General features: G+C 40.2%; 1 protein-coding gene and 1 long non-coding RNA gene across 3 annotated transcripts; one reads left to right on the forward strand and one right to left on the reverse strand.

The window, feature by feature from the left end:
- Positions 1-11,003: 11,003 nt before the first annotated feature.
- On the reverse strand, positions 11,004-105,455 carry LIN28B (lin-28 homolog B). Of its 2 annotated transcripts, XM_053938871.1 has the most exons (5): positions 105,214-105,455; positions 95,230-95,278; positions 88,269-88,456; positions 48,680-48,864; positions 11,004-11,373 (listed from the first exon to the last, which is right to left on the reverse strand). In XM_053938871.1, the coding sequence occupies exons 2-5, from the start codon at positions 95,261-95,263 to the stop codon at positions 11,004-11,006; spliced, it is 777 nt and encodes a 258-aa protein (XP_053794846.1). In that variant the 5' UTR covers positions 95,264-95,278; positions 105,214-105,455. The 2 variants fall into 2 exon arrangements, with proteins under 2 accessions (XP_053794846.1, XP_053794845.1); XM_053938870.1 differs by lacking the exons at positions 95,230-95,278; positions 105,214-105,455 and adding an exon at positions 88,747-88,825.
- Positions 87,363-87,974, forward strand: LOC128785962 (uncharacterized). The gene is made up of 3 exons (XR_008430123.1): positions 87,363-87,442; positions 87,662-87,733; positions 87,895-87,974. It is a non-coding gene; the product is annotated as an uncharacterized LOC128785962 (long non-coding RNA).
- Positions 105,456-138,921: the final 33,466 nt, after the last annotated feature.

Genomic DNA, 138,921 nt, shown 5'->3' on the forward strand with positions numbered 1-138,921 from the left:
CTTTTATCGCAAACAGAGGAGCTAATTTAGGGAACCTTTCCAACAAAAGCTCACAGTGACCCAAATCCTTCCCCCTTTGACTCAGTGGGGACAAAGCCAGGCTCAGAAGCAATAGGTTAGATGGACACTTAAGAGGCACCGGGTGATGAGCGCGGCTGGACCTGGGCAGTGCCGGCACGGGCCTGGGAAGCTCAACTGGGGGCTCCGGGTGACCCCAGGAGCCCCTGTGGCTCTTGGGACCTGCCAGAGTCTCTCTGCAGCGAGAGAAAACCAATTGAAAGAGACTCTTGACCTTCTTTATTCTTCTACCGGCCCTTTCTTCTTGTATCCTGTCGCTTCACTTAGGCTTTGTGCTGGTAGTGTTCCAGGAAATGGATGATTTTGTTTTGATTTTGAGCGAGTATAACATGTCCCTGTGTGACTCATGAGGGTGACAAGGTTTTTCTGGTAACAGCTTGTAGCTCTTAGCTGCAAGCTAATAAATACCTTGTGCTACTTAGGGGCTCAAGATCTGAGCTGATTGGTGTATTTTCTTCCATTACCTTCCCTGCTCCTGTGGTGTCTATGTCTTGCTGTAGTGCTTCAAATCCATGTAAAAAGAGGCAGGTGGGCTGTTTTCACTGAAAAAAATTAACCTGAAAATCAGTCCTAATTCCTGCTGTGGAAAACACTGTCAGTGCTGTTGATTTGAAAAATTTCTTGTTTGTAGAGAAAAATACCTGTTTTAAGCCTCAGAAATAGATCAGCATATTGTCATTCTCAGTCCCAAAAACCTACAAGTTTCCAGAGTGCTCAGAGAATATTCATCTTGCAGAAAAATTGTGAAGAACTCTAGGCCTACCTTTGCAACTTTGTCAAGCTGAAGAGCAGGAAATCATGAGCAGACAAGAAAAGGGAGGTTTTACACCACTACCTGTAGAGATGATGCTGTCTGGTCAAACAGCTGGAATTTCAGCCCCTCCCTTGCAGTTTCTGGGAAGCTATGTGAGATTTCTAGAAACAAGCTTTTACCTTCCTCTTTGTGCTTCATCCAGCAGGACTGTGGTGACTCTTAAGCAGAGCTCAGTACCCAGAGGATGTTCTGCAGAGGTGGCTGTTTCTCACTAGTACTCTCAAGGTGAAATACTCTCAGCCTGTCTTGAATTTGGGCAGTGTGGTGTGTTGACCTAGCTAGATACCAGATGCCCACCAAAGCTTCCCTATTACTCCCTCTTCAGCTGGACAGGGAAGGGAAAATGTAATGAAAGATTGACAGGTTGAGATAAGGACAAGGAGAGATCAATCTCCAGCCGCTGTCATGGGCAAAACAGACTCGACTTGGGGAAATGAGCATAATTTATTACCAATCAAATCAGAGTAGGGTAATGAGAAATAAAATCTAAAAACAACTTCCCGCCTTTTCCCTCCCACCCCTTCTTTCTGGGCTTAGTTTTATTCCCAAAATCTCTCTCTTTCCTGCCAGCAGTGCGGGGAAATGGACATTGTAGATTGTGGTAGGCTCATCACAGGTTGTCTCTGGTCCTCCTTTCTCCTCAGGGAGAGGACTCCTCATACTCTTCCCCTGCTCCAGAGTGGTGTCCCTGTCATGGAAGACAGTCCTTCATAAACTTCTCCAGTGAAATGAGCCCTTCCCATAGGCTGTAGCTGTTCATGAACTGCTCCAGTGCGAGTCCCTTCCATGGGGTGCAGACCTTCAGGAACAGGGTGGTCCAGTGTGGGTCCTTCATGGGGCCACAGGTGCTGGCAGAAGCCTGCTCCAGTGTGGGCTTCTCATGGGGTCACAGCGTCCTCTGGGCATCCACCTGCTGCCCCATGGACTTCCATGGACTGGAGAGGCACAGCTGCTTCACCATGGTCTTCACCAAGGGCTGCAGGAGAATCTCTCCACCAGACCTGGAGAACCTCCCCCTCCTTCTACACAGACCCTGGTGTCTGCAGAACCCTTTCTCTCACACCTTCTCACTCCTTTCTCCAACTGTAGGTGTGAAGAGTATTTTTCCCATTTTTAAATCTGTTACCCCAGAGGTACCACCAGCACTGCTGGGACCAGCCTTGGAGGTCTGCCTTGGAGCCAGCTGGCATTGGCTCTGTCAGACATGGGGGCAGCTTAAAGCAGCTCCTCACAGAAGACACCCCTGTAAACCTTGCCCAAACCCCAAACCTTGCCAGCAAACCCAATATGGGCAGAGAAACAAGGCTGTAGCTTTTAGTATTCAGGTAAATTCAGGGCCATCACTTCTTCATGAGTCATCAGGAGAAACAACCCCAATCCCTGATCTGAAAATGGAGCATTACTGAAACAGATGGAAGGGCACCTGAGTCTATTGCTTCTCTTTGAAGCCCCCTGATAGGCTGTCCCCAAACTCCAGGAGCTGCCACTAATCCTATTTTTTCCAGATTCTTTGGTCAGAGTGGCTAGCAAACCTTGCCCTCTTTTTTCCTTTTCTTTTCTTTTTTTTTTAATCACCTGGTGCTGAAACCATATGTCTGTTCCTGCAGTTCTTTTGCTTTAATTCCCCTTGGCTTTTGCTGACAGACGAACAGATCTTAGGGCTCAGGGACTGCTGGCGTGGTGCTTGTGCCTGTCCCCTTCACTCTCCCACACCGCAGCAGCCGAGCAGAGGGTCTCTGTGGGGGCAGCCTCTGCTCCTCTCTGCGCAGCTTTGTGCAAGACAGCTGCTTTTCAGAAACTCTCAGGCTTGAAACTCCAGAGAAGTTACGGTTCAGCAGGCTTGACTGTGACTTTTTGTCACAGCTGTCAGTGTAGGTCAAGGAGAGATGAAAGAAACGGGGGCTGAATGGAAAGGAACTTGCTGTGCTTCAAGCCCCCACCTTTGCTGTGCTGCCTTGGGGGAGAAACGGCATTGCTGCTTTCTTTCATAGGCAACTCCCAAAATACTTCCAAATTTAACTTATTATACATTATTCTAGTAACTTTCAACCAGTATTTCCCAAAATGTCTGATTAGTCTGATTGCCTCAAATATTTTGGATGCTCCAACTGAAGTGGGTTTGGTTGGTCATTTTTTTTTTTTTATTATTATTTTGTTTGAATTGGTTTTGATGGGCCAGTTTTAGCTAATTGCTTTAAAGAACTCAGCACATGATAATCCACCACATTTCTAAAAGGGAAAGAAGACAAAAGAACCAGTTTTCTAGGACACTGAAGACCAACACTGGCAGCTCAATAAGGCTGATTTTAAAGCCAGAGTTGATATGCTATCCCAGCGTAGAAGCTGAAGGATTCTGAATGAGGCAAGTAGCAGGTTTCTCAAAATCATGATAAAGGAGGAAGCAATTCTACATTAAAAAAAAAATATATATATATACACTGGGTCTTGTCTATTATTTTAAAAACTAAAGAAAGAGGGCTGAATTTCCTTATCAGTGCACATAGGACTTTTCACTACAGTGGACAAAGAGCTGGAAATTGAAGCCTGTGGAACTGGAAATGAGGCATTACTTGTTAGCAGCAGGTGATTAAAACAAGCTGTCATGGAGCAGAGCATCTCTTTTTTTTTTTTCCTCAAAAGCACTCAGGCCTGATCTGAAGCCCTATCAGAAAACACACTTAAAGCACCCAAGCAAACATGGCTCCAGTTAAAGCCGAGTGCTAAAATTCAGTGCCCTAGTAACTGCCCTGAATTTAATTACCTGGGCGGTCCAGCAGGTCAAACTAGATAAACAACTGGTACTTCCTGGCCTGGAATCCTGGATTATTTGGAAGTAAATGGGTTGTAAGCATCTAAACCTGGATGGATACCTAAGCTCAGGGCTTGTCATTCTTTCTGCCTAGTTTGCTTTCTCCTGGCTGGCCCAACATTAGAAACACCACCAGTGTTGGTTTATGAACTGTTTAGCCAAAATAAACTGCTCCAGCCCTGAATATCTAGAATATCTAAGCTAAGAGCTGTGCAGCAAGTTATGCCCAGAGCCAAATATTGAACAGCCAGCAAACAAAAATCGACCAGCTGCATGTTAACTGAGCATCAGCAGCCTGAAAAGGTGCCCGGGGCTCGATGGCAGCTACTCTGCAATCATGCAGGCCAATGACTGCAAAAAATAATAACTGGTGCAGAGTAATATGCTCTTGAGGGGACTGCTCATCCTAGAGGTCAACAGCATTGCAGGCAGCAGACAACACTAGAAACAGCAGAGCACTTTGCCGAAATGGTGTTTACATTAATTAATTGGGACATCACCTGAATTATACTAGTATCAGGAGAATTCACGTCACATATTCGTCCACAGAATTAATTCCCTCCTGTCCACCAAAGAGTGTCTTCCTGTGCAAGGGCTAATTATGTAAACAACTTGAAGATACATGAAATTACTTGCATCTGGGATATTTTTGTTATTGGGGAAAAGTCAACTAGTGTTGAGGGAAGGAGATAGGTATGCTGAGTCTATCATAAATTAGGAGCAGTTTTGAAATGAATGGCTTGTGTAAATGTAATGGCTTGTGGGAGCTCTTGCTCCCAACAGATTGCAGGAAAAATGCAATTCTTTCAAAAATGGCTACATTTGTTTTGGCACTTAGGGTTACAGAAAGGCTGGAGATAGCTCAGAAGCATGCATCCCAGGACCCACAGAACAGGGAAGAAAATAAACATGCCACTTTAATTGTTATTTCAGAAGGCTTCTGTGATTGTGATGTTACTCTATTGACTAACTTAGAAGTTTCAACCCAAAGATTTCTTCCTGTTGGCACAGAGCAAGGTTGTTGTTAATGCTGTGTGGTAGTGATCACTTCTCTGCAAGGTTAGGCTTGCAGCAGTGGATTTAGGTACTGCTGATGATCTGCCTTTGCCTAATGCACAAGACAAGGCTTCCTGTCTATAAGATGAAGACAGTATTTCTAAACTGTCCTGGCAGTTGCTAAAAGGTGCAGCTGCTAAAAGGATAAAATTACTGACTTTTAGTGGCTCTGGGAAGGAGGGCTGCTTGTCTGGGAGATGAGGTGGGAAGAATTAGGTTCTGCTGTTCTTCCAGGTGCTTTGGTCTCAGTCTACATTAGACACTGCTGGAGAGGAGATTTCTTCATTTCACTTGTTCCAAGGGTTTCCCACATCTGTACATGGCCAGAGCTGCTCAGTGCTCCCCAAGGTGGCTTCCTCCTGCCTGTGTCACCTTGCAGGGTGTTCCAGGAGTTAGGTGGTGGCATACCCAAGGTGTCCCCTCCCATACCCTGAAACACTGGGGTAAAGCTGGCCAGGAGCTCATGTAAGCACCTGGTGCGAACTGTGCCCTTCACAGAGCACTTGTCAGATGTTTCACAGAAAGCCTCACTCCTCATGACTGACACCAGAAGTGGGACATGTGCGGGATCTTAGCCAGGGCGATTGAGAGTCACCTCTTCCACATTTCAGGAGAGTGATGAAACCATTTGGCTACAGGTTGGGAGTGAGGTGGGGACAGGACTGGGTGTGTGACTGGGACACATCTTCATAGCTCACTCTTTTTTGAGAACGTGTATTAGAGGGGTAAGGTGAGGGGAAGTAAATAGAAGGTTTCTGTGACTATAAGAGTAGTAGATAGTCACCCCTTCATGCAGATGTTTGTACAATTAGAAAAAAAATCTGCCTTGTATTAGCAGAGGTTGTTAAATTTTGCTATTAATCACTGCATGCAGAGCCCTGTGTTAAAACAAAGCTGGCATATACACATCCTCAAATATTTTAATACAGAATGATGAGCTAATGCTATCCAAGTCACTAATAACACTATATGTAATTTAGAGAAGGAATTTCCAGGTAATGAAAAATGACAGCACTTTCCTTTCTAAAATGAAACCTCTCTTCAATTCAGTTTAAATTACCATGAAATAGATATATACAAGCTTACAGATTATGGAAGTAGTAATAAAGATGGGATGAGGCTTAAATACCAAAAGCTTTTCAGGCGAGAGAATAACCTAAATGTCTAAATGTCTGATAGCTTTAATGTCCAGTGTATTCTCACAGAGTGTAAGTACCAAAAGCTATAATCCTCCAGTTTAATTTCAATAGCTGAATAGGTTTTGGGGTACAATTTCTGCAGCACTGCAACTATGATTCAGGTATGAATGAATCATTTATTTCTCCCTCCCCCCAACAATGACTTATACAACTAAAACTATTTTTCTGAAGGTAATATCCCAAAACTAAGTGAGCATAGGTGCAAAAGAAAACTCCCCAGTGACATGCAGTGTGTTTTTTACCATGCAAATAAAGCAAATCTCAAAGGCTCACTGTAAATGCCAATGTTATATGTTTTATTTTTAATCAAGTAATTCTTTTAAACCTCACAATATCCATGACTGACAGGAAAAAAAAAAGACATTAGGCATGAAATGAGGATATAAAATACAGGATATGTAGAAAGGCAATCAGTGCTTTAGTCCCTCAAGACAGTAAACAGGTGAAATGACCTTCAAAACTTCAACTCAAGGCTTTTTTTCTCACAACATAAAATTCAAGTGATTTTTCTTTTATTTCACCTTGTAAACAACATACAAGTCAAAATGGACAATGAGGTAATCTATACTACAGAAGATAATTTAAAAACACTAGATAAGACACAGTATTAAAGACATATAGAAATCAGTGTTCACTTTGGTCTCTAGTATGGTTATTGTTATTATTACAAGCAACACATACTAGTTAAAGCCAGCCTGGTGATATTTGTCAGACAGTTGTTGCTTAACTTAGTAATCCAAGAGGTAGTCAAAACCATTGTCCTTTGTCAAGATATTCATACATTTGGTTCAATGACAATGGGAGCAAATACCTTGCTACTTTTCAATATTCTCAGAAAAATACTGCCACAGCTGCTGATACACAGCTCTGGTTTATACGAAAAAAAAGAAAGAAAAAAAAAGAAAAAAAGAAGTGTGTGTTCATAGATCAACCTCTTGTTATCAGTCAACAATTATAACGGGGATAATACAACCACTGGATCTTAAAGAGGCTGTTGATAAAACTAAGCAAAATAAGATTGATGCATTTAACAAGGCTCTGCTTGTTTCTAAAACAATACTCAAATCTCATTAAGACTTCTAGGAAATTAAAATCAGTGCATCTGCACCTGTACACATCTTCCCAATTACTTTTATATCTAGCACAGGGGAATACATATATATTTTTTATGATAAACATTTCTTACAGATAAATTAATTAAATTAAATTTAAGACTCCATGCAATTTCCCATGTTCTTTTATAATTCTTACAAAGAATGGTACAAGATCTATAAGCACTTTTTTTTAATGGGGTTCTATTAAAAAAAACTAAGTTAGCAGGAACTAAACAGGAACTCCAGGATAACACTGGTGCAGAATAAAATGGCTGAAAAAGGTGGCCTGCAATGGGAAGAGGTAGGATCCAAATGAGGTATTTGGCACTCCCTGAAAGCTGGCTAAAGGCAAAATATTGCAAATGGTATTACAATGCCAGATCTACCATTAACTGTAGCAAAAAATTATTTGGCTCTTCCTCCAAATACAAGTCTTCCTCATGGCCTATCTTTTGTAGCATGTAATTAAATATTGCGACTTCTCCTTGGGAAGAGTAAAAAATATCTCACAATGTCCCTTACAATTAAATCACATTGAGCATTTTGGAGTGGGGGAAGGGGAGGGAGGGAGCTTCTTGCTTCATGCTTAACCTTATCTCCACTATTGTTAGGAGAAAAATACATCTGAGCAGATATTTGAACTATTTCTACTCAAATGAGTTTTATTGTGGAGCACTCTGGCAAGGACAGGCTGGTGAATAGGGGAAAATCTAGCCTGAGCGAATGCTGCCGAATATTAATTTTGTCCTTAGGCATGAAGGAAGAATCCCAAACTCAGTCTGTGCCTCCTCCTTTAAAAGGTTCTTTGCTTATTTGGAGTAGCCAATTGAAGGAGTATAACTAGATTTTTTCCAACTGCAGCCCAGTGCTAAGTAGTTACCTGCTGCAGCTTATGCTGCTATATGTTTAACTTAGGCATGTACATTTTTATCTCTTCTGGAGCTGTATTTATTCCCGTGAACAGTGCCCATAATCCTCTGGACAGAAAAATAAAAACTTTCAAAGAAATGTTTGGAAAGGTCTCATAATTTCAAATGGATGCTTCATTCTAAACAAGTATTTACCATAATGTCTGCAATGGTGAACTAACAGTCACATATTTAGTACAGATAAAAAGTATGTACCATAGATCAACAGCCACCTTTAAGGCCACAGCAGCACAAAGGTGTGTTCATGCAGTAGATATGAGGTAGCCTTTTGCTGTAAACAGAATAATAATTTTATTGTCACCTATGTAAACATAGTGGGCTCGATGCTTTTGTGTTTTTATTCTTCCCCCTCCACCTCCATCCCCCATCCCTCCCCTCCTAGAAAAGCCAAGCACCAGTAGCTCCGACTGGAAGTCAGTGGGAGCTGTGGTTGCCCAGCATCTCTGAAAACTCAGACCCTGTGAATGTAAAGACACAAATGCTCACATAAGCAACCAGTACATAATACCACTTCATAATTTCACAGGAACTTACAATACAAAACGCTGAGATCTGATTATCAGAAACGTATGTCTACGTCAACTCAGAGGTAGTTACTAATATCAGTACATAATACTTATACAGAGATAAAAAGGTCTAAGACTATTTGGTTTGTTCTGAGTAAGCAGGTCTGTAGACTGTTCTGTAAAGAAAAAACATTACATGGTATATTCCCTGAGCAAAGTTCTTTGTCCTGAGTATGTTATGTAACAGTGATAACATTCTAATATATAAAAATAAAACCTTAAGCTTTCAACAATAAGATAGGGTTTGGTATGTGCTCTTAGCAGTTCAGTCTGACTTTGGTGCACACAGTGATTTCGAACAGCACCAATAAAAATCCACATGTTGAAAACATTTCCTTATCTCAGCTCTGAACTTCTTACATATAAACAGGGAATGACCAGTTTTCAAATCCACAGTTGCCTATTTCTATAAGGAACTTTGGTTTAAATTTTCAAAGTGACCTAAGTTTTGCATCTTTGCTGTTTAACCTGGTTTTTACACCGACTAGAAGGTTAAGCAATGCCACTTTGATTTGTCTACATAATTTAAATAAGTTTACTATCCTTACGTAAGGCAAGGACGTTCTCTATAGATATATCACATTCAATATCGTCAAAGGTAAGCTTTGCATTATCATTACTGAGAACTTCAGTACAAACCTTGAGATTCTTGCAAACACTGGCAAGGAATTCACACAAAATAATTCTCTCGAAATTGTGCCCTTCACTGAGGAGTTTGATGTCTACCTGTTCACTGAAGCAGCAGCAGCACCAGTAAAAGTCTCATCTGGCAGGACAAGTGGGAAGGGGAAAGGCCACGCACTGAGCCAGCTGCATACCTGTTGTAACCATCGGCTGCAGAGGAGTTACCACGGTAAGACTTTGGCTCGCTGTAGCCTTTCATGCAGGCTGTTTCTTTAGTTTGATTATCCGAGCTTAAACCTACCCGACACTTTCAAGTTTTAACAGCCTGTGTTTATTGCCAATGTTAAGGATTATACAGGTTTCTCTAATTAACTTACATCCACAATGGGATTTGTCAGAGTACGTTATCTTACGTATGACTTGGTAATTCAAAAGTTACAAATGGAAAGCGACTTGAAGTTTTGATAGGCTCCAACTCTATTAACCCCGAGCAAGGCCTGCAGCCCAGGGAGTCTCACTCTGAGGCCACCAATCTTCCTCCTCTTTCACACAGAAGTGTGTGGTCCTAGGCCACTCTGGACCAAGGCTGGTCAGTTGCAACCCCCAGTTCACAAGAAGTAGATGATGCCCAGGGCTTCTGGCAAATCTGCAGGTCCCTTTCCTCAGGCTGGTCTGCACCCATGCTGTATGATCATCTAGGGAGGCTAGCTGAGCAACCCCAGTGCCCATCAACCTTTTGTCTTAGGAAACTATTCAGCCCAGGATCTCATTAGCTTTGCATTTTGTTTTCTTTAAAACTCAAACGGACAACAACAATAAAAATCCCTAGGGAGTTCTCTCCATGGTATTTCAACAGGAAATAAGGGGGAAGACCCTTCAAATTGAGGGACACTACTTAGGACCAAAAGAAATTGCTGCTGCTGTGGCTACTACTGCCACCAAGGTACCCTAAATGTTCACAGTATACAAATGGCTAACCAGGATGGCATCCTGGCACCACTCAAAAGGGTCTGTTTGGTAACAACTTACACATTCTCCCCTACACAACAGACATCTAAATTACAGTTACAATCATATTAATTTAACAAACGTTTTGAGAAACCATCACAGAAACTACACATTCATTGTCTTTTCTGGAGCTTTAAACTCCTCACCAACAAAGGGTGGTGGCAATGAGAGTCGTCTTGAGTCATGAAACTGCCCTGCACTGGCATGGGGAGGGGAGGGGTTTTGATACTTTGTGGAGATGAAAAAGGAAGTAATTTGAATTGATGGTACGGGGGATGTCTTAGTAGCTTTAGTACCATATGGCAGCTTTAAAATATGAAAGTATCCTTTGGTTCACAAGAGACGTAACAGTCTTGATCTCAGTTCTTTGTGTGGTTTATCAGGTTTGGTTCGTTTCTGAGTGAAATTTCAGAAAATTGGGTTTTCTTGTTTGCTTTCTGAACACGTTTGGAATCAGGTTCTAGGAATGAGTTCAGGAACATTGGGTACTGTGACTTTTGCTTCACAGTAATGTCTGGTGGGATCTGGAGAATGGTCTGATGGAAAAATATATATTTATAGATATGTACACATACACACACACGCATGCACACTCACACATACACACAGAAAGGAAAACATAATGCACCCTGCTCAAATGTATTTTGTTTGGAGTGATTTGTCTATCAAAGAAAAAAAAAAAAAAACACAAACAACAAAACATTCACAGTTCCTCAACAGTAGTTAAAATTCCAGGTCAGCTACTGATAATGAATTATTTCCCCTGTACTTGCATGAGGTAGACATCCCAAGAGGGTAAAGAAAATGGAACATTATGAAAAATGCATTAAGTTTTTTTCCTTTTTTGAACAGAAGGCCCCTTTCTGTTTGGTTCTTCAGGTGACGCAGACAACTTACTCGACGACGCTTCCTGTGGTGACCTGCCCGAGCGCTCCGAGATCTCCGACCTGCCTTCCTGAGAGTACGATGGAGACGAGAAGCCGTGCGTTCCTCCCCCTTCTCTCAGGAAGGCAGAAGTGGAAGGCTGTGGTTCAGCTTCATGTCTTCCCTGAGAACTAGCGGGCTGCTGTGAGACAGTTTTATGGGGGCAGTTAGCCACCATGTGCATGATGCTCTGACAGTAATGGCACTTCTTTGGCTGCGGAGGTAGACTACATTCTTTAGCGTGGTGGTCGAGGCCACCACAGTTGTAGCATCTAAAACCAAACAGAGACAGAGATGGAGTTATGCAATGCAGCGTCCAGCGGGAAGGTTTCCTGCGGGCCCGGGCCCGGCCCCACTAGAGGGCACCAGATCTCCAGCCATCGCCGCCCCGGTGTCCCTGCTCGCCCCGGGACCCAGCGCGGCCGCGCTGAGCGGGGATGCTGCGGCTCGGCCGCTCCCGGAACCAGGTCCCGAGGGACGCGGTGCTTGCAGCCAGGGAAAGGCAAGCCCGAGGTGCCCGCCACGAGCCACGACTGGCTCTGTCCCAGGGCCCGGCTCTGTCCCAGGGCCCGGCTCTGCCCCAGGGCCGGCTCCTCTGGCTCAGCCTGGCAAAGGTTTCGGGCCAGCGGGGACACGAGGTCTGTACTGGCACTCAGGGGTTCGATTCCAAATAAACTCAGTAAAGCCCCGGCAAGAGTCATGAATCTGTGTTTGTGTGTTTCCTCTCAAAACTCCCAGCCCACGTGCACGCGGTTGTGGCCGCGGTGCCGCTTCCCATGGGATGCGCTGCTGGGGAACCGAGGGATGCAGAGAGGCCCCTCCAGCTGCACGGACACGGCTTCACCCACACTCCTCAGAAATGCCTGAAGCCCACAAAACCTCTTCTATTTAACCCTGTTAGCCAGGAGAGTCCTGAAGAACTCTCCAGCAATTCCTTACTGAATCTTTTGTAACACACACCAGGAACACCAGTTATTGGATTACATTATTCTAACATACAATACAAAGAAATAATTACACGCCTTTGGCATGGTGACCTTATGTGCACCACTGAGTTTTCAACTTTGACTGCTTTTGTATGGTTTCTGTTTCTTTGTTTTATAAAACTTGCACTGAATGCATAGACATTTCATTTATAAAATCAAACATTACTGGAAAGAACTAAACCTGTATTTTTTTTTCTTTTTGCTTTCCCTTAACAAACTAATTACAAACAATTATTTCACAAATACTTAGGTCTGTGGAGTCAATTTAAGGATTAAAAAAAAGACTGTAACTGTAACTATGAACAAAGTACTGCAACGTGCTCCAGATCAAGTCCACATAATGATATGTTACATTTTCAGATTCCTGAAAAGTAACAAAGCACCGTTTGACTATTTCACCTAGCATTTAGTAGTGTCCCTACTAGTTTATACAATATCAAGAAGTTTAATCCAAGCAAAGCTTACGTACAGCCAAAGTCTCATCTACTGAATTTGCTTTACCTTGCAAAGAAATGCTATTGACAAAACCGTATCTTCATTTCCACAGACAAATGAAAAAACAGCACAAGTCACTCATGGCATGCTGCATGTTGTCATGTCCTACAAGACTGGCCAATAATTTAAAGAAGTTAAATAATGAACAGAACTTCATTATCCTTTCAGAAATCATTGTGATTTATTGTTGTATCTTTCCTAAAAACGAGGAAGAAGAAACCAAGCCCAGTACAATGAACTCTGCACTGTTACAACAACTGCAATAACATATTTTAGGTGAACTGGTTCCATTTTGATGTCACCACTGCCCTGAAGTTTGATGTGATTTTTCAGTGGAATTTGAAGACTATGCTTACACTACTCTGTCTGCATATACTACAGCCTAACCCATGAAGACAAACACAGTCTAACAAAGCTTCCCTTGAATCACAAAGAAAATAACATGTACCAGCCCCATTATCACTTAGTATTGATTTCCCTAGCACAGGAAGGGAAATTACATACTAAGTACACTGTAAAATCCAAACATCCTGATCTAAGACCAAAACATCAAGCTTTTTTTTCTCCTATGGTTAAAAAAATAATTTTCAAGTTATTAAACACTATCCCTCTGACTACTTTTTGCCAAATCATTGCAGTATTTTCAAATTAGTGACCCCCACTTGACAGTATGTTCAGCATTCAGCTGTGTTTCCACCACAAGCTTTCTAAACACTTTCCGGAAAAAATAGTAAGGAGATAAGCCTTGCAATTAGAGAAAAGAAGCAACAGCAGCAAGTAAAAATCTTTAAGTGTTTTACTTTCTCCCCTTCCAATAAATACATCTAAGGATTCACAGATGTGGTACTGGTTGTAGTTTAGGTTATATTAGAGAATGATGTTTATTATTACCTTTTTCATCGGCTTCTAGCAGTACTTGTTCCTGGGATAAACACATTATAACATAGTATAGCATAGGAGTGTGCAGTCATTCTGGAAATTGTGGTTTTTATCTTAATTCAGAACATGGAATTTTATGGCTGTGAATGCATCAGCACATTTCTTTTGTCCCTTAATATCACATCTGTTTAGAAAAGTTAAAAAAAAAAGAAAAAAGTTTGAAAATAGGGTAAAGGGCCTCAGTAGCAGGATAGGCAGTAGCCATGGACAAATCAATTTAATCAGTCACTATGGTATGCTCTGTGTTATCCAATTCAGTGGACCATTTCACCTCACCAATTGGCAAAGAACCTGCTGTCAGGGCCCCTGCTTCCACTCAAGCAGCCCCTCTCACCCTTTACATATATAATCAATCAATATATTCTATTTGCAAAATATTGTAATTCCTTGCATTTGTTTAAATTTTCACTGAAATGTCACTGTAAAAGAAAAACTATCAGAAGCAGTTGTGATTAAACTCTGATTTGGTTTTTTGGGGATGCTTTTTGTTACCAATCAATTCAAGCATCTGGGTAAAGTGTCACATTAGAGTATATATGTGCTTGTGTAGCTGGGGTGTGCCTGGACTTATAGAGGAGGGTGGTATTTATTCAGTTCTTTTAACTATTAATTCATTCCTTGTCAATCACTCTTACCAGGAGAACAGATCACACCTTCCTCTGAAACGCCTTCCCTTTCCAAGGGATTTATCCCAAAGTGGAAGTGGTCAGCCACCTCAGAGCTCACAAATGACAGCATGGCATCATCCCCAGGCATTAAGGTATGGCATTAACCCTTTCCTGCCAGATGCTTCAGCCCTTTGCTCCTCTCTGCTGCGTGTACTTATGCTACAACATCACGAAAGCTGAGAGCACAACATGCACATGGGAGCTCACACATTCACCTCTGCACCTACACACAATACAATACACAATACAACACATACAGAACAATACACAAGCTGACTCCTGCCATGAAAACTGACCAATTCTCATTTGACTCTGCTCTCAGAAACTCTAGGTTAGTGCAACCATAGCAAGTGTCTCTTCTGAAGCACCATGGAAAGAATGTATGTTAGCTTAAATACAAGTTTATATGTAAATTCTACTGTGAGATGAATAAAACACAAAAAGCCCTTAAATGTGCAATTATAATAGAATCAGCATTTACAAAGAACAAAAGTAAGAAGGATTTGTTAAAATAGGATTGTCTTTCTCACAGTAGGCTTCCATGATTTGCTAGCTAGCTTCAGGCTCAGAAATATAAAGAGATGGCAATTATCCTAACGGGAAATCCTTTCTTCTCTATAGCACTGACAGGAAGGTGAATCAGGGTGATTTTTTAATATAAAAAAGATGAACATCTTAATAGAGGAACACCTTGAGAAACTTGTCTAGCATTATATTTCAATACTCTCAAAAAAACCTGTAACAATAATACCTACTAATGAAGAAAGAAGAGAGCATATAGCAAGGTTAAGAAAACCTCCTAAATTCTCCTTCACTATGGATTTGTGATTGCATGCAACTATACATATTAAAGGAAACATGAAGAAGCGTACAGATTCCAACATAAAATATACTGTATTAATTGCAAAAAGCTGATGACTGAAATTGATTAGAAGTACTCAATTTCACAACCAAATATTACCATTTAGTCTTTAGCCTTTTTCCTTTGTTCCACCAATCAGATACTCCTACTCAAGAAGCACACCCTAGCCCTAAACTTTTAAAATAACAATACCCTTGCCTTGCAAATATGTTTTCCACAGTAACTACTCAGATGGGTTAAGCAGCACTAGTTAGAGTAAACACAACTGCTTGCTTCTTGGAGGTGTTTTATAATATAATTTAGATGATAATCCAATACATATGACAAGTAGAGAAAAATGTGCGTAACCCCAGACTGTTATCTGTTGAGAGAAAAAACTGTAAAATTACCCTAGTGACTGACTTGGGGGAGGGGGAGCAGGGAATAAGAGGTTAACATCTAACAGGGATAGGAAAGGGAGGGAAGGGGGTACAGAGGAAGACTAAAATAAGGGGGAAGTCAGAGGAAGACTAAAATAATTCAGCAGGATATACCCCACACCAATTCTTCTTTTGTTATTCCTTTCTGAATGCTATTAGACTACACAAAAATGATTCTTGGCTAACAATACTCCATCTTGCAACATTAATGCCTTGAAAAATGGCATGGAATTCTGGCAGTGTGTGCATGTGAGATGCTGTTACAATACACTGAATGCAACTGTGCAGTTAAAGCACAAAAGAAATGTTTAAAATTGCACCTAAATGTGCTGTCCTTTTCAGCCATTACTTTCACAACATACCTAAAGAAAGGCAGATAGAACAGGCAGCAGATCACTTCATTTATTCTATTTTGTAAATGGCTGTAAAGGGAAGTTAAACTATCCATGATCTAACAGAAAAATGGGTCTTAGAATAACTAAGATTTCCACTGTTTAAGGCTTCAGTGACTTGTCTTGAAAATAATGCCATGAAATATTGCAAAGGGATGCTTCTCACTACCTGGATGTGACACTTTAAAAAGCTCAGGGTGCTTGCTCAGGCACCATCTGGAACAAATGAGAAAGACCTCCAACACCTGCGGAGGTGTTGGAGGATCCTCAGAAAGGATCTTCTGGACTATTGAGGATCTGCTAATTTCAATTTGTCTTTGTTGCAGCTTGAAAAGCCAGGTTGGATGGGCCTCTGAGCAGCCTGGTCTAGAGGAAATGTCCCTGCCCATGGCAGGGGAGGTTGGAACTAGATGGTCTTTAAGGCTCCTTTCAATCCAAAGCATTTTGGTGAGCTAAGGAGACACACATAAAATGAGTGGAATGTATACTCTGCTTGTGCCCTCTGACAGGGAAATGGACGGGATGTTTCTGCTCACACATGCATTGCTGGGGTTTACACCATTCTGGTTATCAACCTTTAATTCTTAAGCTGTAGCTGAATGCAGGAGAGCATACAGCTAACTTTGAAAACTCTCTAAACAGGCATTAGAATTAAAAGTAGTGAATACTGAAATTCTACTGAAATAATAATTAAGGTCAAGTGAAATTATCTTGTTAAATAAACCAGAGAAAGGAATATTTACCATCTTCATCAGAGCATTTATAGCTTGTCCATCAAGCAGGCTCACAATGAAAACCTCACTAGCACCCACATTTACCAATCTATGGGGAAAAAAATCAGTTTAATTTTAAAACTGTAAGTATTTTTAATCAAGAATGCTGTAAAACAGCATATTTTCAATGCAGAAAATGGCACACTGGTGCCACATTTAGGTTTGTGCTGGTCCTGTGAGTATTTGCTACCCTGAACTTCTCGTTCATGCAAAACACTGTGCAGAGGCAACATGCTGGGAAAGTTAATTGCAGGCTGGCATTCTTCAGTGAAATTCAGTTAGGAAATTTCCTGTGCTTTACTAGCTTTTTGAGATATTTAACAGAAATATAATTAAAAAAAAAAAGATAACCTCTTAAAGAAAAAAAAGGATGAAATACAATAAAAATGCTCATCCATCTATTTGTCCTGTGAATCCTACAACTCATAATAACATACCAGAGATCCAAGACTTTCAATTTTGTGAGAAAAACAAGGTCCGTCCATTTTTTAAAGCCTTGCCTTCTTTCATTTTTCATATAGCCCCATCACTGACACAAACCCACACTGTCTGCGAAGCTTCCAATAACACAGGGTAGAATATTGATGATGTTTACTCTTGTTACAAATAAATAAATAAAAATGCTCTGTTGTAAACTCATCAGATCGACTAGTTTTCTGTGGTTAGTTCTAAATCAATCTATTTTCCCCAGTGTATCACAGAAGTAATATCAATAGGTTACGGTCTTTTGTTGCTCGGGTTTCCCCTCCCCCTTCCCCCCAACAAAGAAGCTGACAAACGACTGAGGCATTTGCCTGATAAATCAGGCCTGTCAGGATACAATTCAGCTTAAGTTCATGAGGAAATAAAATTGTTTAAAATCTGCTAATACAATTTTACTGGAAGGTGATGGGGGTTTGTTTTGGTTTTTTTAAAACCAAGAACAACAATGAAACAGAAAGGGAGTTTCAAAAGCACAAAATGCAGCTTTTTCTCCACAAAAATGGAAAGGACTACAGAGAAAGCAGATCTTAAAAAATAACTTCAATTATGTTGTTTCCATTCTTCCTTTCCACAAAACCTTATCTCTACCATCCACTCAGCTCCCTTTACAGGCATGGAGGAAAACTATTTTTCACAAAATCACACAAAATCCTTAGGAAATACATCTTCATGGAGGAATTATTTGGATGCATTTTCCTTTATTACGACAAAAGGGTTTTCTTTATATTAAGAGCTAAAAAGTCCTGAAATAACAATTTACAAGGTGAAGTTTTGTTTCTAAATAACATGAAAGATGGTTTTGCTCCTATAGTATCAATATAGCATTGAAAGAATGTGTATATTTTAATGGTTTTAGCCCATTCAGATAAAGCAGATACAAAATCAGCGATGGTTTAAGGAAGTTTTGTTTTAAACAGTCATATATCACGCATTTCAAACATGAAATTATTTCAAGTCAGTCTGTTAATTGTTTTGCACTATGAAACCACACACAAATACTCTCAACCACAAATTCCCCTTGTAAGCTTTAATTTCTGCGGGGATAATAAAAGAACACAGTTTTTCAACAAGAACAGTCCTGTATGCAGTAATTTTTTAAAAAGTACGTATTTTCCACAGTTCCTGCTGGTGGAAAGGCTGCCTGGGCTCTGCTCTGGGCATTGCTGCTGCATGTACCCACGTCTGCAGCGCTCTGCCAGAGCCAGCTGGGGTGCAGCGCTGGGCGGGCATGGGGGTGGCCAGAGCTGAGCAGACCTCGGCTGCCTGTGTCTGAAAGCACTGCTCCCTGCCCCTGTTTACAGCAGCCTAGCTCAGTAACACTAGAAGCCTTTCACAGAGGTGGCTTGAGCCTCCTGGCCATGTGGATAAGGATGCACGCTGCATAAAACCGGCTCAACTCTTTCTGGGTCAGTGAGGTGCTGGTCATGAGCTAAGAGGCATGCCTGACCTTATCTGCCTCTCAGCAGAGCTGGTTCCAGGGTTTCCACATCCACTGATCAGTTAATCCACAGATGAGATAAAAAGGCAGTAGGGAATCAGTTGTTAAAAATTGCCTTTTCCATTTTGTTCCTTATTTCATCACTAAATATTAGCAGCAAATACAACAAATACAGCAAGTACAAGTGACGCCAACTCACAACAGCAGGAAACAGCAAATGGCATCCTGGCAGTAGGCTAAAGCACTGAAGCAAGCCATGGTAGAGAAAGAGGAGGAAGAAGGTTGTTCTGGAAGTTCATAACCTTTTCTTCCTCCCCAAATACCAGTTGTGAGTGGTATGACTTTAGGTACCTCATATAAATCAGTTTCACGCACAGAGTTTCAGAAATATCTGGTCACAGGAGTATGGACTGACTTAGGTGCTAGCCTTGAAATGGATTCTCCTGTTACATACACCGAATTAGATGACTTGCATGAATACAGGCTTCACAAATGTTAAGGATTGCAGGATTTAACCAGCAGCTCAGGTTTTCATGTCATTCTTCAGAAGCAAAGGGATGGTTACTGTCTTTATGACACACTCTCTATAAGGAGACCACGCCAGCTATCTCTCTAGGGGTTCTTTCCAGAGCTAATGGCACTGATAAAGTAATGTCACATGAATCACATGGAGGGCTTCCTATCCCAAATGTGGAACAAAATGGCATCAAACATGGTGCTTGGTTTTGCTTGAAATAGCATCTGTAAGTTCACACATTCAATACCCACAAGAACAATTAATTAATTCAGATGCTCTGTAGCCACACTTTAATGGTAAGGAAAATCCACATCACTCTGATTGCACTGACTGAGAAAGGAAGCAGCCACCTTATTCACTTTTCTGAACTTGTGCCTTAAGACTTCTAAAATGGACTAGCTTCATATATTGACACTATTACTAAATGGATGGGCCGAGCATTTTCTGTAACACATTTTTAAGAGGCTTTCAGTATCTTGAAAAAAAAAAAAAAAGATTTTGCAACTTTCACATTAAAATGCGGAAGCAACAGTAAAGCGTGAAAAGAGGATTTTGGCTGCAACAGGATTAAGTCTTATATGTTAAAGCTTTTAATTCCCACCTGAGGCAGGTATTCTTGTCTCACACTGCCTGATCCCTGAGCATTAAAAGAAAAATAATGCCATTTTTTACTATTCTGCCCTATTTCACAACCGGATTTATTCTCATTGTTAATTCTCACTATTAATTGTGTACATAAGAATAAAAAGCACATTTATGCATATAAAAATTATTGTTAATTGAGAACTTGGTGTTTCCTTTTTCCTTCTTTGGCCTCAGGATGGCAAATCACATGCACATGTTTAATACTTATTTCTCTGAAATTTGTTAATTCTGTGTACATTTAAAAATAACGGAACATAAATAGTTTCCCTATATGTGGTAAACTAGATCACTTTATCCTCTTGGTTGGGATTATGTAGATTAAGTGATATCATTGCAGTAAAATTATAACAATGAAGTTAATAAAAGTTTTCCTAAATATTGCTAGTTCCCAGAAACAGAGCATCTTAATGGCCTTAGTTCTGATCACAGTCACAAGGGTGTAGATCCAGAGCAATTTTGATGACTTCACTGAGCTTATTTTCTGTTATCTTTAATAATGTAACACAGAAAATTTCCCACTGTGTATGAATTCTGAAAAGTCGCACTGCAGTAGCCAAGGCTGGTTGCAGAGGTCAGGCTGATAGAAGCTGTGAGGCCAAGGAGCAATGTAGGCTGAAGCTCCTTCATTACACCTGTAAATCTGTGTTTGCTGGTTGATGTAACATTTGAAAGTAGAACACAGCATAAATCACAAAGAACTGTGGCAAGAGTAGAGGAGTGATGTGTCTTCTGCCCATTTTTGCTCAGCCTTTCAGCCTAAGAAAGAATGAATAATCTCAAAATTAAGGATATTTATAGGCCAAGGATCAGTTTTTCTAGAAGGACTGATGAACTCTGAATTAGGAGAATTGATAAAATAGGAACCCTACACTTAAATAAAATGTTTGAAAGCAAAGAACAATTCAGGTAAGAGCACCCCAGTTGTGATCATGGCAGGGGAAGAATAGATTACAAGGTGGACATCGAGTAAAGCTGACACAGGAGAACATAGTGGATAATGCTCACTGAACACAGCACAACCAACTTCTTGTAGTTTTGATCAGAAATTCACACCCAAGCCACAACTTCAACTATGAAAGCCCTGAATTTACAATGTTGAAAGCAGTCACAAACCAAAGGAATGATTAATGCCAGCATCATGTCTGTGTTCTAACAATTCATTTATACTCTGAAACAGCCCTCCAGTTATCCAGTAGCACTCACTGTGCAAGGCAGGAACACTGTACATTAAGAGTGGAAGTGCACGGAGGCAGAAAGGGCAACATATTGTAATGCAAGCCCACAAGTTGCTAGTGATAAATGAAGACCACTGGTGGGGGTGGAAGAAGACATGTGTCTCTGCAGTCACTCGGTGAAGTGTGCAAAGGCCACAGGAAGAAATTGGGGAATGGTTACAAGGGGATTGGCTACAAGTTCTTCCAATTTGAAAGGAAAATCTTGACTTCCAGTAAAATAGAGCATTACTCAGTTATGCTGGTAGCCTGTCTGGTCTCCTCAGATCCCAGGCTCTGGGGCATGTTAGAAGACACAGAAAGGTGACTGTGACATACTGCAGGGGCTAGGAATGGAATATATAACATGTCAAAGCCATAGGACTTCATTAGCCCTGACTGAAACTCAGTTTTTTCCTGCTTTAATGATTATTTACCATACTGCACAAGGTTATGGAGACAATTCTTACTATTCATTGAGCTGTTAATTATTCTAGTGACAGATCTACTGCAGGAAAAATTGAGAGTATCCTTCTGCCACAAGACCTTAAAATATCACAGCTAGGGCAGCAGATTTGAACTCACAGCTAGACAGCAAACAAATTTATTCTTTTTTTCATTCTGGATAAACACACAGTGCTTGAGGGAGGAGGGAGCTCACTGGCAGGCAGTGTGAGGGAGCACAGCTCCTCAGCATCAGGCTGTGTCCCATCCAGTCAGTGTCCTCCAGTGGCAGTGTCCTTTCTCAGAGCTGCTCCTGAGGGGTGGCACATGGGTGCCACAATCCTTAGTGAGTGCAATAACAAATTGTACTAGGTGTTGGATATCTGTATCACTGCACCATTGGAAAAACCAAATCACCAATCTTAGGAGCTGCTTTGTAGCTGAACTCTTTACCCTCTGCACCTGATGGAATCCCAGAGCCTCCATCACTGCCTGTCCTCATCAGGTACAGTCTCCCCCATTTCTTCTGCTGTTTATATAATTGGGTGTAATGCTCTTGCACCTGGTCACTGACCAGTTCCCCAGAGAGTGAAGATGAGAAAACCGGGTGTCTTAACTACAACCTGTTAATCCTCCTTCAAAAGCCTGAACAACCATCTGAAGATTACAGCAACCTCCTGATGGAGGGAAGATTTGCATCCAAACTTGTCTTTCGCACTGGGGGAGGTATGTGGTGAACTGGGGGACCTTTTGAATAGAAATGTGCTCAGTAGCTTGAGCCATACAAGTGAAGAGGAGAACTCTGAAGCCAACCTGGTAATTCCTGAGGGACTTAGCTGTAAAAACTAGAGCACAGAGTTGCTGCTGTCCAATAAAAAACCCAGCTGACACAAGACGCAGACAGCAAGTTAAATTTGACATTTGAGTCTCTTGGCAGCACCTAAACATCAAATCTAGGAACCAAATGCCTTTCGTGAGCTTGGAAATAATCACACCTGAACAGTGTTAGCCATAGAAGACAAGGGACTGGACCTTTAGAATTCTGTCACTTCCTACAGTATTCCTGGATACTTCCAGGAACAAAGCAATTGTTTGTTAAACCAACCTCACTCTTGAAAACCTAAAAGGACTTTGCTCCTAATCAAGATCCCTTTGGTTCTCCTTAGAAACCTTCTATTCAAAATATCCAAAATTCCTGGAAATACACAATTCCACACAACCACAAAATGAAGGGAAACTCTGTCTGCCACCCAGGACTCTGGATTTCAAGCACAGCCCACAAACTTCCCTTATGAAAAGTCTCATCCTTCCCAGGCTCAGAAGCTGGTGATAAAAACTTCTTTCTCTGACATAGGCAGTCTGATACAGTTAGGCATTTAAGTATTTAAATTTAAATATTTATTATTTAAATTTCTAAGTCCCACTGACTTCAGAGGTAAGCAAGGTCCTCATAGCTTAGAAGATCTGAGTCTGTGCCCCTCAGGATTGTATCTGGTACACCAGGAAAGATATGGTAGAACAAAGTAGAACCATATGGTGATCAGGCCATTCACTGAACTAGTGCAGGAATCAAGCACATCCTGCAAAATGCATAAAATACCTGATTTTGAAACTGTTCTCTTTGTTACAGCTATTTCATCACTGTCCAATTATTATCATAAAAAGTCACAGACAAGCTGAGAAAGGTAATTTCAATTACATCAGAAACATTACACAGAAAATGAGCTTAATTGGACTTCACAAAAATGCTGAAATCCCCTCCACAAGTATTTTATATTCCCTGTTGGCAGGCAGCACAAATTTGAGAATCAGATGAAGAATGCACACACTTTTGAAATTATGAAAAAATCTAAACTAGAATGTCCTCAATAAGCTACCATGCTTAGATTTCATTCCAGTTTCCTGCAAAGCTTTGCACAGTGAGTGCCATCGCTGCTTGCTGCCTTGGCAGCATCAGGAGCTGTTCCCAGGGTGCCCTTCTGTTTTCATACTCTGTACTGCAAAACAAGCCAGCAACAGTGTGCTGTGCCAGGCAGAATGCAGGGAGTGTCAGGGATCCCATTCCAATGCTGCAAACCATCCAGAACCATCAGCAAGTGACCAGGGCTCCAGCTCAAATATTTTGCATTGCATTCACAGCTTTTCCTTGGGTAATGTAAAAATAAGTGGAAGATAATTACTGAGTAAACAGCCCCCTTTCCAAGAAGAATGCTTCAAAAAATTTCAGCTAATTCACTTACTTTTTCTTTTTTCCCGATTTGTAGCACTTATTTAGCTTGCTTCATATCACACCTCCAGTTTTGAGACAGAATCATAAATCATTGCATTGGCACAACTGTGGGTGTGATAAACACTGTCAGGAGGTGGGAGGGAGTAGATTAAGCAATGCAATTCCCATTGTCCTCAAACACTCTTGCAGAGGAACTATAATGTGGAATGGGCACACTGTCTGGGATTTACCCCTGGTCACAGCACACACATGGCTTTCACACAAATCTACACTGGATTTCTATCTGGATTCATGAATTTGTCAATATCATAATATTCCATCTGATCTCCACCAGTAGTCTGTGTATGTGAAGAGTGGATGAAAGAATCACACACTCCAAGTCCAGGCAGAAGATGCAGATGTTCAATTTAGTTTTGTGTGGCTGTGGCTGAATTTCCTTTCAGTTAGAGACAATGAACTGGAAAAGAACTTAACTGACAAAAAGTAGCTGAGCTGTGTGCTTTGAGTCAAATACACTCTAAATATAGTGCACAGAGATGCTTAACATCCCTCCTCTAAGGAAACAGGTTTTTACACCATTCTTTTACATATTCCCCATAAATCAACCAGCCCCATTTCAGGCTAACTAATGCTTTTTTAATGAACTGTCCCTCCACTCACGCAGAGCATAGCTGGGGCATTTCCCACTTCATGCTCATGCAAGTTGCAGCTGGACATACGCTTGTACTTGCAGCCTGACTGCCTTCCTTCTACCCCTTCACAGGTTCTGCCTTGCTGTGTTATTCTTTCTTCATTTTCCCACCACTGCAATACTTCGTGTGGAAGCACTGCACCTGTCACGGCTCAGCAAAAATAGTTCTCTATTTTCCTTTTGAAGCTATTGTTAAGGTAGGGCTCGAGTCAAAAGCTGCTCATGGACAGACCAGCAGCTAAAAAGGGAGAGGAGAAGGGCATGTCAATGGTTTGTCACCAATTAGATGACTTCTCGGCTCAATTTATTTTGCCTGTAGTTACCTCAAATTCAATGGGCAGGAAACCTTTGAGAGGAGGCAACTTGGCAACTTTTGACATGCCTGTCAAATATACAGTATTTTAAATTTGTAAAATTACTGCATGTTACAATAATCATTGCTACAATTACAGGACCGATGCATATAGTCAGAAACTTAAGTGCCATGTCCAAGGATATTCCTGTCTTTGCAAGAGAGATGAAAAGGCAGCATGGAGGGGCCATAAGGGTGGGTCAGAAAGCTGAACAACTGAGTAAGAAGAGGGATAAACAAGAAGAGGGTCATCCACACCAAGCCCCTTATTAAAGGCAAGGGAGGCCATCATCAATAGCACCATCTCACCTGCTGGAAAAGCCTGGAAGGCACAAAGCAACTGTTCAACCCTAGTGAGGCTGATGCCAACCCTTCTGCAGCATGCTCAGGAGGAAGTGTGTCCCATCACAGCTCACTAAGGAGGAAGCTCAGTATTGCACGAGCTGAAGGCCTTCCCATGTGAGACTGCTGACACTGCCAGGCTAACTGCGAGTCAACGATGTCCGCTGGTGTCATGGTATGCAAGTTCAATTGTTTAACTTCAGGAGCAGTATTAAGTTCTGTTCCACTACTGAACTCACAATTCATGGTCAAAGGCAGCCAAGATGGCCATGTCATCCAGGGCAACACTCGGCTCCATTCTGAGGAATGCCTTGAACACCTCTGCAGCAACAATAGTCTATCCTCACTCTGTAAATTACCTTAGCTCTTTACCATGGGTCTAACTGCTCAAATGCTTGTCTTAGAGACAAAACAGCTTTGAAATTCAACTATCAACTTTATCAACTCATTCATTAACAACTGATTTTTATTCAAGAATGGGACACCATAGAGAATGCTTGGGTTTCCTTAAAAGTGTCAAAGCTGAGACAAAGAACCTGATCTCTGCAAAATGCTGGGATAATTCCCATGCCTTATTACACTCAATGGCATAGAAGTTAACAGGCCAACATACCTGTTGCCTCTCTAGAGCAAAAGTTTTTTAAAGGTTATTGTCTGCCATGGTTAACTATGCTATTATCTCAGTACTTTGGTGGCTCTGAAAGAAGAATGCTTTACAACAGAATACACTTATATGTATTAATATCCCTTTTAGCTTCAAAGTGCAGTTTGATATTTGAGGTTTTCATACCAGAAATGCTGATATCAATATTTCTAGGGTCTCTAATAATTTCTGCTGTTACTGAATCCAGCCTCTAATATTACTGTGCCTGTAAATTACTTGGAGTAAACAGTATTTTACAGCAATTCTAGACTGTTGACAGGATTAAAAAAAAAATTATTTAGAAAAAAAATTCTGCACTTGGAAATAGTACTTAAAAACGATCTAAAAGCTACCACTCCATATCTTTGAAAGAGGAGCAATACCAAATGTGCTTACCACACATCTTAGGCGACTCTTGCCACGTGCATTTAGAGTGGTGCTCTGTTCAGTCTGGCTACAAAGTTAAAGCATCTGAAGTGTAAATTGTGTGTGACACAGCCAAGGAAACCCACTTTACTTTAACCTTGTTAATGGCGAGCCAGATGGAACCGCTGAGGCCACCCATTGTTCGGGTTTGCATTTTTTTCTAATGCCATGGTGTAGGTCCATAGGGCCTCATGAATTCACCTCCTCTGAATATATACTGTGCTGTTAAAGACACTGAAAGGATCAAGCTCTGCTCTGAGAGCAGCTGGCTTTGTATTTTTTTAATGGTTGTTAGCAGCAGCAGCAGGTCCATTCTACTCCCCTATTCTTCCTCTGCCCTTCTTAAAATCCTGATCTGTTGGTTCTTGAGGGAAACCAAACCCTAACTCTGACCTATATAGCACATCATACATTACCTCAGGGTCATTACCCCAAATATTCATCAAAAGCCTCAGATTCTCCCTCCCTTGTAGCCTCAGATCCTGCCCCAGCAGTTCTTAATCACACAAGTAATCATCACTGACTTCATCAACAGTCAGGTTGTAATTTCTTTCCTACCAAACCCAGGTAACCTGTGACTTGAATCATTTTTGTTAATGACCATTGCCTTCTGAAAAATTGGTCAGATTTCCCTGTCTTGACCTCTTTTGTGCCTTTAAGATGAAAAAGGAAGTAAGAGGAGTTTGAGCAAAGACAGCCCACAGCAGATGACTCAGCCTGAGAAATAAGGGGATGCTTGCAAATTGTTAAATGCCAAGACCCGTTTGTGTACAGTTGTTTGTGATGTAGAAGATGATACCTTGAAGTGCCTGTGCAATGATGCAGAATTGTCAAACATTTGCTGATGAAAAGCTGCAACACATGACTTAACAGAGGTAATAAAAAACCCACAAGATTACACCTGGCTGCCTAGAAGGTTTCCAGTTGCTGTGCAAGATAACATAATTCTGGGAGAGGGAAGTACTGTTCTCCCAGTCTACTCCAGCTGTGGTGCATGCTGTTCTGCACAGGATGAGAAAATCACAAAGCCATCTACAACCTTTTCTACCCAATGGACCTGCCATCAGGAAACCAAACTGCATCTCAGAAAAAGGAGGCAGCAGCCAGGAATTACTGAATTGCACCACTGAGCACCAGACAATGTGCCTCCCTCTTTGCAGAGGACTTGACAGTGCAGTTAGCACAACCTGTGAATGGCACTAGAGGGATGCTGCAAACAATTATCTGTTCTTACAGAAACTACACAAAGGCTTTGGCAACACTGAGGCTGATCAAGCTATTAAAAGAGCTGAGAAACCATAATCAATGCTTTAGAGCAAATTTCCTGATCTGTTCAAAGTGGCTTGCTTTTGCACTACACTGGCAGAGTAAGGAAGGGAAGGAAAACCTTATTCTCAGGCCAGTGGCTCATCTGGAATAGGAGATACGCTACTCATTGGAATCTATTATACCCCTGCCATTCCCAGTTAGTCTGTGTGCCTTTAGGAAAGGGACTCAGGAGGCACCTCAAGTTCAGCAGTGCTTAGCCTGCTGTAGGCATGAACTGGAGTAAAGAATCAAGGACCTGATTGTTTATCTTCTTTCCCCAAACTGCTCTAGATGCTGTCAAAGAGCTGCTTCCACTGTTCTATAGGTTTCGCAAAACCAGCAAAATTCCAGCCAAACTCTTTCCTAGGACTCCTGTAACCTGACACAAAAACTTGGGGGCAGCCATGGCTGGCAGGAAAAGGGGAAGATCAATCTACCCCAATGACCAAGGGCAACCACAGGAGACACACCAGCAAGAAAGGCAGGACAGGCAGGACATGATAGCTTCTGCTTTCCCCCACAAATGTCAAGTTTGAATTCTGTCCCTTACCCATTTATCTTTTACATAAATAGTAGGGTGCAACTTAGCAAAGTTATTAACTTGAATATTTCTTTAATATGGTTGTCCTTAAAGGCTATCTATGTGGTGGTGCTAGCATCAGTGGGAGATGCTGCACAAGGCACAGAACTTTTATATCCACCGTAAAAATGGTCATTAAAACCATTCCTATTTCTAAATAATAAATTACAGGGGAGGGTTCAAAATCAAGTAAAGCTCAGTAAGCTATTTTTTCACCCATTTCAGAGTTCATGTATTGAACTTTCTTTTAACTAATGATTTTCCTTTGCGCATTGTAACAGTTCATTTTTGAAGGCCAGACCACCTTTAGTGCATTTCCACGGTCTAAGAAAATTATCTAGTTAACAGAATGCAAATACTAGATAAAGTAAATAATAAAAATAAGGCACAATTTGGAGCTGATAAACTAACATTGCACTTCATCCACTTTTTCTAATTTTCCCATGTCTTCTCTATTAGCAGGATGCAAAGCTGTCATAAATATTTTGAGATTGGACAGGATTGATTGCCATTGCCTGCAGTTCTTATGTCCTTTTTTCATGAACATTCTTTAGTCCTAAGTCCATATCTCAAAGCAAAAGCTGTTAATAACCCTGGACTGATGTGACACTCAGTACTTTAGCACCCTAGGATGGAGATTATGTGACCCCCTTGATTTCAGCATGTTAAGCTTCCTTGAAGCTTTGTTTCTTTCAGAGGCAGCTGTCTGCATTTCCATACCTTACCCTTGCCTCTTGCCTCCAGAGCTTAAATCATATGCGTATCAGTTAGAAAAAATAGGTGCAAAATTATTTTTCCTATGAAGTCTTGCAGAATTAATTAGTTCAGCTGGTAACTTTCCACTGGTGATGATGATGACAACAAGAAAACCATAAGCTGTGTTACAGAAAGGGAAGTCATCAATAAATCAGGACTTTATTTGCCAGTAGTACATTCTTTGTACAAAAGGAACTCTGAATAACATTAGTATCACTCTAGAGCTTTACCACAAATTAATTTTTTTAAGTGAACTGGTTGTTTGTTTGGAGTTTTTTAAGACACTTGTTCAATTTTCTTAGTAACTGAGGGTGATTGAAAGATTCACAATAATGCTGGTTTACTGTCTCGACACAAAATAGCATTTTATAACTTACTTTTATATTTGAGCAGCACTTATGAATCCTTTGATAACTCACTGATTCCTAGCAACGACTAGGAAAATACGCATACCTGGAAATGCCAGGGAATATATATTTTCCTTTTTTTGGAAGCCTGGAAAACACAACATTGAGTCAATTGAAACATCGAGTTTCACAAAGTTACTGACACTTAGGTCTGCCTTCCAGCATTACAGTACTACTAACTTCAAGTGCTGATTCTATATAATCCTTCCCATTTGGGGAGAAAACTTCTTTTGAAAATCTGTCATTTAGAAAACTGATATATTAACTTCTGTATGACATAAAAACACTCTGTAATTGGTGCATGTGGTAAAGTCAGATGGAAAGAATATGGTTTTCTGTTACTGTATGTGAAATTTATGTTATTTTTTTCCTTGTCATGAAGAATGCAGGCTATAATTTTAGTACATTTAAGTTCCCAAGCGAACCTCTAAAACTGTAACACCCTTCAGATAATATGATTGATGTGAAATAGCAGAACACTACAGCAGGAAATGCTAGTTTTAGTATGTATCTCCAATTGTCTTCACATCATTCACAGCACTTCAAACTAATGCAACAGAAGCAGAAAAAAATGAAACAGATTGTTTAGCGGAAGCTGGCAGGGAAGGAAGAGCTGTGATGACACCACTCACTGACTCCTCCAAGCCTACTGCTTGCATTTTGCAAATTTTGAGGAGCAGCTGCTAAAAGGCAGGAAGGGAACTGAGAAATGACCACTGCATGCATACTAAAATGCCAGCCTAGAAGTTAACAGTGAGTTAAGCCTGAGCACTGCAGTTTTTAGAGGCTGCTCTCCGGTCCCACAGGGATGTCAGGCACAGAGCTGAGGAATGCCGCTTACCTTCCCAGTCAGCTGCCAACTTCCTGGTACTGTACATTTAATGGTGTGGTGGCACCAAAGCATCTAAAATAGGTAGGATTGCTTTTTGCATCCTGTTTTCATTCCCTGGCCAGGAAAACCACAAGCTGCAGCCCTGCTAAAAAGCATGGAGCATCGCTCTTGTGGGGAGCCATGTGAAGCGGTATCTACTGGCAGTCTGACAGAGGAAGCTCAAATAGAAAAGACCTCGCCTGGGACACTCCCCAAACCCTCTGCGAGGTCTTGCTGATGCCTAATTATACCTCTGGCCTTTTAGAGGCCAAACCCAACTCCCTGCTGGGTTTTGTGTTCCTGACACTTTCCTCCCATGAACCCTGCTGGCTCTTAAATCACCACCTGCCACCAGTGAGGGCAGACTTCCTATCACTCCTACTGCAGAGGCCAAAAAGCTGCCGCCAGCAGGGAATGTCTCCGCCACGTTGAGTAGAGAGCACAACATGTTTCATGCCGAGCTGCCCGTAGGGTTTCTCACTCCACATAAACCCACCGAGCGCCGAGCTGTTACCGAGAGGCGTCCCCCACTCTGTCACCTCTCTATCCGTTTGCTGCTCGGTACCTCTTATTTTTGCAGGATTAGTTTTTTCTCAGTTACGCTCCCTGAAGTGGCTCTCAGAGGAATTAGATCGGCACCGGCGACCCTGCAGGCAGAGGACCACAAGGCTGCCTGTGGGTGCTGGGGGGCCATGGCAGCTGCCCAGCCACAGTAATTCAAAACTGCACCCTGGCAGAGACTTGGCTGCAGAGTCAGGGGCAGCATCCCTTTCTTTTGAAGTCACAGTTCCCCTTCAGGAAAAAATAATAAATAGGGATTTAATCTGTTAACGCAGTCCAGAACACTGGAGATTCCCATTACTTCAGCTTGTACAGCGCAGTGCAGAAAAATCAACAACAGCTCAAAAGCCTCCTATGTTGTATACTTAAAGAAGCATTGCTTTACAATGCTTCTATATACATAAATAAATAATAATTTACATTATTTTCAACCTTATGGTGCCTCTCTAGCAGTTCTGGCTGAAGAATTCTGCTGCAGTTGTTGGGGAGAGTTTTGGCAAATGTAAATCAGACATATTCAAACACCAGCTGTGTGTCCCCAAGGAATGTCAACATGTAGCGAGGAGAGTCCCAAAACCCAACTATGTATTAATGGACACAGGCATGAGATACAGAACCAGTGGATGAAAGTTTACACACTAGATATTCCATATTTATGATTTACAAGTACATATTAAAAAAAATATCTCAGGATGTTCAATGCCTACATTGACAATAACCTAGATGTACTCAATTTACTGCACATTTAAGAATGCTTACTGATGCAAGAAATTTTAAATTAACTCTAAAATCTGAGGGAATCTGTCTTGAATACCTCTGAGAAAGGGTATGGCCTAGGGTTGAGCATCTTCCCCACTTTTGTCTTTCTTTCAGAGCAGTTCTTTTCCCTTGTGGAAAGAGACTGTGGCATGTGCAGAATTATCTTACTGGCACATTCTGCCAAACAAGTCTCCAGGGCTGTGTCTGTTACAGCATCCTCAGGAGAACTCCTGGCCACATTGCTTGACCATCTCAGCAGTCTCAGCCTGTGTTTGCCATTGTCATGAGTGCTGTCTGTCTGAAAAGCAAGAGGGGGAATTTTACAAAGTGCCTGTCTTGTCACAGAGAGCCCAGTGCAGCCCATCCCTGGGACTCCAGTCACTGCGCACCTACAAGGAGCCTGGTTCTTGGCACCAAACCATTGCCCCACCAGATTTCAGTGCAGCCACAGCTGTGCCACACACTTTCATTTGTGCTGGCTTTCACAGACACTGTACTTCCCCATACACAAAGTGTCTGGGGCTCCTGGGTGGCTACAAGGGGGTGAGCCCCCAGCCTGCCCCAGCAAAGAGCTGTACCCCAGCCAAGCAGAGCCCTGGCCAGCCATGCACCCTGGACCATGAGTGCAAAGCACTCGGCTGCAATCTGTGCTGTTTTCTCTCTTGATCAGCTTGCAGCCAACCCATGTTTGGTCCTCCCCTTCCTCTGCATCATGTGAAATACGCACTTTAAAGAGGCTTCTCTAGCTTTCTGCTGGGGAAATGGGGGTAAAAGGAAAGTGGCCTGCTTTGGGGCAAAGCATGCTGAAGACCTGTCTACAAGCACTTGGGAGTCATCAGCCCACAGAAAGCATCAGATCAGAAGCAGCCCTGCTCTGTCTGTCACAAAAGGTGAACACTGCCCACTCACCACCTCTCTTTATTCAGTCAGCACCAGTCCCACAAACTACTAGTTCATATCCAGTAATACCTGTTACCACATTTTCTTCACATCTCCAGTTCTTCACACCCCTACCTTCACTTCCATCCTGATTCTGCTCTTAATTTAGCTTTTATGTACTGATTTAGCCTTTACACACTGATTGAAATGAACCATTTCAGAGGTCATGGCTGGCTACTTCAAGGAAATAAGTATTTTTAAACTGACACTTGAACTATCATTTAACAAAGCAGTGTTTTTTTAAAGAAACATATTTGTTTTAATTAATTAATAAATAATAATGAACATAAACCTGTCTCTGTTCTGAATCTGTTCTGTTCTGCTCTGAATCTTCTTTCTTTGACTAAATGAGAATCTGCTCGAAGAAAACATTTCATGCTAAATGAAAATGGATTTATATGCCACAAACAAACTGTAGTACTCTACAATGTAACAGAATATGCAAGCTTAAGCAAATTTACCACCTGCTACCATAGCAAGGGAACATGGTGGAATCCTGTTCACAACACAGCATCTCATTATTGCAGCCAGATGTTTCACTACAGTGATTACTGTGCATACAGCGTCACAATTAATTCCCAGTACTAATACCACCTTCATATAGTTTTTCACTTACAACCAGAATCTGTAATTCAAGAATTTTTTGCAGGTTTTTGGAAACTCTCAACTGATCATCTTACATAGGCAAGACTGCAGATAAAAGGGCACATCACATTTTTACTTCTGTTGTTACCTGACCTAATGAAAGCAAGCTAACACAGCTACATAATTATAGCTTCATTTTGTCTGATATCTTATAACTTATTAAGTCATCTTTCTTTTGGCACTCACTTTCTTCAATGCAACTGAGGCAACCTTTCATAAATCAATTGTATATACCATATACAATAAATCTACTGTATACACCATATATGTATGTGCAACACGTGTATACAACAGATTTAATAATTATTTTTTCCTCTTGCCAATTAAAGTCAATTTTCTATAAACTACACCTTAACTTTACACTGGTGTAAAGACTTACTCTGACAAATTCAAAAGCTTTCAGATTTGACTAATTTGTATTTTATTCAAGAATTAAGCAAGTAATGTGGGTCATGAAGAAAATTTATATATAACATCTTAGATTTATTACCATATACTTCCAAAGATTTTATGGATAGCTATCACCTGAAGTATCTCTTAGACATTCATGTTCTCCTGGCAGTTGGAAACAACTTCAACCACTACTTAGAAACAAAACCAACATACTTTTTTTGCTGGCTTCTCATTCAAATCAGCAGCTAGAAACAGATGAGGAAAACAAACCTGAATAATCCATTAAAAAAAAGGCAATCAATAATCCAGTTTTCTGAAATCCTCTGAACTCAACTTTCTACAAAAAGTGTTTTCTGATGAGTTCTTATTTTGAAAAAGATGGGGGGCAATGCAGGCTAAACCCTAGAAAGCAAAGCAGAAGTAATAATCTCTTTATGGCAGTTCATGGTAAGGAAGTGACTCAGCTGAGGAAAATTACAGAGTCCATTTGGAGACACTGATTCCAAGAGCACCAGGGTCTGCAGTCAGGAATCTGGCACAGCTGCACTGCCAGAAATTTCAACCTTCACAAACACATAAGCCTTAAAAATACTATTTGCAGTAATTTTAAACAGTTTTGGATATCTATACAGCATTTTTTGTTGTTGTTGTGAAAAGAAGATGTGAGGGACCTGAGGATATATCCTCTAGCTATTTCTCAAAAAGACCAAGCAAAAACAAAGCACGGTTTCATCATAAGTAAGTAAAATTGATTTCTAAGTCATTCAAAAATTGCATTATAACTTTCTTGAGTTCTGAATTACCTTTCCACGAACTCAGCAAGGAGTCTACTCTGCCCCGCAAGCTATTGCACACAAAACTTGGAGGCAGTTCTTAGCACATTTAGAACTAATGCCACAATTGCTAAGGGATGAAAAACCTCCAGCACTCCAACAGTGTGCACTAGAGTAGTTTTCAATCTGCAGATCTCAGGTATTTAGAGATTACTTTAAAGGGTGGGCAAAGATATTAAGAAAAGCAGGTTGGTGGACAGGGTGCTTGAATCATCAAACATCATGAAACAAGAGGCTACACATATCCAGCAAAAATCCAGGGGAGCAGGCCTTCCAGATCAAAAAATGTGTTTGCATCACTGCTCACTAATAATTCAACTAGCCAAGAATCACAATTACTATTGTAATAAAAAACTACAGTGATTTTAAGCATGGACTAAGAAGGATTGCATTGAAGAGTTTACTGGTAAACACAGAGAACAGAAGGAAGGTATAGAAATGGCTCAGGCAAACAAAAAAGTTATCTTAAGTCATGTCAAGCACGTTATCTTTGTAGTTAACATTTTTTCTTTACTAATTAACAAATCCTCTGTTCCTTCACACGGATTCACACGTTCTCACAAGTGGGTAACCAAAACCATTCTGTAAAACAGAATTAGCTCTCCAACCATTGATTATTCAACTAGAGAATGCTGACAAGCAAAAGTCCCAAAATGGCTGATCAGAAGCTACCCCATTTTATCCCAAGAATTCAAACAAGGAACAGGTCTCCAAGATGCAATAACCTTCAGGGTTGGTTCTGCCCCTTCATATGCTCTCTGATTTCCAACACCTGTGGCACTCCTAGGGCTGCAGGTCACAGCCAGTTGTGGCAGCAGCAGTGAGGATGCAGGACACATCCAGGAACGGCAGTGCCTCTGGGATGGCAGAGCACAGCCACCCCTGCAGCTGGCACAGCTTCTCCAGCAACCCAGTGAAATGGCAGGAAGGAAACAAAGCAGTGCCTGCACCCCTGGGAGCAGCCCATGGACTGCTGCAGTCCACAACAGCTCCTCCTGCTTTCCCTTCTTTTCCCTCCATGAAAGAACAAGAAATTATGGTGATAATTTTGTTCAATTTCCCCTCAGGTGCAAATCAAGGCTAAAAGCTGCAAAAAGGAAGTTTTCACAGTTAGAGTTTGTAAAGTTGTAAGTTTGCAAAGGGGTTTAAATCTCACATCCTTCACTATCCAAAGAACAAAAAAAATGTGGAGGTTACACTGAGGTTTACAGATGGCTGTCTTCTTGAGTTTAACTGTATTACAGTACTTTAATTTAATTAGCAGCCATACCTATAAGAGAAGTACTATAATCCATACGCTATAAGTCAGAGCCTGGGCTGAGAGGTACCTGGAACTTTTGTGTTCTTTCCTGCTAGGTGAGTTTGCATGCTGAAACACTAGTCTGGCTTTTGCCTATGATACTGAAACCACTTTCATTTGCACTTTAAACAACCAAGAAGAAAATGCGATTGCTTACACAAATCCTTAAACTTGTGTAATTGTTCAGATGTGGGAAAGTGTCTTCTTCCAGATAATAACATTTTTGAAATCAATACACAGATGAAAGATGAAGTTGTCACTCTTCTAAAAACACACACTAATGAATTTTGAACTATGTCAGACAAGAACAAAGAGACAATGGTGTCTTTTCTTGTAAGTCAATTTATAATCTATAAAAGAACATGTCTTGGTCACAAATTTGTATGGGAAAGTAATTCACATTTCAAAAACTGAAACAAGGAGAGATGCTTACAAACGAGTTTAAGCATTGGAGTTAGAAAATTTTAATTTGAGAATAATTTTTCCCTTGTACTGAGAGCACCTGCATTCTCCAACAACAGCAAGGGGTCTTCAGCAGACTACAAGCAAGTTTCAGGTTCTACAACACTTACTGTTGCTGTTTGTAAGCAATACAGCTAATTAAATACACACAGACTGTATGAGCAGATCCTGAATTATTATCTAAAAATGTGGCACAAAAGCATTTAGAATACAAAATACGTAGTGCATTTATACTGAAAAGGCATTATGTTTCTCCAACAAAAAAAAATTCTTCAGTGTTAATGTTCTCAAATAATATAAATTGCTTGCATCAACAAACACAGTACAATTAGCTTGTTACCCTTAAACTGAGTTTAAAATAAGCAAATTGTTTGATGACTTTGATGTTTTCCACCCAAAATGTGCTGGCTAATTTTTCCATTCCAGTTCCCATTCCAATCTTTTAACTGCCTTAATCTCCTGCCCTCAGATGTTGACCTCCTAAGAACAGAGGTCATAGGTTAGCACAGACAGACCTCAAAAGATCTGGACTATCAATTCATGCCTGAAAGATTTCTCTTCCACAAAAGAACTACTAAAAAAGCAAATTCCAAAATCCAGCTCCACAGACTGCATAAAATGTAAACTTGTCAATAAATTGCATTCATAAATATTCAAAAAAGATTGGATCTAAACAGTTTGAATTAATTTCTGTAGGATACAAAAATAAACCAAAGGCATAGACATGGAATAATGACGGAACTTCAAAGATAAAAAAGGAAAGCTCTAGACAGGGGAGAATTAAGAGTCGGCATCTTTAACTACAGATATGCACGTTTTAAATATTTCTAATCTCTACATTTGAAAGTACCATTTTTCCACACCAGGCATTTTTAAACACGATTTGTTTTCTTGTGAGGGTGAAAGTATGAGATTAGCGGACTCAGAAAATGAAACAGCACCAGTTAATACAAATTTTAGTGATTATTAGTGAGACTACTACCTCATTTTCTTGCAATAATCAACCACACAACAGATTCCTTGCTGCTTGTTTGGTCAATGAGCGAACAGCTCTCATTAAAAAAATGCCAGATGTTTCTTTTCTATGTACAAGAGAAATGTACAAAATTGTAAAGGAGAAAGATAACTTCAGGAGGCTCCAGGGAAGTAGAAAAACAGAGATAATAAGAAAGAACCATTTGATAAAATTATTTCTGGGATCCAAGGAAAATCTGTATGTTACACAATGAACATAAAGACAAAAATTCTAGAATTTCTCACTAGTGAAGTGAGTAATAATATTCCCACATTTAATAACATAAAATCACATTGAATTATTTACCAAGTAAATTAGATCCACTCTGAGGACTTTTTTTTTTTTTACTTAGAAAACTAAAGTGCTTACACATTTTAAGTAATTATTACAAGGTGGTATAGGCACATATTTCTAACAATTATTATTTGACTGGCTAACCATTAGTCTTCCAAAAAATATATCAAAACATAAGAACTCAAAAAAAAATTAGTCTGATAAACAGGAAAGGAGAGATTTTTCATTTATATACTGGAAAGAAGTGATTTACAAAAAGTGATTTGTATGGAGAAAAAGAACGTAAATACAACAAAACCTGTAAAAAGGTAAATTAATAGGCTTACATCTGAGCTACACACAACTTCTAATCCTATTGCAACTATTGATGGCTCCTTCACATTGATGGAAGAAGTAACACTGCACAATTCTGTAGTACAACTCATCTCAGGCAGACACACACTGACACACTCACTATCGTTTTGTTTTACAGTATTAGTTTAGCATAACAAAAAGGCAAAGATACTAATTTTAAATGCTAGCAAATCAGAAATTGAATTTGAAACACTAAACTATTTCAGCTTTTTATACTGGTGAGAACACATTCATTTATCATTAAAATAAATCAAAGCATTCTGGTTAAACTTTGATGCAAACACTGTTGCAACATTAATTGAGCAGTCTGTAGTTAGCTGTTGTTTGCAGAGCTCTCTGAAGTAAATTAAATGTTTAACATTTAAACTATCCAACAGCTAAAAGGGTAAAATTCCAAGTGACTTCTAAAATAGAGGCAGCCATTCAACACAAGACCAGTACAATTTAAATCAATTTTTGTACTTTCAGCTATTCATTGTAAAAGCACTAGTGCCAGAAGGCTCAACATCATAAGATTATAAATTAATGGAGATCAAAGAAAATAAATTGTTTAGCTCACTCCCATATTTCATAGTGAACTTTCACAACTCTTTCCTCCTTAACCATTCCACTGTTACTGAGCAAACCCAGCTCCCTCTTCCCAATCAATAATGCCATGCTTGGCTCGCTATTCCTCCAGCTTGACCACAGCACCTTTGCTCTCTTGTGCAATGTTCCACTTCCTCCCTGAAACTCTCTTCATCCTCATCCTACAGTTCCAAACAAAAACTAGTCCAAATCCCCAAACTAGTGAGAGGAGTATGCAGGCTAATTTCTACAAATCCTATTATCTACCAATTCAGTATTCGAAAGAGATGGAAATAATTTACACTGCCTGTGAACACACATGTGAGCTCTCCTTTTCTCATTTGCTGTATGAAATACAAATTATTGTATCCTTTTTCCTTAGCCTACTGAATTCAAGGCTTGAACTCACCACTAAATCCAGCTAAATCATGAGCACAAAAAATACTGATTTTGGGGCTCTCACTAAAATCTCTTTGTGAACTGCAAACATTAATTACTTTGCTATGTCTCTACAAAATTGTGTGGTTTATTTGGTCACAGGATTCTGGAGCACAAGAAAAAAAAGCCAACATTATTTTTCAGAGGAGCATTATTCTAAGTGCCCAATTTGAAATACCAGTGCTCTTGGAGCACTTACTGTTTTATAGCACCTGATGCATTTAAGGGAAAGCTCAAACTGAGCAACCGTGAGGGCTGCACTTGGTGGTTCTGCAAAACAAACTCCAGATGTGTTACATTTGTCACCTGGTAAACAAGGAACACACAATAAGCAGAATATTGCAGAATGTCCTGTTTCAGGTCAACCCTCCCAGAACCACTGGAATCACCATAGCTGTTGCAAGGTGGCAGAGCAGGAGCTCACATGCCACCTGTGCTTCAGGTCTTGACTTGCAGCAGTTTTTCAAAATGCAGGAGAATTCAGTTGAATCCCTGACTGTGTGTGAAGGGAGATTCAGGATTTTCTATAGTTCCTGAAGAGCAGCAGAACTACCAGCATCAAGGCAACCATTTGGAGCCTGGAAAAGATCTGGGCTTCTCACATGGACACTCTTTTCGGTGGACCACCTCCTTCCTCATCTTCCCTATGTTTGTGTTCCTATTCCTGCTTCTTCCTAATCTTCACCCTACCTTTTATCCTTGAAATATCTTCCTATTACCCTGCCTGAGGGATTGTGGATACCACAGGAGCATTTCTACTTGAGCTCCACTGTCTCTTCACTGAGCAGCTTGTCATAACCAGAAGAAGCAATTGCAAAGTCCCACTCAGTCCTGCTACTTCTGGATGGAGGATGCCACATTGCTGTGCAGGGGTGGCTTCATGGCTTCAACTGGTATGTTTTTCCTGAAATAAGCATCCCTTTCCTTGTGTAAATATGCCCTTACAGATTCATGACTTCTTTCAGGACACAGGTGTCCTGTGTGTCATTACCTGCTCCACAAATGCTCTAGCACAGGTGCACTTTTGGGGGTGGGGGATGCACAGTGGGAAGAGCAGCATCGTGCCTGCACCACCACTATGGAGATGACTACCTCCGTGACACATTCCTCTTATATAATGAGCTGCTGAGCTTCTTGGCAAAAATAAGATATTGAAGTAAATTCACATTTTAAATTATTCATATTTAAGTAGGTTTGATTTTAAGTGTCAAGGACAGAAACATGAAGCCACAGCTAATAAAAGAAACAGCTGTAGCAATTTGGAATTACATTACTGCACAGTCTTTATTAGGGCTCCAGAACTTTTATTCCTTTTAAAGAGCGTCAGATTCATCCACAGTGGTAAATCAGAGGCAATGTTTTGGGGATATCTGATTTAGCAGATATGCTATAATTCATTTTTCTCCAGCTTTCAAGGTTTTGGTATCTTTTTCAACAGGCCAAACTATATGACAGTATTTCCATCATCTGGAATCACCATTATAATCTGTCCTCAGTGCAGTTCATTTATCACATGTTTTGAGTATGCTTGCTAGGTGATGCTGGAGTGCAACATATATTAAAAAAAAAAAAACCAAAAAAAAACAAAACCCAACAACAACAACAAAAAATAAAACCAAAAAATCCCACCAAAAGGAAAAAAAAAAACAGCAAGGCAATGCAATTATTTTCCTAAAATAGAAGATTTGGGGTTTTGCGGTTTAATTATGATAAATGTTTATGTCATAAAATACAGCACAAGCAGTTTGCACCTTTTGGAAAGGTAGCTTATTCTGTGAGCAGGTCTGTTCCCAGTTCACTGACAGCTATAGCATGTCACATGAGCTGAAAGCAGCACAGTCTGTAGTCAGGATCAGTATTAGCTTCAAACAGAATTTTCACAATTGGGAAAATATCTTCAAATAATGCTCTGTTCCCTGAACAGAGAATTATTTTTCAAAGCACAAGATTAAGTATTTACTGATTTGGCCCCTGAAAATGTATGCACTTTTTTGTTTATTTTTGTCTACTTGAAAATAGTATAGTAGTAAGAAATTAAACACTGAGAAACAAATTTGAATTAAAGAAGATGCCTGTTGTATCAGGAAGATTTTTTAGAAACAGAATGATTTTTTGAAAATTATTTACTGGGGTACTTTTAACATATACTCTACTGGATTTATGCATAATGTCTGTTAAAATGAGCAAAGTTCTCAATTCTTTTGTGCTTCTGAACTCCTTCTCGTGCGTGTAATCATTAGTACAGGTAAGAATGCAGTGGGATCATTAGGTGTATCTGTGCAGGCAAAGGCCTGAATATACACTGAGAGTTTACTGTAAGTGAGAGAGAGCTCACCCCTTGATGAAAGAGAGAGGAATAGTCAGAAAACATGAGGCCTAGAGAAGACATCCGATTAAAGAAAAATATTTTGCATTCCAAAAACAGTCTATGTACTTAAGAAACCCATCTGCTGTGCAGGGACAGCTTTACTCTACATGAGGCTGCATAAAAACGACACCTTCCTACTCACTTCATCTGTTCCTGGTATGTTTTCAGAATTGAATCTACTTACTTTAGCATCAAATTTGGATTTCTTATTATAAACACTGTGAAAAATTTGGGGCCTCTCTCTTCTTCTCTATACATGCATACAAACAGATACCAAACAACTTTCTCCAGGCTCTCCTCTGTTCTTAATACAAGCTTGCAATGATGAAAATCACACTTGGATATTGCTTAGCGGTATCATGGCTACCAGGTTCCAGGCTCTTCTCTTGGCACAGATATTTACATTTACTTGAAGCACATGAAAAGCCTCACCAGAAGACACATGATGGAAAGGCAGCACATATTTTTGCGTGCTTTGATGATTTGTAGGCCTGAGTGCAAAGCCCAATTTCTGCTTGCACCCAAGTGAGCAGGCCAAGTGAACACTGCATGGTCATGCAAGTCCACCAGCAATGGAGGATCTGAAAAGAGACCTTACTTTAAGTGGCCTTGTGATGAAATTGGTAGTTAAATTGTCTGAAACCAGAAAATGGCCTTTCAAATGAATGAGGAATTGCTTGCGTAAGCACCCAGCACATTACAGTGTGCCAGGGTACCCCAAAATATCTAACTGACCTTTGAGCAATTTAAGCTCTGTAGCCTGCATCTAACTGTGGGTATTTGGCTTTGCAAATCTAACCATGTTCTCTCCATTTAAAACTTTGAATGGGATTTCTTCCATGTCTTCTGAAAAACAAAACCTTATATTCAAACATTATACATGCTGCTGTTCACAACTGTAATCATTTCTACACTTTGCTCCAACATACAAGCACTGATGTTTCAGCTCTGCATCCTGGCTTCTGACTGTTTGAGCTACAGAATTATGGAAGAGAAATCCAGTATCTTTTAAGAAAGGCGGCTCCCAGTGCTGTATGCTGGATCTGGGGGTAGAAGCTAGCCTAGCTGTGGGCTTGCTGTCTTCCAAGAGGTGAGATTTTCTTGCTTCTGCTCTCACTCTGGAACACTTTCCCATAGTTCTACACCAGGCATTTCAGGAAGACTGGTTTAGTTACACCCTGTGCCCCAGAGAAGAAATCACGACACATACTGTGTGGTCCATAGGTAAAGGGAGCTATACACACCAGGTAGTGGCAGTTGTTTTCTCTTTTCTCTCTTAAGCTACTTTTCTTTTCTTTTTTTTTTTTTTAATGCCAAAAATGCTTGTTCTTGAAGATCTCCTTCTGTTCTTAGACTGGACAGACCAAGTCCCTGGAAGCACACTGTGTGTTTGTTATGCAGGAGGGCTGTGACTGCTGAGCTCCCTTTAAACACAGATGGATGATGCAGATTTTAACAAGGGCTGTATAATGAATATATGCAGTAACACTTTTCAGAGGCTTCTGACTTAAGAATTGGATGGGTCTGCACAAAGACAAGCAAATATTAACCTCCTGCCCTAGAGATCTGTCTCCAAGCCAGCTTTCAAGCCTCCAATCCACAGCACCAAGTGGCAGCTATTTTTAAAATTACGTACTCTTTAACCCTACCAACAAGACCCTCTAGTTTTCTGGTTTTATCTCACTCCTGGAAAAACCAAAACTTCCAAAGAGTTGTCAGCCTGAGAAAAAAAGCAAGGATGAAAAACTTTGTCCCTAATGTTTGTAGCCCTGTGAAGATAAAACCTTCTTAAAGTACCTAGAGTATTGTAAAGTTCTCAAGGTATGGTGTTTTTTTTGTTTGTTTTTGGGTTTTGTTTGTTTTTGTTTGTTTGGGGTTTTTTGGGTGTTTTTTTGGGTTTTTTTTTGGTTTTTTTTTTAATTTAACTCCTGTTCCCGTTACAAGCAGTTCTTGCCAGTTTAGTGGCTTATTATGTCACAGTCAGCAAATGTCAATCCTAAAATGATGTAAGGAAGCATAACTCAGAGTGCTTTATCCTCATTCTAACCCATTGTCTAAACATGCAAATTATTAACTCTATAAAACTCTGCACAAATAATACCAAGCTTTGCCTGAGGATTCAAAAGGAAGTTGCATCCAGCAAATTCAGGTACTTAACACTTCATCTAATTGTCTTATGCAGATTAGTCCTCAATACTGAAGGAATGCTTATACCCCTATTGCCAAAGACAGAAAGCTATACCTCCCTATATTTTACAGTCTCTGCTTAAATATGTGCCAGTGTTGGAAAGATGATAGTAGGCCAGAGGGACCTAATTTCATATGGCAGTTTTCACATAAGAGAACAAAATGATGGCCATCTTTCCATACTAAGTTTAAAAGGTTGTCTCAGACATAAGTGGAAAGAGCAACTAAACTCCCAACAAAATCATTATGACGGAGGGAAAGAGCAAACAGTCAAGAAAATGCCCCATGCTTGAAAAATGGGAAAAGCAAGTATTAAAATTGGAATGAAGATATTCTTGCCATCTAATACCAGGTGCAAGGGAGCTGGGGAGGAGGTGTTCATGTTCTAATTGCTGAAACACCACCCTTGAGTAAGGTCCTTATGCAAGGTTGTATTTTTGAGAAACTGGTGTAAAACGTGCAATTTTTGCATTACTTGTGTGTAAGCTTCCTCTTTAGAAAATGGCAGAACTGTGAATGCAATCTACATTGAAGAGGAGTAGGAAAATTTCACCATTTGACAGTAACGTGCTGGCACCATTTTGTGCCAAAGGCGGCAACTCCCTGAACTTGTTGTCCATTTCCCTGGTTGGATGACTCAGTTTGCCCATTACCCACTTCACCCCAGTGCTGTTCAGGACCTGCCCAAAGCGAGTCCCTGGGGCTGGCCAAGTGGACGTATCCCCTTGGTTGTAGCTGTGTGTGGTGACAACCAGCCCAGCCTTGCTTGGACTGACAGGCTTTCCCCACCCATCTGCTTTTACATGCTTCTCCCACATTGGTACTAGCTCAGGGCTCTCCCTCCCAGCCCATATCACTTCCATTATTCATATCTCCTTCACAAAAACCTGTTTGCTTCAAGCCGCAGGAGGCTTTTCTATGGAAGTTAGATTATACAATTGAGTGGGATTCAATCAGTAGAGATGGAATTGATATAATATCAAGTTTGAAGTGACTTGGTATCATATAATTTTGCTGTCCTAAACTAGCTCTCCTAGTCCATTTAATTTTAATTCAAATGTCCTCCATGGCATGCCACCATGTGTCATCCCTTCCTGCATCTCACCAGCTTAGTGGCTGTTTGTGCAGATCACGAGCTTTTAAAGAAGACCTTTAAGATTTTCTTAATATAGTCTGACTTCAGATCATCCACAAAATGTCTTCAGATATTAAAACCATTTTCTGTCTGACTCAGACACAAACTAGTTTTAAGTGACAGTTCACCTGGGGAGAATTATATTATTTAATTACAACCCCTCCTTCCCTAAGTGGCTGTATTTGTATGGTTTAGAACTATGTTCTTCTTCATTTGAAAACTATGGTTTTGGTCATATTCAAGAGTTACTGGTGAACACTATTTATAACATCTTAACACAAACCCACTTCTAATTGCTCCTCCTTCCTATTTATCTATATTGGAATAAAAGTTTTTAAAGTGTTATATCCATGCTGCAGTACTCATTACTGTTTAGCCAACTGAGCAACAAATACCCAGCTGTTTCACCTGCCATATCCCAGGGTGTCATCTGGCATCACTATTTATCCAGTGGCAATTGTTCTTTGATGGTTTAAGCAGCTCCCAAATACCTTCCTCAAAGCTTACTTGCAGGGCTGCACTAGAAACCAAGCCGGTGAAATGTTTTGTGTCAATCTCTAATCTCACAATGTAGTACTTATTTATTACATGTTTAAATCTAAACCACTTACTGGCACAGGTCACCTGTACTAAAAAGTTTCCCTGCCACAAGTGTGATGTTAGCAGAAGGTATCAGAGGACTGAAATGACATAAATTAGAACTGGGAGATGGAGTTATACTCTTAATTATTTCTTCCTTGTTCTCTTCTTCTTGCTTTATTTTATTGCTTCCATTTTGGTGTAAAGATTTCAAAACCAAAAAAGGGAAAGAAAAAAAAAAAAAGTTGTCAACCTCCCCATCTCCCTCAAAACACTCCACATGAAGCAAGCACCAAGCTAAGCAAATACAGCATAACAGACACTCTGCTGAAAAAGTATCCAAGTTTGAGCTCCTAGCAGAGATATTTACAGACACTGGGTAATACCTCTAGGTTCCAAAGATAACTCTAGCTTCTAGACCTGTGGGCATCATGCTCCTTTATTAATATGTCCCAAAGGTCTGTGGGTCAAATTATTTAAATGTACACTGCACTAAAGAATATTCTCTCATCCATATAAATAATTACAACTCATAAAACCTGGTTTCATTTTAGGTGACATAGAAACACTGGGAGTGCTTGTTCAAAAAAAAAAAAAAAGAAAAAGAAAGTAGCGTAATTTCTTCCTTCTTCCCTTTTCTTCTTAACTTTACTCTGAGATGGTGGGTTAGGTTCTGATTTCATTTGTTCTACTCTAAACCATAGATGTGTCTACAAGTTACTAAGTACTTGGTTAAGTCTGATTTCAGAGTACTTTATCTTTTCTCCATCGGATCCCCATGGTCATTCCTAGAGTTCAGCACAGCATACTTTTGTGTCAGCTCACTGCCAAAATTGAGCAAAGCACACTGTGTTTGGAATGTGTTAAGAGCTCCTACAAAGTGAGCTGCAGCTGGTTACAATGCAACTCCTCACAAATTCATCCCCTGGTTTAGCCAGGTAGGAAGAGAACAGCCCCTCCACTGTGCATCTCTGCCAGAAAACACCACTTCTGAACCCAGAACTTGTCAGATGAAAATCCCAGCTGAGCTTCATTTCGGAACCTCCCCTCTAGCCCAGATTTCTCAAAATACTGTGAAAAAGTACATACATGTATTACAATAAATTAAAGTGAGGTCTGAGAACCTGAAGCCTTCAGGCTGCTCAGAGCCACAGCTTCCTTCCACATGGACCACAGATCTTCCCTTCCTCACACATGCATGTGCCAACAAGGTGACTGAGAAAGAATGACCAAGTGGCCACTACCACTCGTGACAATTATAAAGAATTTCCACTTATGTTATAAACCTAATGTGGCCCACAGCAATGCCAAAGGGGAAATATTATCACAGCAAAGTCCCCACAGCAACAATACTGCAAATTACAGGGACCCTGAATCTACCATGGAAGCCTCACAAAATCCACCAACATTGGTAGTCTCAGAGTCAGGAGGTTTTTTTCCTCCCTCTCTGTACATATTGCTGCTTTTCCCTTTTTTCTCCCCCCGTCTTTGCTATCTCTAACTCCTCTCAGTAATTAGAGTAACAGAATCCATTCAAATGGGATCCAGACAAAAAGATGCACCGAGGCTGGGCTCTCACATTCTTACATTGGTAACATAAAAAGAGATGGACACAAGAAGTTGGAATTAGCTTTCATAAATGGAGGCAGTTCTCAGTACAACAGCAATCTTCAAGAAACTTTTCACTAGACATGTTGGAGGTGCACCTTTTTTATTGTTTAGGCATTCAAAACCAATTTTCCTTCAAGCAAAGACACTGCTTTTCACTGAGTGATAATGTCAATGCTACTTCAAACATTTCAAATTTCAGCTTTTTTTGGTGTCTTATGACTTAAGTGTAAGAATTCTGAGACAGAAGTGGGTAGATGTTTTTCCCCACATTTTCACATTCAAATTAATTCAAATTAATTTTAAATTTTCCCTTTTTTTTAAAGGCAAGTGAACATTAGAGAGTACACTGTCTCATAGATCAGCCCCCCACACTGTTTTTCAGGGCATATCTGTTCAATTTTTTCTATGCTTCAGCTATGAAAAAGCATGACTGAAAGCAGAATTCATCTCATTTCATTTCAGAGACTTGTAAGGGAAGCATCTACAGGATTAGAGCTAGGATCCCTTTGTGGTCCCTGAAAAGGAACAGCAGTAAGGTAAGATTCAACACCAAGATTTTATGTGCTTTCCTAGGATGAGATGAATTCCACTTGGAAAGTACTGCTTCCCCCTGCATGTACTACAGTGTGTACTACAGATTGCTCAAATCCCTGCCTCTTTCAATATGTAGTCTTCCCTGACTGCCTACAACCAGCCCATTTAAATTTCAAGGTTTCTGAAGCAAGGATTGTCTTCCTTCATATACATGTGCAACAAATAGGTAAACAGGATCACACCAGCATGACTGTGGCCTTTATTTGCTGCCAAAGTATGAAACATCAAGAAGAGTAGTAATGCTAATACCTTAAACAGATTAGCAATTAGAATTCATGAAAAAAACCCCATCATTTAAATAAGAATAATACTGAAAATCTATGGCGAAAGAAAAAAAAAAAAAAAACAAAAACCAAACAAACAAAAACCCCACACACAAAACCAGCCATTGCATGTGACATGACTCTATAAGGCCAGACATGGAGAGCAATCAAAAAGAAAGCTCTGTCCAGCTTACAAAGTCTCTCCTTGTAGTGGTTATGGACTCTGATCTGTTACAGCAGCAATAAATTTTGTTTATGGCTTTTAGCTTTTACAAAGAAAGTGAAAGAGGGACAAATATCATGTTGTCTTCAGTCCTTAACTAAAAAAATTTTACAAACGGGGTGGGGGGGACCAAAAAAGGGCCTTTTGACAGAGGTGAGGATAAGTGGAGTTCATCTGTAGTTAGTAAAGGTTCCTGATCCCAAATTTCTCAAACCTGGGCTACATTGCCTTTCCAGCTGACCCTCTCTTTCCTAAGCTACTCTTTGCTTCAGAATGTGCAAGGAAGAGAGCCATCACCTCTCAGTCAAGCCATACATTAAATACTGCAGGCAGGACCTAGCTGTTTAGATGTTCTTACTAGGATCTTCACAAAGTATGTATTTCCCTTGGCCTCAGTAATTATAGCTACTGGGCTGGGCAACAGCGTGAGAAAAAAAGGGTGAATTCACCTAAACAAATAAATAAATAAATAAGCTTTTGAGCAGGAAGGCTGTCCTTGGTGAACTAGATGCAGGTGGCTTTGTAGTGAAGAGGATTCAGAATTTCTTCAAACCATCAGAAGTAGAAAATAAAGGGCAACAGTGCAGTGCAAGTCAGACTGCTGCACTTGTGTAGAGAGAAGTGCAGCAATCAAACTTAACCTGAAATTTGTAAAGCATTATTACAACAGCCCCTCAGACCACCAGGAATTAAAACCTTTGGAAATACCTTATATTCTGTTCACTAAGTAAAAATATAATTAACCAAATGATATACATCTCAACCCTTACTGCAGCACCTACTTTTTTTTCTATATAAAACTACTGATGCAGTTTAATGATAGTTTTGATAGTCGATTTAGCATGCGCAATTCTCACCCAAACATTACATTATTTCACCTGTATTCAGACTGACCTCTCTCTCCAGTCTAACAGCAAGCAATATCTTCAAAATAATATTATATTCCTCTGCAGGCTCCCTCTAATTTAATAAAACCTTCTCAAGTAAAACTAATCAATGGGTGATTGATGTAGTTGTATAGACACAGCTTTAACAAAATTACTAAGCTACATGTAAAAGCCAAATTTGCATAGAAGGGTTTCCTTTCAAAAACAAACAAATAAATGCTGAAAACATAATTTCAAGAAAAACTTGCAAAGAAAAAAAAAAGGGGGGGGGAATAGCAAAGTAAGGTAATTACCTATCTCCCTTTGGTTTTCTTTTTTGTACTGTCTTCCCTTTGGGTCGTCTTTCACTTCCTAAACAGGGGCTCCCACCAGGGCCTGTTACCCGTATTGACTCAAGGCCTTTGGAAGATTTCTTAAAAGTAAATTCCACAGGTTCTCCTTCTTTTAGGCTTCTAAATCCTTCCATGTAAAGCTTGCTCTGTAAATAGGAAAAATACTCTTGGTTACCATTGCCTTAAAAACAGGATTTACATTTATAATCAACAGGACAGATTACCCCATCTACCATCCTACAACACATACAAGTAGAGTAACAGTTTCCTCTGCATGAACTGTAGCAGATGATACTACAAATTATAGTCCTGGATACACTGAAAACCCCATTCAACACCAAACAAGTAAAAAGAATTTATTTTCAGTATCAGCAAAACTGAAATAACATTTTTCTTTTCCATGATGAATGCTATAGAAGAAGAAAAAGAAATGCTGTATTCTTAAAACCCTTAAAAATTCTTAACAGGTGTCAGGAAGTGAAAATGTCTGGAAAGAGAGCAAATGTTCACTTCAGAGCAAATTAATTTATGATGGAAGTTTTAATAATTTGCATTCTTTATATCTGAGACATGGGTCTCCTGCTCTGAAAATAAATCAAACATACAGCAAGCATGAGAGGCAGGACGAAGGCACTCTGAACAAAGTCTGCTGACATGGGCAATTCAAATATCCTTAGTGAGCTGCTGAATTTCTGTTGACTACACCAAAAATCTTATCTACCTAGCATGATTTATGTATGGGTTTGTATTTTCATTCACAAAAAAGGAATTTTTATCATCAGGGCAAGTGAAATAAATACTGATAAATATTTTCATATTATACTGCAGTAGAAAAATCTTGGACAAGCTGAAGTCAACAGGAGCTTACCAGTGATTCTGATACAATGAAAATTTTCATCACGATTCCAAAGAAATTATGTACAATAGTAAGTAAACATTCAAGGATAAATCTGATTAATCAAACTCTTAAATAAAATTATCATCAAGTTAAATGACAGGGAGGCTTTTGAGGGTAGTGGAGATAAAGTGGTTGCACTACACTTTTATTTTAGAAATTACATGGTACATGAATGAGATCAGTTGGACTCACAGAGAATATCACAAAATACCTCAATTTACACACATTTAGAGGTCCTTCAGTAGAGTTATAACACATATTTTCTTCCTTTGCTCATGAATTCCTCAGAGGAAAGAGGAAAAAAATGTATCTTGACTGATTCTCAGTCCATTCTCTAACATTCACTTGGCTGAACTATAGAGTCAAGAAGGAAATCTTCACTGCAGGTGCCATCTCAAATCAGTCACATATCAAAAAAAAGCCAAGTGACACACAACTTGCATCTGTTACTTGACAAGTGCAACTAGGAACATGTACAAATCAGATGGCAATCCCTGACATGGGGTCCCTGTAACCATTCATAGGAGGTCTGCAGCACCAAGACACTGTTTTAGCAGAGCACAAGAACTGACACCTACACAGTTCATAGTTTCCACACAAAGAGGGAGCTGGTTTCTTCACCAGGATGCACAGAGAACAGGACCAAGAGCAACAGCAGCTCCTCCGGAGCTGCTACAGAGCAAACTAGTTTCAGACAAAAGAAGAAATTACTCACTATAAAAAGAATTAAAGAGAGAAGCCCAAAGTAATAGTTCCTTTTGCTGGAAATAGTGAAGACTCATCTTGCCAGGGCACTAAATAACCCAATCCAAGGCCCTGCTTTCAGCAAGACATTCAACCAGATGAAATCAAGAGGAGCCTTCCAACCTAGGCTTTCCTGTGATTCTGATATCTTAACCCAGTGCTGGTGAGACTGGAGAACAGGATTACAGTTCCTGGCTCTGCAGCACCACTACCTTGGGGCACCTGTGTCACTTCTCCATGTTTTTCTGAAGATGGGTGCCACCGCAAAGTCTATTTTTCACAGCACTAATAGGCTAAATTACAAATTATAAAATAATTTGAAATACTTATTTTAATGAAATCATGTGAAAACACATATACCTCAACTTCCTGAAACCCCAAGTTCTCAGTGCACCCAGCACAAGACACTACTGCTGCTGGTCTGACTGAGTGGCTCAGTGCTTATAAGTTTTCCAGCAGCCAAAAGTAACCAAGAACACAGCTTCACTCTTTAGGACAAAGGCTGATTTTGCTTATCCAGTAGTGCAGCTCTAGTAGACATGGCTCTCACACACAAATGTAACAGTGTGAAACACAAGACAAATTGCTGATTTTATAGGCTAGAGGTTGAGCACTATTCAAAAGGTGGGGGGAATAGCATGGGAGGGCTGTGGGACACATGAAAGAAGAAATATATAATATCTGTTCCCTGAATCATTAGCTTGGCTTTTTTAAAAAGTAAAAATTTAAGGCATGAAAAAATAAATATGCAAATGTTCTTACTAATGCAACTGGAGGACAGTAATTGTACACAAACCAATGAAATAAACCACCCAGGAGGGCAGCATTATTTCAAGCAAGCTCTCTACTTCGAAATGCCTGTATAGCAATAAGGGGATCTTCGCCACAACGAAGAAACATCCAAGTTCAGAATAGGCCAAAAGAAGACACCACCAGTCCTCAACTGAAACAACACACACTGCCTGTGGCATGAGTCTGTCTCTAGGTCCATCCACAACTCTTCAGTCTTCTGTGGCCATCAGGGAAATCTTGATGAAAGGAAAGAACTGAACAATGTGTATTCTGTCCTAAGATAAGCCCACAGCTGAATGTTCCAAAACCAGACAATCAGTACAACACAGATGGGTGCTAATCACAAGGGAACCAAGTAGCAAGCCCTTATTTTCCTGCAATACTCAACACAGCATGGATGCTTGTCTACTTGTTTAATTACAACTTAATGAAGATACAGTTAAGTCTCAGTAAAAGTTATGCTTTTTTTCCTGAGTTTCACCATTGTTAAAAAATGCTAAAAGGTTAACATCTGATACACATAACATTGTCTTCTACTTTACCTCAAAATAAATACTTGATTAAAATGTAACTTAAAGTAGGGCATTATTACTATTCTAGAATGTTTTTCTTTTTCTCATTTCACTGTTATCAACAGAACTTGATTTCTAAACAAAGCACTCTATTTACAAGAGATTTTTAAACATTTAAAAGCCTAAGAAAAGCAACAATCATGCTTTCATGAATCACATGTTATGCAGGTGTACATTTTTGCACGTGTTTTTTTCAAGCACTTTCAACAACAAAAAACGTTGAAAAATCCCCACTTCAAATGACTTGCACAGTTCTCTCCTTGAATAGATCTCAACAGCTTTTCAATGTTAGAGATGGATTTGGTGCTGTTTGACTTACTGTGCAAATGTATAGCTCATGGTGAGATTCTCTGAGGGTGCAGTAACAATTCAAAGCCATTGTGAAAAAATGTCATTTGGAAACCAGCAAAACAAATCTAAAACCTGAATCCCTCTTAACTTGTCTAAAGAGTTGGACAAAAAATGTCTATAAAGTTGATAATTTAAAGTTGAGAGACCCAGCTCAGTATTTTCCTCACATTACTTAAACAAATAAAACTGATACAATTAAAAGCAGACAGAGTTTCAAGTCAGTGAACCATTTCTAGAGCTCTGAATGGGATGTATGGGCACACCGCCAACAAACAAAGAGGAAAAACTTAAAAGCAACATGCTTTTCCTCGTTTCTCTCTTTCAGCTGTCAGAGACTTTACTGTTATTTTTACCAGCAGTCAATACAGTGGTTTCAGACTGGAGGTTTTTTTCCTCTTTTTAAACTTGACAATTCAACAGGACCATTTATGGTGGAGTTTTTTTGGTTTGGGTTTTTTGTTTTGTTTTGTTTTTTTTAGTAGATACTCTAATGTAAAATCTCATATATCTCTGTTACAAGCAATGGCTTGGTCCAAAATGTGGCAATCTTGCAGTAGTATTGGTAGCAACAAATATAAATAGAAAACCCCATGATCACAAGCTCGTGGAAAGCATTTCCTACTACAAATCAAAAATCAAAACTTAACAAGTACAAACTGTATTAGCAAAATGGTCCCCAAAGAAAGGCACCAACTCCTGGGCAGTGTCAGGGAGTGCTTACAGCTTTCACCAGGCTCTACAAAAGAAAGGAAGTTTGGAATTAAGGATCATTACAGGGGCCCTGACTGCCTCAGATATGTGTGCATTACTTTTAATAAGTGTGGGGAGTAACTGCCTCATCACAACTTTGCCATTTCTAGTCAGGGCTGTGAACAACTGCTATTGCAGACATTAAATCCTTTAGAGGGACCAGGGGAAAAGTTATTTGGTGGCATTCTGCTTACCTCATTTATTTTCTGTATCTCTCATTTCTGACCCTTTTTATCTGGTGATTGATTGATTGCTTAGTACAATGACCAGACGCCACCAGTATGCTGAGTTTCCCAAAGTAAGAAAACTGTTTTCCCTCCAAGATTATCTACAATTAAATCCAGACATGAAGAAAAGCATATTCTAAAGCCCAACCACAATAAAGATTGTAAGAAAATCTCTCCAAAACAACCTCGTGCAGTTCCATCAAGAGCCATCAACATTTGAGTAAAGCAAGGGTACTCAGTGAGAGAACCCAGAAGTAATACAAGTTACACTTCCCACTAATGCAGGGAAGTGCCCTTCCCTGCGTTAGATCAAAACCCATGCAGAATAGTATCAGTTGCATGATACAAGTCCTGCTATGAGGACTTCTGCTGTTGACCAAAAGTTCATTATAGGAGGTTTGTGAAGACCATGTATTTTTGCAGGCAAAATGCTAAAGTACACAAAAAAAATTCACTACCCTGAACAACAGTCCCTCCAAGGGCAATGTGCAGCTTTGCTGCACTAACACAGGATTTGAAGATTGGATACTCGCAAAATACCTCAACACTGCTCCTGCTGACCCTCAAGGGCTTGTTCCTGCTCCTAGAGGCTTATCTTGCACCAAATCTGGCACTTCTTTTGGTCCTCCTCATAAGCCAATTTAACTTGCTAATCTGACAGGAAACAAACTCAGTTTAAAAAGAAGGGGGGAGGATAAGAGGAAGAGGAAACACAGATAGATTTTTGTTTTTCCAGTGAGCTAAATCTATTCACAGAGAAGTTGAACGAGCTCTAGGGCATACACAGTGGAAACAGCAACTTTTTGAGATGAGAATGTGCTCCTTAATATTTTATGTAAAAAAGCAAACTGTACAGCATTACACATTTTTTTCAAAGCTTAACATAACACAAAGTAACTTTAAAAAAGCTACAAAACACTATTTCTCAAAGATCTGAACTTTAGTCTAAGACAAGGAAGAACCATGCACGCTACGTGTATAAAATATTTATGAGAAAGAGTGAGCTACTGCAAGTAACTTTACAGTAGGGAAAGAGCTGGTATGTAGGCAGTAACCACATCCAGCTGGTACACTGCAATTTCACACCTTTATTTACTTGGAATTTGTTTTTGTCTTGAATTTCCACCATGACCGTAGTCATGTTCATAACCTTGTTTCCATTCATCATCCTGTCGCTGTCCCCACACTGTTATTTTTCTTACTAAGAAGTGTGCAAAGGTATTTATTTAACTTTTCAACAAAAGGCTCTGTCTAATTCAAAACCACCGTCCCTATACAACAGGATTTCTTCTTTCTCAATTTATGTATCTAAGAACTTCTATTAACTGCTTTAACTTTTAAGAAGTTTAAATGAATTCTAACTCAGCTTAATACTTACAGTTCTTGCTCCATCACAACTTCCAAGAAGTGATTTCTTCTGATAATCTATTCCTTTTTTGCATTACCTTTTCTCAACCCAATATCTCTCCCAAGAAAAACGTCTCTGCTAGAATGATTAGGTAATTTGCAACAATCCTCCTTTTCCTTTACTTGGGATTCAAGCTGAACCTTTTCTCTATTTAAGTCTCCAGTACTTCAGCTCACCTATGTTTACTAAACTGTTCTCTTAAATTTAAAACATGTATCTTAAAAAAATTACCAACTTTCTGTCATCTCATTTAACTTACACCAAGTAAACACAGTTCATGTTTTACCTTCATTTTTTAAACAAGCATGTTTTCTGTAGGGTCAGCAATTTCTTTCAAGCCCAAAATAACACAACTTCTATTCTGAATTACTCTTTTGGTAAGAAAAATAATGATGGTTGTGACAGAAAAAACACATTATTATTTCATAGTATTAGACATGTTATCTGTATATAAATCTAAGCTAGAGATCCACAACAAGTCTCTCATAATTCCTTCACAAAGTGATTTTTGCCAAATAGATTCTACTGTGTCCATTCTACTCTTTGTTTCCAAGGTGCCAACTTCACTGACGAAACTTTACCAATTTTCTGCATAATCTTAAGTATTTGTGTTCAAGCCATGAATGAAATTTGGCCATATTCTTGCTGTCTCTGTATCTGGTTACACATTCAGCAGCAGCTGCTCTGATTTTGTATCCTAATAAAAAGAGCCTGGATATTAAACATATCTTTTGCTTTTCCTCCTTGACCTAACCCTCTTTTCTTGCTAGAGTAAGTGTATTTTTTGTTAGTGCAGCACCCACAGAACTCATGTTCTGCTGGTAATTTTCACCCTCTTCTCCTTTTCATAGATCATTTATGCAATTCTCATTTACCCAGTTTTCCTTGTTGTGTGCTTTAATACCAGGCACGAAAATCAAACCAGTCTCTTCTCTCATTTCTTAGTTTAAGTATTCTCTCATCAGTCACCCTAGGCACACGAGAGAATTGACTCACTTCAGTCAGTTTCAAAAGGGAAGTTCCTCTTTTCCCACCAAAGCCCCATGTTGACTCAGGAAGAAAACCGTTTAGCTCTTCTTGGCAATGCCAGATTTCTGCTTCATTTCTGCTCCCTGAATCAGTTCTATGCAGTCAGAAAACCCACCAGCACACCTCAAAAGAAGCCTTGTGAATGTGCAGCCATGGCAGGTAAGGCTGTCCTATGCAGCACCTTGCCAACACTTATATCATTTCAGTGATCTCCTGAAACCACACTATTCATCTCAGATAGTTTAATCTCACACTGTTAATCCCAGACCCTCAGAAGTTCCCCCACTGAGAAGCATCTTCTTCTCTTGATGGTCTCCCAACTGTCAAATACCTCCAAGCTCCCTCCCCACAAGCACTCCCTTGCTACCAGCTGACTGTAGTGCTTTTGGAGACCCCACAGACACCCCAGGATGGGGGCCCTTTCCTTCCTTCACTCACCACTGAGCTATTCCACCCTCAGCAAGTGCAGTCACTCCATGCAACTGAAACCACCTCTTTCTCTGTCCCAAATACTCATCTGCTGTAATGCAGTTTTGCAGAAACCCGAAGGCTCTTTTCTACAAAGATTAGGAACAAACAAACATGACCTCGTATGCAATCAATAAACAGGGCACATTATCCTCTTTCTATTTTCATTAGAATAAGGATCTTTCTTCCCTGCCCCCCTCCCCCAATTTTTATTCTTCCAGGATATGAGGCCCTGATTTCCAGCTGACCAGACTCTCTAAGGCATCCTGATATTCAATCCATTTTAGTGATGCTTCCAAGTGGAAAACTTCCCAAGAGGGAAGAAAACCATCATTAGACTCTTTGGTGTACCTCTTCCCCTGACAATGTGCAATGAACTGAAAAATTCATGAGCTGCATACTTTTGCAGTGTCCACGTAGACAATAGTATTTTTCAAACCTCCTCTCTGTTAAAAAACACAAACTTCCAAGGCAGAGGTCAAAACAAGCCACTCCTGCAGCTCATCTACTACATGAAGAAAGGAGGTACCACACAGAATCCTAGACATTTTCTCTTTCTCTTCTGTGAGGAAGAAAAAAAAAAGGAAAGAAAAACAGACTGGGCCACCAGAAAATCCATAAATACCACCAAGTCCACCCCTTTAATCTCTTCCAGAATGGATACAAATACAGTGAAACCTGCAAGATGGATTTGGCTAAGAGTCTCCTGTCACATATCTCTCCTGTAGGTTTAATAGTGAGGGCAGAACATAGCATGGCTATGCTTCACTCATTGTAAAAACCACGCTGAATATACTGAAACACAGTTCTTTTCTAGCAGATCTAAAAATGAGCCAGCTTCAGTGCACATCATTCCACAGATGTGGAAATCAAAAGCACAGGAAGGCGCAATGTACAAGTCGCAGTCTGCTGCATTTTTCAAGTACTGAAAATGTACTCTGGTAGGAAGCAGAGAGTCAATGGCAGAGTTATGTCACCTAAACCACAGTTTCCTGCAGATATACTACACCTTTCTGGTGTCATTAACCATGTTTCCAGAAACAACCGCAGCGCCTCTATTTTCCATGCCTGCCCTATGATGTCTGTGACCTTCATTTCTGTGCTCCTCTGTACACCCCCGTGCACAAGAATGACAACCCCTGTGTCAAGAGATGTTTAAGCTATATAAAGGTTTCTTATCCACCTCCCTCACCACCTCCCACCATCCTAAGACACTGCATATAATTAAAAATAAATTAGGCCCAGATTGTCATCTGCTAATTCAGATGTAGCAGGATGTCTCTCTGCACATGCACCTTTCCCTTCCTCTGCATAAAAGTGGCCTGAGAGTGATGTTTTCTTACAATAGATCCTTAACATCCACCTCTGAGGAAGCTGCTCTAAACTTTTAAATTGTATACCAGCTGCAAAATGGTACCAGGAAAATTCTGAGAAAGCAGTTCATCCACCTTGTTGTAACCCCTCACATGAGAAAACTAAGTGGTTCACACTTCAGTGGTAAACAGAAGAATGGCTAACACTGTGGGCAGCTACAGGAGCCACAGGCTGACACTAAAAACCGCCTGCATTTTAAATAAATGAATCAGCAAATCAGCATACATATGGAGCCCTGAACCTCCTATTCTCATGGCAAAACATATCCCAGTTTTCCTGACCTGCCTCTTTCTTCCTGAAGCGTAGTGCAACAGGCAGCCACCAACAATTCTGCAGCCCAAAAGGGAAACAGAAGATTAGGGCAAGGGTAGCAGGGTTATGTTTGTAGATACAGGCTAACAACCAGGGCAAAAAGAATCTTACTTGTGAGCAGTAAGTTGAGGTAGGACTCTGGGGTGGTAAGGATGGAGGTAAGAGAGTGGATGGTTGTTGGATCCTGATGGAATGTAGCAACTGGACTTTCTCAACAGGCCAGGGACAGGGTGATGGAAGGGCTGGGTAATGCTAAAAATCCAGGGCTGGTACCTTACAGGGAATGGGCTAGGGCAGTGGCCTGGCTGTACACTGAAGCCAAAACTAAGCTGTGAAAAAGAAATGGTGGATAGTTACAGCATCTCTAGATTCTCAAAGCCCCAGACAAGCCAACTACACCCTCTTCCCTGTCAAGTACTGGGAGCAGAATGAAGGTTTACAGGCCAATCCTGACTTGGGTCATGCTGGCAGTCCACCCCTGCCCTTACCTCTTTTTTTCTCTTCCTCTCCAGCTGCCTATGGGCTGGAGTCTGAAAAACTGTCCTCGTATCACTTCCACCCTCTCCAGGCCCTGGGCTGAGAACAGGAGCCTGCCAGCCCAGCACAGCACCGTGACTACAACTTCACCTCAGAAACCCGAGATCATGCTGCAGAGAATACTTTCTGAAAACTACCATCAGCTGCTTTAGTGCAAAGCTCCTCCATGCTTCAATGACCTCTTCTAATTCTTCAGAGAAAAACACTGTCTGCTTGAGAGCTCCTTTGAGCCAGGGAGTGAGGGAGTAAGTGAATACCAAGTGAATGCTTGGTATTTTAGCCAACTGAGAGTAACCATGCCCTAAGCAATTCTAATATAAAAATCCATTATCTTGTAAACAGACACCTCTCTTGAACTATTCACCAGCTTTTGGGCAAACATAGTTTTCACTTTTATGGTACAGGTGTCCTTGCTTCCCACCAAGGACTCACGTTGCACTGTGCAAGGTCCTACACAAATGACAAAAGAAGCCATCCACAGGCAATACATCAATGCTGCTAAACCATTTGGAGGTCAGAACCTATATTTACCATCTATTTTTTAATTCCATTTATTTAATATGGCAATATACAAGCAAAACACAAAAATAAAATACTGGTCAGAATATATGTTTACTAAAATCAAAGTCACCATGCACACAAGAATAAAACGAGATTGTCTGACGAAATTGGTGGGGTTCAAATGTTGCCTATAAAACAAGCAATAAAAAGGCTGACATTTTTATTGGGGATGATTCGTTCTTTTCACAATATTATCTATACTGTAAAATGAAAACCCTTTTCCCTTTACAATAAAAGAAAAATTAACAGCAACATTTATACTATATTAACAATTCCTAATTTACAATTCAAGGTCCCTAGTATTTCTAGGATTCCTTAATTATGGCTTCCTTAGCTATTCTTGTACAGCAGGTTATATACATTTACTCAACTTTTAATTTTTTTTTTTTGTTAGAACAAGATAATCTAGCATGACATCAGTTCTACCAACTTATAGGCAGCTATATTTTCATTTGATACAATTTTATCAGAATTAGAAATATCTATTATGTATTCAGATATCTGAACAAAAGAACCCCTTTTGGTTTGGATGAAGAATGAGCACAAGGTTATTTTATACTTCAAACATTAATCACTTTTTCTTTTTGAGAGAAGGGAGTGGCAGATGATCTAAATACATGACAAGGTACTAGATAGCAGTGAAACTAGTAATAAAAGTCTAATTGGATGTAACAGGAAATGAGTGTCTGACTTCAAATTAAATTATATTTTTAGAAATACACAGCAGTGGGAGGAGATATCATTGAGGATTCAAAAAGTAACTTGAATGTAGCAGCCCTTTTAACTTAGTATTTGGGAGAACACTTAATTTTTAACTTTACTGTGAACTAGTTTTCTAAACAGCTGCATTTTAAAAACTGACAGAAATTGTTGGTTTGGAGCCACTTCTGTTATCAAACCTATATTCTGTTACAAAAGACACAACCTCTCAATGAAACACCTCTGAATTTACAGTGATAAAAATGAGAAAACAGCATTTGAGGCAAAACCCTTCTCAAGTAAATGGAAAGCAGATTAAAGTGATTTTTATGGAAGAGGGATAAGGACTTTAATCATAAATTATGAACTGTTTAATGTTAGCATAGGTATTAGAGAGGTACTAAGAAATGCTTGAAAAACTTTACTTTTAAAATACTGGTCTTTTACTGTGGTTATGATTATGTTTATTTAGATGGGAAGTAATTGTGAAATTGGAATATCATGCATGCAACTGCATCCATCAAATGACAATCATGTTGGCTTCAGATTGCAGAGAATACAACACTACTTAAATATTATTTGAGACTCCATTGTTGAATCCATCATTTTTATGTCCTAATTTTAGCATGCTCTGGCAAAGAATGTAAATGTTTTCTGAGGCCTCCTGAAAGAGGGTCAGACCAGCTGCAGCAGGAAGACACAAAGGGGTTCCTTAAGGACAATTGCAGTGTGCTGACACAGCTCCCATGAACACTCATGGAAGAGAGCAGACCCAGAAGTATCACTCTGCTAATTCTGAATGTGTTTGCTTTGTGGGCTGATTACACCTCAGACACGCCAGACACATCTCATTATGAAACCCAGGCAATGACTAGTTCTGATGCAGTTGTAAGGCAAACAATCCATAGGAGAAATCCTTCCAAACACATGTAATTATGGTTTATCTGCCTCACCTTGTAACACCCTTCTAACATCTGTCCTTTTTTTCAATACTAGAAGCCTGTTGTTTCACAGGGCACTGGTGGCATTTATGGCACACTCAGGTTTCCCCTGTCTGTCAGGGGCACACATCCTGGCTGACAAAGGGAGCACAAACAATGATTGAGTATATTCTCTTCCACATACCCTTTTCAGGCCAAGGGATCACAAGACCAGGCTTTTGCAGTATTTACATTTTCTTAATTTCCAAGATTTTTTTTTCTATTGTACCCATCTGTAGTAAGATTGAATCAGTCATAGTTGTATTATTCCTCCTAGTTCTGGCTGAAGACTTTTCTTCCTCATAACATTACACTTCATATTGGAGAAAAAAAACCCAGAACTAGATAAAATTGCATTTTTTTCACTACAACATATTTATGTTTCCATTCAGTCTTTTTGCTGCATTAGTGTAATGGTCTGTTCTCACAGGCAGCCATAACATCAGTGAAAGCTTCTAGCCCTCCCCTTCCCCACCCACACCAACAGCTCAGTACCACCAAAAACCTGAAATCCATAATAAACAAAATGCACCCTGAAATCTCTACCATCTGTATTACTCCTTTACAGGTCCAATAAAAGTGGCCTGCTCCCTGTGCTGTTTGCTTTTAATACCAGAAGTAAACAAATCCCAGGCTTCATTTTTATTGCACTATTTGAAAGGAAAAGCTCCAAAGACTAAAATCAGAGCTACATCATATAGTAACTATAATGCAAGAAACCCAGCTGAGTTGTGGGAAACAAAAAATTCTGAGCATTATTTCTTTTTCTAGATTCCTTTCGGTGACATATGACCATACAACATTTATTTTCTGGCTACTACGTAAGATGCAGCCATTTGTAGCTGAAAGCACAACACATTATGGAACGGAAGGGGACAGGTAATAGGTGATCATAAAAATCAAGTGAGTACAAATTAAAGTGAGAGAAATAAAAAAGGGTTAGACTTGTTAGGTGTGTGACTTTCAGCTTCATTATCATCTGTGTGCTCCTCCTTGACTGTACAAACTCAGTACTCCCTTATCACAGTTCACATACATGTGAAAACACACAGGTCATTTAAAGCCAACTCCATAACCTAGCTTCATCAAGTTGATCAATCAAACAGCAACCAAATGAAACCTTAGGCCACATAAAGTGTCCATTACGAAGTATAATAAAGGTTAGCTAGGAAGCTCTTGCTGGCAAAAAATGTGACTTGTCAGTAACTTGAGTTCTGCAGATGTCTCTTGTATCTACGACACTGTGGCAGAACAGGTATGTTGCAGTATTTAACCTCAAGGTTTATTTAAATCCAGGCAGTACCTATACTAAATGCATGTGCCCTGCAGTTCTTGCAGCAGCAGCTCCCACAGAGATATCCATTGGGAGAGGAAGAGAGCAGGATCAGGAAGACTTCTGACCAAGTGCTCAAGCACTCGTTAAATTAACTCTAATGATTATCAATAGAGTCACCTGAGCATGGGCCAACATCCATTTGTGCAGTCTTTGACTCAGTTATAGCTATAAATAGCTGTGAAGATGCAGGGAAGTAAATCAGGAACAATCATCTACGTGTGGGAATGACTCAGGCTTTGGTAAAAGATGGGAAGTGAAACTGTTATGTGAAATAGCTGTGCTCTATTTCCACCAGGTGTGGACAGCTGGTAAAACAGTTTTTAATCCAAGTCAGAATTTGCACACTCAGTCAAAGGTCATCTCCACCTTCAGGCTGGGACTCAAAGCTGCTACAGGTAAGAATGGGGATGATCAGGATATAACTGTTGTTGGTTCATCCAGGCTCCATGCACTAGGAGGGAGGAAATACAGACTCTGACTGTAGGTCCCCCTCCTGCTGTGCAAGAGGAGCCTTGAGAGCCATGGGGTTGTACAGAGGGTGTACAGGGATAAGCTGATGAGCAGACCTGCCTGCCTTGGCCAGAAGGGAACGTGAACAACAGAGGGTCTCATTTTCTCTTATAAAACACATAAAGGACAAAAGGCATAAACAGATGAGCAGGTAAGACTTTCACTAACCAAAAACAACAAAAGTATCAATGTGGTGCTATGATCTCTGGAAAAATGTTTCAGCAATTTTGGATAACACAATAAGTAGGACCAATTAGACAGGCACAGTCTAGGAAAATATTCTGTGGTAGAGCTCTTGCAAAAAATAATAATGGATTAGTAAACGCTAACATAGTGCAATTCTGTTCACTATGCTGACAAATTGAACCTGGCTTTTCGGGTATTTTGAAGGCTTAAAAAATACATTACTGATGTCTGTATCCACAAAGAAGCACTGCATTAATTCCAGAAGCTGACAACCACCTTACACAGCAGGAAGATGACAAAGCTCTGTACTACCTCTTCCATGTCAGAGAACAGAATGATTCTCCAAGAGTGGCTATGAGACTGCATGAAGAGCCAGCAGGCTGTGCAGCAATGTACCCACAGGCACTGTGACACAGAACAGCTGGTCAGGAGACTGGACACCATGGGCATGAAGTGGAATACGTTTCCACACCCTGGCAAAAAAAATTAGCACAGAAAAGGAACCACAGATAAACAACCACCTCCTCCAAGAACAGTATCACGGGCTACAGGACTGCGTAGGTCTGGTAAACCCTCTACTCACGAGCAAAATGTGCTCACGGACAGAGACAGAGGAGAAAAAAAACAAAACCAACCAAACAAAACAACACAACATTTAGGACAGTGACTAATTTTGAGACCAATCTGACATAATTTATCTCACTTTCCTAAACAGTTGAATTCAACAGATCTTCAGGACAAACAAGCAAACCAGCTTTTTTTCTTTATAGCTTACATGGTACTTTTGCACGTCCCAGACCACTTAGGTGTGACCGCTATTTCATGTGAGTAATTATTTTAAGAAAGCAAGGAAATCATAAGATTTCACGATCTGTAAAACCTGTCAGGTTTCTGCAGTTCATATAGCACGTGGGATTTCTTATGACTGGCTTTGTTCTGTAAACATGGGAATATTTTTCAGAGTTTTACAGGTGCATAAACATCTGTTATATAGACAGGCAAGATACTTTTGAGATAAGAAATTGAAAACAAAAATGTTTACAAGAAAATAGAAAGTCTAGACTGCAAAAATTTAAAGCCTTGATTGTTGTGATTTCTTATCATTAACACATATTAACTTGATTTATTTTCAGAGAAATAAGCCCCTGAAGCTAGCAACAAACACAGGAAACTTAAAAGTGAGAGAGGGGCAGCGCCAGGCAGTTAGAACATTTAAATACATAGAGAAGAGACACTATAAAAACAGATGCAGAGCTGGAAGATACATGATTTTCACAGACTCAAGACCTCAGGTTTCCCTCCTGTAAGCAACTAAAACTAGGAATACCTGAAGATGCAAGTATTAGTCCCATATCAGTAAAATATTTCTATTTTCAATTCAGCTGTTTAGAAGAGAGTTAAAAAAGTAAAAATCATCAAAGTGATATCACAGCACAGCTTTAAGATCTGGTATTTTTTCTCAAATGACATAACCTAATGTGAATGAGAAGCTTTCTTAGGGAGTAAAAACAGGGATTGACTGCTTTACCATTGATGCAGCTTCTAAAAACTAAAAATCTTGCTGTCCTGTCTTCCAAAGGGCGCAGAAGAAAAACAGGCATCTAAAAACTTTTCTTTCTCATCCAAGAAAAAATACTGTGAATGTACTCACAGATAGTTAAGTCACATGTGTCTCCCTGGGAAATAACACTCTTCTCCAATCCATTTCTCATTGCCTGATATGACAGAGAATGAAGGCTTATCACATATAGAATCAAAACCAGTAGCAAAGCCATTTGTTGTCAGGTGAAAAGGACACAGAACTGGCTACGTATGATCAGTCAAGTAAGCACACAGCCAGGACAGTGACAGAGAGCTCTCCAGCAGTGCTCTCATAAGAACAGCCCAGCTAAGCCACATGCAACAACTGGGACAAATCCTAGGATCCTGGATAAAGTAACATGGATCTTCTGGTTGGAAAAAGGAAAAATGAACACTGAAGAATGACAAGGGTCGTTCTCAAAGGAAAGGGCAGGGTCCCAGCTCAGAAACTAGAAAGATGGACCAGCCCAAAGAGACTCCGTCAAAGCCATCTGGAGAAAATGGGTGTTACTTAGCCTGGGAAATTACATAGCACTGCTCTTCAGTCACATGCTCTGTGGCTTTTAAGATGCTTTTTCCTGTGTTTCTTTTAGTTCTATAAAAATTATACTTCTGTTTGAAGTTAATTTCTGGTAACTGATTAACAGGTCATTGCTCTTAAGGGAAAAAAATGGCAGTTATGAGCCCAGTTGCACTTGCTGAGCAGGAACATCACAGGATCCTTTTACAAGAGACAGGATGACTCAGAGCCAGGAAGCAGCTGGGTCATGGATTCAGCCTGGGAGAGGCTGGACAGATTACCAATGCAGCTTGCCTTAGTGCTGAGCTAACACATGATGCTTCTCTGTTTAGGGAGCAAAAATTTTGCTGCAGGGACAGGCTTTTAAGTGTTGTTAAAAGTTTCTGTATTTACAGAGTATGCCTGCTGAAAGCAGGCACTTCAAATGCCACTAGCTTATTCCAACACACAGAGTCCCTTTCCGTGCCCCAGCAGGACATAAAAGAAACATTGGTTTTGTTTATACAAAGATTCACACAGGGCTTGGTCTCAATTACAGTTAATGGTGTTTGAACAACTATCCAAGCCCTTAAATTCATAGAAAAAGGTATATTTTTGGCTGGTCAAAATGGCTCCATGCTTCAAACCAGGATAAAACTCAGAGCAGCCAACGGGAGCTCCACTCACCAAATCTCACGGTGTAAACTATCACTACTAGATAAATGGCCATCGGTGCTGTTTTTCTGAAATCTGAAGAACTCTCACCCACCAGAATGCATTATTGACCTGATAGATATATAAAAACATTTGCTGCACCTGTTCTGTGTTTTTCTACATCAAATAGTAGTACTGCATCATTTCTGATACAGCCTACTCCCAAGTCTTGAACATCTTCTGACTCAATCATCTAAACACCAAGACTATTTTTAGCTTCCTTAACATACTTCAACTTCAGGGCTTAACTGGAATTTCTAATAAAGAAATGGTAATATGCTTAATAATGTGCTTAGATTTATAAGCTATACTAACTGTATTTTATGCTGTAACAACCTGTAATCACAACTGTATGGAATATTGTGGGCTTGTCCCTGATATGTTTCTGCTCCATTACAGTTAATATAAGAAGCTATCCAGGCAAATTTTTTGGCCAAATATGACATTTTGGTTCTTAAAAACAAACGAACCAACCCACTGCAAATGAACTGATCATAAAATAAAAGTTAGGTCTTTAAACAGCAGCCTGAATCTATAATAGCTCACAAAATTCCATCAGTATGTGTAGACAAAGAGAGGTATGTGGCTATCTATGTGTAAATACAGAATGTCCTATTTTCAGAATATCCTGTTTTCAGAAACTATTTCTGAAAAGCCAACACAACTAAAACGATATAAACTCATTAACATCATTTTTAATTTAAACAATGGCCTTGTCAGGAAAAAGGAGAAGCTCCTTTCTGTTCTTTCCTGCTAAAAACGTAGATTCTTTCCTTCACCCACTGTACCAGGTTTGGCAATCATCTTAGTCATCACCAATTTAGGTAGCAATGTCCACAGAAATGTATTTTAAAAAGATAAAAAAAAAGGTGGGGTTGTGTGTGTTTTGTTTTTAAAACAAGTTTAACTTGCTGAATTGCTTGATGCTGGAGCCTGGGCCAGCACAGAAAGAGCAAAGAAAGTAAGACTGCTTCTTCTGATGCAGTGAATCTAAATGTGCTAAACTATGTCAAATCAGACCCCTAAGAGTATCAGTTAAATTTAACTTTAAAAGATAAATAAAGTTTAGTAATTAAAAGCAATTTCATAACATTTTTCTTTGTGGGATGTTTTACTTAGGTATTCACACACTGTGGTCAGAACTCAGAGGGACACAGATGAACTCTTCATGGAAAATTTTGAATATGTCACAAAGCCTTTCTATCAATAATGACAAAGACCAGTTCAGGACCTCTAAAAAAATATTCCAAGTTCACTTTGCACTTCACTGGGAAGCAAATTTGTTTGTATTAATGTAATATACCAAATCTATGCAATTAAGATCTGGTAAGCTTAGTAACTGATGAGCCAATCAAGATGATATTTTTTTCAACCCCTTTCTCATATCATCTTCACTCTTTTATTGCCTCTAAAATCATGAATTAGTAAGTGCTAACATACTGAACTAGAGATGGCAAGTACTGTTGGATTAAGTCTGAGTAAATAGTTGAGCTTCTTAGCAGCTAGGAACTAATATAAAACAGGAATGAAGAACATTTCTGAGAAAAGATGGAGTTTGTGGAGCAGTTGACCACAGGGCTTTAATAATTATTGCCATGAAATCCCCCAAAAAGCAATTAAGTGACAAGAAAAGACATTCTACTTCAGTATCAGAACCCAGCCTACACAGCAGCTGACAAATAAAATGGTGCTGAGCACACTGTGCTGATTCCTCCTGCTCTGCAAAAGGTGTATTATCGATAGCTCACACAGTATTTGGAAAATACATGCAAGAAAACATCTAGTTCTTCAGAAAACACAAACTACCATCCTAAGTTCCACTCAGACTGTGGATGGGGCTAAAGTTAAGCACATTCTTCATTCACGGTATTATGAAGAAAAACTTCAACCTCCAGCAAGAAACAGTAAACCTGACAATCAAATACGTACTCACATTTTAGACTGTAACTACGGGCTCATCTTCACTACTGTTAAATCAATTGTACTTAACTCAATTACAGTGAGGTAATTACATTAACATGAGTCAGTGCATCCACACATGGCATTTGCACGTGTGCTGAGTGAATTGCTGTTACCTCCCACATGGCACAAGCACTTTGCTCAATCACATTAAACGGGACACAGCTCAGGACACTTTCACCTGCAGTTCAAGCCAGCACACTGCTGTCAAATGCTTCTATCCCACCTGTGCAGGGGGAGACCTATTGCACAACTGCCCCAACCAGGTACAGACTAGCCCAGGTGTGGGTTTACCTACACACTGTAGTGCCTTTCATCTTTTAAAATTTACTATGTCCTACTCCTTTTGGAAAGGGAACAAAAATACCCATCTTTGCAATCTGTTATTATTAAACTTACAGGTGATGAGAACACTAACAGTGATAAATAAATTTTTAACAAATCAGCGAACCTGTGCGAGTTACAAAGATGTTACCATTACCACAAACATAGTGATTCACTGGCTTCTGCCAGCATCTGCTGGCAGACACATGTGTCCCCATCTCAAGTCTCTGCAGTCTCAGACTACATACATGCCTCTACTTAACAGCTTGAGCATCACTCCCTGGTTCTGAGGCAAGGTGGCACAAGATAATTTAACCTTCATCTGGCAACATTCTTTCCTTCTCCACTTCTGCCCCATTCCCAAAAGTCAGGGTGGCTGTGCTCTGACTGCTGATGGAGCAACGCCCTCCTCCGTGTGCCAAATGCAGTAAAAGTTGCTGTGGGGAGGGGAAGAAATCAACACAGGGAACAATATGCAACCTCTCACATGATGGAGGATCACACTCCACTGCCTCAGCCTGCCCCTGACCCAGGGTTACTTATCACTAGATGCAGTCCTAAAGCCCACAGAGTGAGCAATACTGGTTTGTTAACTGGGAGACTTTCTGTTACTGGTTGGGCACGTGCTTGCAGAAATTATGTATAGCTGGCCCATGCCTTAATTTAAGCAAGAACCTGTACCCTGGTATCTGTGAGCATAGCTCAGCAGTGCTCCTTGCTCACCTCTGGATCCTGAGAGAAATCTCTGCGCTACTTTTTAATATAACTGACTATCAGTTGCCAAGAAACTGAATCCATAATCAGACATGTAAAAATCAGACCCACAGGAGGTAAGCAAAACAAAGCAATGCGGCATGTCCTTTCTCTTAAAAGACTTGCCCGAAGCCACTGAACAAAGTTTTAAGGAGACTCCTTTATCAGATATTCACAAAACTTGTGAATGCCTCTCCTGACTGTGAGAACCACGACTGATAAGCATGGAAATGAAATTTCAACTGCAGAACACGTTCCCTGGTGTCCAGGTGTATGACAAGGTTAACAAATGGAAGCGTTCAAATCCTATCAAAGGGAAGATGAAAATCAAACTCAAGGTGGGTATGACTTTGGAGACATAAGGACAAGAGGAATGAAAGTTTCTTATGCTTGTCTCACAAAGCACTTTCTATAACACTTTTGAAGAATTTCATCATGTGCTCACTAGGCAGGAATAAGCACACTATCACAAAAGTAGAAGTACCTTCTGCTTACATTCTGTAGTTAGATGCACTATTTTACAAAACATGGAACCTGGAATACTAATACCAAGAAATAGATTAAATATATTAATACAAGGTTCTAAAATATCATATTACAAAACACTAAGTTAAGGTCAACTTCTGAATAAAAAAGCATATTTATACACATCAGAAATGTTGTATCTTAGGAATAAATAAAAGGCATTATTTTGCAAGGACAAACTAATATTTAAATTGTGTCACGTGGTTTTCACAGGTTTATTTTGGGGAAACTTGTTTGCAATGAAAAAAATATAAAGAAAATAATCCTTCTATTTGGTGCTTGTTTGTCGTTTTAGACTGAGAGTGCTTATTCTTATTTCTCTAGTCTTATTTTTTTCTGAATTGCAATAACAAATCACAAGAGAAAAACAGATCTTATTGAAATCTTTTTAGGGATTTTTCACAAATAGCTGTGCTATCTTTCAAAATTACATGTCAAACAATCTGTATAAAACTCAAGCCCTGCTTTAAGACAACTGCATTATTTTACAGAAAATATCTGCAGACCTCCACTTTCCTTTTGCTGCCTTTGCAGACTCTTTCCTGACTTGTGTGCTCTTGTTTTAATCCGACGGTAGCGTTTTCTGGTCTTGCCAGTGTCCTGTGTGGCTACAAGCTCACACAGTGAGGTCAAGAGAGAGCACAACCAGCAAACTTGTGAAAAAGGAAAACAAAATGGAGGAGGGGCACCCGCAGGAGATGAAGGAAAGCCAGCAGAAATGTCTACAGTGTACAACAGCATTTTTCTCAGCCCTCATGAAATAGCATGTCCTTATCACTATCTGAGAACTTTAAAAAAAAAGAAAAAAAAAAGACAAAAAGATATTAAAGAAAAGCTCTTCCTTGGCCAGCCTCCACAAATTTCCAGTGACAATTTGGAAATTATTTATTTATTGTGGGTTATATCCTATTTGTAAAGAAATCAAGAGTTTATTGTACAATGCTGGCTCACAAATGTTAAGCTGATGGGACAGAAAATAAGTTTATACAGCTTCCTCCTGCAATTAGTGATTTATATATGTTTGCTCAGAAAGGGTAAACATTGTTTCATTTTGTTAAATAAAAAAACTCTCTGCTATGCAAATACCTTTAAATGGCAAATAAATTTACATTTCATTGTAGTTTTCAAAGATTACTTTCACAACTGATATTCCTTTTAAAAACATTGTCTCACACACAGTTTATTCTTTCTTACATTAAATTTTCCACTTGTTTGCAACATACCCTCCCCCAAGCCCCGGGGGAATAAAATTGCTTACTTTTCATGTCAGTGTTGTAACTTATTATAACTATCTGAAATTTGAAAATCAATAATTATTTGAAGAACAACCTACAAATAAAGATAAATGGTATTTTGTTCACTTAACTTACTCTTTCCTAGAATCATTTGCCAAATAATTTAATTTGTTACAATAAGCCTAATATTGATATTCTTCTGATTCTTATTTGTGTACCAGAAATATCCATACCTACTTTGGTCAGCCTTATGTTAAGGCAACTTGTGATCAGCCTAGATTGTGCATGTAGTATCAGTGCACAAGGCACACAGATTACTGTCTGCAAAAGAAAAATACTTGAATCAACCATTAATCCACTCAAAAAACAAAGGCTAGTGAAAAATCTAATGATCTTCTCAGTTACATGTTGCACTTGAACAGAATTTTTTTAGTTTATCAGTTTTTCTTTCCAAAATAAATACCTAGGTGCATTTATAAGAAAAGTAGCTACGAATTCAAACCATCTGAAATTTTATAGATGAAAGACAACCTCATTGTGAGGATCCTGATCAAATGCGATTACACAGAGATTTGCTCCTGGACAGGCACCATTCATCAGTGGCAATCTCTCTCTGTAGAAGAGAAATATTTCCTAAAATGTCAGGACACATTTTGCTCAATTAAAAACAGCTCCTACACTGCCCATCCCAGCTGCCTGAGGACATTCACTTCGATAGAAACTACATATATATATGTATTGTATATGCATAAAATACACACATACAACAGAGAATATATGTATAGAAATAAAGGCTTTTTCAATTAATTTACATCTGTATTACCTCCTCACCAATCTCCTTAGGGACAGTGGTGAACACTAACATAAAGTAGAACTACACTCTATCTGTAGTACAGTGCACCTTAGCCAGTTACAGAACAACTCGTGTCAATAAACATTCTCAGGACAACCATTCTTGCTTTTTGTTAAATACAACATCCTTCTGACTTCATGTTACATTAGCAAGAAGCAGAACTCAATGTTTTAATGTATCTACTAAGTTTGCCCACATTATATGTATGTAGCACCTGGCATGATTTCATTGTCCCTGTACAGACAAAACTCAGTCCCACTTGCTCTCACACAAATTGAGGACTCCTCCTGCCACTTGTCACACAAGGGACTCCTGCACAGCCCTCACTTCCAGACTTCACTCCTCAGCAGCCAAATCCAGTGAAATCCAAGTGACTTTGTAAGTGTGGCACAGTGCTTTGCAGCATTGGACTTACACCATGAATGACAAACATGTGCATGCACATGAGAAGCATTTCTTTAAAAACATTTTTTATGTCATTCAGTATAATTTAGTAGTTTATTTCAGTGAAAATATTTTTTAAATGTCCTTACAAGAAAAATTTAAATTACTGCTATAAAGCAGTTTGGACATCAGGAGAGAAGCTATTCACGGCTGAACCTTAGTTGAAGTCGCCACTGAGATCAATGGGCAGTCACAGGGAGCACATGCCAACAGAGGTGGCAGCTCCATGAGATACAGTTGTGCAAAGTCTTGCTATGCCATTTTTCTCCCAGGCAGAATGTTAAATCAATGAGAGCAACAAGTAGTGTGGGGAACAATGCCTCCCATTTTATTTTGGCTCAGTTCCTCAAAAACTGCACTCCACCACTGCGTTGATACCAAATGGAATGATGTATTCTGCATTTCCTCAGGCTGCACGCCTCTACTGCTTTCCTCAAGTCAGCTCAATTTTTCATGCAGCAAAGCCCAAGTCCTATGAGTTTCATGATACAAATGAAACCCAAACATGGAAAGTAAATTACTGGTTTGCAGCTTAAGGAGCAAAGTATTTTAACTCCTGCAGCTACAAAGCAGTGGAATTGGCACAGGAGTCTGGGTGGGAACATGAGGCCAGGGTGGAGGAAGGAATGGGAAGGATTGCCTCTTCTAGCAGGAGACTACAGTTGGTTTAAGGCAGTAATGAAACTGCAGGGGTTTAATAAGCAAGGATTTCATCCAGGAGAAGAAAAAACAAAAAACCAAAACCCAAACCAAACAAGTGAGCACAAAAACAACAACAAAAAAGAAACTTAACCAAACCAAACAATCACAAAAGCCTCGCATGGATCATATCTTCAACAAGCAGTTTTTTCTTCAAGATTAATAGAGATGCTTGCTTAATTTAAAAATAACCATGCAGAATAATTCAAGGGCTCACAACAACAGCAATGAAAAGTTTAACATCTATCAACCAAATGTAATTATGCACTGGTGTATGGAATGACAATTACTGGGAACAAATTTGAGATTTCTCCCATTTGGCATTGTAAAAGCAATATGTAACATTAACATTAAAAACAGACAAATAATTTTACATAGAAAGGTTAAAAGAAGTAGCTAACTTCAAACAAAACATCATTTAATTATTCCAGTTATCTAATGTGTATATTAAAACAACTGTACATTTAGTAAAACAACCCTATGTTTAGTTGAAGATATGTAAATATAAGGCACACATGGATTACTTAAAACTACAGAAAAATAACATACTTTGTACTGGAAACATTAAATACTCCTGCTTTCTAAAAGCACGTGCCACCTATTTGAAGGCAGCAATAAAAGTAAAGCAGCCTTTAATCCCTGCACTATTTTGAAACAACCAAAGCAACCTTAGGCTTGTCTGTAAAAACTCCTTTCATAACACATGCTTCTAAAAAAATCATTTGCAAGTAAAAACTGTTATCAGAAAAAAACATGAGATTCCAGCAAGCAGGATGCTGATGGGGGAGGAAGGAGCAACTGACACAAACGTATTACAGTCAGTGGCATTACACCAAAATAATCCCATAGGAGAGACTGTCCCAGAGGGGTGAATCATTAAACACTGCTGATAGCCTGGAAGTACATTTTATACTTAGGAATGTAAAAAATACTGGTTTTAATTATGCTGTTACAAACTACAGCCAGAAAACTTGTAAAAGCTTTGCACAACTTGCCCACAGAGACTGAAAAACCAACATATTGTGACCTGCATTGGGAAAGATTGCTTGACATTATTTCCATTGGAGCAAAACTGTTGTTGTGAGGAAATATATATATTTCATCTATAGTATATAAAGTATGTATATGCATTATTTTTTGAGTTTTTTATAAAGAAAATATTTTGTAGACTATCAATTCTTTTTGCAAAAAAGTATTTTAAGTAGTAAAGCTACAGTCATAACAAAAGGAAAAAACATCCCATCAAGTCCATGTGGAACTTCACCCAAGGACAGACTAAAGCAGAAGACAATTTACTTATAAAAGCTGCGTATTTAAGGTCCTAATCTTGAAACCTTTATTTACATGAACAGGTTTTACTTTAAAGAACAAGTGTTTGCAAGATTGGAATCCAGCAATCATTAATCTTGTTGAAAGACTTTTTAGCATGGAGGACTTTGCCGTCCTTCCAAATAAACAAAAGCAGATAATTCTGCTGAATATTTTTCTAAAGTTCTGCTCTGTCACACTACAGAACTTAGAAGTTAAAAAGAAATTGTAAGATATGAGGTAAAACATCACTGAAAAGTTTTAACAATTCAAGGAGAATAATTTGTTGTTAAAATTGTATTCCTTCTCAAATATTTCTGTAAATATGACTGCTTCAAGGTGGTGTTTTTTTCAGTAGTATGATTTGGTTGATCATTAGGAGTGCAAGCCCAAGAGGCCACAGAAGATTGTGGTGTGCCCAATTTTTTATCATCTTTGCTGAGTTGGTCAGAGCAGGGTGATGATAAAACCAAAGCTTGTGGGTTTGATCCCCGTACAGGCCATTCACTGAAGAGCTGGACTCGATGACACCTGTGGGTCCCTTCCAACTCAGAATACTCTGTGATTCTGTGACTACCCAAGTTTAATTCTTCCTCCAAGCATCAATGAAGCAAACAAAAGGCTCCTTAAAGGGAGGCTGCATTTATTTTCAAAGTTGTTCTTGATGTCACCCTGCTGCCATCTTGATGTGTGGCAGCTCACCAAGGGCCAGGCAGAGAAGCGCAGGGTGCGGGGGCTCAGTGAACCCCAGCTCAGCTTCTGCCACACCCCAGTATGGACAGTGCTGCTGCAAACAGTGGCAAAGCTCCAGGGGAAAGTGTTTGCTTCACAATGCTTTTATCTGCATTGCCTGTGTATCAGTGTGCCCTGCAGCTGATGTAATACCCATCGCTGATCCAGAGATCAGGGGCACTGACCTCTTCGCTCTGGCACTCAGGGACAGGACCTGATGGAATGGCCTGAAGTTGTGCCAGGGGAGGTTTAGGTTGGATATCAGAAAAAGGTTCTTCCCCCAGAGGGTGGTGGGGCACTGGAACAGGCTCCCTATGGAAGTGGTCATGGCACCAAGGCTGAGAGTTCAAGTGTTTGAGCAAGGCTCTCGGGCACATGGCATGACTCTTGGGGGTGTCCTGTGCAAGGCTAAAAGTTGACTCAATCCTTGTGGATCCCTTCCAACTCAGACTATTCTGTAATTCTGGTCCTTTAGCAAGGGAAGCTGTGATCATCCCCGCTTGCCCCATGTCAGCACCCCAATGGAGGGCACAGCTGTGTGTTACTGCCAGGGAGATGCGGCACAATCAGCACTAAATCCATTAGTTCCACCAGTGCTGCCCTTCAGATAGTTTTGATCTATCATTATTTTGATCCTCAAAGATATTAATCAGCATTTCCAGTTCTGCACTGTGCACCAAATTAGCTTTTTTTTTCTTTTTTAAAATAAAACAAACAAACCGAACATTTAAACCGTATTTAGAGAGTAATAAAATCTTTGAATCTCTCGTATCAATCACTTCCTTGGACCACAGTCAGCAGCCCGGGGAGGACCAGGTTATAAATGGCCCGAGGAAGCGATAGGCAATGAATAGCCCTGACCCTCGCTTCCCCGCTTCGGTCGGGGCTTGCAACCTGAGCCGGGAGGGGGCAAATTCCTGCCGCTCCCGCTGCAGCCGGCCAGGGGAGGGGAGCGGAGGGCGCCGCAAAGGAGGCCCCGGCCCCTCCTCGGCGCCGCCGCGGCACCCGCGCCCCCGAACACCCCCTGCCCACCCAAACTCAGCTCCATCCTACAGTGCCTCCATCGCCGGGGCAGCCACAGGCAGCTTCTGCAGCAGAAGCAACCCGCCCTGCCTGCGGCATTACCGACTGATCGCACCATTAATGCCACATCCACGCCGGAGAAAAAGCAGCTTCGCGCCTCGCCAGAGCGGAGGTTTTCCGCCACCCGCGCCGACTGCAGCGCAGCAGAGAAGCCAACACAGCTGACTGGCAAATCTTGCCAGCGAGCAGAAAAATTAAGGCCCAGAATCTTTCCCTTTGGCCCCTTCCAGATCTGCACTGATCCAGAAGGGAACTGGCAAATATAAAAACCGCGGTTAAAGTCGGCATCACTCTCTGCCATTCCTCCGCCCAGCAGAATCCGAACTGACCTACATTGTTAAACCTGTTTCCTGAAACACGCAGGAATGCTCTAGAAGATGAAAACAAGGCTTGTATGCAGATATCTCAGGGATCTTGTAGCCCCTATATTAGCACCTATTAAGAATGAATATTTCATTGTGGGTTTTTTGCATAATTTCTAAATTAGTTTTTCTAATTCGATTCCTTAATGCTTGAATGTCGTTTTTTAATAGTAACATTTTAATAGCAAGATTGCTACCAGAAAGCTTTTGATAAAATTTGTCAACTTAATGGAAACTTCACATTTCAAAATCTTAACAGCTGCTTTTGACACAAAAGTATTTTGTTTAGCAAATGTGTAAAAATTATGTTACAATAATGTAATCAGTATTTTTCAGCAAACCAATTATTAAAGGAAGAAAGGATTAATGTCTTTCCTCTGTATTTAGCATGTCCCCTACTGTTTGATAATTTACTTCCATACAGACTTAATAAAAGGAAATTATTTGCTCTTTTGTCCATCATCTTTAAAAATTTGGCAGTGAGATGTTACTGTGCCCAGAACAATGTGTCATAAGACATACAAATTCAGATTAACTTTGTTAAATCACTGGAATTAAATTTTCTACATGTTCACTTAAGTGGAGAAAATCGTAGATCAGTACACATTTTTTGTCTGCCATGTCCTCTTTCAGACCTGAAATGCCAGGAATTTCAAACTTGTCCACAAAGTGGCACAGCTACACTTAAATTAATGAAGATCCTCCTGAATGTGCTGCAAGAAATTCAGATGAACATTTGTGTATAAGTTCATACAAATAATACTGTTATATAATTAGTTTGGGGGGCATTTCAAAGCTGCTGCAAAGATAGTAAAAAACAAGTCCACTGAATGGTACTTTATACATACAAAACCCCCTTTCATTTATTTAATCAAGCTTTTCTGGTTTAAGTATCTAAGTTCCCAGATGAAACTATCACATAAAAAATCCTTGAGACAAACTATGCATATGCACTGAAACGCCTTGACAACTATTTCACTGACTTCAGCTGGCTCAACATTTCATCTCTTAGTAACATTTGGTCCCTGAAATGTAGATAAAACATCCTGTACTTTCAAAAGGCACATCAGATGGAGGGAGAAAACAGTAACTAAGCTAAGGTTTGCCAGTTTTTAAGAATTTAACAAATAGATTATATTTATCATCCTAAAACCAGAAATACTGCAATGAAATCAACCATGTTATGCCATTAGCTCACTCAAGAGAATATAGTATAGTATAGGTGCATTTCATGATACCTGTTGTGGTCAGTGCTGGCTTAGATCCTTTGTAATGGGCATTCAGATACAAAGAAATCAAATTATAACTATAAAAACATAGCCGTGTTTTATGTATAATTTTTAAAAATATACTTATTCCCATTAAAAAGATATTAATATGTGGATCACAGAAAATCTTAAACATTGATTATACTATCTAATAATGAAGACTAAACATAAGTCATCTTTCACCAAATGCTCCAACTGGAGCCACTTCAGCAGTCTAATCTTAGTCCATTTACAGCTGTCACCAATTAAAGAATGATCATCCAAAGAAGTACTGTGTGAATATTAACAACAAACCCAAACAAGAATGGAACGGGCTATCATTTCCCAATAAACTACTGATCATTATTGTCAGTAAAAAAGAAACTATACTACAAAAACAAATGAATCTGCCATTTGAACAAAATATGTAATTGCTCAATTAAAATAAATTAATGAAGACTACTGTGAAAATTCTTCAGGGAATCTGGATCTACCAATTACATTATCAAACATAAAGAGATGTTGCTCAAAGCAGACTGCAAATTTAAAATCATCTGCATTCTTGAAAAATGTAGTTACTAAATGTAAATACATATAAAATGGAATATGCATTTTTATTTTTTATTAAAGTCTTTAATAATTTCTACTGAAGACAATGTAGGCACAGATCAAATTAAAAGGAACCTTCCCAATCAGTGTCTTGAATTTATAAAAGTTTAGACATTTTCAAATCTAATAGATTGTATTTTGGAATATTGTAGACTTCTTTCTTTAATTCTTGAGGAAGAGAAGGCATTGCTAAGAAGAGAATCTGATAACCTGCTTTCTTAGTGTAGATAATAGACTATAGTCCAGGATAATTCAGCACTCCTTGGTGAAAGATGTGGTAATTACTGCTCCATTTAGTGTTTGCAAAAGCAGAAACTAACACTAACAAAATCCTATTCCTGCAAGTCTAAGGTAAAAATTTTATCTTCAGATAAAATTATCTGTCTTTTATCCACCGTATTTCTGCCTAAAAATCTTGAATATTGTTTTCATCTTAACAATGCACCTTTAAAATCTTTGACTCTCTTATCCTCTACAGTTCAATCCCACAGTCCTCTCTTTGTGACTAGTGCTGTAAAGTCAATGGTGACATGTAAAGTTCTCTACAGTACCAGAAATGAAGAGTTTCTTGGTTTATTAATGCATCTGCTTCACATCCAGATCAATCACCCTCAAGAAATGTCTGTCTTTAACAATTATCATGAATTCCTGAAGCCAATTAAACACATTTGTAGAAATTATTTTATCTTTTTTTCCCCAGATTGCAGTAGTTTCTATAACCAGAATCACACACAATAAACAGGATGCCCTTAGATCAGCCTGCATGCTGGAGCCACACAGATCCCTACACAAGAAACCACACATTCCTTACAGGGTTCACTTACACCCTACATTTCCCACCCAATAAACAGTTTCTGCAAAACTTGCTACATGAAAACATTGAACAAACGTGATTTTGACTCATGTAAAACAGCTATTACAAATGTAATGTGCTTTCCTTAATTAACCCACACACAAGGCACACAAACCTCCAAAACCAAACAACAAAGCAGGCAAACAAAGCAGATTTGGCACAGCCAAATGAGAATGTATTCGCTGCAGTGGAGACCCGTTGAGGACTATGGTGAAATGGGAACTTTTCGACTAACTGCATTTACAAATTTTTACATTCCTATATTATTTATTTATATTTATATTCCTATATTTACAAATATAGGAATATACTATGCCTCAAAATCCGTGAACTGTCCACCTGCTCCTGTCTGAGCAAAAGGTTCAGCTACTTCCTCTTCCCCACCAGCCAGTACTCTCCCTTATCTCTTAGTAATATCTCTACATCCCTAACACCAGGGCCTGGGAAGAAGATAGATCCTAAAGGATCCAGCCAGTAGGACTCCCATCTTCCCCCTCGTCAACACAGATATGCAATATGGCAAGTTACAAGGTTTTAAAAAAAAATTTCCCAATACCTACTGCATCCCATCAACCCTGCCAGAAATCAAAGGCCCTGCACAGGACTCAGTAACTGTTCAACACCCCAAAGACACTTTCACTGCAAGGGTGAATTGCATTCACCCCCAACAGAACCTGCGTGTGCCCACACTGAGGGTTCTTTCCCACACTGGGAGCATTTCACATACTTCTCCCACTTTCTCCTTCCTGTGAGGAACTTATTTGGGACTGAGCAATTTTTCAACAGGAAGATGGAAAAAACCCCCACATTATCCACCTGATACACCTTAGCATCAGAGCAGACTGGTAGATGAGTGGCCAGGTGAATTTAGAGAAGACATTAAATATTACACATTCACAGTAGGAAAAAAGTAGCTATGAAAAGTATATACAAATTACATACATGACGCAGTATGTATGCATGAACTTGACAAGTTGTATCACTTTTAGTCAACTTTTAATTAAGCAACAGTAACCCAAATCCTGTTTACTACCCTACATTTTAGGCACTGTACAGGAACAACTCAGATCGCTTTTATGCCCAAAATGCACACTTACAGCCTTATGAGAACAAAAGCCTGTGAACCACATAGTTTCAGTAAAAACATTCATGTAAGTCTTAACATCCACTTCTAAGTTTCACAGGTCAGTAAGATCACTTCACATGAGAATACTGACCAGAATTTGGCCCACCAGGTCTGTAATCAACAAGAAGGGAAGGGACATCCATAATTTCATTGTATTAAGGGAGAGGTTTTGTTCACTGTTGAAACAATTCTCAAATTTCCATTACTTGAAAGTACTATTGTGTTTAATATCTGGGGAAGAGGGCAGCAAACAAGTCAGTGAATAATTCTTGGATCTTATTGCACTTTAGTGTCAAAAATGGCTGATTCTCAGAATGTATAATCTGCATGTCCTAGACCAGGTAATTAAACCGGGTGAGATAACAGTATCTATTTCAAATACAGGATGCAGTTGGGGGTCTAATCCATCATCTAGAGAAGTCAGCTTGAGTCTATTAGATGTGTTCAATAGCACTACTTTTATATATTTATAGTATTTCCAGTACCATGAGTCTAAGAATATTCAGAAATTATTACACATGGTCAGCAGAGGCTTTTTAAACCCCCTTATTTCCCCTAAGATTGTATTATTACAAATGGCTCATAAAACTAACCAAGATTTTGATTACCACCTTGCAAAACATAGTTGTAAAATGAAATAAAATATTTTTTAAATTATAGCACATGTGCACAATTAAGGGATTTTAAAGACACCTGTACTTTGAAAAAATGCGAAATTATGCTTATTCTGGTCTTGTTAAAGAACACAATGGCTATCACTTTTACTCTCAATTCCAGGCCAGGGTTTATTTCAGTTCATGTATTTATATGACCATAAACAGAGAGTTGTAACACAAATGTTAAAGTAGCCTCATGTGGCACTATAACAAAAACAATCAAGAAAAATAAATTCTCTCAGCACTGCATACCTATAAATTAGCATGACTAATTAAAAGAAGGTCTCTCTGGGAACAGATTATCTTTGATGGGAAAGCTACTATCAGCTAAATTGATGAGAATTACACATTTATGAATGTAATAACAACATTAGCATTTTCTGGGAGTGCACAAGATCTGTTATAGTCATGAAATATTTTGATTTTGTAGATAAATTCATACACTCCAAATATTGATTACATATGCTTTTCCTCAGATTTTACGTGTTAAACTATTTTAACCAGTGAAAATATTAACTTATGATACTAAAAAATTAATCCAAGCTTTTCAGCCTTCCTCCTTCCAAAAAATGCAATTCTAGCACCAGATCAGAATTTTTGGAATAGAACCTGTGTGATTTTCTTGGCTCCTGAACTGCTAATAGAATAAGAATATTCTATAAACTCTCAGACAAATAATCTCAAATACTTCAATGTATTTAATTTTGAAAGTTGAAAACCCATACATATGGAATAATTAAGGAGCTGTATTTTCCAGATTATCAATAATTTCACTAAGACCTCACCTATCTGCTAAAAAGATCTATCCAAATTATTATGAATATACCCTGTAAATATGCTTATTTTTTGTTCTTTAGAAGAAAAAGCCCACATATTATTTACATGTATCAAAGTTTCCCTGATTTTTTGTCTGCCTTATAAATAATGAATATACCTTGTAAATATGCTTGTTTTTGTTCTTTAGAAGAAAAAGCCCACATATTATTTACATGTATCAAAGTTTCCCTGATTTTTTTGTCTGCCTTATAAATAGTGCTTTCACTATTTATAAATAATGCAAATCAATATATTTCAGTGCCTCCACTGAACTGTAATCACCAAACAAGAAAAAGAGAGACTGGAAGACTGAAGTGTGACACAAAGATTCCTGAAATATTTCACTTGCAAAGAGAGCTCAGATGCTTGCACTCATGCCAATACCCTCAAGTGCCCTTTTCCTTGAAAAGTCATTATCACTTCAGTTGTCTCTCCATCCCCAGAAGAAGGTGGAAACGCAAGAACTCTTGCCATTTTGCACCAGGAGACTGCAGTTTCATTCATCACGTTTCTGTGACAGTAGCTTCCAGCTCTTTCCTCCAATACCTCCACCTCACCCTGGCTCCTGCTTGCTTGCACCCTTGGCCACCCTTCCATGGTGCCAACACTGCCCAGCCTTATTTGTGGGAATCATGGGGACTCCCTGCTATGAAAAATGATACAAAAATCAGATACAAACCCGAACACTTCCCCAGCTGAGTTTGCAATGCAGCCCCACAAGCACTTATCCTAGTCCAACATGAAGAGTGATACAAAAGCTCTTGAAACTTACTTGAAAGTCAAGTCATCTCTGTAGGATTCCCACCGAGAAGGGTGGCTGTAGGAGTTTAAACCTCCACCTATTCACCCCACACTGCTACTGCAAAGCCTTGTTCCTCTGCTTGCAGAGCAGCTGCTGAACCTTCTGCATGTTACAGCTTTGCATGTTTGGAAAAAGTCAAATTCAGTGCCAGTTTTCCATAATACAGCAGACTGTGAAGCTTGCAGCAAGGTCCACAGCTGCTCCACAAGCAGCCAAGCCATCTCTGGAGTGAGGATGTGGCATTCCCTTTAGCCATCTCCCCCCTCCATTTGAAGTCAGAACCAGCCAGACTAATCTGAGGAAAAGCATGGACATCAGTTTCTTCAACTGAATAGGCTTAAGCAATTAGATGCACTTCCCCACCTTCCATGCAGAGGTGTTTACTGATACTCTGCTGATGTAAAAGCAATTTAAGGATTCACTGCTTTCACCAGTGATATCCATCAGGCAAAAGCCAGTCCAAAACTGCCCTGAAGAACAGTCCTTTAAAAAGAGCCAAGCATCACACAATACCTCTCTAACGGTCCTGCTTACTTTCGGTTGATTTTTAAAAAGGCAAAAAAAGCACTCCTACATATAGGGAATTAAAAATTTAAACAGTATGAAGTTATTTGTGTTGGTTTTAAAAAACATCATAAATGGTCTTTAGCCTCTAGTTTCTAGTTCCTAGGATCATTCTTAAAGGACACTTTTACAGTCAATTTTATACAACTTGGTAGAAACTGGTGGGCCTAATTTTGCTTCTGTTGATAATTAATGGGGAAATATGGCAGGCCTTTACTGCAATGGGTTACTTAAGAAGGATGAATCAAACAATATTTACATGGGAGTATACTTTGTGAAACAAAACTCGATGGTTCTAAATGTACCTACTACCTCGGTTATGTAGCTGCAAACCAGAACAAGCAACAATAACAACATTTTTCCCAATTTGACAATTCATTTCCTTTTAGCTTTGGTTCATATATCTGCTTTGATATCTTACGTTTGTGCCCCAGACAAAATATCCTCTTCCTCCCAGTATCCCAACCCCTGTGCACAACTTCCTCAGTCTTGGAGAAAAGGAGGATAGCATGCTCTGGAAAGGGTGTGCTTACTGCTCTGCCAAAGAGGGAAATACCTCTTAAAACAAAGTTGTCCCACTGCAACCCTCTGCCTTTGGGCCACTTGTGATTTCTACTTGCCAACATACAAAGTTTAAATATCTTCAGCCAAGTCTGATCTGATTCAACACCACTTAGTTGGTGAATGGTGTTGCCATTCACTTAAACATTATGGAGGTTTACTAATAACAATTTACTACAGTGTTGGGGTTAGATGTAAAAAGATGAAAATGGAAGGTTAAGAAGATGGCAGCTCCATAACTCAAATAACCAGATTACAAGTTTCTTCAGACAACCATCTTAAACCATGAAGCTGTCAGTGAAGTATTTTGCCATCTATGTGTCCATACACTATGCTAACTTATACACTAATTAGTAGCCAAAACAAATGCTTCAAAATAAAAAAAAAAATTAAAATCCCAACCCTGTAGCACTCTGCACCACAATCAGTGGTTTCATTTCTTCGCACCACAATCACCATCATTTCTCTGCATGCTGCAGCACAGCTGGTGAGTGCCAGAGCTTGGCTCTGGGTCTCGGGTGGCTCGATCCCGTTTGGATGCTAAACGCGCTGAGGCTGCTGAGCAGACTTTGACACCCGCGGCTGATCCCTGCCGGATCTTCCCCACACGTGCTCACTACAGAGCAGTTCACTCCCCGTTCCTTCCTTCCTCAGCCTCCCTCCCTAAATCCTGCTAGCCACTTTTGTTTTGATTAGGACTGGGCTTGCCCCGTCCCCAGCAGAAGACGACAAGTCTGTAACAGCATACTCTGCGTGGGGACTTCTATACTCCAAACAGGCATACCTATGTCATATTAGACATAAGGAGCAATGAAATACTCATCCCACTTGCTTGCCCAGGACTTCCAGTTATCCTGAGCAATTAAGTAGTTTTTAAAGGCTCCCAATAAAACAAAAGTAAAAAAGGTATGCTAGATGAAAGAATGAATGCATGCGTGAAAAAGCACAGGATCACGTGTGCTCACAATATAAGAAAGTCAGCATTGAGTGTATAACATCATGCCCTACTCTGTCATAGAAAAGGTACTTTGTGCCTAAAAACAAGGAATTGAAAGAACAGGCATCTGATTCATTATTGAAGAGGATAGTTCGTCACATTACGTGGAAAAAACTGTTCAGATGCTGCTTGTATGTCTCATTTTCCATTTATTCTTCTGTTTACAGTCAAAATAGTCTCAGTAGTTTTTCCTCCTTCTTGTTATAGGAACTTGAAAGAGTAAGAGCAATTTTTATAATACACAAATGATAGTGCAGTGCAGAAGGACTCAATGCAAGAAAAAATGCTGTTTTCCATTTTAATAAAATTTTGTAGTAACAGTAAGAAAGTTCAGATGAAAGTGAAAAATTTCAAGCCAACTATGTTCCTTTTAATGAGAAGACAAAATACACCAGCTCCTATATGCTGCTCCTCCCTTCCTTCCTTTCCCCATCTCATAAAAAAGGATCCCAAAGAATGATTGTGTTTAAGGTCCCAGTTCAGAAATATTGTATCAAACCCTTATTGTGGTAAGAATTTTGGACTGAAAAGCCAGGTCCCAACAAACTTCATCTAAACTGAAAAATCCATTCCATCCTGAAAAAACACATTTTTGAGAAACAGACATAAATTTTTAACCCTCGATACTCACAAACATGCACTTAATTGCATCTGCTTACATTCAGCACCCTACAGTCCACGATCATCTTTAACACCTGCGCTTCACGCTAATCAAAGGAAAAAAGACTTGTTTCTAACTTAGTCTGTACGAGTGTGTGTGAAAAAGAATATACAGCATTTTTGCCTTGCTGCCAACATCCAAAAGAAGTTGTATATATTTAAGTTGTCTAATTTTGGATGTGCAAAAAAAAATTAACAAATGTCATCCTTTTCTGATTCTATGAGAACTTCAGCTCTTCTGAGTTCTTTGCACCGAAGACCTTTATTCATGTGCACCACAAAAGTCCCTCACTCACCTCTGCTTTACCCTTTGACAAATGGATCTTCTTCTAAAATTTAATAAGAGCCACTCACACATAACTAGGTCCAGAATCCACATCACAAAAGAGAAGCAAGCTGTATTATTCATTCCATGGTAACTTATAAAGAGAACATATGACAATATTGAGCCAAATTCAGTAAGGTGCACAGTCCTTGGATTTAAAAATGTTACAAAGGACTATCGTTGCTACTCTTCCATTTTTTTCAGAAGAAACAGAGTTGACTTGGCACATTGCTGCACTGAGCATGGCTTCTGTTCAAAAAATCAAATCGTTTTTAGGACTCATAATTTTTACATGACCCTGAATGACTCAAACACAAGACTTAAAGATATAAGCTGTATCAGAATAGAGCTAAAAAGGAAAAGACAGTGGATGTGCTTAAGTGTACCAAATTACATTGTAGACACACAGATGCACATATATAATGGCTGATGTGTTTCTACCTTAAATACTGCATCCAGCTCTAGGTACTTCATTACCAGAAGGGTAACAACAGTCTGAAGGTAGTTCAGAGGAGATCAATCGAAATGATTAACACCAAAGGGGGGACTTAAAAGACAGGGTTAAAAACTCAATACTGCAGCTGTTTCGTGAATAGAACTTTCATTGGGTGAAGGGGAAGAGAAGTCCAAACAAAAGCATGGTCCTCTAAAAATATATCAATATATACAATTAGCAAAGCATTGACTTTAGAAAAATGTGACTATAATCCACACATAGCTAAGGGGGAACTCCAAGAAGAAAGCAAAATTATTTATTGCAAGCTCAAAAGTCTAGGTATAATGAGCTTAAACTATTACAGGAATTTTGACTTGACATACAGTAAGTTTTTGCTCATAGCAAGATCTCATAAACTGGGCATAACCTCACCAAAAAAAGAGTAAGATAAGAAAGTAAAAATGCTGTTGTGGGGTTCAAGCTAGCTTTGACAGGACTTTGACTAAGTAAACTAGGAGCTTCTCTCTCCTGGTCAGACTGTCTAATTTTATGAAATTATACTAGTAGCTACAAACACTGCAGAATGAGCAAATGAATACATGCAACACTACCTGCACACACTTAAATGATGAAGTGTTTTCAAAGCAGTTTTGAACAGTAGTATTTTGTTTCAACCGATTAATAAACTAACATCTTTGCCTTGAAAAGGACCCTCTACATGACCATTTTTTTCAAATTAATGAAACTAATAGGAAGAGGGTCCAATCACTGTTTAGGCAACAGACTGTTGTACAAGCAGCAGCGTTAAACAACATTACAGATTAAAAGACATTTTTATGCTCTGGCTGCTACTGCTAGAACTGCTCAGCTAGTTAGCTAACAAAGCATTCTATGTAGCAATATCAATTATCTAAAATGTACTATGAAACACAACAGATAGTATTTCTCCCTGTTGCATCACACAGAAACTGATGGAAGGAAGATTCACGTCACAGTGATTTTTATATATATATACACACCTTAGATTTCATCAGAATGAAAATGATGAGAAACATACTTTCTTTGCTGCAAGAGCAATTCATTGGAGAATACTAATAATAACTACACTCAGTAAGATGTATCTGTAAGCAAACTCAAAATGACTGAGGCACACAGTTAACATGGTATTTTTCACTGCATTTTACACTGTGATTGTCTTAGAAACCCAAGGATATGGATAAGTTGTAGATTATTAAACTGTAATAAACAAACTTGTCTAACATTTCCTTCTCTTCCCCTCCTTTAGGGAACACAACTCAATAGAGACTTCCAAATTTACTGCTACTTTATTATTTTCTATGACTACTTTCCATTATGAAACTGAAAACCTTGTCTAGTATTACTTAAATGTATCAGGTTATCTTGCAGTTCAATACTTCTCTATTTCTACAGCTCTAAGAATATCTTTGTTTCCAAGTGTGTTTTTTATTAACAGCACTGCTATGTTTTAAATATTTGTCTTCTACTATTCAAGAAGCAAAAAATTACATACATTAACACAAAATTACATTAAGAAATAGGGGGTTTTATCTTTAAAGGAAATTTATAAAACTATAAAGGACAACTTCGTGACTTAAGATACAAAGAAGGGAAGAAAAGGGGAAAAGGAGGAAGACTGCTCCTTCTTTGATAAGTGTTTCATTCATTCAGTTCTAAAGAGAAAAAGCAGTAGCAAAGAGGGGGCAGCTTATATGCCAGTGCAAAGCAGGAAGTGTAGGAATTTCTTGAGTTCACTACTGGATTCTATGCTTTGTACATAATTTCGAATGCAAGAAGCTGTATTGAAGTGCAGGCCCTTAGGTGCAAGGGTACATGTAAGGCAGCAAGACCAGAAATCCAGCCCACCCTGCACTGCAAGGCAACAGGCCACAGCAGCAGTTTCTTCAGAAGTTTCAGCCACCTTTTTACTAACTAATCAAAGGTGTATGCTTTAAAAAAGCCTAATTAAGTTACTGCAGAATAAAGCTGGGCAACCAAATGCAACATTAAAAGGGAGTCATGGAACACCCCCTTCACCGTCATTGCAAACGTCATAGAAAACGGACAGCCACGTAAAAAGATGCCTTTTGCCTCCCTAACATGGCCCTAGCCCACCCCAAAATGGTCTCTTTACCTGATACCTCTCTTCTCTGATCACAGAGGAGATGGGTGAAATTCAGAATAGCATTGTTGCAACTGGAGACTTACAGAAGGACCACGGAAGGTCTTCTTCACAAACCACAGTACAGGTCTCAAAAAAAGTTCCCTTATTATTTTGTACCTATTTTGCATCTGTAACTCGTTCAACATGAAGGCATTCATGCTAGTTTCCACGTTCAAAACACATAACCAACCATGCTGCTTAAAATTGAAACCATGGACCATACACCCCTTGTCTCCCCAACAGCTTTACAGAGACACTGCTTTTGGTCTGAATACTTAATGATTACTTTTTTTTCTCTCCCTAGAAAGGAATAATTAAAAATCAACCAACCAAACTACATACACGCTTCAGAGTATCACCACAGGGACACTCTCAGGTCTGAATTACTGCAAAATAACACCATAATTATGTCTTAATTTCACTAACTAATCTCAGATGAGCTTTTAAAAAGTAATTCGAGGTTTACAAGTAAACCGTTTAAAACTGTACTCAAATGTTATCTGAATGAAACCCGACATTTATTTATCCTTTTTCCAGCTTAATTTTAAACAGTTTCCAAGGAAAGGCATATCTGCTCCTGATCAGTCTGGTGACAAATGATAAACCTTGTTAAAAAGTGTGACATTGAAAATAAATAAAAACCACAGGAGACTTTTCTACCCAAGGAGGAAGATACAAAGAAACATTATACCCTTGCACAAATCACCAGCCACAGAGACTAAGCACAATCTAACGACCTTATTTACTCAAATTGTACACTACCAACAAAACCACTACCTAAGGCAACTCTTTAACTACAGATGTACTTAAATACCTAGAAAAAATAGGTTACTTCTCTTCACATAAAACCGGAGTCCCAGTGAGCTCAACCAAATGTGGCAGGCTGAGATGGAAGACAAAAACGGTCTTACTTGGTGTACAAAGACATCAACTGGAGACTCCAAGGGGCTTCCCTCTCGGTTGCTCATGGAGATGAACCCGAATCCCATTCTCACATTGAACCATTTGCAATGGCCGGTTCCGTGCAAAACCTGGGATTCCTCTTCTTCTTCCTGCTCCGGCAACTTCCCGGGTTCGTCTCCACCTTTACTCGCCCCTGCTGAGGTAGAGGGAAAGGCGGGGGGTGTGGGGGGGGGGGGGGGGGGGAAGGGGGGAGAAAAAGAAGGAAGAGAGGGACAAGATGCAAAACAAAGAGTTAAATTCTGGTAACATCCTTTTGCCGCTGTATAAAATAGTTACTACAAATGGAACGGGGTAAAAAAAAAAAAAAAAAAAAAGGGGGGGTGCGAAGAAAACAAAATCAAAAAGCAAACGGTGAAAAGTGCGTATTTCTCCTAAATCCTAAAATAAACAACTTTCTCCCCAAAATACGTAAAAAAATTAAATCACCGGAGGTTACAGAGAGGAAACACTGCACACGGAGGCTCTCCCTCTCTCTGAGCCCAGGGCAGCCCACGTTTCTGTACATACGTGTATTTTTCCATTTAACTCCATCTTTCAGCCACATTACAGCACGGAACGCGATACTTTACTTGAATATTGCTGGTTTAAGACCGATCCCATTTCTCAACAGAAATTCTCAGCCCAATTAGTCTCTCCTCGCAAAGCGCAGGACCGGGGCGGGGGGGGGGGGGGGGCGAGGGGGGAGGCCGGCCGAGGAGGGGTGGAGGAGAGAGAATAAGCAAAATTGGGTAGATTGCACAACTGGTTATTGCACATGCAGCGCCGAAACCACTATTTTCCAACGTGTATCCATCCCTCCTTGGAATAAACTTTCGATTAAAGTTGGGACAGGTGTACGGCCGTTTTCTCATCCCACCACTGCAACTGTGCTTAATCAAACAGGAACAATTCAAACAATAGCCCCCTGAAAGCTTTTCAAGTTGTGAATCGGTGTGGGCGGTACGGAACAGTTTCTGAGCTGGGTAACAATGGGTTTGGAGAAAGCCCCCTTGCGCGAGCTGCTAAAAAAGGGTAATGCATAGTTGGGTTAAAAAGGGGTGGGGGGAGGGGGGGAGAGGGGGAGAGAGAGAGCGAGCGAGCGAGCGAGCGAGCGAGCGAACGAAAATCATAGTAAAACAATAGAAAAAGAAAATTAACCTTCGGCCATGTTGCCCCACGGGCCCTCTGCTCCAAACTCGTGAGATGAAAACTTTCCCTGTGGATCGAAGTGGTCTTCTGCATTAATCTAACATCCTGATTTTGAACGATCGCAAATTTAGCTCGCATGGTCTAATGTGCTTTCCCTCTTTTGATTTTTCCCCGTCTCTCTCGCTCCGTTTCTGGCCCCCTGCGCACACGTGACTCGGTCAATTACATGCTTTCTTGCTACTAATTTCGCATCGGATCCTTAAGGGGTTGGCAGCAGGCAGGAGCAGCCAATCGCCATTTCAAGTAGCCTGACACACCAAAATAATTTATGAATGAACAAGAAATTTCCAACGCGGCGTTTTCTTTTTTTTTTTTTCCCTTCCTTTTCGGACAGCTAATCTGCACGCTTCTTTACGGGAAATCGAGATGACGTATTATTCTGGGGGTTCTGCCCTCCCGTGCATGCAGAAATCCGTAGGAAGATCCGTGTGTTTCTAGATACAGCCCGCTGAGCAACAGCTGCACGCAGGGACGGTCGTGCGGAGGAGATTATGGGGGTATTTGTGCCCACCGCAGGCAGGCTCCGCGTACGCACACGAAGGCGAGATGCTCCCGGACAGGGGACACACGTGTGTGCACACATGGACGGGGGACACACGTGTGTGCAGACGCGCACGGCGAGCGCCGGCAAGCATCTGTGCCACCCTCTGCGCACAACGCGGGCAGATGCGCAACTGGATCGTTACTAATTTCGCATTCAAATTAGAAGCGCGCCGGAAACGCGGTATCACCTTAATATGCCCCAGAATGTGCGGAGATCTAGCGTTTCACAACATTTCTGGAGGGGGGATGGGGCGAGGAATTGTACTTCACAGGTTTCTCCGCCATCTCTTTCCGGGGGAGGGGATGTGATTAATGACTTCCTAAATAAGAGCCCAGTTTTCAAGCCGAGAATTGGAGTGAACCTCAATCAGCAGTTGGGAGAGGACTGACAGAGAGAGGGATTTACTGGAGAAGAGGGCGGAAAAAAAAAAAAAAAAAAAGCCTCGGGGGAAGAGGACAAAGAGGGGAGAAATAACGGTGACCGGGAACTGCTGTTTTAAGTCTTCAGTGCCAGCGGGAGGGGGGATCCAATTCGGAGAAAAAAAGTGTGATGTGTAACGGGCTTGGCAACAGCCCCTTTGCAAAGGCACTCCCCTTCCGCGCTCACAGGTACACAGCTATGGCCCTGCCCTCCAGCCCTTCCTGCGGCTGTACGCACGGCCAAACGCTTTTAAAATAATATTTTATGAACGTGAAAAACAAATAGGGGAGAATTAGTTTTATTTTTCCACCTGCCCACCTCCTTTAGTGTAAAGTTACAGATGAAAGTATTCTGTCCTCATCACCACCTACTCGCATTAACCTGTCTTTCCATGGGGTATTTATACATATATATACATGCATATATATATGTGTGTGCGCTTTAAACGTTGCTCATACCTTGTAAAAACCTGGACTCCGACTTTCTTTTTAACCTCCCCCCCTCCCCCAGCATCCTCTCTTATCCCAAGGACACACAAACAAAAGCCAAGGCAACAAACTGATCCGCGCAGAACCTGAATGCAAGGGGCTTATGCATTTGCAAAGCACTTGCTGTTGTTTGGGAAGTGGCGTCGATCAGTCTGCCCAATTAAGGGGAACGCCTTTGCCCCCATGGGCCTGTTTACTCCTTTTGTTGCCTTTCAGGAAAGTGTCAATTCCCCTGCTAGCGCCTCATTTCTGTGTGAAACACCAAGGTGGAGACTCCGTGTGATCGTTTGCAAGAAAGAGGCGAGGGTGGGCAAGAGTGTACAAATACAAGCACCCTGACAAGTGGAGCAGAAGCTTTAAATCCTGAAATTCCTTTGCAGTCTTCAACCGTAAATTTCCTATAGGTTATTTCAACAGGCAGGTCGACTTCCTACACTGACCTGCCTTACGCATTCGTGCAACATATCACTGCTTTTGGCTCAAAACCTCCTTTCCCCCCTTACAATAGCGATTATTTTGCAATATTAAATCTCCAGTAATTTTATATGCTTGGATCTTATGACCCGGACGATATCTAATATATAATAAATGTACGCGATTTTAATACACGTGAAATCTCAGTTATGAACAAGAAATTAAGGCTACCGGAAGAAAACAATTCTGACACCTTTTACTTGAACTGCCCAAGACTACATATCTTGTGGCAGAATGGCAAATTTATAAAGTTCAACGTCCCTATGCCCCTCGCCTCGAAAAGACAGAAAATACTCCTTTAATAACGTTTTTAAAGTCTTTATTTTAAAAGATTGATTTATATTACCGATATTCGGTATAAAAAAACAATTCCTTAGAGGCTAGAATATTGGCTAAACAGACACAAACGAGTTGATTGAGTTCATTAAATGGACAAAATGTCTTGTTAGCAAATTTCAGTGAAAAGAAAATTCACTATATGTTCTTCGGTGAATAAATAAACTACTACAAAACCACGTAAATAAATGAATGTAAATATATCGGTTGCAAAGTTTTTCTTAGGTTGCAAAATAAGTGCAGATTTTGTAAAATGGAGGGAGGTGGGATTTGCAATGTGTCTTTACTGAGATTTTCAGGCCTCCAGTATTAGTGGAATTAAGGTTGGGGTCACTGGACTGGTCACTGGTGTCAGATGTTATCGACTCATTAATTTCCTGCAAGGGACATCAGCCTTTCAAGTTTTGTGGAAGGTAGAGAGCTGTTGCCAGCTGGGAACTCTCCGGGTAAAAGAAAAAAAATTAAAAATTATAAAAAGGAACCCCAACCAACACCCCTCCAAAATTCATTCTGAAAGGAGGGGAGAAGAGGTAAGAAAACCCTACGGAACAAGACAGTTCGTGGAAAAAAAATAGTTTAATTGGTAATAGTTTACATTTTTAAAAAGTCTATTTCTATCCTTACATTTCGGTAAACAGATGCTAATTTTGGTAAAGACAATTATAGGAAGCTGGAATCATTGTCTTTCTACATGCACAGCAAGAGCTCGCTTGAAACTATGTAACCAAAACCAGTGGTGTTGGATTTCCTATTTGTCACCTTCCTAAAGCTTTTAAAGTCCTAACTTCGGTTTCTTCCATTCCCTTGAACAAAACCAAAACAAGGCAAAAACCGCACAACCTACCCCCCCCCCCCACAAACACTACTAGCCTTCTCAAAAAAAAAAAAAATAAAAAAAAAAAAAAAAAAAAAAAAAAAAAAAAAAAAAAAAGAAAAGCCCCAAACCTAGAGAAAACAGGAAAAAAAAAAAAAACCCACAAAAATCCAAACAAACGACGGAGCCGCGTGCATTTGTGCATTTGAAACAAAACGCGTGTTTTACACTTGAAAGCAGAGCTCGGGGTGCTGCTACCACTTCCTATTTCAAAGCACAGCCAGCGCTCCTCGCCGACGGGCAGGCAGGAGGGGCAGGGACGGCGCCGCGGCGCCCCTGCCCCCTCTCCTCCGCTGCCCGGCCTGGGCTGCTCGGCGCCGCCCCGCCGATGTTGGACCGCCTAAGATGCCCGTCGTGTTTTTTCTACACGGTCTCTACCGACACCGGCTCTTCCTAGATGTGCGGCCGGAGGGGGGCCTTTCCCGCCGCTCCTACGGCCGGGAGGCTGTGCCGGTGCGGGGCTGTTCCCGCCAAAACCCTCTCACCTACATTTTGGGCGCCAAAGCCGCTTTCCCTTTTCGCCGCCGCGCAGCGCCCGGGTCGAGGCCGGGGGTGGCCACGGGCCCGGCGGGCCCCGCTCCCGGCGCGGCCGTGCCGCTCCTGACGACGGGAGGCCGCTTCCCACCGCTGCTCCTCCGCCGGGCAGGGCCAGAGTCGGGCGCCCGCCCGGCGCGGGGGGCTCGGGGGCCCAGCGGCCGCGCTCCATCAGGGCTCGGGAGGCGGCGGGTCTGTCCCCGCAACCCTGCCCTAAAACCGGGTTTTAGGCTTTTGTTTAACACTTCCTAGAAAATGCGGCTCCTTCCCAGCGGGGACGTGGCGGCGTGCCTTCCCGCGCCTTCGGGGAGAGCAGGGTCGGACGCGCTCAGGACACCGCCAGCTCCCCTGGTCGGGCTTATTACCCTCGCTTTAAATTGCAAGCATTATTAGTAGAAAATATGCAATTTGTAATTGTTTTTTATTTTTTAAACAAAACACAGCGCCGGCCCAACTCCGCGCTGCCACGGCTCGGCCCGAGCACGGACGGGATTTGCCCGACGTACGACTGCGGGTATGAAGTTACAGGCTTTATGGAGGCGCCTTCGCACCGCGCCCGTCCCGAACCGTGGCTCTTTTCGGCAAATGCAGTTTCAGGGCGCCGAAAGCGCCTCTCTCCCTTCCCTCCCGCCCGCCGCAGCAGCTCGGTTTTTCAGCTTCTCGGGCGCTCCTCAGCCATCACACCCAAGGCGGGCGCTCTGGGATGCCCGGAGCCCGCCCCTGCTCCCTCATGGGGACGTGGCAGCCCTCGCCGAGGTTCGCAAGCGCCGCTGCTCGAACTGGGGGTCGGACCGCGGTTTCAAGCGTGAGCTTTACGAACACGTTCTGTTGGAACCAGAAGCGGCGGCCGTGGGTGCGACGCGGGCCCGCCCTGCCGTCCGTACATCTCTGCTGGGCGTGCCGGCGGTTTGCGGGGGACTCCGAAAAGTACTGTCAATTTTACTGTGATCCCGCGCGGAATCCGCGGGCAGGAGAACGCGGGAGGCGCTCACTCGGAAAGCTCGGGTGCAGGATGTGGTCTCATGCACATTAACAGTCTCTCAGGTGCGCATTTGCAACTGATAGCGGCCGCTTCCCCGGGGGATTTAGGGAGGCTCTGGAAGTCGTCGCAGGAGACCGTCTGACAGGGCTAACGCCCCGCAGGGAACACCGGCCCCGGAGGTGGGACCGGCTGCACGGCCCGGTGTCACCTCTTCCCCTCCCGCTCGGCAGGCGCAGGACGATGAGCGGGCGGGTCCGCGCCTCGGGCGCTTTCGCTCCAGCCCGTCTCCTCAGGCGGGACAGCGCGGCTTACGCGTGTGTCATCCTCCCCCGACGGGCAAGCGCCCAGGCGCTCTGCCCTGCGGCATCCCGGCGGTGACACGGACCGCTCCTCCCGCCCCAGCACAACACCCGGCGCCTGCCATCGCCCGTCCCAGGCCGTCACCGCTGCAGGGAGCGCGTCCCGCGGTGCGGGCTCACGAGTGTCCCCGGGACGCGCGCCCCTCCCTCGGGGGCGCAGCGCCGCTCCGCGGGGAGCTCCGCGCCCCGGCCCGCGCATGCGCCGCCCCGGGCGGGCACGGCGGGCGCCCGGGCAGGGGCATGGACGGGCGAGCAAGGGGGCCGGACGGGCGAGCAGGGGGCTGGGCAGACGGCACTGCTGAGGCGTCGCGATCGGAGGAGGTGCGTGGCGGTAGTGTGACAGCGGCACGGAAATAACTCCACGAGTTTAAATTTCAGTCAGTGATTGAGGTGTGTGCGCCCACCGGCGCGTCTGCCGGGGTGGTGGTCCCGCAGCGCTCATACAAACCCGTGGGCTTCCACAATTTGCGACAGGTATGTGACATAGGGTTACTGTAAATAAACTTTCCTTATGTAATCGTTTATTTTTCTTACAGAAGCACAACACTCAAAACTGCATCCAACAAGAACTCTGAAGTCTGTGCACAAAACTAGCGACCCCATCCCACCCAATGATTATGTTCATGAGAGTCAGCGGGACAGAAGTGCTGAAGTACCTCAGTTTTACAGATACACAGTCAGCCACGTAAGACGCTGGAGAGAAGACTGACCTGAGCCTGAGGAGACCTTCTTGAATGACCTCATCGTCTTCTGAGGAACCTAAAATCAGAGATCTGGAGTCAGTACCGCGTACACTGTCCCAGAGTACCGTATTTAATTACCTCATCTCCAGTTTAACGGCTCATTAGGAGGCCATAAAATGCCAGGGCATTGACTCTATGAAGTGACCTGTAAACCTACTGTTTGAGACTTACCTAGCTCATCAGAACCACAGAGAGAAAACCAAGGTGTAAGAAGAAAAACCAAGTGCTGCTTTCCCCCCACCCCCGTACCCCAGCACCAGTAAAAGCATTGCCCCTTTCATTTGTCTCTTATGAAAGCTACACAGTTGATGACAAAAGGGAAAAGACATAGATTTGCAGAATATTGGAAGGTGTTATTTTCCTTTATCAATATTTAATTGCAGTAGGTAACCTAAGAACTAGTGAGTTGTCTTTACTATGCTTAAATTGTACATATTAAACAATCAAGTCATACCTGGTATATGATTTAAGAAAAGCCAATAAAAATAATTCTCCAGGATTTTTTCATGGTCGAAATAGTAACTCAATGCCAACTTCTGAGTATCAACAGAAAAATGCTTTCAGCATTTTAAAAGAGTTAGACTTATAAAATTGCAGAGCATAGTATGTAATAACATTAAATTCTAGGCCTCAATCTAAACAAAATCAGTCATACAAATACAGATGTGTGACTTGACTTAAACTTCATTAAAGGTGTACTTTTGCTCTAGTTGAAAAAGGCCATGCTTATTTTGTATGTCAACAAAAATATCACACAGAAAAAAAAACCTGCTGCAGACGGCATGAAGCATTAAGGAAAACACCTTTGTTTTGGAGTATACTTGTTACTTAGGCTGTCCAGTTTGCTTAACAAATGAAGGATGAATACATAGAAGCATGCACAAACTCACCTGCCACAAGCCTGTCCTCCTGTCACCCTCTACTGTCTTTTTGAATAATCTATGTTAACTAAAACCCATGCAAAAAGAAACAAAGAATTGCAGTATCAACTTGTTTAGATATAAGCCCAATCCTCTTCTGTTTTGGAGAAATCTGAATTTTGTCTTTTTTCCAATTTAAGAGAACATCTGCTCTCTTACTAAAAAAACAAAAAAATAAAATTGGATATCCTACTAGGAGTGAACAAAGTCAGATGAATGAACAAAGACAAATGAGAACCAATTTTCTCTAACTTCTTTTCCCTTATAGTCAAATATCCTGAATCCTTTCCAACAGAAGAAATTGGAAAAGGGGGCGGTACAATCTTTATTTTCATTGTAACAACACTGGCAAGCTGATTCAGTCCCTATTCTTTTGTAGTAACTAAGTTTTCCAATGGAATTGTGTGGACTTTTGTCTAGTATTAAACCTAACTCTGCTTTTACACCTTCAAGCACTGAAGCCCAATCTCTTATATCTGCTTCTTTGTTCTGCCAACCTGTGGCTATGTGGCTTTTGTGTCTTTCAGATTTACTTGCATTATTTATGCAACATAATGAAATATGCAAGCATAGAGTAAACGATCCGTTCTTGGCTTTGGAACATAGCCTACTTCAGTTTATGAAGGGATTAAAAATAAGTTTGGGGGAGTGGTGTTGGGATTCAAAGGAGGAAAGTACAGTTCTTAAAAACTGTAGCAGAAAACAGGACAAGTCCAAGTTATTCTTGTTTCCAGTACTGTCATCTCGTAACACATTGTTAAGCATCACATATTCTAGAGGGTCACATAATAGATTATTAAGCAGAAAAATGGTATCTAATTTTTTTATAGTTGTTACAAAAAGCTTCCTGATGCAATACTTAAAGCTTGGCATAAGATGTGTTAGTATAGAAGAGCCTGGTCATTTCAATGCTATGAACTCATGTAAATAGATAGTTTAAATGAGAAACTATTCTGGCATGTATTTTGCTGTATCCTAGTGAAGACATACAAAATCAGTCCCTGATTTAAATGGAAGCAGGTTTGGGCTCTGCACTGGCTCATGGTGAACTCTCCTCTGCCTGCTTATGCCTTTACAAACCAAATAATTATTTTGGCATTTTACTTCTGAAACTATCTTGGTGTTTACATGAACTTTGTAACTGCAAGTAAGTAAATAAATGCTGCTGAGGAATTGTGTACTAGACAGCAAGATGCTTTCAAAGAAAAAGTCACTAGCTTTAAAAGCAATCCTTATTTTAACTAGGCATTCACAGCATGTGGAAGGATACTGTAACAGTAAGCATGAAAATTAATGCAAGAGAACACCATATAGAATTATTGCTGGAAAGGAAATACAATGAAAATAGGAAATACAATGAAAAGTGCAGTATCCGTTAAAGGCACACTGACAGACACCCATCAAATGTAATCCACTTTCCCTTACAAGTAGCACATTATGTAATTCAACTAACTTTACAGCTTATATAATCTATTTTTTGACAACTTATCAATCAGTAAAAAATAATAGCAAGTTTGCATCTATTTAAAATTAATTCTCTGAGATATGGATTGTTTTGAATCCATTACCTTAAGCAGGTTTGCTGCCAAAGGATTTTGAAACATTGTTTGGAAGAAAGTAAAGCAGACATAAATAGTTACTCCACTTAAGTAAGACATACACTTTCCTCCAAAAGTAAATTGAAAAGAAAAATTAATATGTTAAACTTGTTTCTTTCACAGTGGTAGCCAGGGGACTGTTTTCTTCCAGAGTAAAGCCAGCAGTAGTTTTTTAAAGAATGCTGGGTACTGTACGTATGATTAGAGAGTAGAAGAACTAGAAAACAAAATCCACCAATCCTTTATTTTATAATAAACAAGGAAAATAGTGATGCAAAGGAATAGGGGGAAATATTCCAATGTTGAAAGGATCTTCTTTCAGTTAACTCATCAGGAGTGAAGAATTAAATGGATGAATGCTGCAAAGTATTTTAAAACTCTGTGGAAAGAACCCAAGCATAATAAGAGCATAAAACATGAGCTTTTAAAATGTATCCATATACACATACATACACTCATAGTAACAAACTTTGCTGTCATTTGAACCAGTCAGTAAAAATTAACCTTATTTACTGTTCTTGACTACTGATAGAAGCATTATGCAAACAGTATTTTTATTTGAAACCTCACAGCTGAGTGTTGTCTGACACTCTGAATTGACATGTTTTATACAGATTCTTCAATGTGTAATTCTAAATACTGGGTTTCCTCCTGAGACGTTTTCATTGTTTAAACTCTTTTTTTTTCCTTTTTCATTTCATTCAGTTCAATATAGTTACTTTGAAACACATATATAACAAAAGTTAAGATTTCCTGTAAAGGTACACTCAAGTGTTAATGTCCTTATGTAATGACAGGGTGGATAAAGTTGAAAGTTCTCACAATTTTATTCTTTGTTTAGCCATACTTTTCTTTGCTTTTCTTCCACACTTCTGTTTATACACCATTACCAGCATTTTTCTAGCATGTGAAGATAAAAGCAAGCACGTGTGAGATATTTAAAGATATTTTCACAATGCTGATTTAAGAAAATTAATTGAACTACCAGCAAATGAAAACTTAGCTTTCTTTGCTAATTTCACTCACTTTTGTCACTAATCTGAAGGAGGGTAACTACAGCTTCAAGTAAATAACACAGCTAGGCAATAGCCCAGATATGCTTTTTTTCTGATATAAAAGAGGCTAAGCAGATCTTGGTTTTTAGGAAGTTAACAAACCAACATCCAGTTATACACCTTTTAATTATGTGTAAGGATATAATTTGACTACAGTGAGAACTGGAACAAAGAAAGGTAAAATGTGCTTCCACCACTGTTAGGAATCTGATTCTTTTGGGCAATAAAAAAGGTAATGAATGCCACACAATATCAGAATGAGAGCAAATGAAAGCTCTGATCCTCTAGGATCAGAGTTTCTCCTCAAAATGAAATGCTACTACTATACTGACAATTGTTTTATAAATAAAAACTATTTAGCATTTATTTAGTTTAAAACATTAATGATACTTAACAATGGAATATGCTGAACAAGGTTATTTTTGTTTAAAGGATTGAAATTACTTATATACAATTCTCGTATTTAGTGTATTTGATTTAGTAAAATCTGCAATGTCTTATGGTCTGCATTTGAATATACATATACTAAGCAATGATCATAATTATTTAATTAAAAAGCAATGTAAACCAGGTATGTTTCAAACAATATTTTGTGATTCAAACATGAATTTTTTTAAACACACAATGGATCACTGCTGTTCTACTTCCTACATATTTAAAGCATTTTGTTCCCAGTTTACTGTTAGCAAGGGCATCTGAAACTGCTACCCACTGATTTTCTATACAGCAAATGAAATAATAAGAAAACTACCTTGTGATCTTATTACATGATTTCAGATGGATTTTTCTTTGTACTTCTTAAATTACTTCATGTCAGTACTTTGTAAGGAAAATAACTTTAAAAGCCCTAATTCTCAAATCATGGGTATGTAACATTTTTCAGAGCTTGATCACTGATTTATTACATATAGAGAGTAAGATATTATTTCCCCACTTGATAACTATTTGCAAACAAAACAATGCCAAATGAAGTACTGAAAAAAATACCTGCTAAAGGTCAAATTAAGAACGAATATTATGACAAGCTGAATTCAGTATTTGTATAACTTACTACCTTCACTTAGGTTATAAAAATACTGCAGCCAAGTAGGATTTTAACATCAGAAGTGATGGCACTACAAGTTTTATTTTAAAAAATTAATAATTTTTCTTTACTTTTTAAAAAAATTTATTATGGTTTGTTCAGATCTCCTGATATGTTTTACATCAACACTTCTTTTGATGGAATTTACACAACTTCACATATCTTTTCCTTTGCACAGGACTTTTGTCTTATTTGCATATCCTATTTACCCACAAACCACAGAATCTTGTTTCTTCATTTTTATTGGGTTTTTTAATCACTGAATTATTACTTGAGAGCACTACTAATGATGGATTTTATAATAATTTGTATTTTGGCATATGCATATCAAGTACTGATATGGATATTGTCCATTAAAATAATCAAATCAAACACTGTAGAAGTTAAACAACAGATGAGTGTCTGTATTTTAAACACCAATATCCACTTTCCTAGAAGAGTGGATAGTTCAAGGCACATCCTTCCCATTTCAACTGGAGTAGACATCAGTCCTGTATATCAATGGCTTCTGACTGAGCTACTATTTAAAACAACCGAACAAATAAAGCAATGCAATGGTCACTTTTTATAAACTTTAGTGGAGATAGGTTATTAATTCAAACCAGAAAAAAAAGTAAACAAGAACATCAGTGATATACAACTAAAATTCACACTCTCTAAAAGAAAAGATGAAAACTTTATAAACAATGTACACAGCAGTAGCTGAAGTAGGTACAGGACATACAGTATCTGAAAAGAAAGCAAAAACCTAGTATGTGATACAAAATTATTACTGAGTGAGGGTACAAATTTTAACAGTTGAATTTTTACTACTTATCCTTAGGTGTTTCCTTACTGCATGTGGCCAGCCTATAGAATATTTGTTAAATACCTTCAAAATATTTATGAAAACTTGGTTTAGTCTAAATGTGATATTACTGATATAAACACTGAACCTTCAAATTGTTAGAACACTGAATCTTAGTGCATATAATAAAATAATAATCACATACACATACTAGTTAAACAGTCAGGTATTAGGTCTCTCTAATTACTCCATATGGACTTACAGAATGCTGCAAACTGGAAGTAGGATTATGGGGAAGTGGTTTGCTAGAAATGATAAGTATGTGCATGAATGCCCAAATGAATGGACCTGCAATCTAACTTTATTGAAACAACAGCATAAGCAGGATTTTTTTTTTTTTTTTGCTAAAATCACTAAAAATCAGAAAATAGCTACACAACCCTCTCATCTCTGAAGTAGTAATATTAAGTACAGATGGTGGATTATGACATGTTAACTTAAGAAATGCATTTAAATGTTTTAATTTAAGACAGACCCATTTTTGCATCAGTAAGAGCACAAATAATTCCCTAATAGAACTACATTCAAGAAAATAGGGAATTGTCTAAAACTACTTCTAGGTTTCTGTTAGAATTCACTAGTTAAAAAAATATTACAGTCCTTACTCTTCTGTATAATTAAGCTTTTGTTCAACTATGAAAAAACTAGAAACTGATTGCTTGAAAATGAGCTGCCTGACCTTTGTCCTGGTTTGTCACCTCTGACCTTTAATTTGAAGGTCAATTCATTCTGCATATCAATTAATTCTATTTTTAGAAGAATTTACATTTTTAGAATGCATATTTTTAAAAGTGTTATCCTCCCATATGAAACAAACTATGTTTGTTTTGTCTTTTTTTTTTTGTCAGCCTCTACACATCACACCAGAGGAGCATATTTGCTTTTTATTTTGCAGCTGTATTTGAAACATCCAGTGTGCAATTACAGAAAATGAATGCTTGTCTCTAAGGTGAAAAAAAAGCTTTTAATTTTTTTTCATGTAGTAGCAGCACATTAAAGTGAATTTTGAAAAAAGGATCTGCTAGACAGCACATCTTTCTAAATTTGTCTTTTTTAAATAGAGGAAAAAAGGAGAAAACCTTATGCCTGTGTTTGCCTTGCTGCTAATGGATACCTGCTTTTTCCTGAACCTTCCCTGTGCCATGAGTGGTTATTTTGTTCCCACTGATGACATGCTGTTTTGATATTCACTTTCAGAATGTCCTTTCATAAACTGAACCTGTGGCTAAAAATAACGAATACCAAGTTCTCGTCTAGTTGCTGGTTTCATCCGCACGCTTCCATTTCACATAGGTAACGTCAAGCTTCCCAAGTTGGCTACAAAAACAATCTGCGTTGCTGGGAGAGTCGTGTTCCGAAGGAGAAAGCGCTGTAGTATTTGCCATTGATTTTGCTGTCAGCATCCGATACCGGCGCGATACATAAAGGCCGTGAGTGAGAGCGGTCCCGTGCCGCGACCCGTGCGGGGCAGCTCGCCCCCGGCAGTGCCCGGGCCGGGCGGGCACGGCAGTAACATGGCCGCGGGGTTCAGCACCGCGGACAGCGCCGCGCCCACGGAGGAGGGGCCGCGCCCGCCGCCGGCCCCTGGCGCGCCCCGCGGGTCACCGCGCCGGCCGCCCGCGACCCCTCGGGCGGCTCGGCCGCCCCGCCGCCGTCCGCCGGCCGCGGGGGATGCGCGGCTCCCCGCCCAGGGGAAAGCGGCTCCTTTGGAAGCCGCCTCCCGGCCCAGCGCCCTGCTCGGAGCGACGCGCGGTGCCTCGCCTCCCCGCCCGAGGGTCGCGCCGCGGGCTTCAGCTGCCGCTCAAACAAAACGCTGCCACGGGGTTAGAGAGCACAAAAAGAGGAGGAACAAATGGCTTAACCACTTGGGCTTTAAAATTCACTTCTGCGCTCGGCGATGCAATATGAAACACTGCGTGTGACCTTACCACTGCATCCTGCAAATGGCCTACACTGCAGCTGTTCAGGCCTAGGAGGGAGAGCATTTGGGGTTTCCTTCTTCATTTACGTATCACTGTCTTCCCTCTCATGAAATTCTCAGTACATGCCAGCTAATAAATTTTCAGATTAATTAAAATTAAAAAAAAAAAGTTTTGATAAAAGTGAGACAGCAGCACATGTCCTTTACAGAAGGTATTTTAAAATGATTGGAGTAGAAGGCAGTTACTTTTGATCTACATACACAGGCAGAGTTTTTAGTACAGGTGCATTTCTGTAACTACTGCAAGGGACAAACATCAGATATAATCACTACCTTTGCCATTACATACATGATACATTTGACTACAGCAAAGGAAACTTGACTTCCTGGTGTATTAATAATTTAGGTCATAATTTAATTCAACATTGATTCTTACTACTCTTATACCAAAGGGGAAAAACAAATCATCATCCTTCAGAGAACTATGGCTTAGCTGCATATATTACAAATAATTTTTCAAACAAGTTTGTCAGTATTATCTCCTCTGAAGCTCTAAGAGTTTTTGTTTGTTTTTCTCAGTAGTGTGTTTTAAAAAATAAATGTGAAGCATACAAGTATCAATCGAAGAGTAAACATGCACTATTGCTCTTCAGTACAATGTTATACCCAGATATCACTGAAAGTATACACAACTACATTTAAATTAACTATAACCAAATTTAGCTGTAACTATTTTCTTAGTGTCTGATGACTTATCCATGACAGGACACTTCTCCGTATTTGCAATTTCTATGCAAGATGGGAGATTCCAAAACAGGTGGGAAAAAAAACCCACAGCCCTGTGAATGGCCTATGTCAAAAGAACAGCAAGACCAGTTACATAAGGAAAAGGAGTCAAATCTGTAAACAAATCGGTGTAGCATGCACTACTGTTCTGTCCCATCACTTCAAGATCATCGTACATCATTTACTCACCATCACTAACAAGCTAATGACTGGTAAGAGAGAAACAAGTAAATTAATCAAATCTCTTTAGATAATATGTTTATCAGATTAAAATGGGTAATTCCCTCAATTTAAAGCTAAAAAGATTTAAAATTAAAATTAACTTAGAGTTTTCAAATTTATTTATATACGCCAATTGCATATTTTATTATAGCTTGGAAAAAATGCGTGCATTGCTGCTATTTACTTATTTTTAGATTCACGTTCTCATTCGATAGCTGGTTATCTGACCCGCTGTATGGTGTACTACAGTGACACAACAGCCGAGTGGAGCTGCCGGCGCTCACGCAGTCGCTGCCCGCGGAGCCCAGAGATACCACGGCCGTACCCTCACCGCGGAGGCAGCGGCCACGCGGAACCGCGGGCGCGCAACCGGACAGGGAGGAGCAAAGCGTGTTGGAGGCATTTCGGCACTTTATTTGTTCTCCCCCGCACCGCGTCCCGCGCGGTGCCTGGCGGGCACCTCAGAGCCAGCCGCGGGGCTGCGTGTCACAGTGCCCCGGAGAGCCCGCCCGCCCCCTCGCTGGCAGGGACGCGCCCCCGGCTCCGGCGCTGTCCCCGCAGCCCCGGCGCTGTCCCCGCAGCCCCGCCGGGGACGGCAGCGCCCGGCTGCGACCCCGCGCTCCCCGCGCCGCGGCGGGAGCTATCCAAGATGGCGGCCCCGCCGCCACTCGCGTTAAACCCCCCGCACCGCGCACACGGCGCCGCGCGTGACACGCGGCCCCAGCCCGCCCCGCCGGTGGTTACCGCAGGGCGGTCGAGCCCCGCAGCCTTCGGGGAGCGCCGCCTCCGCCCCATCCTTCGCTCCCCAGCCGCCTCGGAGCGGACGCGTCGCCCGGCGGGTCCCGTCCCGCCGTCAATCCGCTCTCCTCCCCTGGCCTTCCCTTCCGCCGGGCCGCGGGCGCCCCACGCCGGTCCTCGCCCGCCCCTCCCGGCCGCGGCCGCTCGCCGGGCGGTCACCGCCATCCGGCGGCGGCTGTCGGCGGGGCGCGGGCCGCCCCCTGGCGTCGGGCTGTCGCAGCGTCCCCGCCGCCGGTCCCTCGGCCCCGGCCGCTACCAGCTCTCGGCGGGGCGCTGCGCCCCGCGCCCCGCTCGGCGCGGGGGTCGGCTTCGTTCCTTCACCCTTCCCTCTACCGCGGCTGCCGTCGTCGTTCGCGTTTGACGGGCGGCGCGGCCCGGCGCCCCCTTCCCCGTGCCGGCGGCTCGGGCGCGGACAGCCGGGGCCGGAGCGGGCGGGCTCGGGGGCAGCGGCGGCCGGCGGAGGAGGGGGCGCGGCGGCGAAGGGAGAAAGGTGCGAACCCGGAAGTACACCCGCCCCGCCGCCGCCCGCAGGGAGCACCCGCGCCCGCACACACAACAATGCGGCGCCGCTCCGCCTCCGCCCAGCGCAACTTTTCCGCCGGCACCGGAGGAAACCCGCCGGCCGTCCCCTCCCCGCGGCCGCCCACCAGCGCCCCGGCAGGTGCGGCGCCGGCAGGAGGGCGAGACCCGCGAGGGGAGAGGTGAAGGGAGCTCGCTTACCTCCCGCACGCCATCGTGGCCGGGCTGAGCGGGGCTGTGCCGGCGGCTGCCGCGGTGGCGAGGCGAGCGCGGGGGCTGGGGGGCACGCACCCACCGACGGGCGCCCCCGGCGGGGGGGCTTTGCCTTCCCGAGCCACTGGGAGGACGGAACGGAGGAGGAGGAGGAGAAAGCGAGCTGCGGCGGCAGAGGGAAGCGGTGCTCCCGGCGGGAAGGCGGCGGCAGTAGCAGCCAGCGAGGAGGGGCGGCGGCGGCGGGCGGACACGGCCCCGGCGCTGGCTCACGCCGCCGCAGCCACCGCGCACCTGCCCCGCCGCCCTCCCCGCGGGCGGGCGGGCGGCACCGGCGGCTGCGCGCGGGGGCGCTCCAGGGCAGCGGGAGCCGGCGGGCGGGGCGGGGCCGGCCGCGCCCCCGGGAGCCACCCGACGGCTCCGCCGGAGCTGACACTCGCCGAGGGCGAGGGCCCCGGTCGCGGCATCCAGCCAACAACCTTGTTCCCCAGGCGCCTCCTTGGCTGCGCATCATGGAGGCCATTTGGCACCTGTGGTTGTGTCCGGCTCCGCCGCCCCGAGGACTGGACTCTCCAGCCGCGGTGTCCTCTTGCGCTGCTGCTCACCCTCAATTCTGCCGCTGGCAAGTGGGAGGGCATCGCTACTATGTGGACGATCTTGCGCGTCTTAACCAGCTGCAGCCACGACCTGCAGGTGGAGGGTCTGCTGGTGTGCAGTCCACATCCACAAAGCAGGCAGGATTTCCGCTGTACAACTGGTTTGTCCAGAACTTGTCTGTTCCCAGTAGTCTTACAGCATGATTGGTTTCCTTTACTGGCATATAAGACTTTTAAAATGCCAAAGTTTTATTTTTCTAGCTTGTCCTGACTTAACTGTGGAATACCCCAATGGTAATTTACATACTGTCATAAGCCAACATCAACTTTACCCAAGGGTATATTGTTCGTTGTTCTAAAAATATAAGTGTTAACAAAGTTTGCCTACCTATGGACCTTCCACATCCTTTTGCTACCAATCCACTCTACACAGGCTCCAGTAGTCACCACTTTCCACATGCACTAGCAAAATGGACATGGTTCTCAGCAGTGTGGCTCCTCACATGTGCTGAGGATTAGCCAACTGGTGAGTCAAACAGTAGGCAACTGGTGAAGTCACACCGTCCTCCATCTGGAGAGGACACTGATTAGCAGTCTCATTTTCCTGACTGCTGGTTTTCGTCATGACACGTAGTATTTCTGGGTCCCTTTATGTTGAATTGGGCTGAAACTGTGAAAAGGGTTCAAAATTAGCCTGAGAGCAAAGAGATTGATAGCAAATGCAATTCCATTTCCTTAAGAGAACAAGATAAAAGCACGGTCTGTAGTGAGCCCAGTTCACATGTATTTTCTATCATTAGGCATCAGGATGCTTGCCTTGAACTTCCCATTCTTGGGCTTTCCTTTGTAGATTTAATTTTCGAGGGTACAGTAAGACTTTCAAGAATTTATTAGCATTTTTTGGTGTAAGTAAGCACAAAGTCAGTGCTAAAATTCTTATCATACATACATAGCTTTATAACTTCCTTTCAACAGAAAAAGCTTTACACAGAATTTTGCTATGTGATCTTAGCCTGTGATTAAAGCAGCTGTGGAATGTCTCTATAGCCTTCAGATACTGTTCCTTACTTAGCTCAGACAGGTTTAGTGTGGAACAGAGATGCTTCCAAGCCTCAGGAGGGAGTCTCCCAGGGAGCAAACGACCAAACTGTTTCACTTCAACTTATCTAGGCACAGCCATAGAAAGCTGCTTCATGTTTCACAGATGAGATTTTAAGTACCTGCATTTATCTAGAGTCCTAATATTTGACTCTATTACCTAAAATTTGGTGCATACTCTATGTGTATATATATAAATCTAGCCTAGCACAGAGCTATATTACCTTAACACAACTTTATGTGTATTTGGTTAATAGTTTTAAACTACGTGATCTTTTCTTAAAAACAAACAAGCAAAACCAAATTATGGTCAGAAGTTGGTTTTTCACTTAATTTTTATTTATTTCTTATAGATGGGGAAGAGTTCCTTCCTGGTACCTGCTATTTCTGCTGAGATATTTATTTTTGTAGAAAAAGAAACTTCTCCATATGCTTTGTTTTGCTGTACCCTCAGAATATGATGTAACCTAATTTTATAGCAAGCTTGTATAAAACAAATTATATACAGAATATAAGCAGAATTGAACTCCTTCAATAAATCACAGCAAACAGGCTGTGAAAACACTGCACTTTTTTTCCTATTACTTTCTCTTTTTTTCAGCTTTTTTTTCCACTGATCTTGTTCATAGGGTTTCCCCCTGAGAACTTGCTGAACAATTTGTTTCTTCCTATGCAGATTAAATGGTCCCAGGCATTTTCATGAGCCATGGCATTTCTTTATAAGTGCTAAAGTGGCCTGCCATCCCAATCCATATTTTGCAGACGTGCTTCTAAATATTTTTTCCCCTCCTCCACTGCATTCCCAGACCCTTTTCCTCTTCCTTCTTTTAGCCTGTCCTATTTGCTCACTAACTTCCCATACTTTCCTCGTGGTTTTCTAATCAGCCTCCCCTGTCCTTGCTCCTCACAACTAATAGGAGAGATGCTGCTACTTCCTGAAGATATGTATGACAGCTCTTCCAGCCAACAGTAATACTAATCTTCATAAACTCATTTTCACAAATTGTGGACTAAGCTGTGCTGGCCAATGGACACACTGATATGACTGAGATGCTCTTGGCAGCGAGTCTCTGCCTCTGCTCCCCAGTTTCCAGGCTTAGCTTTTTGCCCCTTGGATCAGCTCTGATCTCAGAATACTATTCCTCTTAATCTATGGGGTTTTTTTCTCATTCTGGTCTTGCATTTGTCTTTTTTCCATTTGACTAACAGATTTATTTTTTAAAACCACATCAAGTCTACTATAAAACTCAACCAAAAGAAATTACTTCAGTTTTAAAGTTAAATGTTCCCTGCATGCTGGCAGCAAAAGGGATATGAAATGTGCTATAGAAGGATGCTGTTGAGAGTCTTGTTTTTTTTCCCCCAGAAATGCTCATGGGCCAAACTGTTTCTTAGCTGTCAGTGGCTGTGTGTGGTTACATAACTATTTCTGTCCTCATTTTAGCCATTAGTCTCCTTCTTTGCCTTTGGGTTTTTTTTAATTTTTTAATGATCCCATGAAAATGTTAGTAACAGAGGAGTTTCCTATTTTCCATGTGTCTTCCTCCTATTTTATTTGCATTTGCTAGGGGGGCCAAAGAAAGGAAGTGATTTCTTTAGAAGTTTGTTTGAAAAAGCTGTGCCAAAATATGCTGTTCTGCTTTATTTTGTGGCCTTATGAAAATTATGCAGCATTTTATGAAGCTTTAAATGTTAATGTGAGATTCTCAAGAATGTTCCATTTGCAAACCTAGGCAGATATCTAAGCACATGAACATTCAATATGGTAATCAGAGAAAATTATTTCATCAAAAATTACTTTTTAGGCATTTATTTAGTTGCTGCAAAGTCAGTTTATTACACAGGCACGCCCAGAGTGCTCTGCCAAGCCAAGCCTTAACTGTTACATCTCCACACCTTTTCTAAGCCAGTATTTACCAACCTTTACAAGTCTGCACTTAATTCCAAGCCAGCAGATATCTGGCCTTCTTCAAATGCTCAGTAATTTCTGTCCTTGTTCAGGGGCTCAGATACAGTAATTTGAAAGCTGACGTTATGCATCTTGTTTAAACTGGTGCAGAGATTGAGCTGTGTTCCTCCAGAAAATTGCCACGAGATCAACTGGAGATGGATTCATCAGGAAGACCAAACCAAAAAGGAAGATGTGAACCCTCACAGTGAAAGCAGATTCTGCTTTCTGCTTTTTAGGCCAAGGCCACACATAAAACTCCATAAAAAGTGTTGGCTTGAGCTTTCCTATTAATGGGAATGAGCATGTTGTGTATGTGTCACATAGGTATTGCTGTTACATCAAGGAAGAAGACAAATACTTTGCCCCTGCGACTACTGTTCTCTGTTTATCTGTTCCCCCTATAATGTTTTGTTTCATGGATGGCCCAGGTCCTCACTGCTGGCTTGCTTGCTCAGGGATATGAAAACTCTCTGGCCACATCTGAACAGGACCAAAATGGAATGCCAGAGCACTGGTTGTGCATAGTCCATGAAGTGGTTTAGTGTCAACCATGCTTCACCAAAACAATAGGTGCCAAGCTGGGGGTGAGGAGCTGTCATAGGAGAAACTCAAGCCCTAATATGCAGATTTCTATTGGTCTGTTTTTAGGAATAACTGGCTAAAACTCTTGTATGCTTGTGAGATATGCCAGGCTAGTTAGCCACAGCGTAGCAGAAAATGAGCCCTGGAATTTTATTCACTGGTAGAGACATGGCCTTGACCCCACAATGAGTTTGGTGGGAGGAGGGGAAGCGGAGAAGGAGAGGAGCAGGGGGGTGTCCACTATGAGGGGTCCCTTTTTAAGAGCCAGCTTTAAAAATGAGACTCATAATTGAGTGGTTTCTGCTCTGTATTTCTTCTGTATTTTACATTATACCACCATTAAAGAGAAAGTTAGTAGGGAGGAGATAAGGACTCAGGTCTCCTTGTGTCTAGCTGATTACACAAAGTGGTAGTTTTGACCAAGTTTTTAAATGTTTGTTCTATTTCTGATTTCAGGATTCAGGATCAGTTCAAACAGAAAGGTTTCAGAATGCTCCTCTTCAGAATAATTAGAGAGTGGAGTTGTGGCACTTTTTAAAAAGGAGAAGTAATATGGAGCTTTTCATATAATGCTCATCAACAGCAACAGCAAAGAGTCTGAGGCAGGATGAGGGATTTATGGTGAAGCTGAATTAGTGCACAAGATCTTCACACATAAACAATTACTTCAAAACAACGACAGTCATGTTCAAATACTGTTTTAGGAATTCAGGGACATGGACTTGGTTAACCATTAATATTTAATGCTTTTTAAATCAATATGTATAGCCTTTAAGAGTAACGACCACAAGAAAATGTTAACATTAGGAATAAATTTTGTGAATAACATTAGGAATAAATTTTATGGCTGAGACTGGTTTGTGAGTTTTATTGCATTACACTGGATGTGGTTTTCATCAGCTGAAACTGTCTGGCTCCTTATAGCAGCTTGATTTAAGGAGTTTGAGCTAGTTTCCTTTGGGAACTGCGGGCTCAAAAAATTGAATTGTTAGCTGGTAGAAAAAAAAATACAGAACATTTTTGAAAGTGTACAGTGGTGAAGAAAGGAAATGATTACTTGGAGTTGGGGGCGTAGAGTGAGAAAGTGCCTGCCTCATGCATCTGTGGGTGGAAAAGCACAGTTGGCTTATACATTTACTTTGTTTCTTCATCTACCATTGCTCCAATCACAAGAACTAATTACAGTCAGTTAGGTCAGCATTTCCCTATTCTATTGAATATTGAAAAACCAAAGAGAAGTTAACATGATTTAGAAAGAGCTTCTCTGCATTTCCACTGGACTAGAATAATATGCAACTAGAATAATAATGTCCAAGCTTTCATTTGCAGCATCACTCTTATTGTTACTCATGAATTTTAAGAATGAAACATTAATTGATAAACAAGGCTTAAACTATTCAAAAATATTGTCTCAAAAGATTTTGTTTCACTCCTGGCTTACCTCTGCCACTTCAGTTTCAGTCAATCAGAATTCACCTATAGGTTAATTGCAGAAATAAACCACATTGCTAAAGGGTGAACTGATTGAAAGTGACACTGATTCAAATGGAGACTGCTTTGATACAGGAGAGTCTTTCTTCATATTTCCCATACCCTTTTAAATAAATAAATAAATAAAGACAATGGAATTAAAAGCATAGCTTTTAAATAAATTTTGAAGTTTTTTTTCTGACTAAAAGTCAATATAGTTTAAGTTCCATTGTACTTGCTATTAGAAGAAATTTGGAAAATTTCAATTAGGCAGAGTCCATGTTAAAATGTGAGTGGGGAAGGAAGCATTGAAGGGAGATCCTCACAAATCTTACTTATTTATTCTTGTAAAAAAGCAAAAAATGCAAAAAAAAAGTGTGACAGATAACAGACAGAAATAAAAATAGCAGAGAAAAAGAAGGGCTCCTTGGCCAAAGTAAGAGCTGAGCTAGGAAGTGGAGAATCAGCTTTCTGTGGAAACAGAAAGATCTCACAACTTTTCCCAACAGATTCTGGAGTATAAATAACAAAGGCATGTCTGAAGCTCAAAATATAGGGAACAAATTGGTTAGCTACAGAATGGCAGCAGAGGCAAAGATGCAATCAAAGAAGAAATACTGATGATGAAAAGGAGGACAGAGAAACTGGAGCATCAAAAATTTGACTGTCACTGAAGGACCAACTATGCGACTAGCAGTGATATTTGGCTGGTTAATGAAGCCACTGAAGAGAAGGCTCCATGCCAGAGCTGGGTGAACATGGAGGAAGAAGGGAGGCAGGACTGACACTCAGCAGCTGAAAAGTTCAGTGATGCACTGTGAATATATTAAAAACATCTAAGTGTCTGACATTTTTCTCTCTCAGAAACAGAACACAGCATAAACTGACTGAGACTCTGAAGTTATTAGGCGTAGTGATTTTGGCTAAATTCCTTGGTAGAAAAACTCCCCTGCAGGCACTGGAGGTATCAAAGAAATTATTCTGGACCTTCAGTGCTACAATTTATATAGAACAATGTGTAATTAAGTAGCCAAGCATGTAGCTTCTAGTTTTAAATTCTGTCCTGTTCCCAAGCAGTTTATTTGTACTTCAGCAACATATCCTTAATGTAGGGAGCTGAAAGTTGCCATTTTTGTGTGTTTCTTTAAGTACCATGCTTCAGTTTTCATGTGATAAAGTATCCCTTTCCTAATCCTAGCTCATTATTTCTTCAAAACACATGGACCCAAGTGTCCTGTTCCTCTCTTACTACCAAGAGATGAAAATGGAAGTGACACAAATCAGTGGGGACAATTTTCCACCCCTACATATAAGATTGATTTTTCATACTGGGAAATTTTACCCAATGAGTAAATGTGGAAGAATTAAAATGTGAGTCATTTTGATGAAAGCACATTCATATATAATTTTCAGGTTATTTGTAAGCAGTGTCTTCTTGTGACCCTAATTAAAGTAAGAGTTGCAAGTGACCCAACAGAAACAGAAGAATGATCATTTTCTGTGGCCCAGTTTAATGATTGCATTATCTTTAAATCTAGATTTCTGCATTAGGAACAATAACATACCAATGCTGTCTAATGAAATCAGCCTCAATTGTCATGACCTTCCGTTTACTTAACCTTTTGCTTACATCATTAATTATATGTGTTTTATAGTTAGTGTAGAGGGCATGATCATTAGCAAAATCTATCAAGCTTGCTTTCTTCAGAAGAAAGAGGAAAAGCTAACAAACAAGCCTTAACAAAAGGTTAAAGCATTCATGAGAGAGAAGGAAACTGGACTGATAAACTCTCCAGTGGCAACTTACAAAGCAAGAAGTGGGTAAGACATTCTTGGAAAAAGCAGAAGATATTTGCTGCCATATGCATGGTTTGTACTTGTTTTGGTTTTTGTCTTGCATAATCAAGGGTTACACTAATAAAAGGTTATAAACTGACAATCCTCTGAAATTAAGTGACACTCATCTGGACTAACTGCATATTTAAAATATATGACCTGGTTTAGAGCTTGCAGTACTCTTCTTACCCTTTCAAACATACTGATATCCTTCATTGTTTCAGAACCTGCCATATATAGAAATCAAGGACTTTGCCTTTTCCAGCTTCTCTTCAAACATTGATAATTTCTAGAAAAAAACAAAAAACACTGCAAATACCTCTTCCAAAGTCTTGGTCTCTACCAAGTTCCTTTGAATCTGCAGGACCCTATTTAAAGATTCATTTTAACTTTTGAAAGGGCATTTACTAAGACAAAAAATTTATTTCCTTGCATCACTTAGTTTTCCTGGGCAATGGAAAACCCTTGAAGGCATTTTATGCTTGCAACAATCTTGTTTGAAGAACAGTCCATTCTAGGAGCGTATCCCAGGATTGACAGGAGTTGTAAACTTGAGATGAATTCTACAAAAAGGGACAGACATGAAGAAAAGACCCAACAAAAATCTCTTTTCTCTTTAAAAGTAATGTTAGCTTTGATGTGGATTTTTGCAGGGACAGAGTTGAGTTGCTCCACACTTTCTATGAGACAAAACCCAGAAAGAACCTGCACAAAGACTAACAAGTGTCTTAGAGAAATGAGAGGCTTTTAAAAGATGAATTTTATAAATGAGTTATAAAAGCATTTTCCCTGCTCAAGTGCAAAACTGCAAGGAGTGATTGATAGATCAGACAGTCACAGTGCCATTCAGTGGGACCTGGATGGGCTGGAGCAATGGGCTGAGAGTCATCCCCTAAGTCATCAACCAGGAGAAGAGACAAGTTTTGTACAATTTTGAACAATTCTATGCACCTGCAAATGTTGGAGGCTGCCTAGCTGGAAAGCATCATGGCAGTAAATGAGATGGGGGTTCTGGTTGACATCAAACTGAACAGGAAAGATAAGCTGGAGTGAGTCCTGCAAGAGACTGAAGAGCTGGAACTGTTTAGCCTGAAGAACAGAAGGCTCAGGGGGAACCTGATCAATGAGAGTAACAAATACCTAATGGGAGAAGGAGAGAAGACAGAGCCAAGTTCTTCTTGGTGATGCTCAGTGAAAACACAAGAGGCAATGGATACAAGCGGAAATATTAGAAATTCCATTTAAACACGCTTTGAAGATTATCTAATCCTGACATAGGTTGTGCATAGAGGCTGTGGAATTTCCATCCTTAAAGATAATTAAATTTTGACTGGATCCAGCCCTGAACACCCTGATGTAGGCAACCTTATTTTGAACAGAGGAAGATTGGATGATCTCCAGAGGTTCCTTTCTCAGTGACTCTTTGATTCTGTGACCTGTGAAATAAGGCAAGCCATGTAAAAGATATCACATTAGTTATGGTAAAAAATGCTAACCTAGGTGAAACCTATATCTCCAGTTCAGCTGGAGCTGTACAGAGCTGCATGGGCTCACTTGGGTGTAACAGCTTGCAAGTTCAGTGCTCATGTAAGTCCATGTCAAAATTAAGGACATTGAAAGAACTGTAGTTCTTCTTAACTTAGGACATGAACTCACCTGGTCAAATACTTGGGTAATTCCAAGAAGAATTTATTACGGTGGAATAACTGGGATAAGTGCATTGTGCAAATTGGAGCTGGTCAACAAAGAAATAATTGCCTGCTGAATCCAGACAATGGCTTTAGACAGGTCTCTTAAATGTATTTTTGCAAGCAGAGATAACAAGTGTGGCATCTTGTTCTCTGTCTCTCAGCTAAAAAATAAAGGAAAATTGGAAAATCCTTTGTTTTCTGAGCATCTGCAATGTGCAGACCAGAGAGTTTTCCAAAAAGTGATTGTTGTGGAATGAGAAATGTTTCCTTCCTCAAATCTGCTCACATAAAACAGTAATGCACTGTATATTGTGGCATCTAGATGTGATTTTATCACCAGGAAATGCACTCATCAGCTATGGGCACAGAGAAAGTGCGTCTAAGGTCTAATTGGCTCCATGTCTTTCTCTGTCTCTTGGCCAGTTGACTTGGGGTAGCCAAGGTAAATTCTCTAAATTTCAAATAGTGGCAAGGTACAACCTCATAATGGGAAATGTGCCTCCTCTTTCTAACTTGTGAGTTGTGCCCCACATTGCTGAGAAAAAAATACCTAATTGGTTCAATGTTTATGCAGATGAGTAAGTTCCTGTGTTCAGCTCCATCCTGTCACTGTTTAGTTTACTACTGTATGTGCATCTGTATGTTTTTCATCATATCATCAAATCCCTCAGTATCTGAAGGCCTCATAGCCATTAATGAATTTTATTTCTTTTGACAACCATGAAAGAAATAAAAGTGTTCTCCTAATTTTACAGATAGGAAACATAGACTAAAATAATATATTTTCTTGTTATTGCTGATGGCTATATGATTGAATTGAAAAGCGAGCTGCCATCACTCAATTTCAGCTTAGTAGCCTATTCATTAGACTATTTTTCTTATAAAGTAAAATCTTAAAAATTTAAATAAATTGGATTTGATTATACAAACATAGAGGTTAATTAGGCCATTAGCAAAGCTGAAACAATTGAAATTTTAAAGATTTACTATAGATCATAGAGATCTGAGTAAATAAAATAGCAGCTTTGAAAGCTTCTCTGAGAAAACATCTGAGAATGTCATGTGTAGAATTTTACATTTAAGGAAGTGTTCAGCTTTGCATTAAGTCAAAGGGAATCAGAGATCTGAGCTGATAAAATAAGCACAAGTATCCCAGCTTTCATCACCTCTCAGTTAAAAAAAAGTGTGTACCTATCTTTACATATTTTGTTGTAACTTCTACACCACTGATTTACTAGTTGAGATATTCTCAGATTATGATCTGATTTGAGGTAAATCCCTCTAACCATACAATATAAATTTAAAAGAATTGTAAAATTTACAATGTACTAAACACAAACATATCAAACACAAGATGTGTTACTAGAACAGGAATGAACACCACTGTAATTACGTGAAATAAATATCCCACGTCAAGGAATTTGGGGCAAATATTCAACCAGTTCTGAAGTAAAATGTAATTTTGAAAAAAGGAAGGCATTCCAAAGTTATAGATTAGGTGTAATATAATAGATACATATATATTTACTTACTAAAAGTAGGTAAATTCATTACCCTAAGTTCATCTCAAATAAGTGTTCATTTAGAGTGTTTCATGACAATAATTCAAGAGTCTTTGAATGACTGAAGAATTTTTTGATGGGCTAAGAAATGCTTTTATATTTATTGGTTACTGGTCAAAGATTATAATCAGGTAAGATCAGTGCTCTCATAATTGTATGTCTTACACAGCGTATCAGTGCTACTTCTCACTTAGCATACTTCCAGTGAGTTATTTTTGGTACTTACAAAAATATTAACCTCACTTTAAGGCTATAGAAATGAAGACTAATTTGTACAATGGAATTTGGGAAATCTAATCTGCCTGCTTAAAATTCTTTCTCTGATGGGAATAAGATTCCCTCATTTTCTGGTTTTACAGCACAAGAATGAAAACATCTCTTAATGAAAGACTTTAGAGAAAAGAATTTTCCACAAAATTTGTTAACCACAACTCTCACTGCCTTTCTAAAAAAATAACTACCAATCTGAGGAGGAGTCAGAAAGCCTAGACAACTGTCTCCCTCAGCATGCCCTTTTCTTAGTATAGGTTTACAAATGGGATTCATGCACTTCAGCTTGGTGACATGCAACATATGTTACTTAAAAGTTAATAGTGGAACCCTTAGAGGAAAATTAAATGGAAACCAAACCACAACAAGGAATTTTCTGTAACTCCTTATTATAGATAGATATAGATATAGATATAGATATAGATATAGATTAGATATATAGATACAGTTACAGAACACTTCCTTGTAGCCTTCATTATAGTCTTTTCTGGGTTTGGATAACTAATTCTCCTTAAAAACCCCTGTGCCATTCAACTCTAAACTGACACTTAATAAGGGGAGACAAGCCTCATTCAGCTCTGTAGAACCATCCTATTGTGTTTAGCCAGACCTGGGAACATGTAAATAAACAGATACGCTAACACAGCTGGAAGTCTGAAGTAAAAAAAGGATTACATTTTTTCTTTTTTTTTTTCCTTTTTTTTTTTTTTTTTTTTTTTTTTTTTTTTTTTTGTTTGAATAATCAGTCAGCAACTTTGAGGGAGAAAGTAGCAAGAATGAGGAAAGGAGGAGATAAGGCATTTACCCCTTCATTATCTCTATGGTCAGAAAAAAAAAAAAGAGACTGTTAAAAGCAGAAGGGAATTTCAACTGAACCTGCATCATCTTGCACTGGTTCACCCTCCAGGCTCTGTCTGTGAAATCTGAACTGTAGCCATGCAAGTATACAACTTTTATTTACTGACAGGCACCTGGAGTTTAAAAAGTGAGTGAAGCAAGCAGAGAATAGGTGCATTTGATTATGTGGAGTGAATTCTTTTTCTTGCTTGCTTTTTTCTTACCTGACATATGTTTTTTTAAGGATTCATGCAAGTAGCAAGGAAAAAATCTTCAATAAAGAGCTTGCAATTCAAAATAAGAATGAAGATTGATAAGAAAGTATCAGAAGTCAATGAGTTAACAGTAGTTACAGCATACCAGTAAAGTAACTGTTGTCATATTTTCTGCAGGCATTATGAAGAAATATAAAGAACCTACTTGAAAAAGGATAATGGAATAGCTGGGCAGTTGAGAGTTTTTAATAAATGCAAGGAACAGTACAGGAAGAATCACAAAGTTGTGGTTTTGTTTGGTTTTAATGATTTCAATAAATAGACTGATTGGAGACAGGAACTGACATCTTGCTAACAAATTACTTCATCACCACAAATTGAGTTCAGTGGGAAGCGGTATGTGGAATGTTGGTTGGAGATGTGACAGCACTGCCCCCTCCCAGAGCTGGCTGTCCTGTCACCTGCACTCTCCTGCATGAATGCTCCTGCTGAATCCCTGTTGACACAAAAGAAAGTAGACTGGGAGCAAATAAAAATCCTATAAATGAAGCTGCTCTTTCGTTTCTCTTTGCTCCCCCTTTCCAAGGCACTCCTGACATCGTCCAAATTTTGTATAAAGCTTATTGTCCCTTCTCTTGAGAGACTCCATTGAACAATGCTGCTATTCTCTCCACCTTCCGAAATGTCTACCCCAGGACTTGGCAAAGCAAGTGAAGAGCTATCCTTCAATATACTTGAAGAAATTAAATAATCTTTTATGCCCTTCCTACTTATATTTTGTTTTAAATGAACTTGGACACTCCTTCTACCAACTTGCACTGGTACTAAGGAAATAAGTCTGTTCTTTGAAAAACCAGCAGGCCACTATGTAAGTGATATGCAAACTATGTAAAGGCTGCTAATAAATTAATTTTGTCCAAAGAATTTTATCTAACTAGGAGAGATCTAGCAGCAGACCAATTCTCCTGTCCTTTTTGAGCCTCAAACAAAATCGTAATAGAGCCTGAAGTAAGTGAAACTTGGGACATACACATTTACTATGTGTATGAAAGACAACAAAGTAGTTAGAGGCAAACTTTCATGGAGCAAAGTACCATTGTTCTGCTGACTTCATGTGGCAAATGTGACCTACATTGCAGATTATGTCCTGACCTTTAGAGTACCACCACATCTGAACCCTTGGACAATTTAGTGCTCAGCTGAAGTAACTAAGGAAGAGCTGGGGACTGTACTTTCTCTGTGAAGGAAAGACAGAGGTAGAGCAAGCTTCCAGAGAAGAGGATGATCTGGAGTAAAAAATGCCATCAGCCCTTCTCCCTAAAGACAACGTTCCATTTATTACACTGATCAAAGTGAATTTAAATAGTTTTTTCTTCAAAAAAATTTTTTGTCCTGCTGTTCTCTAATAACTGTTTCACCTATCCATAAAATACTACAGGAATTAGGCTTTCCAACTACCAAATTGTCAATGTCAACAGGAAAGGAATCGATTGTGATTGTGACCAACAATCTATGTCATAACTGAAATTGCTTTCTCGTCCGTTCTACAGCATTATATTTTTGCATACTCTTGGAATTGGTCATCAGTTTCTCTTCATAAAAAAAACAAACAAAAAACCCCTCCTCAATTTTTTTTTTTAACTTCAGAAGAGAAGGTTGGAGATTGGGTGAAATTTACTGATTTTTTTTTCATTTGGTATGGAATGTCACTTTCAAATTCACACCATCAAAACTTGCAAGTTTTTTGCTTGCATCTTTCCCTGCATTACACTAGAAACTAGGCTTGTGCAGCTGGTCAGTTAAACTTTTGTTAATGGAACTGGATGAAAAGCAAGTTAAAAAAGATCAGCCAGAAGAGGAATAAAAAAAAAAAATCAACCCCTGTTATTATCTCTGCACTTAAACCCATCAATTAGCTGGAGTTATGTGGGAAAGTGTTAAAAAACTGTCTTATATACCAAGAATAGGATGAGTTTTCTTCCTCAGCTGAATTGTGTTTCACCTCAATCCCCCTCCAAGAAACTCATATATCTACAAGGCACCACTTAGGCTTCTTACCTTGGTCTTTGAGGTACAAAAAGGACATGAAACACTATTCATAGACAGCTCTTTCCTGACTGTCTGTTTGGGAGGATTCAGCTGTGCCATTGAGTTCATCACAAGCCTGTAGTGATGGCTACTGATTTATGCATCATGGACCATGAATGGAGAAGGAAACAGCATGTGCTCAAGGGAGATGCAAAGGAATTGAAAATTCAAGGTCTTTAGGATGTCAAGGCAATATGCTCAGAAGTCTGCACATTTGCAAGACAGTGCTTGTCTTGCTGCCCTTTTGTATCTCTGTTAGTTTTCCTCTCAGGCAGTGATGCCAGTTGCACTGTTTTCCACTGATCTCTGAATCAGCCAGCATTTCCACCTCACTGATGGTAAATTGCATTGTCCTCAGCATCAGTGGGCATATAATTTGGCACACACATACATTTCTCATATGATAATATAAGGTATTAATACACAAATGAGCTCAAGGATGGAATAAATGGATGGAAATGTAGGAGTAGCTTCCAGCATTCTAAGGACAGGCTTAATGAGATATTTGGAAATCAAAATTTCATAGGAGCATATTTAAGATGCTCTTTTTTTCTTTAATGAGATTACTTTTCCCATCAAGGTATCTTCTACTAATATACGTTGCAATGCAGTATACCAGGATGCTCCACTGTGGGCTGAGGCATCAGTAATTGTACTTATTTTTTCAAGAGAGAGTTGAGGCCATAAATCCTAGCTGACCAAGAGCTGGTGCAGACCTTTAACTAAGTCCATGGTTGTGCTGACAGCAATATTAATTTAAACTTATATACTACAGAGACAAAAATACCTAAAAAATATAGACCTGCCCAAGCTCTTTTGGCAAACTCTTAGGAGGTTAAGAAGCTAAAATCCATGCCTTTCACCTGTACAGCTTTTCATAGTGTAGTGTTTTCTTGTCAGGCTCAAAAACATATCTACTTTGCCAGAGTTTGAAGGAAGGAAGGAAAAATATGAAGAAAAAAGATGATGAACAGATAGAAAAAAGGGCATTTTTTTTTTCCTCACAGCTCAGCTTAAAGATCTGTCAGGATATTAAATAAAATTTGTGTGACTTTCTGTACTAGAACCTGCTACATTGATGCCCATTTTTCCATAACTCATTTATTAAGGTTCTCATTTATCAGAAGTTTGGTCCAGAGCTACATAATGTCAACCTTTTTCAGTGTTGTTACTGAAGAGAATCATGAGCTTAGTCGGCCTGACTCCATTAATTTCTGAGATGTGGTTGTGAGTAGAGACTTTGTTACAAAGAGTATCTCTACTTCCTGTGACACACTAATCTCCAGCGTCAAAACTCACCTTGCACAGCCGCTGAAGCTATTTTTGTAACTCCAAAGTTAATCCAGCTCTGAGCTACAGGAATGATCAGATATCCATTTAACAACAAGCAGGGATACTTTGTTTAAACTATCCCTAGCATGTGTTCAATCGCACATCTTGGATATCTGGCAGACCAGTATCTGAGGAGTTGCTGCTATCATTCTTCCTCAAAGTTATTTCACTTAAAATAAGCCAAAGATCCAAACCAAAAAGTTTTTTAGATAAGACCAGTTTGGGTTTTCATTAATGCTTAATGAACATTAATTAATTAGGATGATTATGTTATAGACTGGATAAAAAATATCCAGTAATTTGAATGCAAAGCCCAGCATCCCAGTCTCAAGCAATGATCAATGGGATTTGCTAAACCGAATGTAAAACATACAGTGATGCTTGGTATATTTATACCATTTTATTGGTATAAAATGTCTACTGGTATTTTAGAGACAAAGTTCTATCCAGGACTTGGTGTCTAACAGCTTTGGTGAACTTTTTTTCCTAGGAACTTGTTTAGCTGCTCTTCTAACTCTTTTGCACTTTGGGTTAGTACAGTGTCCTGTGTCAATGAGTTCTGGTTTCTTTGTGCTGTCTCTAGTAACCCTTCCTCTTGTTTATATTGAAAATGCCTGGAAATTTCACTGGTGCTCATAATCACTTGGTGTGCACCTTCTCTGTGCTATTCCTGACTTTACAGAGATCTATTATATATTCTTCCTCACCCCCCAATTCTGCCTTTGGGTGTTTAAGACGCCTCAGATGGGAGCAGTTTCATAACTTTGACTGTCTGTGACATACTTTTTCACTCTTTCTGAGCTGGTTGAGGAGGCAGAACTGCCTACAGTGTTCAGTGGTGCAATGGCTTTTTCTATTTGTTCTTTATTCTCCATTGATTTACCAAGGAAGATGGATCATTCTTCCCATGTGAATACCATGAAAGAGATGATGCCTGCATGGAGGTAACATCTTGTGGGAGGCTTGACGTTCCTTCTACCATACCTAGCGTGGAACATCTGCTCTTCAAAATAAAATGAACTCACATTTAATCCATGAAGGAATTGGCTTACAAGTCAATTAATTAGCAAACTAGTTAGCTGATACAGCAGCCAGTAATGGCCCTTGTTTCTAAATGAGGGTGACCATATGCATGCCTTATTGGAAATGGTTTCTGGCCTTGGACAGCTCCTTAGCTATGACTGGGAATTGCTTGGGAGAGGTATGCCTGGGTGAAACTTTTCCAGGGACTCCTTTAACAATTTAGCAGTACAGACACTTCAGTTCCAATGATCAACAACAGATTTACTTGTAGAGAGAGAAGCACAGGGTGGATAATATTGGCACTGTGGTGTACGTGCTGAGTGGGTGCGAGTCCTCTCAAATCTCTGACATTGCTTCCCTGTGCATTTGTGCTGCATTCAGAGCAGAGGAAAAGTGTTCAAAAATCAGATGAGTCCAGCTCTTTTCTTCTACAGTATACCTAGAATACCTAGCAGATATAATAGCATAAGAGAGTGATGCTTAGGAGTGAGCAGTGCTGAGATCCTATTTATGTAGAATATATATTTTTAAAAGGAGATGATTCATGTTAATAAGCAATTAAGTATTTATAAGGTAATCCACGAATCAAGATCAGGTGTTGCAGAGGGGAGTAGAGGATTTTCTCTGATTTAAGATTAGGAATAATCAGGATTAGATTATTTTAAACCTTTAAACCTAAACATTAAACCTTTGGAGCACACAAGTTCTGCAGAGTTAGCATATCCAGAAATCAGATTTGCTTAACAGCAGTTAAATAATTTTTAGGATACATACCCATATATAAATCAGGCCTTGCATGGGGATAGAGACCTCCCTAAAATTTTATTTAAATATTACATAAGGGTATAATCTGTATTTTAGTAGACCAATATTAATTCCTTTATGGTTAGATTTTGATTCTCTTATTCACAAGGAATCTGATGCCCTAGCTATATATAGAAAACTGGCCAAAAATCTTTTTCAACCCCTGTTCAGTCTTATTGATGGTATTTTTTTGAAAGACAGAGACAAATATAGTATTTCTCTTGTATATATATAGCTGAGTGTAATTTGTAGATTATTATGTTTAGATAATAATTTTTGCTCCTTGATTAATTATTAAGGTGCAGTACAAAAATCAAAGTTTCAGGTTAAAATAGCTATTGTCTGCTTTTATGAATAGCCAAAAACTAGGTCATTGCAGGAACTGGAAACATCACAGTAGTCTGTCATATTCTATATTTTTATGTGTAGGTAATACAGTAATCATTAATGTGAGATCTGGCATGTCTTATTCTGGAACACCCTAATTTAAGTTGTGTCAGCTGTGAAACTTGCCAAGGGAGGTAGAAGCCAAGCACAGTCTGTGGGTGCTAGGCTGTCTTAGCAACTTTTATGTGACAGCTCAGAAGTCTCTTGACCTCATGACCTAAATATCCTTGCATACGAACATGAAAGTTTTAAAACTCTAGTTTTCTGCTTTGTATGTCTGGGTGAGCTCCACAGTGTATGATCTTGGTGCTCCATGCAGCCCTACAATTCATGCAGGATGGGTGGCCTGAACACAGGGCTCTGCTAGTAGAGCCTTGTTCATGGGAAACTCGTTCCAGCCCCCGGAAGATGGTGACAATAAATTAAACTCCTCTGTAGTACTTATCTCCCTGCAGCCTTCTGCTGCTGCTGTTTCCTGTGCATTCCTGTCTGCTTGTCCCACATGGCTGCCAATACCATGACGGTGCTCTGTGCTGCCAGGTGCCCTCTCTGGCATCACACGCATGTTACAGGCAGCAGAATGCTGGAGGGTGTCACTTTCCCTCGCTTCTGTAACTCAAGTTACAAAGAAACAATGTACAAACTTCACCCAACAGTCAGTGGCTGTGTGCCACTTTTTGGCTATGGCTATGTTTTCTAGCACTTTGTAATAGTTGTTTTTATCATGGCTTCATTTTCCATAAGTTAGTCTTTTTATACATACATTGTCTTCAGAAAAGCTGAGCTATAATTATGGAGGGCTTGTCCAAAGCATATGAAATAGACAATTCATCCCACTGATTTCTCTGAGGTGGCCCCAAAAAGCTCAGGGAGGGAAGTGAGTAACAGCCTAAGATAATAGCTCAGAATGATGTAAACCATTCTGCTTCTTGTCCTGCATATCCCTTCCTTTCTTCCCAGGCTTCACACCCCCTTCTTGCTCCAAGGAAGTTATGCAGATGATGATATAAGCGAGTGTGACAAGACTGGCTATTCTGTGCAGTTATTTTTCCTGACTGTATGCTTTAGATGATTAACTCTTCACTGACAAAGTTGCTCTCAATTATAGAGTTGAATTCTTTGGCAACAGGCACAACCTAATGACACAGTTCTCTGAAAAATAATAGATATTATAAGAAAGAAAAAATACTATAATAAGAAAACGTAATAGTGTTGCTATTTATTATTGCTATATACTTGTGTTCTAGTGTGCTTAAAGTTTGTCAGATGTTTTGAACGTAACAGAGCAGGAATGACCTTCCCTCTCAAATGTGGATATGTCAAATCATCCTTTAAAACTGACATTTGTTTAACTATCTCCTGGCCCACGTTCCCAAGCTGTGGTACCAAACAAACAGCTACCTACAAGATATATCCCCAAACTAAATGGCATCTGTTTTCTGGATCCAGAATCCCACAGGCCAGGTGCAGCTGCAAACCCAAGTGATCAGTTCCATGTGGCAGGGAGGACAAGGGAGGCCACAAGGTTCAGGAGCACCCAGAGGTATGTGCTGTAAAACAGACTCCCCAGCTACATTTTTGTCCCTCAGCAGGTCCCTTGTTGTACAGGAACCTTGCCATTTGTCCAAATTCAGGGAGAAAAAAGGTGAGTGACAAAGATGCTGAGAGGTCTGGAAATTTCAAAATCCAAATATGGGTTTCATGCAGTACAGGAAAACACACACACAAAAAAGAAATCTGGAAAATCATCTTTTTAATTTTTTTTTTGGAAGCTAAGCCCAGGATAACACCCCCAATCCTATCCTTCCATAGCCTTGCCACAAGCTTTTAAGAAGACACCTTATCTTATGGTACACAACATTCCCAGTTGCTTGGCTGTCTCTTCAGGCACAGTCCTTAGCCCCATCCTGCCCTCTGGAAAATGCTCAAGTGCAAGGAGAAAGATGAGACAGAAGACTGGTAACACTCGTCAGGTCTCTGTTGGTTTGTTTTCTGCCTGTGTATGTTTGGAAGGTCCCAAGATATAATGGAAGCCAATGCAGAGTAGGTGGAGGACCATAGTGGTTATGGGTGGGCAAGTTTTTAAAATAAAAGTGGCAGAATAGAAGATAAGGAATGTGGTGGGCAATCTTAGGAATGCAGGGCAGGAAATGCATTCTGAATTAGTGTCTTGCCATGGGGGGAAGGTATGCATCATCTATCATCATCACTGTCAGTGGTTAAAACTGACATTGAAATAAGGATCCATCTATGACTGTCATGGTTTAACCCCAGCGAGCAATCAAGCCCCACGCAGCCACTCACTCACTCCCCCATCAGTGAACTGGGGAGAGAATTGGAAGGGTGAAAGCCAGAGAACTTGGGGGTTGAGATGAAGACAGTTTAATAGGGAAAGCAAAAGCCAAGCACACAAGCAAAGAAAAGCAAGGAACTAATTCACTACTAATCATGGGCAGGCAGATGTTCTGCCGTTTCCAGAAGAGCAGGGCCCCATCATGTGTAACGGTGATTTAGGAAGATAAAAATGCCACCACTCTAAATGTCCTCACCCACTTCCCCTTTCTTCCTTCCACTTTATATACTGAGCATGATGTCATATGGTCTGGAATATCCCTTTGGTCACTTTGGGTCACCTGTCCTGGCTGTGTCTCCTCCCAGTCTTCAATGCGTCCCCCAACTTCCTTTGCAGCATGACAGCATGAAGAGCAGAAAAGGCTCTGTTCAAACCCTGCTCAGCAATAACAAAAACATCTCTATATTATCAGCCCTGTGTTCAGCATAAATCCCAAACACAACCCCATACCAGCAACTCTGAAGAAAATTAACTCTACCTGTGCTGAAACCAGCATATTCCATACAATTTACATCATGCTCAGGTCCCACACTATTCAATACAACCTCATTAACCACTGTCCCCTTCCAATTCTTTGATACACACAGATATTGTTCCCTTAGCCTATGGACCACCCCTGCAAAATGTCCACACAATGTCCATAAAATGTCTGTTAAATTTATGCAGTCCATGACTTTGGGCTCCATCTGTTATGGTCACTCAGGACAGGAGGGGTGGTGTATGTGGGGAGTTACTGGGCACCAAAGCCAGCTCAAATCAGGTCACTGCTCCACTGCAACTGCCTCTTGTAAGGTTTCTCCTCCATTAGTTTGGGTGGTTCCTGTTCCAGTAATTCCTGAAACATACAACTCAAATCATAGCTTACAAGAGTTTAAAGGCACATCCATTACAATCTCCATCCCTGGTCCCCTGTGGGGTCACAAGTTCTACCAGCAAACCTGCTCCAGCATGGGCTTCTCACAGGGTCATGTCACATCCTCCTTCAGGCATCCACCTGCTCCAGCATGGGGTCCTCCACGGACTACATGCGTACCTCTGCTCTCTTGTGGACTCACTCACCCATCACAGTCCCTTCAACTCAAGTTCACAGTGGAGTTCCAGCCTGTCCAATAGAGCAGCACAGAACACAGCAGCAATGCCTGGCCACCTGCCAGCCCAGGCACATGGCCATGGCTGTTATCAAAATGTTCCCAGGCACAATAGAATGAGGTGATAAGCAGTACAGCAGCAGGGAAAGTGAAAAGCAGCCAATAACCAGCAGAATACAGGCAGGCAGGCAAGCCCCATGGAAGCAAAGGAGCCTGCCCATTACTAGCTAAACAGAACTATCAGATGTAAATTCAGTGTGCCACATCCCAATCAAATCTATCATTATCTCAAAGTCTTTGAACCCCACATTGGGTGCCAAAATAGGACAGATGTGGTTTAACCCCAGCCAGCAATCAAGCCCCATGCAGCCACTTGCTCACTCCCCCCACCAGAGAGATCAGGCAGGGAATCTGAAGGGCAAAAGCCAGAGAACTCATGGGTTGAGATGAAGACAATATAATAGGGAAAGCAAAAGCCAAGCACACAAGCGAAGAAAAACAAGGAACTATTTCACTGCTTCCCATGGGCAGGTATGTTCAGCCATTTCCAGAAGAGCAAGGCCCCACCTTACCTAACAGTGACTTGCCATCTCTTCAAATTTCCCCTTCCTCTTCTTCCTTCCACTGTATATACTAAGCACGATGTCAATATGGTCTGGAATATCTCTTTGGTCACTTCTGGTCACCTGTCCTGGCTGTGTCTCCTCCCAGTCTCCCATGCATTCCAACTTCCTTTACAGTGTGGCAGTATGGAAAGCAGAAAATATCTTGGCTCTATGCAAGCTCAGCAATAACAGGAACATTTCTGTATTATCAACCCTGTGTTCAGCACATATCCAAAACACAGCCCCATAAGAGCCGCAGTGAAGAAAATTAACTCTGCCCCAGCTGGAACCAGCAATAACTTTGTTTTTAAATGGTAAAACTACAAGAGCACATACTGAGAAGAGTGAGCAAGAGAATAACATTTAAGAAACCGATTAAGCATCAGGCAAGGAAAGAAAACTCTCTTTTAACGGAATACAGTAGCTCTATTATCTGTCTTCAATGAAACTTGAGCTTGTAAAGATACCCATGAAACCAAGTGTTTCATGAGCTTCTAGTGTGAGAGCTGGGGCGCTACACTACTTAGTCTTGTGACAGGAACAAGTTCTTTACATTACAAATTCTAATAGAGTGTGTTTATATGTATTGAAAAATATAAATATTGTTATCTGGTTAATCTGAAAATTGATTTTTTTTTCTGTTGCAACATTGGACTTTCTGCAGAAATTATCTATGTCAGATTTATTTTTAGATAAGTTCTGGAATTTCATTGACTTGCTGACATTTTGCATCGCTCTAGCAGTACTCATTATAAAATAATTTATGAACACTAAATCAATGTAAGTTAACTCCTGAGTCTATGATTCTGAATCCCTTGTGACTGTGTTAGTGGCCAATATGTCTAGCTGCTTACCAGAACAGGAAATACACAGGAACGAACTGATTATGTACCAAAAACCAGACAAGATTCCGGGCAAATTACAAGACAGAAGTTGAGAGAAATAAGAAAAAAGCCAGGTTTTCATCCTTTACCTTTTTATTTTTAATATTTGCAAAGGATTATTGTAAGTAAAGGATACTGCTATAATAAATTATGTATAAGGAAAAAGCTTTAACATCCCAAAACATTTTCCCTCCTAAATTTTGAAACATCCTACTACAGCCCATTCATTTTACAAAGCACAGGACAAATCTCAGCAGAACGTGAACCATCTTTCAACCAGACACACAAATAACCTACGTTTGCAGCCATACTTGTCCGAGATTGCAGGAGACTTTCAGCCATGGGATGCAGGTTCAGACTACTGGAGGCTCCACATGAGTGCATGATCTCCCTTCTTGCCCTGTATGAGTGCATTCAGTATGTCCCTGTTTTGGGATTAGTATTAGGCAGTTGCAGAGTGGTGTCTCTGCTCTCTGTCATCTTCTCACCACTGAGAAAACCAGAGCCAAACCCCACAGCACCTTTAATCTGCATATTAGGATGCCTGCTCATGTCAGAAAGCAGAAGAAAATGCCCCAAGGGAGACTTGCAACCATCAAACAGTGCACTATGAAACCTGAAGATACAGAAGGTGAATTAAATTTTAATAATGTAACTTTAGTAAAATTGCTTTCTGTTAATAGCTGAATGCCAAGAGTCAGTGAACTTCAGTTAAGTGGTTGGTAAGGCTGGAGGTGTGAGGTGCAGGGGAGGCTGACAAGCCTTTGTGAGGATCCCATAAAATGGCCTGTCTGCAGTGAGCCAGTGAAGGAACCAAGGATTCCAAGTTTAATTTCCTGGTAAGTGTTGTGGTGCCATGGGATATTTCAGCTATAAGATGATTTGTAAGAGGTTTAATTGTGTTATGGGCAACCTATCTGTGACTGCTGAGGAAGCAAATGTTGCAGCTTGTCATTGGATCTCACAGTAAAGGAAGTGAAAGCAAATTTGAGTCAAAGCTTATTTTGGTGTTTTGTCTGTATTTTTCAGAATCTGGGAAAGATCCTGCTGGAAAATTGCCTTTTTTTTTTTCACAAGGTCTTTTTACAGATCCTGGATATCACTTCAGCTTTTTGAGCACAACTGGAAGATTGTATGGACTGCAGAAATAAAGGGTTGAGCAGAGGCACAGAAGCAAACAGCAGTTTTGCTGCAGATCAGAGCAGAGCAAAGCAGCACAGTGTGAACAGCCAGCAGAAACAACAACTAGAGGTTGTGACTGCTGGCAGTTGCTGGTGAGCAAACAGGTAGCAAATATAGGAACAAGTGCTGGTGTGAGTAGCAAGAGATAAATAGAGTGTCCCTCAAAAAACCCAACAATGTAGAGCACAGCTCCTTTGTCAGGGCTCAAATGGTGAACTAGGAGGGAACGGATTGTAAAGTATTCCAGGAACAATGATCAATACCTGTCATTTGGATGTCTCCAAAACTGGAGTGGAAATGGAAATTGGACTTTCTTATTATCTTACAAACATTCAGAACTGTAGGATTAGAACATGGTCAAGACTATTAGGAAAACAAAAATAGCTTTACAGAAAAAAAGCCCAAAGTCTCTATAGTCTGATGGAAGATGTTTAGAGAAAATGTGTGGGAAAGGGCAAGTGGGGAGGAACAAATCCCTGCTATGTCCTTCCTGTGAGTCCCTAGCAAAAGAGTTAAATCTTCTAGAAGAAATAAATATGCACAGAGGCTATATTTGGACCTGATCGTTCATTTTCATGAATATGTTTAGGACTAGCAATATTAATCCTATATCATTTTCTCCACAAATATTTCAACATGATCAATAGTTTTCTCCTGCCTAGTTACTTATCAGAAAGGAGCCAATCAGAAAAATCTACTGTAATTCATTAAGACTGACATCTTGTGGTTGCTTTTAGTATGACGCCTTCTGACCGAATTTAGGAAAGCCTGAATTTTTCCCTTGGCTTAAACAGCAACTGTAATTCCTCTCTACGTTACTGAGGATGTATTAGCCACTCGATTCTGAAAATTATTCAGTAGCCCCACCAGGGAGCTGAGAAAAGAATTAATACTATATCAAAATTTAATTATCTTTTTTATTTCCCCCACAGAGCTTTATGTTGTTGAATTGTTAATGCACAAAAGCATTCTTACCACTGCAATCACAGTCTCTTTAATCGTGCCCCTGTTTACATGATATTATTTATCATCTCGAATATTTTTAAAACTGTTAGTAATCCTATCCTAGAACACTAAGCAAACTTCAAGGCGTTGGCTAGAATAACAACGGAGTCTCCTTTGGTTTGAAAGTCTCTTCAGTGATGTTCTGTCTTTTGTGAGTTAAAAGTTACCATGTCCAGCAGGATGTGTATAGTGAGACCTGCCTTTTGCATGTATTGAATCAAGACAGTTACTGGGTCTCAGCTGTGCTTCCCAAGGTCTCGTCGTGCATTTTAGTGTGGTGCAAGGGTAAAAGATGCACCTCCTATCTCTGCAAAATAGGATTCAGACTATTTTTGCCAGTCCAAAGACTATAGAAATGGCCACATTATTTTTTTTAATCTCAGAGATTGTGCTAAGCGGCTCAATATTCACATTCTTCTAAATTTTAAAGTAGAAGTTTCTTTGTTAAACAGATGTTTGCAACTGGCAATGTGTTGATACAAAACTAGAAAGTAATTGGGATGTTTATATTAAGCTCTGCAATCTTTTATTGGTACTTGATTAACTTGTTCATAGGTATCAACAATGTCTGCAGGAATGCTTTACATGAGATCTGAGATATCAAGGGGAGTCCACCTGTGTAGCATCAGTAGCAAATAACAGAGAAACAGCAGAACAAATATCTTCAGTTACTTTATCAAGTGAGGATAGATCAACCCTGTGTATGTAACTAATTCATTTATTTATTTGCTTGAGAAAAGAAAGATTGCATTCCTTTGAACTTTTCTGACTGACAGAACGCTTCTTTGTCTCCCAACAACTAAAAATAGCCCAGTTTTAATACACTCCCAAGATGAAAATGAGTTGATTAGGACCAAATTAATATATTTTGCTTGTCCTTCAAAATAGAATCAGTTCTAGAATGACAGCAAATAGTGTCAGCCTGAATTCAATTTTTACAGAGCTAAGAAGGATCTGAAACAGGGATAGTGAAAACCTCAGTATATCATAAACTCAAAATTTGCAGCAAATGGAGCAAAATAATGGTTCCATTATTCATTCAACATTTTTACATTGTTGTTCAGTATGTAACATAGTATTTCAGCATTTTGTAGCTTGCAGCTTTTCTTCTGATCTCTGCTTGAGAGTAGAAGTGATTAGTTACAGGACCTTAAGTCATGTTTATTGTTGAAGAATTGTAAACATGCATGTTCTAGAAACATGAGAGAATATAAAGAAATAGCCATCATTATCAGGAGAAAAAACTTCCCTAACATCTGTAGAGAGCTCCTGCTGCACAGAACAAACAAACACAACTAACCAGAGAAGCGGTAGGAAAAACATGACAGCCAGAAATAATCTTACAAGAACGACATCACCAGTGTTAGAGAGACAAGGACAGGATGTTTATTGATTTCTTCTGGGCCAAGCACGTGTTTAAATACTTGGCTCTTCCTCGATTCCACCTGGACTAATACTGAGAGAAGCATAATGATTAGCAGAAAAAAAAGCCTTATATTTATACCTTACTTGCTCTTTGGTATTTTTTTTTCTTAAAAATGCTTTGTGCAGAAGATGGGTTTTTCTAAAAGAAGAGTGATGATATTTTTTAAATATAAGATGTAGTCATAAGCTTTTCAAGATTCAGTAAAGACAATGCAAACTGAAGGGCTATGACATTAGGAAAATAGTTCAAAGTATTTTCACTCTAATCCTTGAGCACTCTGGATTTCTTTTGAGGCACATTAAAGCTTCCTTTTGAAAAATTAATGCAAGGGAGACGTAGCACTAATATAGCAGAAATACAACTGGTAGGAGCTGCTTCAGACCAGGAGCCTGGGTGAATTAGACAAAGTTTAAAAACATATCTTCAAGCCTGGATGTATTATTTTTGAGAAATTTCACCAACCCAGATTTAAGGAAATGTAGGTAGGCGTCAAGTGGCGTTAACTGCTCCACAGAGAATAGAAATGGATGCTGCACAAGCTGTAATTGATGGTCCTTTAGTTTAGAAATTTTGACAGTCTGTGTAAATCATGTGGGTCATAAAAATAGACAATAACATTTTAAACCGTATTTAAAAAAAAATTATACCTCTTTTGCAGCAGTGCCATAATCTCAGAAAAAGAAACCAGGACTTAGTATAGCTCACACAGCAAAGCAGCAGAGAAATAAAAGGCAAGATCGTTCCACAAGGCAGATAAAATAAAACCAGAAAAAGTGATGGGGAATTTTTGTGATGTCCTAAACCATAACTGCAGACCTGTCAGTTGGCAGAATCAAAGCAGCTGTGGTGCTTTCATGGCCCTCTCTGAGCAATTTTCCCTCCTTGATGAAATTTCTTCATCCTAAAATGAAAAAAAACCAGTAAAAGTATATACAGTTTGTACTTTTCTAGAACATGGTTTTCAATGTTATGCAGGGAACTCTGTCCATTAAAATAATATATTAAAATGACTTCAAGAAATCCCATTAAGTGATTATAAAGCCAGCATCTTTTTACATAGGATCATATTACTCAAAAATAAGACAAGGCATAGAAATAACAGATTTTATTTTGTGAGTTTTTATCATTATTAATATAATGAATTATTGTTATTATAATAACCAATATAAAATATTGTTTTTTATTATCAATAATTAATGCAGCCTCTATTAGTGTTGCTTTGGCATCTATAGGACAAAAAATGAAGATCTGAAATCAAATCTGAAATCAGCCAAGTTCACATTTCTTTTGACAGTAGAAATAAATGTAGAGATAATCCATATTATTATTATTGACATTTAACCCCACTGACAAAAAAGTGGGGTTGCATTGATTGCTTTTAAGATAGATATGCAAATTAAAAATTGATTTCCAGTACAAATAACACATAAAAGTGAAACAGTTTAAAGCTACCTTTTCTTACCCTTGACACTAATGATAACAAGGTGAAATGTAGATTTTGGAATCCAAAAAATCTCTGGAAAAAACAAGGATTCTTGTATAAATGTATAAAGCTTATCTATCCAATGATGAAAATGTTGCTTGAAGTTTCACTGTGGTAGCATTTTACATGGCCAGATACCGTAAAACACAGCTGCATGAATTAGTGTATAGGACAGACGTGCAGCTGTGGTAGCACTGGAATTCTCAGAGATATGTATAGATCCTCTCTTACTGTTTTCACTGGGATTCCGCACAGTTCTCTGACTGCAGTGCCTTGATCTAATTTCCTTAATCCCAAAGAGCATACATCCAGCAATAAGAATAGATCATTTGTGGGATCACTGAATGGATCATAGGGCTGGAACACCTCTCCTATGAAAATAGACGGAGAGAGTCAGGGCTGTTTGTCCTGGAGAAGAGAAGGCTCAAGGGAGATCTTCTGTGGCCTTGCAGCACATAAAGGGGGCTTGCGAGAAGGCTGGAGAGAGACTTATCACAAGGGCATGTTGTGATAGGACAAGGGGGAATGGCCTTAAACTGAAAGAGGGCTGGTTTAGAATAGATACAGGAAAAAACTCTTTAGTGTGAGGGTGGTGAGGCACTGGAACAAGCTGCCCAGAGAAGCTGTGGATGTCCCATCCCTGGAGGTGTTCAAGAGTAGGCTGGATGGGGCTCTAAGAACCTTGGTCTAGTGGAAGGTGTCCCTGCCCATGGCAAGGTGCTGGAGCTAGATGACCTTTATGGTCTCATCTAATCCAAACCACACTTTGACACTATGAAGACAAGCCCCCTCAAGAGCAGAGGGAAAGCATCATGCACGTTGCCTATGAATATCTTATGTTCTTTGACGGCAACATGGGGAGGAGGAAGGTAGTTGAAGATGTCTGTGAATTAAGTTGATCTCTGCTGCAAAGGTACTCAGTTAAATAGCTTCATCTTCATTGCAGGCAAGTCCCAGCACAATATATGTGGGCAGGTTTCAACCTTAGTCTGCTGGCGTGTCCAGAAGAAGCTGACTCAGCCCACAAGGAGCACACGGCTGTTGGGAAAAATGGCTCCAAGCCACACTCCAAAGATGTGCTGACTCCTAACCCTGCAATGCAGTGGAGAAGAAAATCTCTGCTGGCAGAGATGCTTCCAGGAAGAGCTCATATTGCACTTAGAGTTCACTGCTAGGGAATGGAATCAAGGCAAATGGAATTGCAGCAGGAAAAACATTGGCTCATGCCTATCTTGGGTATCCCATAAAAATATCATACTCTTTTCAGATTTTTAGTTCATTCCTTGATGAAACATGGACTACCACGCTATCTTGGTTTGTGTCAGAAACAGTGTGGCCAGCAGGACCAGGGCAATGATCATACCCTTGTACTCAAAAATGGTGAGGCTGCACCTTGAATCCTATGTTCAGTTTCAGGCCCCTGATTGCAAGAAGGACATCGAGGTGTTGGAATGAGTCCAGAGAGTGGCAACAAAGCAGGTTAAGGGTCTGGAGCACAGTCTTATACGGAATGGCTTAAGGACCTGGGTTGTTTAGCCTGGGGAAAAGGAGGCTTGGGGAGACCTTATTGCTCTCTGCAGCTACCTGAAAGGAGTAGGTCAGGCAGGGGTTGGTCTCATCTCCCAAGTATCAAGAGATAGGATAAGAGCAAACAGATTCAAGCTGAATCAGAGGAGGTTTAGATGGGATATTAGGAGAAATTTCTTCACCAAAAGGGTTGTCAATCACTGGAACAGGCTGCTCAGGAAAGCGGTTGGGTAACCATCCCTGGAGGTATTTAAAAGTTGTGCAGTACTGGAATTTAGGGACACGGTTTAGTGTTGGATATTAACCCAGCAGTGCTGGGTTGGACTCAATGATCCTAGAGTTCTTTGCAGGCAAAATAAAAAAATTATGCTCTTTTATGCATTTCTAAGTATTTACTGGTATTTTTCCTTTCTGCAGAGATTCAGTATTTTTTCAAAGTCCTGTCTCATAGTTTTCTTGTAAATTAATCCGATTGATTAATTAATTGAACTGAATCCGAGCAGAAACCCCTTTATTATTTTGGTAAAAGGAGACAACAAACTATAGATGAAATGCACTTTCTCACATATTGAATTTGTTCCTATATTTTATGTTCTGTAATGACCAAAGGTACAGTTTAGGACTGGATGCTTGAGCTCAGCACTGTCCAGAGAAGGCTATGTGAAAAACTAGCAATCTAAAGACAGAAAAAACATGAGATCCAAAATTTATTAAATCTTTATGCCAAATTTCTCTTGGCATTTAAACATGGAAAAATCAATATCAATTACTCACTTCTATGTTGTAGGCTAAGTAGCATAAAGTTCTTCCAATTTTGTATGTCTTTGTAAAGAATGTACAGAGGAAAAAACAGAGTGAAAGAATGTTTTTAGTTTTACATAGTACTGCATTCCATTTCTGACAACAATCTCTATTCCTCCCAATCCTAAAAACAAAATAATTCTTATCTCTGAAGTAAAGTTTTCTTGTAGAAAAATAAATGCCATGAGTGCCAGAATTTTAACTGTTAAGGATGGTATTATCTTTTTTGAAAGGAACAGTCAACCTCTCATCCTCCCTAAGACTGCTCACAGCAATGAGATTCCTCTACATATCACGGATAGTGTTTCTTTCACAGGACTGATAATTGGTTTGATTTCATTCACTGTGAAAGACAAGTTTGACCAATTTCTTGTAGGCAGTTGAACATGATATCTTCAGATATGTAAGTGCAAGGGACAGATATATTGAGGTCCCCTTATGTCAGTATTGAAGGGAACTCTGTTGACTGCATTCAATGAGCAAATGACTTAAAGCTTAGGTGGTAAGTTGGAAACCTTAATCTTTTCTTGAGATGTCAGTTTTTTCCTTGACATCAAGAAAATTAATAAAATTTGGAAGTATTGCTATACCTGTCATAGTGTAAAAAAATTAAGCTAATTTTACTACTTTCAGCTAATTTTACTCACTTAAGAGTTCTCCATTTATGACTTACTACAGGTGTCTTACAAACACCTCTGAAGGTGTCTAATTCTAGTGCAATACCCATTTCTAAACTAGACAGAATTAATTACCATGCAGAGGTGCCTAGTTCTCCACAGCATTCAATATAAGCATGGACAGCTGCAATACCACTGGGAAAGCAAACTGTTCAAGCAGAAATTTCCTGGAACATACTAAAAGCTCATAGAGTCAAGCTGAGACTTTTTTGGAATGATGAAGTCTACAAAGCAGTCCACAAAAAAGAGAAACCTTAGCCATATATGCAGCCCTCAAACCAACTGGGTGGATCTGGAATTAAGTCATCCTCTGAAAGGGATACTGAATGTTGTGACCATTGACACTGACCACTGAGATCATGTCACCCCTACCTGGATTGCCTTCTGGCCTCCACTGGATTTTCCTTCCTTAAAGTTTTACACAGACATCAATTAAAGCAGTTATTGAACATTGTAGACTTCTTTATGCTGTAGTGGAAAGAGTAAGGCTACAAAGCTGCAAATGACCATCCATTATGTCCTATCTGTTTGGGAATGTCTTGGCAAGTAGAATGAGCTTGTGCAAGAAAACCTGAAATAGGGTCAAAAATGGGAGAGAAGGCAGGGATGTTTGGAATAATGGCGTTTGTCTTCCCAAGTCATCACTACATGTGGTGGAGCCCTGCTTTCCTTGGCATGGCTGAACACCTACCTGCCCATGGGAAGTGGTGAACAAATTCCTTGTTCTGCTTTGTGTGCAGATTTTGTTTTACCTTTTAAATTGTCTTTGTCTCAACCCATGAGTTTTCTCACTTTTACCCTTCCGATTCTCTTCCCCATCCCACCCGGAGGGAGTAAATGAGTGGCTGGGAGGGGCTGAGTTGCTGGCTGTGGCTAAACCACAAAGACCCCAGGAGACAGAGAGCAGAAGAACCTGTTATTTTATTAGGTCAAGGAAGACCTTGTGTTTAGGGTTGGGAGACTGTGTAGATTATTGCTATGGAAATGAGTCAATTAGTATGTATGCTCATTCCCATCTTTCCTGAGCAGTTTGTGACAGTATGGAAGATAATAGCCACCAAGATTTTATCCACTCTCTGTGTGGATATTCTCAGCTCAGTCAGAGAGAAAGAGAAGGGTTTTCTAACCAGGCAAAAGCCTGGGAAGCAGTTAGGAAAGAATGTAAATAATTCTCTAATCTATCTTATTGTTCATATTGTTTATAGATATGTCCTGCCACTGTGCGTCATTCACCGCCCACCAATGGTGTGGGATGTTTTTACTCTAAGACCAATGAAATTAATCTGCACGATGTTCTCTATATAGAGCGGTGCATTTGAAATAAAGGAGAGAGTTCATTTTCTTAGCCTTCTGATCTGGAGTTCTCTGTTCCCGTCCTGCTCAACAGCGTCATCTCTGTCCCAAGAACTAACAAGAATTTAAACCACAGTGAGATCAAGCAAGGCTGGCTAAGTAAGAGTAAGAACTTGTATTAGTTCTTCAATGTCCACTAATAGCATTTCTTCCCTGCTGATTGCAGATCACAATAAAACAAATTTAAACATATTTAAAACAAAATTTACTAAGGATTTTATACTGCTGTATCAATTCTTTAACTTTTGAGGATGCATCCTGAATATATTTGTGTTTAGCACTGAATTAGAAGCTAAATATGTACAAAATTATAACATTGTGTAACTGATTGAATACTCTTAATGTTTTTGTTTCAGCCCATTATTTTGGTGCTTTTAAAAGATGCCAGCAAATATGTCTTGTGTCAGTGTTGCACTGAAGGAATAGTACTGTACTTACAGAGGGTTTCAAAAAATATTAATTTAGAAAAAAATATACATTCTCCCGTTTCCTCACTTTTCTCTTTGATTCCTATGAACAGTCATTTATACATATTGTAGTTTTAATATTAGGTATGTCTGGAATCATTCTCACAGAAAAGGAAAGGGACCTCAGTCAACTAATCCTCTACACTAGTAAGAATATTTAGAAATTGGAATAAGCTCTAACCCCAGCCCCTAGAAACTTGGAATAAAAGGAAATAGCTCTCTAAGGCTCTGTGCAGAGAGGAGCCTGTGCTGCAGCAGATTTGCTGGCAGGAGTTGTGACCTTGTGGGGACCCACACTGGAGCAGCCTGTTCCTCAAGGCCTGCACTCCATGGAAGGGACTCATGCTGGAACAGTTCATGAAGAACTGCAGCCTGTGGAAGGGATATATGTTGGAGAAGTTTGTGGAGGACTGACTTCTGTGGGAATGACTCCACTCTGGAACAGAGGGAGAGTGTGAGATGTCCTCTCTCTGGGGAAGATGGAACAGCTTAGAGAGTGTGTGGTGAACTTACCACAGCCCTCATTTCCTGTCTCCCTATGCTGCTGCTGGGGAGAAGGTGGAGAATTTAGGCATGAAGTTGAGGAAGAAGGGAGTTGTGGGGGCGAAAGTATTTTTTAAAATTTAGTTTTTGTTTCTCATTAACTAACCTACTCTGATTTGATTTGTAATAAATTAAATTAATTTTTTTCCCCAGGTCATATCTTCATGACATTCATTATTTTTCCACTTCTACTTTGTTGTGTAGAGTGTTTCTTTTCCAGATAGCAGAGTCCAAGTCAGTTCTCACTTACATGGAAGCCAATTCACAGGGACTTTTGCAATAGAACAAGGGGTCATGGTTTTAAACTGAAGGAGGATTGACTTAGATTAGATATAAGAAAAATTATTTTTACAATGAGAGTGGTGAAATGCTGGAACAGGTTGCCCAGAGAGGTGGATGCCACAGGTCTGCAAACATGCAAGGTCAGGTTGGAAAGTGCTTTGAGAAACCTGATCTAGTTGAAGATGTCCGTGTTCATTGCAGAGGTTGGAATGGGTGACCTTTAAAAGTCTATTCCAATTTAAACTATCCCATGATTCTTGATTGTCCTTGTTGTCCTTTCT

This window comes from Vidua chalybeata, chromosome 3 (genome assembly GCF_026979565.1).
Source record: "Vidua chalybeata isolate OUT-0048 chromosome 3, bVidCha1 merged haplotype, whole genome shotgun sequence".
Classification (NCBI taxonomy): domain Eukaryota; kingdom Metazoa; phylum Chordata; class Aves; order Passeriformes; family Viduidae; genus Vidua; species Vidua chalybeata.

Bases quoted from the DNA above. Each gene is read 5' to 3' on its own strand.
- LIN28B (XM_053938870.1), bottom strand. From the start codon at position 88,825: ATGTACAGAAACGTGGGCTGCCCTGGGCTCAGAGAGAGGGAGAGCCTC. The intron at 88,457-88,746 runs GTGATTTAATTT...CCTCTACCTCAG, and splicing joins TTTCCTCTCTGTAACCTCCG to CAGGGGCGAGTAAAGGTGGA. The intron at 48,865-88,268 runs GTAAGACCGTTT...TCCTATTTACAG, and splicing joins TTGATGTCTTTGTACACCAA to AGCAAGCTTTACATGGAAGG.